At 39.6% G+C, this 121,896-nt stretch overlaps 2 protein-coding genes across 8 annotated transcripts; one reads left to right on the top strand and one right to left on the bottom strand.

Moving 5' to 3' along the window:
• Positions 1-2,755: 2,755 nt before the first annotated feature.
• Positions 2,756-15,612, bottom strand: purg (purine-rich element binding protein G). Its single transcript, XM_087979978.1, has one exon. It carries the CDS (start codon positions 15,610-15,612, stop codon positions 14,455-14,457), a length of 1,158 nt encoding a protein of 385 aa, XP_087836104.1. The 3' UTR covers positions 2,756-14,454.
• Positions 15,613-16,312: 700 nt separating this feature from the next.
• wrn (WRN RecQ like helicase) lies at positions 16,313-120,819 on the top strand. Of its 7 annotated transcripts, none has more exons than XR_015753311.1 (37): positions 16,313-16,427; positions 22,965-23,075; positions 24,381-24,496; positions 25,639-25,784; positions 26,474-26,622; positions 37,822-37,971; positions 40,145-40,217; positions 41,839-41,950; positions 44,718-45,162; positions 47,543-47,620; positions 52,789-52,933; positions 53,223-53,298; positions 55,884-55,951; positions 57,330-57,438; positions 61,283-61,351; positions 62,813-62,895; positions 64,596-64,702; positions 67,057-67,244; positions 67,582-67,756; positions 69,583-69,764; positions 71,211-71,312; positions 73,485-73,577; positions 75,154-75,295; positions 77,319-77,489; positions 79,839-79,933; positions 80,120-80,195; positions 82,913-82,992; positions 85,989-86,076; positions 89,834-89,946; positions 95,497-95,611; positions 101,243-101,317; positions 104,286-104,454; positions 106,401-106,534; positions 108,849-108,965; positions 112,182-112,346; positions 116,737-117,060; positions 119,198-119,325. XR_015753311.1 is itself a non-coding variant. In XM_087979980.1 (36 exons), the coding sequence occupies exons 2-36, from the start codon at positions 22,980-22,982 to the stop codon at positions 119,312-119,314; spliced, it is 4,419 nt and encodes a 1,472-aa protein (XP_087836106.1). In that variant the 5' UTR covers positions 16,313-16,427; positions 22,965-22,979; the 3' UTR covers positions 119,315-120,819. The 7 variants fall into 7 exon arrangements, 1 of the variants encoding a protein (XP_087836106.1); XR_015753312.1 differs by lacking the exon at positions 16,313-16,427 and adding an exon at positions 16,485-16,697 and having other exon boundaries at positions 22,962-23,075; XR_015753313.1 differs by lacking the exon at positions 16,313-16,427 and adding an exon at positions 16,485-16,697.
• Positions 120,820-121,896: the final 1,077 nt, after the last annotated feature.

The following is a 121,896-nucleotide window of genomic DNA, read 5'->3' on the forward strand; positions in this document are numbered from 1 at the left end:
CAAAAAGTGACAAAAAGATTAACTATTTCATCAGGAGAGCATTACAAAACCCTATTATTTCACTTAATAGAATTCAGCTGTTAGAGCAAAACCAGAATAACTAAAACTATTCACAGTGTGTTGTCGGTGGTTGGAGTTGGGCATGGGAGATAATTAGGAATTCAATTAAATTCCTGGTCACAAGCTGCAAGTGTGCTGGCTGGCTATAAGCAGTTGGTTGTGCAGTGACTTGGGGGGGGGCAACTGTTGCTACAAATGGTGTCAAATATCCACCAATACTTACTGTCACTGGGGAAATTAAACAGTATGCAAATAAACAATGAAATTCCTTTGTTCCCTTTTCTCCCAAACAAATTAAATTTACAACCACTTCATTAAATTATATTCCAAAACATATCTTCACCCATAAACAATTGAAGAAAGTAACAAAACAATAATTAGGAAATGATTTCTAAATTGTAAATTTTCAACACTGCTTTAGTTTGTTGTTTTGTCACGATCCCAGCTGATGGTAATACTGGCTAAGCCAGGTCCCAGTTTGATTGACCAGAAGTTTTATTTTTCTGTTTGATTATTGTCATTGATCATATTCACAAGAGCCTGCCAATATACAAAATTAACAAAAGAACAAGGGTTTTACACAAAAAAACTTTTACTTGATACAAGGACTATTGAATCAATTTGATTATAAATGTCAAAGGTTCACCCTTTTACCCTAATGACCTTAAACATATTCAAACCTTATTGAAAAGTCAGACCCAATCTTCTACACAGTACCCTATTCCCTTTCTCCTCATTCTTTAAATCTGTTTAAACCCAAGAACCTTTGACAACATTCAATGTTTTGACTCAACAACTTTGTAACAGTACAAATAAAGGATATCTACTTATCCACTTTTTAGTTACATAAGAAATGACAACATTGTGTCCACTGTGAGAAATACAAATTGATCGAAAATTCATTATGCATTGGCAATGCATCATGATGGGCTAATACCTGATCAGACAATAAGTTGAAAGCAAGCCAGTCAAGATAATTTCCAGTTAGATTTGAAAAGCTTTTCATTCTCCAAGACTCTTACTGAAAGTCTTGCAACAAGTAACAGTACAAATTCTAAGTCTGGATTGGACATAATGGACTCAAGAATAGTCTTTTAGCATTTAAACTTAGATGACTTTAACCTGGTCAAAACATTTGTGACTGAGAGAAAAGCTTATTATGCAATTCTAACTATTCAAATTATGATAGTTACAATTCAAACTATTCAATCTTCTGATGGTTTTTAGACAACTCTTAATTCTATTCTTACTGTATATTTTGTTATTTATGGATGAATCCAAAATAATCTTATTAATTTGATTTCAGTTTGAGAGATTGGCAGAAACCTCTGCAATTGGCTACAGCTATTTTTAAAGGAAGGAGGTTACAGAAATGGGGAGAAAGGAAACAATAGTTTGAACCAAATTTAAATTTTAAATAAAATTTCATCTTTTAGAAAACTTCTGGTTAACTGAATATTCTATGGTCAAACTGGAATTTTCTCCTTCAGAATAAAACTCATCACAAAATAAATGTAGCTCTAGTTATCCTCAACTATTATTTTGGTTAAAGAGTAACCCAAGTAATTATTCTAAGGAGTATGAAATATTTTTCTGGAATTGCAATATTAATTCTTAATCATTAACATTCTTTATTGCACTGAAACTAAATTTAGACTATTTGCCAGATTGTCTTCATGGATAATTGAATATAGGAGTTGGGGTTAGGCCCCTTTTGGAATACCGTGTGCAATTCTGGTCTCCCTGCTAGAGGAAGGATGTTGTGAAACTTGAAAGGGTTCAAAAAGGATTTACAAGGATGTTGCAAGGTTTGAGCTACACGAAGAGGCAAAGTACGCAGAGGTTACTTTCCCTGGAGAACCAGAGGCTGAAGAGTCATCTTATAGAGCTTATAAAATCATGAGGAGCATGGGTAGAGTAAATAGACAAAGTCTTTTCCCTGGGATGGGGTGTCCAAAACTAGAGGGCGTAGGTTTAAGGTGAAAGATTTTAAAGGGACCAAACGGGCAACATTTTCACGCAGAGTGTAGTGTGTGTATGGAATAGAGTTTCCGTGACTACCTGGTCAGGTCCACACCCCTCCCCCTGTCCTGGCACCTTCCCCTGCCACTGCAGGAATTGCAAATCCTGCACCCACACCTCCTCCCTCACCATCGTCCAAGGCCCTAAAGGAGCCTTCCACGTCCAAAGTCTTACTGCACATCCACCAATATCATTTATTATATCCGTTGCTCCCGATGCGGTCTCCTCTACACTGGGGAGACTGGACACCTCCTTGCAGAGCGCTTTAGGGAACATCTCTGGGACGCCCGCACCAATCAACCACACTGCCCTGTGGCCCAACATTTCAACTCCCCCTCCCACTCTGCCGAGGACATGGAGGTCCTGGGCCTCCTTCACCGCCGCTCCCTCACCACCCGACGCCTGGAAGAACGCCTCGTCTTCCGCCTCGGAACACTTCAACCCCAGGGCATCAACGTGGACTTCAACAGTTTCCTCATTTCCCCTTCCCCCACCTCACCCCAGTTCCAAACTTCCAGCTCAGTACTGTCCCCATGACTTGTCCTACCTGCCTATCTTCTTTTCCACCTATCCACTCCACCACCCTCCCTGACCTATCACTTTCATCCCCTCCCCCACTCACCTATTGTACTCCATGCTACTTTCTCCCCACCCCCACCCTCCTCTCATTTATCTCTCCAGGCTTCAGGCACTCTGCCTGTATTCCTGATGAAGAGTTTTTGCCCGAAACATCAATTTTACTGCACCCCGGATGCTGCCTGAACTACTGTGCTTTTCCAGCACCACTAATCCAGAATCTGGTTTCCAGCATCTGCAGTCATTGTTTTTACCCATGAGTTGCCAGAGAAACTGGTGGAGAATGGTACAATTACAACATTTAAAAGGCATCGAGATGGGAATGTGAAGAGGTAGGGTTGAGAGGGACATGAGCCAAATGCTGGCAAATGGGACTAGATTAATTTAGGATATCTGATTGGCATGGATGAGTTGGACAGAAGGGTCTGTTTCTGTGCTGGACATCTCTATGACTCTAAGTCAAATTTATTACGGGGAGATAGTATCTTGGAAATTTCACTGGTTCAGTAATCCAGAGGTCTAGGCTATCCTCTTGGGACAAAAGTTAAAATCCCATCATGGCAACTGGTAGAATTTAAATTCAATGAATTATCCTGAACTTGAGAGCTAGTCTTGGCAATGTTGATGATGAAGCTATCATTTATTAATGTAAAAACTTTTCTGGTACACTAATGCCCTTCAGGGAAAGAAATCTGCTATCTTTACCTGGTTCTGAACTGTATCTGATTCCAGATTGTCATCAATGTGGCTGACTCTTAATTAGGGATGGTAAAGAATGCTGATCTTACCAGTGACACCTATATGCTTTGAAACAAACAACAAAGATGCCATACTAATTGCTTACATGACCAAACATAGCCTTCAAGCTGAGATGGGTTTAGAGGTAGTGAAAAGATGGAAGGCATTCACAATTTTCAAACCATACATTCTGTACTGATTTTTAAGTTTAATTTCTTTGCTCATTTGTATAGTGGAATCTGCACAATTGTCACTAGAATTCTGCTTTCCTACCAATGGTGGTGATACAGGATCTTTACTGAGACTAGGGTACAATTAGAAGTTTACATCCAAATGGATATATGCATGTGAATCAGATATAGAAAAATGTCACAAGACAATAATGCTTAATACTAAAGAATTTTCAGTTACAGAAAAGAAATGTCAATAAATAATGTTTACCATGAAAAACTGCTACTGATGCTTGCCTGTCCAGCCAAGCAACAGTCAGGATTGTAGGGAATACCTGAAACACTCAACCTGTCTATCTGCTCTACGTTTCTATAAAATCATGGCCAACCTTCGACCCCAATATAATTTTCCCACACCATTCCAATATGTTTTTATATCTATAACATCTAGAAAACAAAACACCTAGCTAATGAGACCATAGGAGCAGATAATTACAAAGGTAAGCTGGTAAACACTGGATCCTTAACATAAGCTGAAATAATATACCAACACTTCAAATGCAAATTGAAACAAAATTCTGCTTAAATTTTCTATAAAAACCAGAAATTTATCAATCTCCGCAGCTTTTTTAAACTGTCACCATACACAGATTGAACCCAGAACTGACTACAGTTGATAGTAACAGATTAATCATAAAACTTCCTCTAAAATGTAACTACAACAGTTTTGAGAAGACATTCAGGATGAGAAAAGGAAAGTGGCCTCAGCATGCATGGTAATGTGATAATTCTCTTCCACTTATGAAAATTACAGAATACTTAGCTTTCTCGGTGCCATGTGCTTGATTAAAAATAAACCACTATACAAGTACATATGAATGTTAATATCAAAATTGTTGTGATTTAGAACATGCCTTTTAAATTTAGATATAGCTTGTAATTTTAGAAATGAAAGTTTAGCTGCAGAAAATGGGATAAATGTTACTAAAGCAAGTTTGAACCGTATTGTATTTGAAAGGCTAGCGTCATGTCTTTAGCTAGAAAGACAAGGTAATGAGAATGCAAACTGTCCCCAGGTTGCAAACAAGAGTAATGTCTTTGTTTTGGGAATTCGTTTAAGAGGTGAGAGGAGAATGATTTAAAAAACAATGAAGAGGCAAATTTTTTACAGAGTGGTTCGCGTATTGAATGAATTTCCTGAAAAAGTGGTGATTGAGGTACAATTACAACATTTAAAAGACATTTGGATAGATGCATGAATATGATTGGTTTGGAGGGACATGGGCCAGGAACAGGCAGGTTAGGCTAGTTTAATTTAGGATTACGTTCAGCACGAACTGCTTGAACCAAAGGGGCTGCTTTTAGCATTCAGTAAATATGTAAAGGTTGAAAAACACATTTATTTCATAAAATCAAAGAATGATTTGTAAGTGAGCAATTGGATTGAATTATCTTAGAAAATGGATAAGAACAGGTTGTGTCATCATGGAGAGGGATGAAGCTTTGAAAGGTTTCCTGTTTTCAATTTGAGTGTTTGCTGAAAAAGGTTCTAGTTGTAATTCAAACCAGATTAGGTTTATAATTCAGGGTAAACAGACAAAGTAAATAACAATTACATTAGACCTGCACTACAAGCAGAGTAAAAACCAAATTTATTTACTGACCATGTGGAATGTGGATGAGTTTTTAATGTTTGAATTTTGTGTGGGAATCTTAACACTTGAGTGGATTGTAGATCCTTCCATGAGCTTCAACAGACAAAAAAAAATTAGGTAGCTAAATTAGCATGGAAGTATTGAAAAGTAACCAAAACAAGGGATCCACATCAAGAGACGCTAAATTAAACTTTTATGTCTGAAAAATGCTGATTCTGAGAATTTTCCAGAGGACTTTGGCATAGTTGGTTCCCACACAAGTATGGAAATTCTTGAGATATGACTCTATGTATCAGATCTAAGCAAACTAGACTGCCCAACTGTTGTAAGCTGCGGTATTAATAAGATCATATTTAGTTTGTTCTGTTCTTTTATAAATAATAAAATCTATTTTGCTTTTAAAAAGTGGAGTCTTGTGGTGTGGATCTAAATGTTAAAGGGAAGTACATACTGATTTCCAGAAATAAACATTAATGGCTCATAACTGATCATATTAATTGATCTGCACAGTTTATAGTATTTAATTACATTTTAAGTTAGTAGTGATTTAATGGGAGCATACAAATACATAAGTTTTAAATTTTGATGCTCTCACAACTTTAAGTAGGTCAATAGCATGAGTACCTGCAACTATGTTGTGTAGTTTAATATACTAACATACAAAGTGACAATTTAAAGCAATAGCCCATTTCTACTCACTGTCTATACAAATAAACTGAGTTAAATACGCAGAGATTCAACATTTGAACTAATGGCATGGTAGATTTGGATAGAATTTAAAGTGGTAAAACAAAACTTTCAAATAATGAAGGGAAGGGAAATATTAGAACTATTAGGATCTATGAACAGTGGTCAGTTACGACAACTTTCTACAAATTTCCAAACTCATTAGCCCCTCTCCATGCCTTTCATTTCATGCTTCTCCATGGAATCAAATTACAATAAACTCAAACCTCAGTATCATTTTCATGTTATTTCACACAAGGATATGCAGAAAGCCACAAATTATTTTCTTTCTGCACTTTCCTCTCCCACCCTAAATTATTCAGGCAACACCTGAAAAATGAAACAGAGAAGTTTTAAAGGTTTAATGGATTTTAGTAAAGACAAACCTATTGATAACATCGGAAAAGAAATGAATTTACATGTATGTAACAGCATATTTTTACATTCTAAACAATGGTTTCCTTTCAAACGCCAAAAATGGTGATCAGATACATTTCCAAATTCACTTTTAGATATGCAAGATTGTATACTGATTCAGCTTGTTTAGAAAACACAGAAGTTTTTTTTTAAAAAGATAAGGTCACTTTGTTACAATGTTCTGCTGAACAACTCTTTGGGGCTCATGATGCAGTGGTAATGTCTCTACCTTTGTAGAGTCCTACATACCCCAAAGTTGTGTCATAGCATGTCGGAATAGGTTGATTAAAAATAATTAGAAGGCAGAGAAGAAAATTAAGCTGCTAAAAGGTTAAATAAGACAATTAAGTGCACACATTCACCTGCATTCTCACTCGAAGTGAATGACAAATTGTCCACACAATTAACAGGAATGAAAATAACCTTGTGAAATGGTGTGGCTTCTGATCTTGGGGCAACACAGTGGCTCCGTAGTTAGCACAGCTGCCTCACAGTGCTAGAGACATGAACTCGATTCCAGCCTTGGACAACTGTCTGTGTGGAGTTTGCACATTCTCCCTGTGTCTGCATGGGTTTTTTCCGGGTGCTCCAGTTTCTTCCCACAATCCAAAGATGTGCAGGTTAGGTGAATTGGCTATGCTAAATTGCTTGTAGTGTTCAGGGATGTGTAGATTAGGTGCATTGGTCAGGGGTAAATATAGACTAATGGGGAACGGGTTTGGGTGGGATACTCTTTGAAGGGTCAGAGTGAATTTATTGGGCTGAAGAGCCTGTTTCCACACTGTAGGGATTCTATGATAAATGTCCAAAATAGCTAATCACATATACCATGGTGGCCATCTTAGAAAATTGTAAAAACTGTAAGAGAGAATTTATAATGAAAAAAATAGCATTTTTTAGCCTCAAATTCAAGTTAACAAGCCTGTTATATTAAGCCAAAACCTACATTTTTTAAAAGTTAAAACAGTTATTTACTGGATATTGAGACAAATGTTTGGGACAGCTGCACTTAAGGTAAATGGGTTAAATACTGATGAATTCCCTTAACGGTTCAGATAACAAATCACAATCTGAAACCAGTTTCTCTTTTAACAGATGCTGTCTGATCTGCTGAATATTTTCAGTATTTTGTTTCTATTTCACGTTTCCACCATTTGTAGTAGCATGAATTGTCAAAATAGACATGTATCTGCAATAATTTGTTTGCATTCCACACATTAGTGAGAGTTAAAATGATCCACGATTAATTATTCTTCTTTAAATGCTTGCAATTAGGCTGCAAAATGCTGTGCTGTACACCTTTTTAAAATAAATTTTAGTTTTATGCTGTTGGCAAAGGGGAAGAGAAGTAAGTAGAGCAGATGGTGAGACAGCAAAAGGCAGAGTGTGTTAATAGTAGGAAGGAGAGACATAGGTGCAGAATAAGTGTTAATGGTAGGTGTGATAGCAGAAAGTAGTTCAGCTCTACTAAGAGAAAACCTATGCAAAATGAGGTGTAGTGTGTATGTCATACAGCATACATGTGTATATAAGGAAATTGAATTCAAATAGACTCAGTATTTGAATTCAACAACCTCATTAGAATTCAACAACTCACAACCTATTTAGATTAGGACCCATGCCATGAAGTCTTGTTTGGATGGTTTGCTCTGGGTATGGATGACCTATTTTCTGGTCTTGATATAGGCTGTTTACCTGCATCTCTTGTTTACTATCAGCACTTCCTTTACCTTTTGTTCTGGAAATCCTTTACCTTCATCATAGAATCCCTACAATGTGGAAACAGGCCCTGGGCAATTTAGCATGGCCAATTCACCTCACCTGCACATCTCTGGATTCTGGGAGGAAACTGCAGCACCCGAGGAAACCCATGCAGACATAGGAAGAACGTGCAAATTCCACACTGACAATTGCCTGAAGTTGGAATCAAACCTGGGTCCCTGGTGCTGTGAGGCAGCAGTACTAACCACTTAGCTATCACTTTCTTTTGCACTTACTCCTCTTCCTCCCCTCTACATTAATAGCATTAAACCCACCACTTTGAGACACTTAGTTCTGAAGAGCCCATATTGAACTCCAAACATTAACTGATTCTCTCCATAGATGCTGCCAGAACTGTTGAGTTTCTTCAACATTTCCCATTTTTATTTTGGATCCCCCAGTATCTGCAGTGTTTTGCTTTCACTTTCTCAATTACTCTATGCAACATGTCTGGCCCAAGTGAAAGATGCAAAAAACAAAATCCAGCAAGGTGAAGCATTTAATCCAAAACACTTGCTTTCACCATTATACCTCAGCACAGGAATCATCATGCTCCATAAAATTTGACTATGCTGAAATACATATTCATACAACTTGCAATACTATCAACATCGACCTGAAGTTTCGATCTTTTGACAGCCAGCTTTCAGGTCACCACTGTTTACATCATCTTTAACTGCATTCTATTGATATTGTCAAATATTTTCAATAGTCTAAACAAAGATGGAGCACTTACAGAATTAGTGGAGTCCTTAATGGCCTTGTTAATATACTATGGTTATACAAAAACAACTTTTGAACTCTTTAGATCTTTGCACTATGTTCCATATCTTCTTTTTGAAGATAGTACGCACACCCTTACAACTGAACAACCTTCTCATTCTTAAATGGTGTTTGAGTTTTGATCTAATATGTCTACATATTACAAAGAAGCATGCATGTAGATTAGCTTATTTTGCCCTCAAAATTCCTTGAAACACATCCCAAATTTGGAATAATTAGCTACAATCTAGTAAATTGAGCAAAAAGAGTAACATTTGCAAGACAAAGATAAACTAGTGCAAAAAGCAAAGCAAAACTAGTCTGTTTCTAAGTTATAGAATGCCTTCAAATCCTATTGCGCTTTATACATTAGTAGGTAGACCACACACCACAGACAACGTATGCAAAAGTTGCAAACAGAATTCTTGACAAATGATTCATCATCTGTCTATTGTACTGAGCTTAATACTTCAGATTCAAAACATGCAAACATCTCAACTGTGGATCTGTGCTAAAAATAAAATTGACAGGATAAGGATACAAGCAGACAGTACAGTAGACAATTATATTCAAAATTCACAGCTATAGTAACTTGGCAATAAACAAGACATTATACCTAAATGACCATTTAATGCACACTGCAAAACATCAACATGCCACCATCTGCGATGTAAGCAGTGTCTATCAATAAGAACATGGTTATATTTTAAAACATATCAAATCTAAAAAATAATATTGCAAAAAATTTAGAGCGCTAACAGCAATAAATGCTATATAAGTAGAATTAATATTCAGAGCGTTGTATGCTGTGCAATCAAAACTAGTTGGAAGGAGTGAAGAATTACAAAGCTCCTGTGATACCGTGCTGGACCATTACCAGATCCTACCCGTAATACGTTTTGGGAGAGAAGTCAGTCAGCAAGTCAAGTGTGTTTATATGAAGACCAGAAATATAAATCCTTGCAATTCTGTCACCTAGTATCAGCATAAATTCCTCCCATCTCGGCTATTGCACAGGTTTGATGCAGAACAAATGTTTTATTCTGCTTCAACATTTCTTTTACATCCGTAAGCCTTAATTGACTGTAGAAATGTTACAAAATAACACCTTTCTATATCTTCCACAAAAAGGGAAATTATCAATTTGTGTGGTCAATGCACAGTCAAAATTATGTAAATTTAATGTGAATCTTTAAAGATGTGAGAATTTACATTTTCACTCATTTGAGATACCTTCAGACCCAGGTCAGAGAACTAAAAGTGCTCCAGTCTCCTATGTGACTTAGTTACTACTGAGATTCTTGAACACAATTGAACGAATTAGGCTGATCGATAGCATGCAATGTTTTAGTCCAACGCATTACAAGGAGAATACTTGGAAACAAAATCTATCACCACCCCCGCCCCCAATCACAAGGTAGCTAATTTACCAACTGAGAATGTCATTAAAGTCATATACAATCCTAAAGCTGAAACAGAACAGCAAGTAAAACAAAAATTGCAAAAAAACGAAGTAACTAAATGTATCCACTGTAGCTTTTAATGGTTACTAGATTTTAGCTTCAAAAGATTGGTAATGCTTGGAATCCTACTTGTACAATATCTTAGTAAATAGGAAGATGAACAGTCATGGAAGAAAAATAAGATGGAGCTTTAAAATGAGAATTTTAAGTACTACTGGACAGTCATAAATAGAATATCTTTATACAGTTGATAGTACAGGTGGATAGACTGATTATTGGGTTGTACCATCACAATCACAAAATTGTGACCATTATTCTGCAGCTAATTTACTTAACTAAATTAGGAGTCAGATCAGTGATAACTAATTTGTAAAAAGACTTACCTTCATAAGATCTATTGCTAACGACCTTTAGCAAATTCTATACCATACAATGTAAAAATGGTAATTTATACACATTTGTAGTCCTCATTTATGATTGTACTGCAATCATTCACAATCACCTTCGCTGTATGGAAATTTCATGGGGGCTGTAATTCTACAAACCTAGCACACTGAAAAACTTTATCATTTTAATCTAGATAGCTTATCTACTCTGATTTTGATTGTATCACAAATTTGCACATGACTAAAGGCACAAAGAAGCATCACTTGCACAGTGCCCATGTGCAATACATTCTCCATGATGCAAACAGGTTAAGAGTAGCACCTTTTAATTTCAAGGACGGCTTTACTGCAGCATTACTGTGGATTATAAATCATTATATCACTAAATCAGAAGAGACTGATCTCAAGCTTGAAATAAATAGATGAGAAGTGAAACATGCTAAGGTGTCCTTTTAGGAGACAAGCAAGACTTTGTTTTCAAGAGGTAAATTGACTACACAGCTTTATGAATCTGCGTTTTGGACCACTTCCCTCCTTTATCCTCCTTGCAATTTGCATCAATAAATAAATGTTAACTTTCTAAATTCAGTTTATTTGCAACTTTCTAACAGGAGCTAAAGGGTAATATTATCTGCAAAATACAGACTTTGTAGGAGGGAGAAAATGTAACAGGCAGAGTTCAACTAAGTTATAACAAAATGACATTGATTGTCAGTGAATAAATTTACACATTTACAACAGTCATGGTGAAGTGCTTGGATAGCTTCATGATTGTCTCATGCAAGGTTTAAAACGCAAAGGATGGAGGACTTCAGCAAAATGAAGGCTACGTTACAGGTGATCTGTCAGCTCTGCTAGTTAGAGGTAATTATTTTCCAAATATCTCCAGGTCTTTTCTGCATGTTATAAAAACGATTGCTAATGCCTTGCTAATTTAGTTTTATAGTACACAGTAATGCAGCTTGGCAAATACACAAAACAGAATTAATTTCAACTGATGTTATAAAATTACATCATGTGCTGTTGATATTAGGTCAGTGCAAAAAGCTGTCATAATACTACAGAATAACCTGCGTGGGAGTACTGTAGTCATAATACAGGTACATCCACAAATCTGAAAAATCCCCAGTAATGCCAGTAATATTATCAAAAGTTCTATACTTTTCTGACGAAGCAGAGGATTAACTGCCTTGAACCCAGTACTGCAGGCATACCCATGGTCTACATCTTTATAAAAATAACTGCAGCACAGCTATTCATGTTATAATAATTGCTGATATTTACTGTTAAGTATTATGTTTAGCAGCCAAGTGAAATGATTGCAAGTTTGCCATTTTGTTTAGATGAGAAACAGGCACTACACTGGTCTGCTTTTGTGCATAAAAAAATTTATAGAATGGTTGTCCCCAGTTAATACATGGAGAGTAGAGCAGCATCCAATTTTGATTCTTCAAAAGTGCAAAAAAATTATAGGCTATTAAATATTTGTCACAGTTATTTTCTCTATCAGATCCTGTAACTACTTTTTTCTGTCCCCTCAAACCATGTTCAATAAAGAGGAATAATTTTACACATTTTTATAATTCAGATTGGACAGTTTTTTCTTGTTTGGAGATAATCCTATGGCACACTGGTCTGTGATTTATTTCTCATGGTTATTCAATAGAAGTATGGAACAACATATCTATAATGCACTTCGTCATGTTGGTTATAACTGGAATAAAGTGCATCAGACAAGCTAAACTGAACTATCTAACAAGTTATTGCCTACCTTTGAACCCCATTTTTTTCCAATGGGGATGAGAATAGATGTTTTCTGAATATGGTACACATTGTAGATTCAGTATGTAATAGATTCAGTATGTAATAGTCTAGAAAGTACTGATCAATTTTTGGTGAACTAAATATTTCATATATAGTACATGCAAATGTATACCACACTTTGTGCTGATTCGAATTTTTAGAAGACTTGAATTTTAAATTGCCACAAATGGCAATTACAAAGGCTTCAATAGTTTAAAAGCTTTTTAAAAAGGTGGATTTTTTTCAAAGATAGAATGGGTGTGCAGCTCATTAGTGTTATTCAAATGAATTAAGTTGCTACAACTTTACTCACAGCAGCTGTGGCTGTTCATTGAGAATAGGTGTACACATCTTTTTTCCATAGACAGTTTTGAGATTCTAGTCTACTTCTGTTTGCACTCAAAAAGATAAAGCAACTACATTTATATTAAAAGTGCTTCTTGTTTGTATAATTTTTAAAAATTCTGAAATCTTGTTTGGAGAGTTTTGTTTTAAAATGTAATATTAAGTACAGCAAGCTCCAGCTCATTTTAAGCCGAAACAAGCACAAATCCAACCACCAATTTGTTTTTCCAAGGAATGATCCGATGGAATGAAATGGAGGCCAGATAATTTTTCTGCATTGCACATGCAAGCATTTGGCATGGCTTGTGGGTGAAGGTGGTATGCAGAAGGCAGTGTGGCAAGACAATAATAATTTGGGGAGACAGGAAGATAATGGCGACGTTGGGAGATGGGATAATGGTGCTGCTCCATTATGAAGACAACAAGATGACAAAACAACAATTTGGGGAGAATGAGAGAAAATTATCCATGAGGTGGGGAAAATGAGATAACGACCTGGGTAGTGAGGTAGATGATTAGCAAAAGGAGGCAAGACGGAGAGGGGAGACAGCAATGATCTAGGGGATAAAATGATAAATTGTGGTGAAGGGGAAGATGATCTGGAAAAATATTTGAATTGGATGTCAGACAAAGAAGGTATATCATCTCTGTCCATAGAATGGGTTGGGTTGACTAAATGAATCTATAGTCTCTGACTTTAAATGACTGAAACATGCAAGATAGTGACTTGCAGGGTAGACATTGACATGATATCCTGCTGCAAAATCTAGATCATGGGGGGGGGGAGGTAGAGAACAGTTTCATGACAAGGAGCCAGTAATTCAGAACTATTCTCACGCAGAAAGTTGTGAATCTTTGGAATTTTCTACCCAAGCTACATTGAACATATTTAAGGCTGAGACAGATGTTATATTTCTAAGGGCACGAAGGAATAGGGCAAGTGAGAGAGAAATTCGAGTGGAGACAGTTGTTGCACGGCATAGCAAACGCCACATCTACTTCTGCTTTGAGAAATGATTGGGGAGCAGTGGAAAATGAACCTGCTAGGGAATATGCAAGCTGAGAATTGGAGTTGGAGTCTTTAAGACATTGACCAAAAGACTGGAAGGCTGCGAGACGTTGATTGAGAATTTGGGAGATGAGGTGGGGCTACATGTGCCAACTGAGAGTTTCACAGCAAAGGCGGCATTTCGGCTAATCATGTCACTACTGGTCATAAAACACCTGACTCTTCGTCTCAGAGTGGAATGCTGCAAGATGCCGACTGAGAATTGCGGGGGAACACAGGGGATTAAGTGGGGGGCTGGGGGGAGGGAATGGGAGATGACTGAATCGGGGGGGGGGGGGGTGATATTGCATTGTGTTAAAACCCTAAATATTGGTACTGGTAACATGGAGAGATAAAGGATTAGGATGTGTGGCGATAGGACGAGGGTGATGTTATCACAGGAACAGAGTTCCAAGAGACAAACTGGATCGAAGCGGTAACGCCGCTTCTCGATGCACAGATGCTGCCAGACCTGCTGAGCTCTTTCCAGCACCTTCTGTCTCGGAAGGTGAGAAAGCGATGTCAATCTTCCTCCTCTTCTTCTTGGACACCGTCTGCGGCGGCAGCAGCGGCGACCTCCCGGCTCAGCTCGGCCCGCCTGTCCCTACGCCTCTCTTGGATCGCCCTCATCTCCTCGGCGTACCGGAGAAAGTTGTCGCCGAAGCGGGCCCAGGCTTTGTACGGCACGGTGATGGAGTGGCGGTACGAGGGCTTCACCTCGCTCAGCCGCAGGAACACGCCGTACCGGTTAGAGCCCGGGTCGAAGAAGAAGCGTTTGTTGTCGACCGGCACCGAGATGCCCTCGGGCAGCTCCAGCGGCCCCGGAGCGCCGGCCTCGTCTGTCAGGCCTCCCCCTCCAACCCCTGCCGCCGCCGATGTCGGGGCAGTTCCATAATCCTCGATCAGCCGGGCCAAGGCGTCCCGGAACTCGATGAGGCCCTGGGCCGGGAGGGCGATGGTCTGGCCTTGGGCCTGGCTCTGGCCTTGGGCGGAGTAGCCCCAGCCGGGGGAGCCTCGGCTCACGGTCTGGCGGATGCGCAGGAAGCGGCCCCGCTGATTCTCCTTCAGGTCCAGGTAGTACTTGCGGTTCTCCCGCACCAGGGACTCGCTCTTCAGCACCCGCTGAGGCTGAGGCTGGGCCTGGGCCTCGGGCTGGGCCGGCGCCACATGCTGCTGCTGCTGCACCACCGCCGCCGCCTCCTCGTCCTCCTCCTGTTGCCTCCGCCGTCGCCTCAGGCCTCCTCCTCCCCCGCCGCCGCCGGCCAGCCCGAGCTGGGCGTAGTGCTCGATGAAGTCCCCCAGGTAGTCGCGCATCTCGGCCGCCACAGGCATGGAGACGGTGAGGCGGCTCTTGCGGCCTGCCGAGCCCACCACCTCGGCGATCTTCAGGAAGCGGCCCTTGGCGTTCTGCTTCACGTCCAGGTAGAAGCGCTTGTTCTGGATGTCCACCCGCTTGGAGGCCAGCTCCTGGGTCTCGAGTAGAGGCGGCGGCGGGCCGGCGGCCGGGCTCGGATCCCTCGCCTTGGGCGGTCGGGACGCCTCAACATCCCCTTCCTCCTCCTCTTCCTCCTCCACTACCGCTTCCTCGGGAGGTACGGCGACGGCGGATACCGCCGTTAAAAGGTGAAGATCGGCGTCCGTTTCCCCGCTGGCCCGTTCCCGATCGCTGGTCGTCGCCATGAGAGACGGCCCCCCCGGCCCGCCTGAAACCAACCGCTGTCCAACGGCCAACGCTCGCGAGACCCGAGTGTGCAGACTCCTGCGGCTGCGCGCGGGGCGTGGGCGGGGAGATAGCGAGGGCACGCCCACATCACCATGACGACCCGCTGCCCCCCACCCGGAGAGGGGAAAGGGGCGGGGTCTGAACCCGCGGTTCGGGGGCGGGGCTTTGGCTGGATGTACGGGCTCTCGAGGAACGGAGGGGGCGGGGAATGTAGGGCTGGACGTATAGCGTGACGGACGGTACCTGAGAGGAGACTGATAGTGCAGGGGCGGGGACTGAAGTTAAGAGGCGGGGACTGAAGTTAAGGGGCGGGGACTGATGGCACAGTGGACAGTGACTGAGCGTGAATGGGCGGGACTAGATGGCACTGGAGCGGGGCCTGGCCGTGAAGGGCGGGGCGTGGTGTAGGCGGGGACTTCAGTCAGCGTGTAAAATGTAGACACAATTAATCGTACGCCGAGTGCTCGATCGAAGTACCGGGGTACCTTTTTTCCAGAAAAACAAACACACTGCTTTTTCTACCCGTTACTGCAGATGGTCGCAAGGCAGATGGTGCCGGCGATGCCGCTCACAATATTTGTTGTCATCCTTCGTATTTCTAGAGGGGGCGAATCCTCACCAATCGAGTGATGGGTGGTCGATCCAGGCTCTGGTCACGTGGAGCGCGCGAAGATGGCGGCTGAGCGAGTGATGGCGGACTCTGTGTCCTGGGGCCCTGAGGGAGAGAGTAAACACCCTTCAGGGTCTGGGCTAGCTGCTCCTCTTTGAGCCGGTAAACTGTTGTCGTGCTGTTTTAGTGTGTAGAGTGGATTGTGTGCTAACTTCTTTCCTGCTGGCCTCAGGCGCAGAGTTAGCTTCACTTTCTGTTTGATGGTCTTCATGATGTGGAGGAGCCGGTGTTGGACTGGGGTGGACGAAGTTAAAAATCACAAAACTCCAGGTTATAGTGCAACAGTTTTAATTGGAAGCACTGAGTTTTGTGATTTACATATGAAACCAACATGGTCATTCTAACAGACGAGAGACTTAACAAACAATCAAGGTATTTTTTAAAGTATAAGTTTAGTTATATCACACTGTAAACTTTTGCTATAAATTCTGTGTCTTACAGTTGTGTACTCCGCAACCACCTGATGAAGGAGCAGTGCTCTGAACCCTCGTGCTTCCAATTAAACCTGTTGGACTATAACCTGGTGCTGTGTGATTTTTAACTTTCTGTTTGACTCTTTCTGCAGGGCAACACCTGCATTGTTTTATATAGAACATTACAGCGCAGTACAGGCCCTTTGGTCTTTGATGTTGCGCTGACTTGTGGAACCATCTGAAGCCCATCTATCCTATACTATTTCATTTTCATCCATATGTCTATCCAATGAACATTTAAATGCCCTTAAAGTTGGCGAATCTACTACTGTTGCAGGTTTATCTGCGCGTTTGAAGTTTATTGCAATGGAGGGTAAAAATAGGAATATCTTGTGACAACTGTACAGTGCATTGGTGAGACCACGCTTCAGTTTGAGAGATGTACTTGCAGGTTGTTATGCAATGATGTGTTTCATTAATGCAAATTTGCTATAACATGATTGATGAATTGGGGACGCTGTTTCTAACGCATGAACTTTTAAAGTGTGTATTGGTTATAATGTGGTTCTGGCCTCATTAATTTAAATGGTACTGCTATTAATAACTTTCTTACAACATGGGGTTGCATGAGAACAGAACTACTGTGCTATAACAGAACTGGCTATGTTATAAGTGCCTCGGAGGAGTTTCACTCAGCTGATTTCTGGAATGAAATGAGAGAGTTGTAGTTTTTACACCCTGGATGAAGGCACTTTGGCCCATCGTGTTCACTCTGATCATTAAGTAGCTATCTATTCTAACTTTATTTTATGCCTGCAACCTTGTATGCTGTGGCAAATCGAGTGCTCATTTCGTCTTATATTGAAAAGTTAGGGGGTCTCCCATTTAAGAGATGAAAATTTTTTTTTCTCTTGGTAGGTCAGCATTCTCCGCAACAAAGAGTAGCTGAAGTAGAACAATTACTTCTATTGAAGGTTACCATTTTGGTTTAACTGACCCTTCCTCAGAACTGATGGTACAGAGAAAGGTCACTCAACCTGAAACGTTAACTCTGATTTCTCTCCACAGATGCTGCCAAACCTGTTGAGCTTTTCCAGCAATTTATTTGTGTCTCTGATTTACAGCATCCACAGTTCTTTTGGTTTTACTTGTATTCAAGCCTGAATCATGGTACAGGCAAGAAGGTGCCATGAAGACCTGTGATCAATCCTGAGCCTATTGGATGATAGAACAAGGTGGATGGGCTGAATGTGCTACTCCTGTTTCTAAAATCTCCAGGTCATCATACACAGACAACCAGTTGGGTTGTACTGTTGTCACACAATCATGGAATCAAATCCTACACATAATCCAGTACTGATGGAATGCTCGCTATTAGGGATGCTGCCTTCTGAAAAGATGTTTATTTCAGGTCTCACATATCCTTTCAGATGAATGTGGCATAATTAAATTTTATTACCCTGCTAAAGTCACTAATTCAACTTAATTTATAATTATATGCTTGTTACGTGTAGGACTTTGCTGTGTTCAAATTGACTGCTGATTCCTATACTGTCACCTTACTTTGAACAACATGGTTTGGCTGTAAAGCATTTTAGGGTTTCCAGAAGGAGTAAAATGCAGTATAATAAATGCAAGCCTTTTTTTTTTCTTCAGGCTCCTGCAGGCAGTAGTAAAATTGGTCACTGTAAACTGTTGGTCAAGTCTCCTGGACTAGTGTTCCAGGAGTAGAGTAGTATGATCAGCAAATCTGTTGTCTTTCAGATCAATGGCAATGCTCTTGTCTCATCAGAAGGTTGTAGCTTCAAATCTCACTTCTGAGGCTTCATTCAGCACATTAGTCTGGCTGTCATTTCCTTGCAATACTGTTGGGAGTGCCATTTCTCAGGGAGAAAGTGAGGTCTGCAGATGCTGGAGATCAGAGCTGAAAATGTGTTGCTGGAAAAGCGCAGCAAATCAGGCAGCATCGAGGGAACAGGAGAATCGACGTTTCGGGCATAAGCCCTTCTTCAGGACCTGAAGAAGGGCTTATGCCCGAAACGTCGATTCTCCTGTTCCCTGGATGCTGCCTGACCTGCTGCGCTTTTCCAGCAACACATTTTCAGTGCCATTTCTCAGAATGTTATACTGGTTTCTTGTCTTTTATCCTTAGGTGAATGCTAATTTCTCTTTAGCACAACTGTTGACCAGGACATGAAAATTTCCCTGCTCTTTAAATCTTTAAAGTTGACTTGTTGAGGTTTGGTTACTGTCCGATCTGAAAATGGCACCTTTAAAAGCGCTCAACCAAAATATCAGCCTTGATTCTGCACTTTACTATCTGGCATGGGCTTGCTATCTAGCAAAGACTTTAATTGCCACTTTCTTAATTATATAAATACGCAGTGCAGCATTTTTTGAAAGTCTGAGCCAGTTCTTTATATACAATTTTTAGGAACTTGCATAATGACAATCATGGGGATTGTAGCATTTGCAGCATTTCCTGACAAGTGATAGAACCTAAATTCCCTGAAGGTTTTGTGGAAAAAACATGTAATTTTATTGAAATTTAGTTCAGAGTTAATGCTTTTCCATCAACTGTTCTTGAAAACCCATACCACAGCCTACGTTTTGATCACTGTGTGATTTGGACAGCATGACTATAATCACTGCGTAGAGTGTAGTTCAGCTGATCAATTAAATGTAGGGAAATGAAAAGTTATTGACAAAAAGGAGCCATTCTAATTTATGAAATGCTTTGAAGCCAAAGGCACAGTCAGCTGCAGCTTCTGGAGCTGATTTTCTGCAACAGAAGTTCTTAGTTGCCACAAACCCTTCACTTGTTCTGATGAGTACAAGGTATACACTGTGTGCAATTATTTATGGATCTCTAGGGAGATGGTGGAAATATTAGACATCATCCTGTGGGCCAAGAGCTTTTAGTGAAATTGTTCCCCCTCTTAAAACCGGCCCTAGCCCTGAAGCCGCGACCAATTTTTTTTATTTCAAAACTTTTGTTAATTAAAAAAATCTTTATATTGATGCACACAGTCACTAACATAGGAAGGAGCAAGCATTGGAGTTTGACTCTTATCCAACAAACAAACCAAAGACCTGTCTTACACATACAAGACTATCATTTACATATAATCGGGATACTAGAAGGGTCTGATAACTGGATGGACCCACATTTACCTTCAGCAGGAATACCTCAGACAGTGGTCTTTCCCCGCTGCATCTAGGCAGCAGTTGCCCCAAGCTTTCCACGTGCATTAGCATGAATTCATTAAATGAAAACTTGGTTTCTCACACAAATTAGGACGTTGAGATGTATTTCAGGGTATTTGTGTGATTGGAGATATGGCATGGAGTGGACGTAGTACATTTGGGAGGAAAAGGAGACCTTAGATCTGTGGCTGTCAAAGCTGACCATGACATGGTTTTCCTTGTCTCATGTCTGGGACTGTTAGGATTGTGTGACAGCTTCCCTATTGTCTTATAATGTGATTACGAGGGTAGTGGAAGGCAAGTTGGATGGCCTGCATTTTGTTTTTTGTCAAGCAATTGCTGTATTCCTATTGTTTAGTAAATGTATGTACGGTACTGGGTTTTTACCTACCCATGTTCGTATTCCCAGCTAGCATGCTATGGAGATTCATATTCTGTTTTTTTTTTTATTGGAGCTTTCTAAATGCTGACACCATATCAGTGGTTCCTCAACCTTTTATGATATTGCTCTAATGGTCTGGCAGCAGATCCTGGTTGAGCTGTTCTGCGAGGTGGGTCAGAAGAATTATGGTGAATATTTTGTCAGAGAAGAATAAGATTCCTCTGACTGTTGAAAGATGAGGGAGTTCCTTTCTGCTTGCATAGGTGAACACTGATCTCTGCACCATATTTGTGGACCTGAGCAAGGTCCCGTCATGTTAGTCATTAGGCCCTGTGACAGGTAATGGAGAAATTTGGCTGTCCACTGAAATTCACAGTGGTGAATCACAGTGGTGCAAATAACGTTTTTTTTTCAAGGTTTTTGTATTTATGGTTATGGACTGAAATGGGAAAATACCTGTTTTAAAAATGAAGGATTATTGAGGGATTACAGCACTTTTTGAAAGCAAGTAATTTGATGTTAATTGTTAATGCTGTTTATACACTTGCTTGTTCAAGAAGCAATTGACATGCAACAAAAACAGAAATGGTTGGACACACTCAGCATGGTTGGCAGCATCTGTGGAGAGAAAAAAATGACTTTATACATCTAGTGATCCTTTTTCAGAATTGTCCTGAAGAAGGGTCACTGGACTTTGAAATGTTAACTCTGCTTTCATAGACCTGCTGAGTTTCTTGAGCAATTTCTCTATTTGTTTCGGATTTCCAGCATCCACAGTTCTTTGCTTTAGTTTAGTAGTTGACGTGTAGTTTGCAGATGAGCTGGAGCCAAGAGTGTACAAATGGAGAATTACTGAGTAACAAGTAGCTGATTGGTCTAGACTAGCGACCAGTTATCGATGACTGAGGCCTTCGGCCTGCCAGCAACTGTGTGATTGGCTTCCCGGCAGCTGAACATTTTGGGACTGTGAACGTAATGAGAACCATCAGATCACTACCAACTCAGAAGCTGTCTCTGTTCTCTACAGTAAAAAGAAGCATTTGAAGCATGAAGAAAGACGGTTCATTTTCCTTCAGTTGTTGTCAGCTGCGACTTATAATTAATAAGTCTGAGGCATCTTGAACATTAAATCAGTCACCCTCTTCCTCCTGCAAACCATTGAAAACACCTATACAATCAAGACCAAGAAGCAGCGTTTTGATCAGCACAAGAATCATCACAAGAACAACCACTGAACTGTTTCCAGTCTTTTCCTCACCCATAGCACCCATTTTTTTTCCCTGCCTGTGTTTGTGTATGGCAGTATTTATAAAGGGTTAGAGTTTTAATTAGTGGAGTTACATGGTGATGGTTCATGATTGTTTCTAGAGTCTATTTGCTTGTAATATACTTTAGGCAAAGATCTGTCTCCATGGACTTCATAAATTCCTGTTTGCTGAGAACATGCAATGCAACACAAACGTGTTTTCTAATGCAGGCAACACTTTAGCTTGACATTACTTCAGTTTTCATTCTGTTGATTGTAATAACCTTTTTCAGGAAAGCTCTTTCCTGAACCCAAAATTTCAGTCCATGACCAGAACTCGTCAACCATTCAGTTATCTCGGCTGCAAAGTTTCTTGACCTTTCTATGTTGGTGGGATATATGCAAGAATTGTCAGAGCAGGTGTAGCCTTCAGAGATTTAGCATTAGTCTGGGGATGAGGAGGTGTGAATCTGCCTAACAAACAAAGTGATAATGCCTGCTGTGCTGTATGCATGCGATACTTGGACTGTGTATCTGCGTCATGAAGTTCAACCTCATTCATGTGAGTTTTTGGAAGCTTTTGAAGATCAGTGGCAGGAGAAAATACAAAACACTGAGGTACTCGACTGAGTTAGCATGCCAAGCAGACACTTCATATTGCAGTGTTCACATCTGGGTTAGGCTAGTCATTTAAGCTGGAATGCTTGACACTCAAAGCAGACCTTCTGTGGAGGGCTTGGGCCTGGAGTGCTATAAAGACACACTAAAGACATCACTTAGGTGTTTTGATATGAACTTTGGTCCCTGGAAAAAGCTTGCGCTGGATTGGATAATGTAAGAGAAAATCCTGAGGTGTCAACTTGCTTAAAATTGAATCATTTGTGGTCCTATTTGCAACGGAGACTGTTGGGGGAAGATTGACCTTGTCAGTCACTGGCACACCCCCATAATCCTACCAAAGCCCTCAATGGTCAAATTGTCACGTGAGCTTTTAACGATGAACAGCACCAGTAACCTACTTTAAATATCTTGGTGTTGAAAACTGGTCACTGTTGTAAATAACCAGCTGTTGAAGTTTGGAATAAGTACAAATGATTATTCACTTGCTTCTGGGACATTGTTAAGCAATCAGTTTGAGATACTGGAAAATATACGGTCAAATTTGAAATGGCAGCTCCATTATGATATGACAAAACAAGCACTTGAAGTTTTATATTCTTGAAATCTGACATCCATTCTCTTGTGCTCAATGGAGAGTAGAAACTGATCACAATATGAGATTGTTAACTTGCATGTGTTTGCCAGATTCTTTCCCTAGGATTTACTTTTAAGATCTGCTGTTTTATCAGAGTATTATGCATAGAAAACATTTTTTTTTTGTGCCTCAGCAGAAAGTTTTCCAAAGGATGCATGTAAATGGTGAGAAGATGACTGATCAGCAGCGTAAACTACCAGAATGGATGGAGTCAGAAGAAATAAAAGAAGCTGAAAGTCAGCAAAAGGTATACGGGAGTAATTGATTTTTCTTCCCTGTCTTGCATGACTGTGTTCTTTTTGAAAGAAAAGACTTAGTTATTTTGAATTTGTTTTAGGCAAACATTAATGACTTGTTGGATTATGGTACAAAAGGAGACCACTCAACCCATTGAATCCATGTTGGCTCCCTGCAGAATTACCAGACAGTTTTGTTTTCCCAGCACTATTCCCATAGCCACGCAGGTTTATACAATAATGTCAACACAATTTCCTTTTGAAATCATTGATCATTTTTACATGGGCTGGCAATCTGTTCCTATTCCATCATCTTATTGCTGTAAACCTTGAGCACATTTTCCCTGCTCATGTCTGCTTTAGTCATCGACCGCTCCATCCCGTGCTATGTTCATTTAAACCCTTTCCCACATCTAATTAATATTCCTCTGAACTGTACAGATTTATCTCACCATTGAGTGATTTGCAAGGAATAGTGACATAGAAATGTACAGCATGGAAACAGACCCTTCGGTCCAACTTGTCTATGCTAACCAGATATCCTATTTGCCAGCAGTTGGCCCATATCCTTCTAATTCATAACCCCATCCAGATGCCTTTTAAATGTTGTAATTGTACCAGCTCTCTTCCTCCCCTGCCCCCCCCCCCCCACTTCCTCTGGCAGTTCATTCCATACACTCATCACCCCCTGCATGGAAAAAGCTGCCCCTTAGGTCCCTTTTAAATTTTTCCCCTCTCATCCTAAACTTATGCCCTCTAGTTCTGGACTCTCTCACCCCAGAGAAAAGATCTTGTCTGTTTACCCTATCCATACCCCTCATGATTTTATAAACTTCTAAAAGGTTCTCCCTCCGCTTCTGACTCTCCAGGGAAAGCAGCCCCAGCCTGTTCAGCCTCTCGAGGGCAAAAATTTAGTGCAACTGAAACTCAACTTTATCTGCAACTGCCCACAATTTCAGCTACTTCTCTAGCTACTTCGCTGTGATATTTGGAGTCTATACTGGGCAAAATTGCTTCACAACCATGAAGAAGCAGCCACCTTTTGCCCCAGGCGTTTTTTAAACTGCTCTTTATATGTTGTTTTGAAAGAAGAAAATTTGCATGAATTAACTGAACTTGTGGTGTGAAAACAACTGAGTCTCTCCTCTTGGCAATTTAAGACCCAGTTACAGCAGCTCTGTAGGGAACCATAGTACAGGCTTACTCTGAGAGAGAAGATATCTCTACACTACTAGGAATGGTTTTGTTGGAGGGCATGACGAGTAGGCTTCTATTTAAAAACAGGGGGAAAAAAAGAATCTTTTCTTGTATTCCAGGTTTCTTCTACCAAGAAAAATGCTCTAGAGGACAAACTTCCCTTCTTGGAGTTTCCTGGTTCCATTGTATGCAGTTATGAAGCAAATGACTGTTCTTTCCTATCAGAAGATTTAAGGTAAGATTTCTGAAAGAAAGCTATACTTTGTCATGTGTAAGCTAAATGGTTCTATGTTTCTTGTGTACTAGCTTGAATGAAACACAACAATTGGTATTTACATCATCTCCTAGTTGTTTCTTAAGTTTGGCGAACCAGGAGCTACTCACTCATTAGCTAGTGATATCAATCAAAATGTGACCTCTCCTCAGTGGAATTAAAAGAAGGCCATGGGTGCAGCCATCATGTGGCTGCTGTCATTGTTGGTTTAGGTCTTTGCTAATGTCACACTGGTGCAGGTCTGAGATCGTTGTTTTTTGGTCCCTTCAGTTGTGAGTTATGTGAGTGTGACCAGAAGAGGGGCAAATAATCAGTGTGTGAGAGAAATAATTGTGCACCATGCTCCTTCATTCTCTTTCCCTTCACCAAAAAGTGTATTTCTTTTACCAAAGAGAAAAAGCCTTGGATGTTAATAATCGTAACTTCATGCACTGTCAGAATTGGGAATACCTATATGTGAATGTCAAACCCTCCCACATCTAATTAACGTTATTCTGAACTGTACAGATTTACCTCACCTTTGAGTGACTTGCAAGGAATCATGTCATAGAAATGTACAGCATGGAAACAGACCCTTCAGTCCAACTCGTTCATGCTGACCAGATATCCTAAATTAATCTAGTCCCATTTGCCAGCACTTGGCCCGTATCTCTCTCAATCCTTCCAATTCATATACCCATCCATATACCTTTTAAATGTTGTAGAGGTTAATGTGTGTATGGAATGACCTACCAGCGGAAGTGGTGGAGGCTGGTACAATTACAGCATTTAAAAGACATCAGAATGGGTATATGAGGAAGGTTAATTAGATGTGGGAGAGGGTTTAAGTAAACATAGGGGATGGAGAGGTAGATGACTAAAGCAGACATTAAGCAGGGCAAATGTGCTCAAGGTTTACGATAATAAGATGGAATAAGAACAGATAATAAAAATGGAATTACCTATATATGAATGTTGGTTATACCTTCTAATACTTTATATTTTCAAAGGCTAGGTCCTATGAATGAGTTTCTCATTTTCTAGATTTTAATTTTAGATGTTTAATATTTACGGATTATAAATGTTAGCTTTTTTAAAGTTAATTGCACATTTCTTTATTTTAGGTCTTTTATTACGAAGCAATCAGCAATCGGATTTGACATAGAGTGGCCTCCGACATATATAAAAGGAAAAGTTGGAAAAGTTGCACTTATTCAGCTGTGTGCTTCTGAGAAAAAGTGCTACCTGTTCCATATCTCTTCCATGTCAGGTCAGCATATGATAGTATTTTTATTCCTTCATTTCTCCCCCTCCCTGTCATGAAGGCAGTGGGCGGGTGCTGGAAGCTCTTTCGTACATCACAAAAGTAACACTATACCATATTTTTTTTTCTTTCCTAGTTCTGATGAAAAGTCATTTATTTGATACGCTAACTGTTTCTCTGTCCATAGCTACTGTTCAACTCAAGGTGTTCTCACCTTTTTGTTTTTTCTAATTTAACTAATGTGTCACTCTCTTCCTTCCACGTTTAAACATGGTAACAAAATAATGTGCATCTTATGGCTAGGTGGGGAAAATAATTTGTTAGATCTCATTGGGAGGGTGCAGGGTTTCACTCCTCTTTAACATTAGTAGTGCTGCCACCTGCAGATGACCTTGCCTTAGTGCAATACATTGTATCTTTCTTTTTGGAGATGGGTAAAAGCAATACATTGATTTTGCGTTCTCATTCTTGGTAATAGGGATACTGCTGGCATCAGTAGTAATAATTCTCGCTCATTTCTTTTGTTGACTTTGTTTGCAAAATGGATCTTCTAAAAAGATTTTATTCTTGAAAGGTACTGATTTGGCAGAAGCCTTGAAAAACCTTGTGGACCAAGAGTGTTGTGGATTCTAGGCAGTAGCTCATCATTTACCAAATGAGTTGAATCTGTATTGATGACGTAAATTTGGTTTTAGGATTTCCAAGTGGACTCAAAAGGTTGCTAGAAGATGAAGCAATTAAGAAGGTTGGTGTTGGAATTGATGGAGATCATTGGAAGCTAATGAGAGACTATGATGTTAAACTCAAAGGTTTTGTGGAATTAACTGACATGGCTAATCAAAAGGTAAAATATTATTAATTAATGCATCTTACTGTGGGCTAAAATGATACTGATCCAAGATTTGGGACCTGAGATCTTTTGAGTGCAAAGATGATTAATTAAATTAATTGTGAGCCAGGCAGATTTTTTTGTTAAGGAATGTATTTTAAGATTTCAGATTTTGCAGGCGAAACTAATGATATTTGTAGCAATAACAGCTCCAGATCAAAAAAGGGCACTTCATGTACATTCTAATGTGACAGCATTTAAGTACAGCAAACCTTTTTATTAACTGGCACCACCTATGGGACAGGATTGTGCTTGTTGATCAAATATTTCAGATAATGAAGGGGACAACATCATCAATGTAAAAGGACACATTAAGTAATGCAAATGCACGGCAGGGGGGTCTACCTATCACTGTTTTACTTTATTTATAGCATCAATGATTTAAATAACAGTGCAACTTTACCTTAAATAAAACTTTATGGCAGAGAACCTTCTCACTCGTACCCTAAACTGTCTACTCGGTGGTAGATCATAGTATTTGAAGGGAAATTGATTTAAAATTGAATCAATTGTTGACATTTCATGAGGCCATTTGATTAAACAACAAGTATATTTACATTGAGGTAAATACATTTTTAAAAACATCTGTTACAAATGGATAGAATGACTTTCTATCTGTAGCTTTAGGGTGCAGGACCTGGAGTGTAGGGAGGTTAGGAACATGGCATCAATCTCAAAGGAGGGTGCCTGTAATGGGGTTCAGGCCTCTGGCACAGAGCCTGTCCCCATTGCTCAGAAGGGAAGGGTGGAGAAGAGCAGAGCAATAGTTATTGGGGACTCGATAGTTCGGGGCACAGATAGGTGGTTCTGTGGGGGCGAGAGAGACTCGCGTTTGGTATGTTGCCTCCCAGGTGCAAGGGTACGTGACGTCTCTGATCGTGTTTTCCGGGTCCTTAAGGGGCAGGGGGAGCAGCCCGAAGTCGTGGTCCATATTGGCACCAACGACATAGGTAGGAGGAGGGCTGAGGATGTTAGGCAGTCTTTCAGGGAGCTAGGTTGGAAGCTCAGAGAACAAACAGAGTTATTGTCTCTGGTTTGTTACCGGTGCCACGTGATAGAGAGTCGAGGAATAGGGAGAGAGAACAGTTAAATGCGTGGCTACAGGGATGGTGCAGGAGGGAGGGATTCCGGTATCTGGATAACTGGGGTTCTTTCTGGGGAAGGTGGGACCTCTATAAACAGGATGGTCTATACCTGAACCTGAGGGGCACCAGTATCCTTGGGGGGAGGTTTGCTAGTGCTCTTGGGGGGGTTTAAACTAACTCTGCAGGGGCATGGGAACCTAGACTGTAGCTTTAGGGTGCAGGACCTGGAGTGTAGGGAGGTTAGGAACATGGCATCAATCTCAAAGGAGGGTGCCTGTAAACAGGAAAGTGGCTTGAAGTGTGTATACTTTAATGCAAGAAGTATATGAAATAAGGTAGGTGAACTTGCAGCGTGGGTTGGTATCTGGGATTTCGATGTTGTGGCTATTACGGAGACATGGGTAGAACAGGGACAGGATTGGCTGTTGCAGGTTCCAGGGTTTAAATGTTTTAGTAGGGTCAGAGGTGGGGGTAAAAGAGGGGGAGATGTGGCATTGCTTGTCAAAGATAGTATTACAGCGGTGGAAAGGACGATGGATGAAGACTCGCCATCTGAGGTAGTTTGGGCTGAGGTTAGGAATAGGAAAGGTGAGGTCACCCTGTTAGGAGTTTTCTACAGACCTCCTAATAGTCCTAGAGATGTAGAAGAAAGGATTGCGAGGATGATTCAGGAGAAGAGTGAAAGTAATAGGGTGGTTGTTATGGGGGACTTTTTAACTTTCCAGATATTGACTGGGAAAGCTATAGCTCAAGTTCGTTAGATGGGTCGGTGTTTGTCCAATGTGTGCAGGAGGGTTTCCTGACACAATATGTAGACAGGCCAACAAGATGTGAGGCCATACTGGATTTGGTTCTGGGTAACGAACCAGGCCAGGTGTTAGAATTGGAGGTAGGTGAGCACTTTGGGGACAGTGACCACAATTTGGTGACTTTTACTCTTGTGATGGAGAGGGATAAGTGTGCACTGCAGGGCAAGAGTTATAGCTGGGGGCAGGGAAATTATGATGCAGTGAGGCACGACCTAGGATGCGTGGCTTGGAAAAGTAGGCTTCAAGGCATGGGCACAATTGATATGTGGAGCTTGTTCAAGGAGTCTCACTTCTGTTGTGGGCAAAGTCTTAGAGAGAATTGCAAGGGATAGGATTTATGAACATCTGGATAGGAATAATGCGATCAAGGATAGTCAGCATGGTTTTGTGAAGGGCAGGTCGTGCCTCACAAACCTTATTGAATTCTTTGAGAAGGTGACTAAGGGGGTAGACGAGGGTAAAGCGGTAGATGTGGTGTATATGGATTTTAGTAAGGCGTTTGATAAGGTTCCCCATGGTAGGCTACTACAAAAAATACGGAGGTATGGCATTGAGGGTGAGTTGGAGGTTTGGATTAGGAATTGTCTGGCTGGAAGAAGACAGAGGGTAGTAGTTGATGGCAAAGGTTAATCTTGGAGTGCAGTTACTAGCGGTGTTCCGCAAAGATCTGTTTTGGGACCATTGCTGTTTGTCATTTTTATAAATGACCTGGAGGAGGGGCTAGAAGGTTGGGTGAGCAAGTTTGCGGATGATATGAAAGTCGGAGGAGTTGTTGACAGTGAGGAAGGATGTGTCAGGTTATAGCAGGATATAGATAAGTTGCAGAGCTGGGCAGAAAGGTGGCAAATGGAGTTCAATGTAGGTAAGTGTGAGGTGATTCACTTTGATAAGAGTAACAAAAAGACGGGGTACTGGGCTAATGGTCGGATACTTGGTAGTGTGGATGAGCAGAGGGATCTTGGTGTCCATGTACACAGATCTCTGAAAGTTGCCACCCAGGTAAATAGTGTGGTGAAGAAGGCATATGGCGTACTGGCTTTTATTGGTAGAGGAATTGAGTTCCGGAGCCCTGAGGTCATGTTGCAGTTGTATAAGATTCTGGTGCGGCTGCATCTGGAGTATTGTGTGCAGTTTTGGTCGCCATACTATAGGAAGGATGTGGAGGCACTGGAACGGGTGCAGAGGAGGTTTACCAGGATGTTGCCTGGTATGGTAGGAAGATCGTATGAGGAAAGGCTGAGGCATTTGGGCCTGTTTTCATTGGAGAAAAGAAGGTTTGGGGTGACTTGATAGAGGTGTACAAGATGATTAGGGGTTTAGATAGGGTTGACAGTGAGAACCTTTTTCCACGTATGGAGTCAGCTATTACGAGGGGGCATAGCTTTAAATTAAGGGGTGGTAGGTATAGGACAGATGTTAGGGATAGATTCTTTACTCAGCGAGTCGTGAGTTCATGGAATGCCCTGCCAGTAGCAGTGGTGGACTCTCCCTCTTTATGGGCATTTAAACGGGCATTGGATAGGCATATGGAGGATAGTGGGCTAGTGTAGGTTAGGTGGGCTTGGATCGGCACAACATCGAGGGCCAAAGGGCCTGTACTGCGCTGTATTTTTCTATGTTCCATGATACACTAAACTTTGCGGTAACAGAGGTATATAATTTTTGCCAGTTTATTGAGAGTACCAGTTCATAATGTGCTGGTCAAAACAAAGTTTGCGGTATTTCAATGCTCATCTCCCTTTATAAAATCCTGATTTTTCTAAATTACCCTTGTTTTTACGCTTCACTTCCTTTGACTTCACTTATTCAACTTCCTGCGAGATTGTAATACTATGGTAAAGTCAGTGAAAATGTTTCCTTCTGGTGGGACAATAAAATAATTCCTCTTAGTTACAGAGATGACACAACAACAAATCTTTATTTACAAAAAAAACTCACATATATCCTGCCTTTCATGTATTCATGACATTCAGATATGTATAAAGCCACTGAAATATTTTTGAAGTGTAGCCTCTGTTATGTAGGCAGGCAGACAAGGAAACCAATTTAGCACACAGCAGAGATCATTTGTGTGGTGTGCTTTGGGAGAATTGTTTTGCTCCTTCTTTGACTGTGACATGGGATATTGACTAGGCAGAAGTATAATATTTCATTTGAATGATGCCACCTTTACCAGACAGTTAAAAATCACACAACACCAGGTTATATCCAACAGGTTTAACTGGAAGCACACTAGCTTTCGGAGTGACGCTCCTTCATCAGGTGATCAGAACAATCACCTGATGAAGGAGCGTCACTCCGAAAGCTAGTGTGCTTCCAATTAAACCTGTTGCACTATAACCTGGTGTTGTGTGATTTTTAACTTTGTACACCCCATCTCCGAATCATGTTTACCAGATAGCACTTCCTCGGTACTGTGTACAGGGATTCCATGTTGCTGTGACAACATGCACTTACATGCTGTTATCTTTTCATTTTATTCATTCTTGGGATGTGGGTGTCACTGGCAAGGCTAGCATTTATTGCACATCACTAATTGGCCTGGAGAAGGTGGTGATGAATTGGCTTCTTGAACTGCTGCAATTCCAGTGGGATAAGACCACCTGCAGTGCATTTAGGGAAAGGAATTGTAGAATTTTGATCCATAAGAGTAAAGGAACATTCTCGGGTCTTGAACTGGACTCTGAGGCAGGGATGCTGCCCCCTGTGTCACAAACCCTCCATCCTTAGTAGAACCTGATCATAACGAGTTTTGAGAGGATTTGTAGCTCAGGTTGAGGTTCTGGATGTAGGTTTGCTTGCTGAGCTGGAAGATTCGTTTTCAGACATTTCAGGTGACATATTAGGTAACATCAGTGAGCAAGGCTTGCTTTCTATTTGTTTTAGGTTTCCTTGGGTTGGTGATGTCATTTCCTGTTCTTTTTCTTAGAAGATGGTAAATGGGATGTTTGTTGATCGAATTGCAGTTGAAATGCCATATTTCTAGGAATTGTCATGCTTGTCCGAGGATGGATGTGTTGTCCCAGTCAAAGTGGTGTCCTTCCTCATCTGTATGTAAGGATACGAGTGAGAGTGGGTCATGTCTTTTTGTGGCCAGTTGATGTTCATGTATGTTGTGGTTCTGTTCACCGAGCTGGGAATTTGTGTTGCAGACGTTTCGTCCCCTGTCTAGGTGACATCCTCAGTGCTTGGGAGCCTCCTGTGAAGCGCTTCTGTGATGTTTCCTCCAGCATTTATAGTGGTTTGTCTCTGTCGCTTCCGGTTGTCAGTTCCAGCTGTCCACTGCAGTGGCCGGTATATTGGGTCCAGGTCGATGTGTTTGTTGATGGAGTTTGTGGATGAGTGCCATGCCTCTAGGAATTCCCTGGCTGTTCTCTGTTTGGCTTGTCCTATAATAGTAGTGTTGTCCCAGTCGAATTCATGTTGCTTGTCATCTGTGTGTGTGGCTACTAAGGATAGCTGGTCGTGTCATTTCGTGGCTAGTTGATATGGATACGGATCGTTAGCTGTCTTCCTGTTTGTCCTATGTAGTGTTTTGTGCAGTCCTTGAATGGGATTTTGTACACTGTTGGTTTTGCTCATGTTGGGTATTGGGTCCTTTTGTCCTGGTGAGTTGTTTTCTGAGAGTGGCTGTTGGTTTGTGTGCTATGAGTCCTAGTGGTCATAGTGGTCTGGCTGTCAGTTCAGAAATGTTCTTGATGTATGGTAACGTGGCTAGTCCTTTGGGTTGTGGCATGTCCTCATTCAGTTGTCTTTCCCTTAGGCATCTTTTGATGAAATTGCGGGGGTATCCGTTTTTGGCGAATACAATGTAGAGGTGTTGTTGTTCTTCTTTTTGCAGTTCTGGTGTGCTGCAGTGTGTTGTGGCCCTTTTGAACAGTGTCTTGATGCAACTTCTTTTGTGTGTGTTGGGGTGGTTGCTTTCGTAGTTCAGGACTTGGTCTGTGTGTGTGGCTTTCCTGTATACCTTTTGTGGTGAATTCTCTGTTAGGTGTTCTCTGTGCCATCACATCTAGGAATGGGAGTTGGTTGTCCTTTTTCTTCCTCTCTAGTGAATCGGATTCCTGAGTGTGGCGTTGATGATCCGGTGTGTGTTCTCTCTTTCTGTGTTTTTAATGATTACAAAGGTGTCATCTTCATATCTGACCCAGGGTTTGGGTTGAATTTGCAGTAAGACTGTTTGTTTGTTCTAATCTTTGCATTACAGCTTCTGCTATGAGTCCAGAGATGGGTGAGGCCATGGATGTGCCGTTGATTTGTTCATATATTTGGTTGTTGAATGTGAAGTGTGTTGTGAGGCACAGGTCCAGTAGTTTGAGTATGCAGTCTTTGTTGATAGGTTCCCTGTCTTGTCGTCTGTTCTGTTTGTCCAGCAGGTTGGCTATTGTTTCTCTGGCTAGGGTTTTGTCGATAGAGGTGAACAGTGCTGTTACGTCGAATGAGACCATAGTTTCTTCCTTATCTATATGTATATTTCTGATGATGTCCAAGAATTCCTGTGTTGACTGTATAGAGTGTCTGGATCCGCTGATCAGGTGTTTCAGTTTCTGTTGCAGTTCTTTTAGCCAGTTTGTGTGATGGTATCCCTAGTAGCGATACGATGGGTCTGAGAGGGACGTCTGGTTTGTACACTTTAAGTAGTGTTGCTTTCAGGTTTCATTCTCTGTAGGTCAAACCTGGTTATCTGTCCGTTTTTTTTTTGCCGGTTCCTCTGTGTTGTTTATCCTATTGGTGAGCTGTGGCTGTGAGATGTTCATGTATCCTGGTGGGTAGTTTTCTGCCTGTTTGTCCAACATTGTTCATTGTTCCTCATGAACTGTCCCACCTGTCAATCTTCCTTCGCACCTATCCGTTCCACCCTCCTCTCCAACCTATCACTTTTACCCCTTCCTCCATCCACCTATTGCACTCTCAACTACCTTCTCCCCAGCCTCACTCCCTCCCATTTATCTCTCCACTCCCGAGGCTTCCAGCCTCATTCCTGATGAAGGAGTTTTGCCCAAAACTCCAATTTTCTTGCTCCTCGAATGCTGCCTGACCTGCTGTACTTTTCCAGCACCTCTCTAATCTTGACTCTACTCTCCAGTATCTGCTGTCCTCACTTTCGCCCTGCTGTTTTAGTGTGTTGGTGGGTTTGTGGGCTCCCATGGTGCCAAGAGGTCTGAGTAGTCTGGCAGTCATTTCCAAGATGTCTTTGATGTACGGGAGAGTGGCTGGGGTTTCTGGATATGTTTTGTCTGCTTGTTGGCAAACAGCTCTGCCAACCATCCAACCCAAACTTTGGGTCCGCTACGTGGATGACACCTTCGTCATCGCTAAATGAAACAAATTAGACGAAACCTTGAAGATCATCAATAATACCCTTACTGGCATAAAATTCACTGAAGAAGAGGAAAACAACAAGAAATTGCCATTCCTAGAGGTTGCAGGAGAGTGAACAGCCAATGGGGAACTTCAAACCAGTGTCTGCAGAAAACCAACACATACTGAACTACAGAAGCAACTATCCCAACACCCACAAACGAAGCTGCATTAGAACATTATTTCAATGAGCCATCACACACCGCAGCACAGAGAAACTATGCAGAGCTGAGGAAAATCAGCTATACAGTGCATCCAAAAAGAATGGGTACCAAATGAGCATAGCCCGTCGATTTCTCAGCAATAAAAACCCCACAAGCAGACAAAACATGTCCAGACACCTCAGCCACTCTCCCCTACATCAAAGACATGTTGGAAATGACTGTCAGACTATTCAGACCTCTTGTCATCATGGTAGCCCACAAACCCATCAACACACTAAAACAGCAGCTAATAAACTTGAAAGACCCTGCACAGACAACAAGCAAAATCAATGTCATTTATAAAATACCTTACAAGAACTGTAACAAACACTACATTGGACAAACAGACAGAAAACGATCCACCAGGATACATGAACATCAATTAGCCACAAAAAGACATGACCCACTCTCACTAGTATCCTTACAGACAGATGAGGAAGGACATCACTTTGACTGGGACAACACATCCATGCTAGGACAGGCCAAACAGAGACATGCACGAGAATTCCTAGAAGCATGGCATTTCTACTGGAACTCTATCAGCAAACCTATTGATCCCATTTACCCTGAGAAAAAGAACAGGAAATGACATCACCAACCCAAGGAAACCAAAACACATAAATAGAACGCTGGTCATGTCATCAGTGTTTCATCTGGAGGCTCACTGATGATACCTAATGTGGTGATGAAACATCTGAAAATGAACCTTCCAACTCAGCGAGCAAATCTACATCCAGAACTTGATCATAAAAAGAGAGCAGTCATTTTGGGGGTGTACTGTAGACCTCTAAATATAGGGAGAACTAGAAAGACAGATATGACAGCAAATCTCAGAAAAGTAATAGGGTACTGATAGCAGTGGATTTCAACTTCTTTATTAACTGAGACAATGGCTTAGAGGGGGAGGAATTCTTAAACTATGTCAATGAGAGCTTCTTAAATTAGCAAGTATAAAGATCTAAAAAGGAGGGTTGATGCTGGATCTAATTTATGGAACAAAGGCATCAACTGATAGATGTAGCAGCCAGGGAGCATTTCAATGCTAGTGAACAGAATTCAGTAAGATTTAAGGTGAATACAATGTTATGAAGGTGTACATGTGTACTGTACCTTTGAGAAAGAGGAAGCTAGCAAGGATTTACTGAAAGCACAGTGTCCTGAGCAAGGTGAACATGTAACATTTGGTTGAAACATATAGCTGGTGATGTGTTGCCATGGAACAAAAATAAATTCAAATTCGGCTAATCAGTTTAAACTGTGGCCCAGATACCAAGATCCAATCAAATTTTACTGTTCGGAATGACATCAAACCAATTAAATGATCCGATGTTTCGGAGTAGAAAACTGGACATTTTGAACAGTTAGGGGGAGAACTGCCAAGAAAACCAACAAGTATAGATGCTAGCTGAATAGCTGTCTGAAAGGTACCTGTTCGTATGAAAGACCTGTGAAGCAGAATATTGAAGAAAAGATGACAGAGGAAATTCTGCAGAGGAAGGTACAAAGAGAAGATTCGACAGCTGGCTGTTTTTGAAATTTTGAATTTTTTTTTGTAAATCTTAATCTGTTTTTTTATCGGACCAGTATTGTAGAGTGGGAGGTAAAAGATAGGTATAAGAGAAAGGAGTTGTAAATAGTTGTTTAATGTTCTCTTTTGGACTTAAAGACTAGAATTGTTAATATTTACTTTAAATAGTGACCTTTGGTATAGTTCTTTGCCTCTTGAAATTTAAGAGGTGAGCTTCTCTGTGTGTCAGGTCTAAATTAGCCGAGGGGTTTACCCCGTGTTGTAACAAGATGAGTCAAAGATTCTGAATTGGGGATGGCTGATTGTATAAGATAAAATAGGATCTGGCCAAAGTGAATTGGAAGTAGCTATTGCTGAAAAATCCACATCAGAGCAGTAGGAGACTTTTTCTAAAGAGGAATAACAAGAGTGCAGGGCTGACCTATTTCTGTGCAGGGTGGAACCAACAACCCCAGAAATTTCTGGATATCAAGGAATGGAAATGTTATAATCAGCTTTAAAAACAGAGGAAGTTATGGTAAATACTAAATGCTCAAAAGAGTAGATTCCCTCGAGGAGAATAGAAAGTTATGGGGGATTGCTTAAAGAAAGAAAGAATTAGGAGCACAAAGTGGGGCCTAAGAATAACACAGGCACGTAACATTTAAGGGATGTCTAAAGGGGTTTAATAAGTATATTGGGACAGGAGAATGACCACAGAGAGTAGGCCCCATTAAGGACGAAGCAATATGTGTGTGGAGTCAGAAGATGTGACTGAGGTTTTCAAAATACTTCTTTACATCTATATTCATTACAGAGAAGGACAGTGTAGATGTAGCCATTGGGAGAGATGATTATTTTACCATTTTTAGTGGGCTTGAAAGTGGATAAATCTGCAGGCCCAGATGAGATGTATCACAAAATGCAGTGAAAGACATGGGCAGAGATTGCAGAGGCCCTTTTCAAATCCTCTCTTGCCACAGAATGGGTCTCACAGGACTGGAAGGCAGATAATGTGGTATTTAAGAAGGCAGGTGGGGAAAAGCCAGAGAACTCCAGGCCAATGAGTAACATCTGTGGTAGGGAGACTATTGAAAAAAAGTCCGAGGTACACAATTAATCTCCATTTGGAGAGGCAAGGATTAGTCAGGGATAGTCAGCAAGGCTTTATCAGGGGGTGAGCAAGTCAAACAAATTTGCTTGAATGTTTTGACGCGGTGAGAATAAAAATGTTACTAAATTATTCCCATTAAACCTGCTCTTTATAAAACACAAGACTTACACACTTAAGTCTCTAAAGCTAGTTAATGAACAACATTGAATTGTTGTGGATCTTTGTGATCATCTAGGCCTATAACATTTCTCTCTAATAGTTTGTTATAATACTTCATGTTTAGTATTGAGAATCTCCTCTTTTCCTTGAGTCTATCTGCAACAAGCATCAAGCGACTGCTGCTTTAAAGGCTTTTAAAATTCCTTCTTCCTGAAATTCGTAATTGAATTTTTAATACCAAAAAGTTGTTGTAATCTAATAGCTCCAGAATAAAATTCAGTATCTCCATTTCCTTTCGATGTCAGTTTTTAATTCAACTCGGGTTATGTCGATCGCCCCTATCGTATAAAAGTAATCGTTTGGTCATACAGAGCTGGAGTATTGCTGAAAAACCATACATTTTGCTGAAGCTTTTTGTCTTGTGTGCAGGATAAAAAACTTTGACAAAATGTTTTTTTTTTCTGGTAACGTTATGTAAAAATGCTACCTGACTTGCACTTCTTTTGTTCTTACAGGTAGTTCTTCTATAATGTGATGGTTGTGTTCTTGTGAAACCCCACATTATAGTAAAACTGAGCCTTAGAAACAGCTCTTAAAATGTTGCTGATGTAACTAAGTTACAGCCAATGCATGTTTTAAAGGTTCACTCTGTAGAAAAAGCTTTCCAATTCATCAGTTGCGTTAAAGTGAATTTACATTAATGAAGTGTGCTTTATAGCAAAATGACCTGTTATATAAAAATCTGGGTTTTGTTTTGAAGGCCAATTGCTAACTTTCCTTCTGGAAGCTTGTGCCATATTATTAAAGTGGGTTCATATCATCTTTCTTAAGGCCAACTTGAATTAATGTTATGTTATAAAATCTCTGGAAAGATTTGTTCTGGTTCTGAAACTTGTTCTGCTGTGGTACAACACAGCTGAAATGTGCAGAGAGGTGGAGTCTGAATGGATTGGTGCAGCACCTCTGTGGGAAACAGCTCTGGAAGGATGCATCTGTCCGTTGCAGTGACTGGGATATGTTTCCACTAAGTGATGAGCAACAGCGATATGCAGCTACTGATGCCTATGTATGTATGTTCAGTTATAAATACCCACACTCTGTAATACTGTTTATCCAGTTTTTAAGTTCAAATATTCTTCAGACGAAGTGCTTTGTAACTCTTTAACTTGTACCAATAATTGGTTGTTAATTTATGTCTTGTATGTGTTTATGAAAATTAAAAGCATTGAGGTATAGTAAAGCTTAATGCAGATGCTGTGCTACTGTAACAGAACTGAGGCATTCAATTCCTGTAGCTTATCAGTAAAATCGTGGATGACCTGTACCATAATTCCACCTAGGTTCGATAACACTGAATGCCATTACCTAAGAAAATTCTATCTGTCTTGTTTTCAGTTGATTACCAGCCTCAACAACTTTTTGGGGTCTTTTTAGAATTTTCATTTTGCCCTCAGTTGCCGTTCTCTTGATCTCTGCTTTGATGGGGAAGCATTGTAGAGAAGTTGAGCTCTTCCTTGTGTTGAGATTGGAGTCAGAATTAGCCAACTGGTGTTCCTGTGCATCTTGACAACATATGAATTGACCTGTTGATATTGATTGGTTTATCTGAGTAGTCTGTTTGTCAGGACCAGTGTTGTAGAACATTGGAAAATAATTGGAGGGAAGCAAAGGTTGTTTTTATTTTTAAAAGCAGTGTAGTTGCGGCCAGAATTGTTCATGTGTTGAGATTTCAATGGCAGCTGTGGGCCAGATCATAAGCCATGATCATCACCAGAACGAGGGAAAGAAAGTTGAGAACTGCGAGCAGAGAACCACTGCTTTTTGTCATTTATATAAATGATTTGGATGTGAACGTCAGTGGTATAGTTAGTAAGTTTGCAGATGACACCAAAATTGGAGATGTAGAGGATAGTAAAGAAGGTTACCTCAAATTATAACACGATCTTGATCAGATGGGCCAATGGATTGAGGAGTGGCAGATCGAGTTTAATTAAGATAAATGTAAGGTGCTGCATTTTGGAAAGACAAATCAGGCCAGGACATATACACTTAAGGGAGGGACCTGGGGAGTGTTGCTGAACAAAGCGACCTTGAACTGCAGGTTCATAGCTCCTTGAAAGTCGAATCACAGGTAGATAGAATAGTGAAGGCGGCATTTGGTGTGCTTTCCTTTTATTGGTCAGAGCATTGAGTATTGGAGTTGGAAGGTTATGTTGCAGCTGTACAGGGCATTGGTTAGGCCACTTTTGGAATATTGCGTGCAATTCTGGTCTCCTTCCTATCGGAAGTATGTTGTGAAACTTGAAAGGGTTCAGAAAAGATTTACAAGGATGTTGCCAGGGTTGGAGGGTTTGAGCTATAGGGAGAGGCTGAATAGGCTGGGGCTGTTTTCTCTGGAGAGTCAGAGGCTGAGAGGTGACCTTATAGCGATTTATAAAATCATGAGGGGCATGGATAGAATAAATAGACAAAGTCTTTTCCCTGTGGTGGGGGAGTCCAGAACTATAGGGCATAGGTTTAGGGTGAGAGGGGAAAGATTTAAAAAGGAACTAAGGGGCAACTTTTTTACGCAGAAGTTGGTACATGTATGGAATGAGCTGCCAGAGGAAATGGTGGAGGCTGGTACAATTACAACATTTAAAAGACATCTGGATTGGTACATGAATAGGAAGGGTTTAGAGGAACATGGACCAAGTGCTGGCAAATGGGGCTCGCTAAATTTAGGATATCTGGTCAGCATGGAAGAATTGGACCGAAGGTCTTGTTTCCGTACTGTACGCCTCTGACTCTAATTGACTGCTCTCTCATCCCTTCAAACAGCTGGCTTCAGAGTTACACACTGGAAGGTTGGTCCCCAATTAAATAAGTGCCAACTTGGCTGTGATATTGTGGACTCATTTTGCAGTTCAATTGTTCAGATATAATTTGGAAATTCAGAAGTTTCAATCAAATTGATACTTCAGAGAACATTTCGCAGCCCTGTAATGAGTATGTGCCAGGGATTAATTGCATTGTATGTTTCTCTAAAGTAAAATTCTTGTTGCATAATATATCGGCATTAGGGCTTGTGTTCATCGTTCCCAGTGATGTGTTGTGATTTTTTTTTTGCTATGTTGCTCAAACAGCACATCATTTTGTCAGGAAAGTAATTTAGTACTGCATTTATTATCAGAAAGGCTGCTGTGACAGTATTTTGTAATTGACTTAAGATAGTACTTGTTTATGTTTTCTTTCTCCAGGCTGGTTTTCTAATTTATGAAAAATTGAACACTTTGGATGTGAACAGAGGAAAACTGATTATTAGTAATGATGGTACGTTGTGCTTAGGTTGGATAAGTTCCCCAAATGATGTGTAACTTGGTAACGGGAATCACTTTAAGCTTGCTGAATTTCATTATAACATTGGGAAGGAATTTCTCTGAGCTGGCACTGTTTTTATTCCCACTGTGTATTTTGGCTCTCTTGCGAACTATCATTGCTAGCAGCTGCAGTTGCACACTCAAGTGGGATTTGAAGAGCATGGTTCTCTATTCTTATCTTGCCTTTTGAATATGTTAGATTGTTATTATCTTTGTCAAAAAATAACATTTTGAATTTAAATTAAACAAAAGCTCTAATGTTTTTAATTTACATCAAGCTTTGTAAAAAAAAAACTCTGTTCATTTGGTTGTGGTTAAAATCTGCAACATTAGTAATTGTCTTTGGTCATTGTAATAAATACCTCTCCGGTATTTATTATGTCACTGTACTAGATTGGTAGGTTATGTGATCACCTGCTCCATTCCAAATCAACCTTGTGGATTGACACTTTGTGCCACCAAACCGCTACATGCCAACTCATTTTAAATTATTTATGAAACAAATAAAGAAAGTGTTGGAGAAACTCTGGTTTGATTACATCTGTGGAGAGAAAACAGAGTGAATGTTTCTAGTTCAGAATCGTTCTTCAGAACAAAAAATTATTTAAGAACAAGTGTTGCTGTAATCAAATATGAAGAATATTCACTGAATGGATCTGTAATTATGTTTTGTGCTACAGTTCATTTAAAAATCCTGGCAACCTGTTCCCGTTCTCTGGATGTTGCTGCTTCTCTGGTTGACAATGTGAGAGAGCAGCATAGTTATATCTTTCAGTGGAAAGCTACCTGGACTTCCTTTCCTTTGCTGCCCATGTGACAATTCTCCCACCACTCACCCAATGGTGCTGTTTATGTTGATCATTTCCTTGGTGTGCACGTATAACCTATTAATCTTGAAGTGTAGCTGGGACTTGGGTTTACAGCAGTGCTATCCACTGCAGAATTCTCATGGGGAATCTCTGAATGGGGGTCTTGAATTTCGCTTAGAGAAATAGAAAATGGTGAATGTCGACAACATCTTTTAATAGTTAGTTTTGGACAGCTATTTGGATAGGCCAGGATAGTGTTTACTGCAAGGGACAATTGGAAATGGGTTAGAAGAAAATTGAAAATATCACGTGTAACTTGAACCCTTAATGCATGTGCATTAAGTTGATTTGGCAGTTTGTTTACGCATGCTACCTGCTAATTGACTTTAAGTTCTGTAGTAGTAACTATGTTCCTCCATCCAAAATGAAAGTTTTTTTTTTATGGACTAACAGAGCATCATAGTGGTTGTTTGCCCAGTAGCAAGACCACCCTCTGTTTAGTGTAGGCATTCCTAAATCAACAGCAATTAAGTTCAGATCATATACTAAACTCTGCAGACATTGCAGCACCTGGAATTGGCACTCTGTCTCACAGTATTATTTGAATTATCAGGAGTTAAGTTCTGCTGCTTTGAAGTTCCCACTTCTTTCCCCAAGAATAAAGATTTAGATAATTATGCCTAATGTTGATAGGCAAAAATTGAACTTCACATATGGGTGTGATATCTTCCAACTAATGATTTTTTAAAATTTTCTGTGTTTCAGATCAGAAATTGCACCCTTCCATTTATTTAAGATCTAACCTGATCTCTCTTGCCTGTGAAATGCAGAAACTAGCTGAAATTGTTCCTGTTTCGTATGCTAGTGGTGTACAGAGGTTAGTAATGAGCAGTTAATGAGATGCATATGATAATCTCTGAATCATAGTGACTTTTCTTTTTGCATCTAAACAAAGTCAAATCCCTGCTTGATCAGTACATTAGATTTATCAGCTTCTCATAGAGTAATACAGGTGTACAGCATGGAAATAGACCCTTCAGTCCAACTTGTCCATGCTGACTAGATATCCTAATCTAATCTAGTCCCATTTACCAGCATTTGGCCCATATCCCTCTAAATCCTTCCTATTCATCTACCCATCCAGATGCCTTTTAAATATGGACAAAGTTAAAAATCACACAACACCAGGTTATAGTCCAACAGGTTTATTTGGAAGCACTAGCTTTCAGAGCGTTGCTCCTTCATTGTGGACTCCACAACCACCTGCTGAAGGAGCAGCACTCCAAAAGGTAGTGCTTCCAAATAAACCTGTTGGACTACAACCTGGGTATTGTGTGCTTTTTAACTTTGTCCACCCCAGTCCAACACCGGCTCCTCCACGTCAGGCTACCATAGACACTTTTAAATGCCATAATTGTACTAGTCTCCTCCACTTCCTCTGGCAGCTCATTCCATACACGCATCATTGTCTGCAAGAAAAAATTGCCCCTTTTGTCACTTTTTTAGCTTTCCCCTCTCACCCTGAACCTTTTGCCGTCTAGTTCTAGACTCCCCCACCCCAGGGGAAAAAACCTTGTCTGTTTATCCTATCCCTGCCCCTCATGATTTTAGCATCTGTTGTCTTTCAATGATCTGATGGTTGTTCTTAAAAGTTAATTAAAGCCAAGGTTGAGAATTACATGGCCTATTGACTAGTGGCTCAGGTGATTTTCCTCTGGCCTTTATTACACCTCTCATGCACCAGAATTTTGCATCGTATTATGATTGGGGTCTCTCATTCTTCCTTATCTGAAGCAGCAATAATATTTGTGGAGTGGAGACTGGTCAAACAGCCTTGGGATCAACTTCAAGGCTCAATGACGTGGATGCATGGTCCATGATTGTCTCCAAAACAGTGTGCACCAAATCCCCATCAGCACCTCCACCAAAGACTAACACAATAGGAAAACCCAATTTTCCACAACCTCCCTAATGGCATTGTTGGTTTGCCTACAGCACATGGGCTGCAGTGGCTCAAGAAGGCAGCTCTCCACCACCTTCTCAAGGGGAACAAAGTTTGGGTGAAGATTTGTAGCTCGGGTGCTCGTTGTTGTGGTTCTGTTCGCCGAGCTGGAAATTTTTGTTGCAAACGTTTCGTCCCCTGTCTAAGTGACATCCTCAGTGCTTGGGAGCCTCCTGTGAAGCGCTTCTAGGAATTCCCTGGCTGTTCTTTGATGCTAACGATCCGCATCCATGAACATCAACTAGCCACGAAACGCCACGACCAGCTATCCTTAGTAGCCACACACGCACGCGACAAGCAACATTATAGGGCAAGCCAAACAAAGAACAGCCAGGGAATTCCTAGAACCATGGCACTCATCCACAAACTCCATCAAACAAACACATCGACCTGGACCCAATATACCGGCCACTACAGCGGACAGCTGAAACTGACAACTGGAAGCGGCAGGGACAGGCCACTATAAATGCCGGAGGAAACACCACAGAAGCGCTTCACAGGAGGCTCCCAAGCACTGAGGATGTCACCTAGACAGGGGACGAAACGTTTGCAACAAAAATTTCCTTCTCAAGGGGAACTTCGGATGGGTAATTAATGGCTCAGCCAGTGATGCCCATGTCCCACGTGTGAAAATCAAACCTTCCCCCAAAAGGCTCTTGCATTACCCCTCCACCGATGCTACATCTCTCCACTACTGTACACATGACTCAATCGAAATTTTCAATATCCCAGTTGAACCTCACTATTCTTCCACTTAAAACCACAGATTTCTAGAAGCTGTACCATTCATCTCTGCAGTTACTCCATTTACTGAGTTATCTATTTGTAAATTCTGTGGAAACAAAAGAACAACTTGAATTCACATGGTGAGTTTTAGGACCTGAGTATTCTGAAGCATTACACAGGACAAAAGTGAGGACTGCAGATGCTGGAAACCAGAGTCTAGATTCGAGTGGTGTTGGAAAAACACAGCAGGCAGGCAGCATCCGAGGAGCAGGAAAATCGACGTTTCGAGCAAAAGCCCTTCATCAGGAATAGAGCTGCCCGAAACGTCGATTTTCCTGCTCCTCGGATGGGATGACCTGCTGTGCTTTTTCAGCACCACTCTAATCTAGAGACTGAAGCACTACACAGCCAATGGAGAGCTTTTGAAGGATAGTCACAACTGTAATGTAAGAGCAGGCATCCAATTAGGCACACAGAGGTCCCATAAACAGCAATGGGATCATTGCCAGATGATCTATTTCTGTAATGTTGATTAAGGGGCAAATATTGACCCCTATCCCTCTTCAAATTACTGTGTAGGATCTTTTATGTCCACCTGTGAAGTCAGAAGAGGCTTCCATTTAATGTCTCATCTGAAACATGGCACTTCAGTACTGAATTTGAATTTCAGCTTTGATTTTTGTCCTCCAGTCCTAGAATGTGACTTGTGACAAATGTTATAACAGATACATCAATGGACTGAGGACTATCCATTTCAGTGAAAATTATCCACAGTCCTTTGGAAGGAACAGGGCATTTTTCCTATGTCATTCAGTCAATGATGCAGGTGTAGAAATGATGTAGGTAACAAATATTCTTTGCATCTACTTTTTACTTTAGTCTGCCATACATTTGACACTTATATTTCTTTAACCAGAGCTGCAGATATCTTCAACATGATCTCTGAAAATGTTTCTGCTTTACGGACCATTTTACTTGAATCAACACCAGGGAGTGGTGCAGAAGAGGAGAAAGAAATAAAATCTGAAATATGTACAAACAATCGAGCTGAAAAAGTCCATTTTGAAAATGATTTAGAAAGTAATCAGAATACAAGTGGGAGCTACCAAGAAGTGAAGCATGAAGATCGTTTGACTGAATCACCATTAGATCTCCAGATTGGCAAGCAAGTTTGTGAACCATGCTCAGAATCCCATGGGAATGATCCGAATGAGAGTCGTGTTTCTAAAGAATGCAACCAGAATAAACGTGAGGATTACCTGATGTCTTTAGCCATAACTGAATATGAGCTTCAAATGTTGGAGCAGCAGGCAGAAGCAGAAGATGCAGTGGAAAATACTATTTCCTCTTTGCCAATCAAGGTAAAATATCATGCTTCAATATATTTTCAAGAATATAAATAAATGATTGCTGCAACAGAATTTGCATGTTGCTGAGAAAAAAAATTGTCAAAGCTCTTCACCGTGCACTCATCAGGACATTTTGTAAGACTACCAATTCAAGGGGAAAACCAACATTTATACTCTCATGCAGTATAGTTGTTGGTATTCTTGCGAAATGTTCTGATCAATGTAAGACAAAAATATTTTGACAAAATGTGTAATTTTCAGCAATATAATCTTTGGAGATACCTGATTTATAATTGAACATGTTAGCCCAGTCAAATAAGTATACTTGTAGAATGTAACTTGTGCATTTTATGGGGAAGAAATGCAAGCTCAGGCTTCTTGACTTGCGTCACTCTACATCACTAGGCAGTCAGCTATAAGTAGGCTGAGAATGTGGTGCTGGAAAAACAGAGCTGGCCAGGCAGCATCCAAGGAGCAGGAGAATCGATGTTTCGGGCAAAAGCCCTTCATTCTGATGGACCCAATTCCTGATGAAGGACTTTTGCCCGAAACGTCACTTCTCCTCCTCAGATGCTGCCTGACCCACTATGCTTTTCTAGCACCACACTCTCGACTCTAACCTCCAGCATCTGCAGTCTCATTTTTGCCTAACTGTGTAAGTAGGTGACCAGTTAACTGTAATTGTGGAGATTTTGAGACCTGTTGGATGGCTGGTTTTTGATGCAGCGTGATGCCAACAGCCTGGGTTCAGCCCTTAAACCTGCTGAGGTTACTTACCACCTTAACCTTGTTCCTTGTGTAAGGCAAGGTAACCCTCAGGTTAAACCACCACCAGTCTCTCTCTAATGAGACAGCAGCTGTATGTTCCTGTGGGACTATATCAGTTTTACTTTAATGCATTTATGGAAAACCCAAATCAAAACATTAACTTGTCTTTCATCTCCATAGGGATATAGTGAATTACTGTTGATTCCAACAGTGTTTTTGCTTTATTTACAATATCCTGTTTTTCATTTGGATTTATGGTGAGACTTGTTCTGAGTCAGTATTAAAGATTACGCTTGCTTTTCAAGGAAAATGCATTTAAGAAAGAATCGCCAATTATGGCTTCCTAACAATTGCTACTGCATGTATAGCAACTGAGCCATGTATTTAAATAGTTTATACCAACTCAGGATATGAGAAAAACCCCTCATCAATTTCCCAGATTTCACCTGGGATTCATGCTGCATTATCTAGAAATTTGCTGAAGGAAATTTGTTTTTCACTTTCCACGTCTGGAATTATTTTTACACAGCAGATACTTTAGGAGTGGTTTTATTTGTGCTTTAGATATGGAGATGTTGTCAAGACTGTATTTATTCCCACTTACTGTCAGTGTGCCCATAATGGTGTTTATAAAGAAATTATGAAGATTTTGACCAAATGATAATATGGCAATACCGATTATATGGCCAAGTTGGATTTTTTTCATGACTTGGAGGTTATTATGCTTCCGCAATAGTGTTTCTCTTGTCATTCTCAGTGGCAGAGACAGGTGACCTGAGAGACCTGCTGCTTTCCAAGACTGTACATGCTGCAGCCACCATACTGGAAGTGGTAGGGGTACCCAAATGTTTGGTCTCTGTAGAAAATCTTGGTTGTTGTTCTGGTCTCTCTATTTTATAGAAGGGATGTAAGGGCACTGGAGAAGCTGCAAAAAAGATTTACAAAAATTGTACCTCAACTTCGAAGTTATAGCTATCAGAAAAGTTTGGGGCGGTTTCATCTGGAAAGGAGAAGATTGAGGGAGAAGTAATAAGGTCTTTTGAAATTATGGAAATGATAGGATAAACATAGAAAAGATATTTTCACTTCTGGGAAAGACAGAATTAAGGGGCATAAAGGTAACCCCAAATAATTGAATAAGGAATCAAGAAGAAATCTCTTTATCCTGAGCATGGTTAGAATGTGGAACTGGATACCCTAGGGAGTGTGTGAGGCTAATAGCATAAATGCATGTAAAGGAAAGCTAGATAAAAGAGCGTCATATAGGTTTATGGAGTTAGATGATGTAGGTTCACAGAATTGTTTGGATATGGGCATGACTTATTTCTGTGTTGTATTCTGTCTAAGTCAAGAAAGCTGTCTTGTCCTGAGTGCTGTCAAATATCTTTGGTGCAGTGTGACTGTTTTGTGAGCATTTCACCCCATATCTGATTTGGGCCTTGACTGATAAAAATGCTTTGCATACAGGCCGCTTGTTGCAGAATAGTGTGAACTTCAGCCCTGTTCTCACAGTCGTGGCCTTTATGTAGCTGGTCAATGCCAATGTGGCTATGCAGGTGTAGATGTTGAAGGTGTAAGATAACTTTTTTCATTCTATTTTAATTTCACATTTTTAATTCTGCAGTCACCTAATGCTGCTGAAGAAGCTGATCTCTCTTATGTGATTGAAAGTGATGAGGAGTTGGAGAATGAAATGCTTGAGGTAAGATCAAAATTAGCAGATTGTGTCAGGCTGTGTTGAAATGTAGAACGAAGGCAGGAACAGCAACACATGTCTTGACCATCAGAGCAAATGCAGTCTCTGTTTTGATATGATTTTGGTGAAGTTGGTGAAATGGTGCTGGACCATGATCCTGGAACTCCCTTCTTAACTGCACTGTGGGTGCACCAACTACCAAGCCTGTCAAATACTAGGCCATCAGTGAAGGTATAGACATATATTTTCAGCTTTTTAACTCAGTAAAAGTAGATCATTTACTGTGTATCTTATGCTTTATTCCGTTGTTTTATTTTTACAAAATCATCCATGGGCTGTGCAGTTGCTGATGAAGCTACCATTTTTTTTTGCCTGCCCTGAATTGCCCTTCAGAAGCTGTTGTTGTAAACTGGTGCTGTATATGTCGTGTAGGTGCACCCACAGTGCTGTTAGGAATGGAGTTTGGGATTTTGGTATCATTTGCGGAGGGAGTGAATGTTTGTGAATGAAGCCAACCATTTTAACTTTCTTAAAGCATCCTTCACGTACAGCCTCTTGTTATTTCCCTATTCAAAAGAACTGTCTAGAGAATGTGAAAAGCACAAAACTAATTGTGCTCCTTCTTAAGCTTGTTCAATTTTTGAACTGTATAATTTGTATACTGTTCTGTGATAAAGGTTTATAATACTTTATTATCAATTGTATTTTAAAGTAGAAGTAAAAATAGATGCGTGGTTTCAGTTTTGGGAGATTTACTTGTTTTTTTGAGGTCAGCAAGTTATTAGGTCAGTGAACTGAAGGCATTATTTTCAATATAACTTCAGTGCTGAGCAGGATACCTGTGTTTAATGTTTATGAAATACTGAGAAAACAGACTGGGGCATCTGGTAACATTGGGTTTCAGTTCAAAAGAATAGTTTCAATGTAGCAGGATGGTAGTCAGTTGGCAATGTAGAAATCTCCAGACTGTGAGCGTTTTGTTTGTGCAGTCTCCAAGCTGTGAGAATGTGCGCAGAAACTTTCGAGTTGCCTGAACTGAAAAGTGGTTTTGGCCATCTGATTTGGAAAAGATCAATTAAATAAGAAAGTATATAGTTTAGGTAGGAATAATGCTCAATGGAATTGGTGTCTGTAATGGATATTGCTGGGAAAAATATTGAAACTTTGTTTTCCGTTACATTAAGATCTTTCTAAACTGTCGTTTGTTTGTGTGTGTGTGTGTGTGTGTGTGTGTGTATACCATTCTATTTTGTGTATTGTGTTTTTTTTTAAAGAACACTGTCAGCCCAGTGTGAGTGTATTCAGTGACGAGGCACCGAAGTAATCAGCTGCAAATATTAAACTCATGATCTATCAAACCAGCTTTCACTTGTGCATCGGAGTTGTCCGGTCTTACCATCAACTGGGATCATAACAGTTCACAGCAATACATGCTGCTTGGCTGGTATGGCCTCAGAGAAAACAAATAAACTTAAGATGCTGTTCTGACTGTCATATTTAATCAACTCCACAAACCTGGGACAGCTTTAATGTTTCTTCTAGGTTTTCAGCATCAAAAGTGTTGTAAAATATTTGGCTACCTAACTGCTGAACAGCTATAATAGATCAATGGTTGTGTAACATACTAATTAAAAGCTATAATTGAAGAGCACTCAGTATTTTCTGTGCACGGGAAGAATTGGTGTTTTGAGTAAAAGCATCACGATTCAGAACTGAATTCCTTGCAGCTCATTTACAGATCTCCACTAGATGGCACCCCAATAAAAGTTATACATAGAAACTGAACTGCAGTGCGGAAGTGATTTTTCCTTAGGGTGTTCTTGCAGTGGTATTCCAGCTGGACTGGTAGTCAAATTTTCCCATGTGCCGTGCTGTTGGATATAATGAGGGAATCCCACCAGAATGTGAAAACTTTGAATAAGCGTGCTGCCCCCTGACCACAGGAAGACAACATTGCCAATTACTCTAGAAGGAAGGATACTAACTGATGTCCTCTTGCACATTAGACAGTTCTGTTCCAAATTTCCCAGCTGAGCGCCAGCAAAGTATACAAGGTGCCATTGAGTCATAAAGATGTACAGCACGGAAATAGCCCCTTCGGTCCAACTTGTCTATACTGACCAGATATCCTAACCCAATCTAGTCCCACCTGCCAGCCCCCGGCCCATATCCCTCCAAACCCTTCCTTTCATATACCCATCCAGACGCCTTTTAAATGTTGCAGTTGTACCAGCCTCTACCACTTCCTCTAGCAGCTCATTCCGTACATGCACCACCCTGTGTGAAAAAGTTGTCCTTTAGGTCCCTTTTATATCTTTTCCCTCTCACCCTAAACCAATGCCCTCCAGTTCTGAACTCCCCCACCCCAGGGAAAAGACTTTCAGGATTTTAGTTTCACTACCCATCAACCTGGGCAAGATGGAGAAAGCTCAGTTTGTAAAAGAACTATATAAACCTATAGTACAGAAGGATAGCCTTTTTGCAAGGTTTGTGAAGGTTTGTAGCTCAGGTTGAGGTTTAGGGTGTAGGTTTGCTCGCTGAGCTGTAGGTTTGATATCCAGACATTTCATTACCTGGCTAGGTAACATCATCAGTGGCAACCTCCAAGTGAAGCGAAGCTGTTGTCTCCTGCTTTCTATTTATATCTTTCTCCTGGATGGGGTTCCTGGGGTTTGTGGTGATTCAGCCTATTGTATACATGCTACAGCATATCTTTGTTGGAGGCAGAACCTGTACTAATCAGATGTATCTCAACCAGGCAAGAACCATTGTTTTCCTGGAGCAGTTGCCAATACTGTCAAAGAAAGTTTATACTAATTTGGATGGAATGGGACTCCGGATGTTGCATTTGCAAGGATAGACAAAATGTCTAAAGGATTTGGAGAGACAGATAGCATAAGAGACTGAGATATTTAAGTATTGGATGGGCTTAGATGAAGGGGAAATACAATGAAATCCAATTCAAATTTATTGTGCATGTGAAGCACAGATCAGGGTAGATGAGGTTCATGAGGTGCAGACACAAAATTTTCATGGGAGTCTGACACCATGGTGTTAATGGAGAGCTCGCTTACCAAAGGGCTGGGCTGAGTACTAAATATCCTTGCACAGGTGTTCAGGAAAGATAAGGAATAAAATAAACTGGAAGAGTGATAATATTGAGTAAGGGGTATATTGCAATACTAGAGGGAGAGGATATCCAGGAATGCTTAAAGGTGTATAATCTGTTAGGCCAGAACTAAGAAACAATAGAGGTGCCATTACACTATTGCGTGTTTTCTGAGGCCATCAACGAGTGGGGAAAAAATATTGCAGAGCAAATCTGCAAGAAAATTATAGAGTGATGCACAAACTATAGGGTAACAATTTTGAGGGTCATTTATTAAGATAGATTAAAGTTGTGATAGCAATAGTGTAAAAACGGACAGAGATGGAGAAGAGTGCAGATGAAGAAAATTAGGAATTCTTTTGTCCTGTGTAAATGATTCCTTAATATCAGGCTAGCAGTTGTCTTGTTCATCTGAAAAGCAATGGTAACTCTCCTTGAAAGCAATAATTCTGTGAAACATTTGTGCTCTTTCTAAAGTCTTGGATCTTGCATAATCTGTGGTTCTTTTGTAAATCCAAGTATTATTCTTACCTTGGTGTCTTTCAAAAGTAAATTTGCACATATGAACCTTAAAAACTCATAATGCAAATAAACGTAAAATGGTTTTAGATGAGCCTTAATTTGAATGTGTCAACCCACATTGAGAAAGTGTGCTGGAAATCAGGCTATCTTATTTCCGAAGGCATCTCAAATGTTAAAGCTTTTATTAAAGTAAAGACAAGTCCTAATTTTCTTATTTTTAGACCCAGGTTAATAATACGGATGGATCAGTTTTAACAAAGATTGCTATTTATTAAAACTAAATAGATTCTGACTATAGGTGAATGAGTAAGGATTATTGATATTTAACTCTACTAATTAAAACTCTAATCCCTTATAAACTCCTTCTACACATACACAGACAAATGTAAATAAAACACATTGATGTTGTGGGTGGAGAGAAAACTGAGAAAGTAGTTCAATAGCCTCTGTCTTCAGGGCTTGTTGAGATGATCCTTTTACTTGTCAGGATTTGGTATTCATTAACCTTGCTCTTTCCAGCATGTTTTCACTTCCTTGCAGGAGGCATAGGAGTAATTTTTTATTGGTTAAAAGCCACAGCTTACAGCAACTACTGAGAAAAAGTAAATTGGCTTCATGCTTTCATGTATTTTTCTACAGCAGAAAAAAGGACGTCATCTCCCCCTCTGGAGGTCTGAAGGCTTCTCGCTATGGTATTCACACCCACAAGCTGTTTAGCGACCTGGCTGCAAGAAAGAGCCCTTAGTCATCAACAGCTGGTCACCACTGTACAGACCAGTCAGCTATGAGTTACTGGCCAAATCCTATTTAGTAGACTATTGATAATTGTCTGCAACTAATCTTCCCCAGCTGGTTGAACAAAAATCCCTTACAATTAGGGCTGGTAGCTTTTTTGTAAAAGTTGCAACAGTCTCTTTCACGATTCAGGGCTTTTAAAATGGACTTTTTACCGTTTCTGTCCATAATCCAAAATGCATAAAAATAGATCAGGGCTTCATGAATGCCTTGATTCTTATTACTTGCCTCCTACTCCATGACCTTCAATATAATCTAACGGATCAGACACCCCATTTTAAAAAAAAAACTGTAAATATTTGAAATGATCAAAGTAGAAATGGGCTATATTAATTTATTGCTGAAAAGAGATTTTACAAAAGCTTTTCATCTTGCATTCATTTGGAAAATTATGAAGATGCCAAATTTCAATCTTTTGGAGAATAGGGTGCTGATTGATTGTAGCTGAAGCATTGTGCAAGTTCCTTGGCTAATTCAGAAAGGACAAGTCTTGAACATTGTTGTCGGAGAACGAGTCGTTATGTATGAATGTATGCTGCCTCTAGCAATGAACCTTATTTTGAGCTCGGCTGATTATCGAACACTCCGATTGTTCAGCAACTGCTGTCCAATAGCAGTTAGCCTATTTTGATAGTAATGTTTGAAATGAGAATATCAACCTATACATGTCATTATGTAAAAAGCGGCCTTTAAATTAATGAACTTTGCTTTTCTTTTTGTTTATTATCCCTCTGGCCTGCTCTTTCAGGCATTGCAGAATTTGGATAGCAGTTCTGAATTGGAGACTGAAGCATCTCTCAAGAATTTACCTGATGAAGTTGATGGAACTGAAGAATTTTGTGGGGTGGAGGATGAAGAAGATGAAAGCATTAAGGAAGAGGAGGACAAATGGGGTAAATTGGCTTTGAAAGATGTTTGGAAGCAAGCGTTGGTTGAATTTGCATAATTTCTAATGCTATGTTTTTGTTTTAAAAATGTCAAACATGTAATATGCTCCTGTCAGTTTTGCATGGTGAATTTACTTTACATTTCTGTACCCATTTTTCTGCTCATCATTGAATTAATCTGGTTAAATTATTTCCATTATATGCATTTTTATAATAAATTTACACTCTACTGGTAATCAAAATGTTTCAGGGTCCGTTGCTCTTAAATCTATCTCTTTCTTTGTTTTCGATCTAGATGCTTCAATACCTGAGCCAAATGCAAAACAGATCAAGTGCCTGAAGACTTATTTTGGACATTCTAATTTTAAACCGTATGTTTTATTTTCATAAAGTATTTGTGGCACTTAGTATGAATTAATAGTAGAAACCAAAAAAAATACATATTTTCGTCTTTCATTTTTTCTTCTCTATCAACGTCACCTAGTAGCTTTTGATCATGATGCTTTGACAGCTCTTTCTCTTTCAATTCTCCATTGTCGCTACAAATAAAAGATTATGGACTTGGTTGTCATTAAGATTAGGAGTGATAACATCCATTCAGCTGTCTTTTCTATTTCCCTTCCCATTGCCTTCATTCCAAACTGATGCATTTTCCATTTTCTCTTCTGCCTCTTTTGCTATCCTAAGCTCATTTTAAGCACGAATCCTGCCTTCTCTCCCATGATCCCATGCCCACTGACTGCACTACTTTCTTCCTTGGTGCTTCTGTCAGCTGGTGTTTTAAATAGTACTCTTGCCCCAGACACTCCTCTTGTCCATTTTAAATCTGTCACCATCATACTTATCAAAGATATCACCCGAGACCATTCTGTCCTTGCATCCAATCTCCAAACTGACCTTCAAACCTTTGAGTGTGTGGTCCCCACTCACGTTTTTGCTTGTTGTTGTGGTACAATTGATACAGTGTTCAAAGAGATGATTCAAGTCAAAACTTTTCTTATCCAGCTGCGAGGATCTGCACAATATGCTAACTCGTTCCAGATTCGTTCTGACTCACTCATTCCTTTCAGAACCTCTTTAGAAGCCTATCAGTGATGCTTTCATAATTGTTGCATTTAGCTTTTCATCCTGTCATAGGACTTGAAACAGTCTTTGCTGCAGTCAATCAGTCTTATTTGGTGACTTATCCTTCCTCTGCTTTCTCCGCTTCTCTGCATTTGACCATATCAATCTCATTCAGTGGCATTACTCCATTTTTCAGCTTACAGGGATTGTTCCAACTCTTGCTTCTGACTATGGTCAGATAAGTCAGAAAATCTTGAGTAATAACTTAATTTTCTGTCCGAAATGTTATTTCTAGAGTCCATCAAGGATCTGTCAAACCTTGCCTTCCTCATCTTCATGTTATTCCTTCACTGCATTATTTGGAGGAACAGTTTGTACATTTATTTTTCTGTTTGTGGGATGTGGATTTTGCTGGCTCGGCCAATATTTATTAACCATTCCTAATTATCTTTGAGAAAATGATGGTGAACATCTGCAGTTCAGGGTGGGTAGGTACGGGGGGAAAATACTACAGGATATTGATCTAGTGACAGTGAAGGGCTGATATAGTTCCAAGTCAGCGTCATATGTGGCTTAGAAGGAAATCTGCAGGTGGCGGTTTCCGTGCACCTACTGCTCTTGTCCTTCTAGATTGTGGAGCTTGTGAATTTGGAATGTGCTATCAAAGGAGTCGTAGTGAGTTGCTGCAATGCATCTCATGGATGATACTGCTGCCACTCTTCACCTGTGGTACATGGGGTGCCAGTCAAGCTTCTTGAGTGTTGGAGCTACTCCCATTCAGGCAATTGGAAAGTATTCCCATACACTCCTATCTTGTGCCTTATAAATAGTTGACAGAATGGTTTTGGGAGTTGGAAAATGAGTTACTCTGTATGGAATTCCTAAACTCTTATTTGTTCTTGTACCGCAGCATTTATATCGTCAGTCCGGTTAAGTTTCTGGTCCATGGTAACTAACGGTGTTGATGTATGCTTACTGTGCTTAGTTGTACCTCTTCACCTCCACCCTTTGATTTTCCCAGTGCTATTCTGTTGTCTGAAATCTAGTCCTGAGCGAACCACTTACCTTCAGTTAAACTTTGGGAAGACTGAAGCCATTGCTTTCAACTCCTACCAAAAGCTGCATACTGCTGTCAATTATTCTGTTTCTACTACCTTCGCCATAACAAAAGTTTGTCTTCATTTACTTCAGTAGCATCACCTCTGTTTTCACAAAGATCACCTGCTGAAATCTCCTGCTATTTCAATCCTCTCCAGGCCGGCTTCTCCACTGTAACTACATTTCAGGTCACAAAATATCTCTGCTGCTTTGTCACTTTATTGTTCACCCATAAAACTTGTCCTTGCTGACCTATATTGGTTCCTGTTTCTAAACTCCTAAAAGTTAACATTTTCATCCTTGGGTTTAAAACATGGCTGTGTCCCTCCTCTATGTTTTAATCACTTTTAGCTTTAAACTTTCACAAGCTGTCTGTTTCTCTGATGTTGGCTTGCTGTCAATCTATCCTTCCCTCTTATACATCCCCTGCCCCTCTCCCCAAAATTGTTTGCTTTCCAATGCTAGTGTACTTCAATCTGCTTAGGATTTAGTCACTGATATTGCTTCCCTAGATCCCTCTGCCTCTTCACTTTTTTCCTCTCCTTTAAGACTTCTCTTAAAATTCATTACTTTGCATGAGCGTTTGGTCTTTCTAATATTTCCTCCTTTGGCTTAACATTCATTCATTCTGTTTTGACCGTACCTTTGTAAAGTGTATTGTATATTAAAGAAATCTGATGTATGTAACTTGTTGTAGTATTTGAAAAGGTGACATTTATTAGTGGATCAACCCAAAGCTTCTGAATGACATTTTGTAATGGCAATTGATTTGTCTTCTATGTTTAAATGACAGGGTACAATGGAAGGTTATCTATTCAGTACTTCAGGAGAGAAGAGATAATCTTGTCGTTATGGCAACTGGTGAGTTTTGGAACGATGTTGATGTGTAGCACATAGAACACTTTTTTCCGTATATGAGAACCACTGGTAATGCCAGTATTTATTATCTATCCATTTTCTCCCCCTGGGGAGATGATAGACCTACTGAAATTCCGATTGTCTATGTAGTGAAGTGGCTTCCAAATTGTTCATGGGCAGAGCGTTTCAAAATTTTGACTTGGCCATCATTAAGGCTCATTGATTTAAGATGTTATGTTACAAACAGATGAACCAGGTGGTCGTGGTGCTTCCGTGTATCTGCTTCCATTGTTTTTCCAGACTGTGAAGGTCATGAATCTTAGCACAGGTGCCACAGGTGGAGCCTGTGCAGTGAATCCCACAGATTTTTGCTGAATGCAAAAATGACATGCCATCGATGGAAGGAGTGGATCCTTAAGCCTGCGAATGGGTGTCAGTTAAGCTGACTGCTTGCTCCTGGAAGTACCAAACTCTTCTGTTACCATAGCTGCATCCATCCAGAGAAGTGGATTGTATTTAATCACTCAGCTTACTTATAAGTGATGGAGAGGCTTACTGGTGTCAAATGGTGAATCACATGTTGCACAACACTCAGCTTCTGAGCTGCTGTGTACTTAGGGACTGTTTAAATACAATATGCAAGTTTTGAATATCTTAGTAGAAAAATTGAAGTTATATATCACAGTCAGTAGCTTTGCCTGACATCAGGAAAGGTTTGCCAGATGACATCTTGTAGTGAGAGGGGAGCAAAATCATTCAAAGATGCTATCTGATGACTGGGAGCTATGACAGTTAAGAGCAGAATTAGAACTTTTTCAAATTATTTCCTCCTTACTTGACATCTAATACTAAAATCTTGAATGTTGATTTACATATTTAAATTTTGGCATAAAATAGCACAACTCACAACAATATTTTAGCTCAAAGTTGTGTTTTCAGCAGAGCTTGTCGTGATAATTCTGCACGTAGCCTCAATGATTCTACTGTAAACAGTGGAACTTTCCTTTCAGATTGCCACTGTTTGTTAGTTATTGGTGCTAGAAAGTGAATATGTGTGGATATTGGGCAAGTGTAGAACTTAGTTCATTTGTAATTTTACCCCATCTCTCCTCTCGCTCGCGCATGCACACTCACTCTCCTCCTCCTCCTCCCCATCAGCTGAATGACCCCAGGTAGTTCCTCACATTCGCTGTTCATGAATATAGGAATTGGGAAATATGCCGGACAGATCCTCCTTATTGTGGAGTACTATCCCACCATAATTAACAATTAAAGGGAAAGGAAAACTCATCACAATGTCTGTCTCTGTACAGTACAGATCGCTTTCACTTTATCTTTCATGCTGAAGTTTGATATATTGCTTTTTTCTTTAACTGGACAGGTTATGGTAAGAGTTTATGCTACCAGTTCCCAGCCATTTACACAGGAGGGATTACAGTAGTAATTTCGCCTCTTATCTCTTTGATGGAGGACCAAGTACTGCAACTGAAGTAAGTTTTTATTTAAGTATTTCCCTCATTTCTGTCTATCTTACTCCTTTCACCTCTGCCTAAGGATGCCTTGTTTGAGAAATGCTATAAATACCAGTGTCCTATTCAGTGAAAATTAATTTGGTTACTTGGCTACATATGACTGCAGCCAAGTTTGATGCTGCCTTCAGTTACGTATTCCCAACAAGACTGCAGTTGTTAGGAACTTTGGCCAGCTTCTCCTTCCTCCTAAATCCATGTTGCTGCAACCTCTGTGGTGCTGCTACATCTGATCCAGTAACAGATTGGACCTCAAACAAAGCACATTGCAAAGTATAAAAAGCTTGAACAGGCCAACATTGGTCAACCTATCAAGCATGCTCCACACTCCTGATGGTTAGTGCATCTTGGCAAGATGCTTCCAAAGCTTTTCAATGTCACCTCCCAGAAGAAGAATTCCAGTGTAAAGGAAGTCCAGCGTCAGTGAAGAGAGTAAAAAAATCTCTGGAAAATTCCTCTCATCCTCTTAGCTTTCTTGAAGCCCTTCCAAAATCACTACATCATTTGAGGGGACAAAAACAGAATTTAGTACTCCTGATGTGGCCTAACCAGTGATTTGTGTAATGATACTCTGGCTCAGCTCTTGATATTGCAGAGCATGATTGGTAATTCAGGAAGTTGAGTGCTTCTTTACGTTTATTTCTAGAATTTGTTCCAAATCATTCATACATGATATAAACACATACATATATCATACAAGCACATACATCAATAGTTATTTGGTTCAGTGGTATACTCTGACTTCTGAGAGAAGTGATTCTTGTTTAAGCTGTGTTCCAGAAGCTTATGCACAAAGACATAATGATCATCTGCAGCATGAAAATTGGCTTCATTCACTGTCTGTGTTTATAGACTGCAATGTATTTAGGACTGAACACATTTATCTATCCTGTTCCCATAGTCCCTTTACCTCTTTATCTTTTAACCAGGGATTCGGTTTCATCTCACCAGTTGGCAGAGTTGCTGTCTCAATCAGTAACTCTGGAAATAATTTCATATCCTTAAGTCTTTGTCAAAAAGTTTTTTACCCTCTTTTCTAAATCTTATTACTCTTAGTCTCTCAACAACCAGGCAAAGACAACTTTCATGTGTCACATTTTTAAATGCACCACCTCATAACCTGTGATTTTTCAGTAAAAGAGGTCCAAACGTTTTAAGTTTGTATTAGTATTTCCTCTCTCCAGATGCACCCAACTAAGTCTGTGAAAGTCCTCAATATCCTTCCTATAGTTTGCTGTTTAGTATGGCACACAGTTATGACTCAGATTTTCTTAAGGTTTCATAAAGCTGATTATCAATTTGCTTTGGTAGTTATTACTTTTTTAGGATAAAGCCCAATTTTCATTTAGCTGTCTCAGTAGTCGTCTCAAATTGAGATGCTACTTTTATGGTCCTATGGATCTGCATCCCCAAATCTTGCTGCTCTTCTGTGCTGTTAAACTAACTCCTTTGCAGAGTTTAATTGTTCAGGATTATAATTATAATTCTAAACAAAAGGGAGGGAAATGCAGGAAATGTGAGAATCAGGGGAGTGAAATTTTAAGTGAGATAAGTTTGTGAAGGACAAAATGAGTGAGATCAGAGAAAGGCATGGAATGTGGACAAAGAGCTAATAAAAGTTAACCTGGATGTGGGGCCTGGTAGGTCAAGATATGGACTGCGCAGTTTTGAAAATGTTTGTGGAGAATGGTAGGCAGTGAGAATAATTTAACTCTTGAGGAGACTGAAATTAGGTGAAAGGTTTCAGTGGCAATGCCAAAGGAAGTGCTGTGAAGGCACAATACGTGTAGAACATGAGTTACCCTGAAAATCCACATGAAGTTTCAGCTGGGAGAACATGTGGTCCCAGAAGGAGAGAACAACTTTAGGAGTTGGGTGGGAAAGTGAACAAGAATTCCGTCAGTTCATATGGTGTCAGTGTTCGGGAGGAAGTTTATTTGATGTCAGACATACAAGCTGGCAGCATGGATGTAATCATGGGTTCAAGACAGATGACACAGAGATAGGGCTCTGTATGTCCGCACACATAGCCTTGTTGCTGCAGGTTGTGTCACCAAACTGTTACTGCAATTCCTTCCTCTTATTCATTAAGATCAATCTTTTGGAGCGCACCCTGAAAGGGAAATGATTCAGTACTGAACAGAGAAACTGCATCTAGAACAATGAGGGCATTTACTCTTTTGTTTTAAAGTGCATCACAATGGTTTAAGCAATATTCAACATAACAACCTACATTTACAACATTTTAATGAGGATTTCCTTCTGCTTGGCCCTCCAAAAATCTGATATTGGCAGCACACTATCAGATCACAATCCACAAGGAAATATAGCAGTTTAGATGTTACGCTGTTCCAAGTGATTACCATAAAATTCTCACTTCGTTTGCTTTATTGAAACAATACAGCTTATTTCTAATTCAAATTAAAGTAGCAGCAAATATTTGGAAATGTTTAAAATGTATTTTTAATGCCCAGTTTGTATCAGTGATGCTTGTTTTCATTTTGTACTGATTCATTTTTTATTAGTGGGACAGATTTAGCAATATTGTGAATTGAAATGCTCCAGTCATATAAGGATTCTGAAGAAGAGTCACACTGGACTCAAAGCGTTAACGCTATTTGTCTCTCTTTGGTGCTGCTAGATCTGCTGAGTTTCTCGATCATTTTCCTTTTGTCTCAAATTTCCAGCATCTGCATTATTTTCCATTTATTCGAGATGAGTTTCTTCTCCCAGAGGGTTGTGAATCTATGGAATTCTTTACCAATTCAAGCTGTTGAAGCTGGGCTTCAGAATATTCAAAGTTGAGATGGGCAGGTTTTTAATCAGTGAGAGAATCAAGGGTTGTGGGAAAAGGGAGGAAGTGGATCTGAGGATTATCAGATCATCTCAATGAATGGTGATGCAGATTCAGTGGATTGAATGGCTTACTTTAACTCCTATGTCGTATGGTCATATTTGATCCTCTGAATCTGCCCCACTATTCAGTAAGTTCTGCTATAATGTGTATAATGTGTATTTCATCAGCACAAATAGGCTATAACACAATTGATGAATTGTGGACATCGTTTGGATAATGCGAACTTTCTACTAAATGTGTCCACAGCAGCTTTCTATTACCAATCTTCTACAGCGTGATTCATGATAGCCGTTTCCCATAGCGATTCTCTATAGCGCAAGGTTGCAGACAAACACAACTGTCGCGTTCTAGCAGAATGATCTGTGTGGTTGGATGAGTTGTGGTCTCGGTTCCAGTTTCATGTATGCAGTCCACATCTCATGATTCCCTTGTCTATCAAAACTCAGCCTTGGTGGAAACAAAAATTAAGGACCCAGCCTCCACGACTTTCTGAAGAAGAGAATTCCATACTCTTTCAGACCCTCTGACAGAGAGAAAACAAAAACACTCATGTTTCATTAAATTATGTACCTTAGCTTTAGTCTCCCCATAAGGGGGCATATTGTCTGCTTAAGATCTTAGTTTATTATGATCACCTTGATTCTTCTAAACTCCAATGGATATAGGTCAATTCTATTCAATCTTTCTTCCTACAATAGGCATTTCATCCAAGAATGAGTCGAGTCCACCTTCTTTGAACAGTTCCTAAAGCTTCTCACTTGACAAGTGTGTCATATTGTTTATGTGCAGGCTTGCCTTGGAGGCCTCAGTGTACTATAATAGAGAGATTGCGCCAGTTGTCAGCACTTGTCATATCCAGTCATTGCTTCAACTTGATGTAGATAATTAATAATTTGTATGAATGCAACAAAATGGCTCACTATCCCCGTATCTGATGTTCTTTTGTAGCATGTCCAATGTAGCAGCTTGTTTCCTTGGCTCTTCGCAGTCGAAAAATCTTTCCCATGAACTGACAAAGTAAGTATGCTGCCAGTGAATTCTACTTTGTTCCTTATGAAGTTAAACTGAAGAGAAAACATCACCAGCTAGTTTCTCTTTAATCCTTAGATTTTCCGTGGAGATTGCAACGAAGTTTTTTTTTCCAAAACGAAAACAAATTCTTTACACATTTACATTTAGTGGAAAAAATGAGTTCTAGAAGAGAATTCTACATTGCTGAGAAACTAAAATTATTGTCAAGACTGGTCTTCTGTTCTTAAGTTGATGTCTAACGTCTGAAGATATTAAAATGCTTGAAAACTGTTCTTAAGTTTATGTCAGTTTTTGATGTTAAGATACTATTTATGTAAATAATATCCATGTGAAAGGTATAGTGAGTTGAGGCAGAATGTAAATCTTGTGGCCATTTTCTGTTCGAAATGTTATGTTGCAGCAACTTTTTTCCTCTTTAAACAAGACCTTCCATTTGGCGTATGTTGGTCATTGTTTTAAAATTAGTTCTGTATCAATTTCTCGTGATTCGATTTGAGTGGTATTGAATAACCACATTCCTTCAAAGAAAGGCATCAGTACTTGTTACAGTAGTTCTAGTGAGCAACATGCTTGGATTTTCTAATTTGAGGAGCACTCAGTTCCTACTATTTTGTTTGAACATGTGTGATATACATAAGAGGTGTCTGTTTCTCTAAAATAGAGAAAATAATTTCCAGTTGTGATTTGTGTTGGGCAGCAAAGCTTCTCTGGCACAGATGGGTGCATCTCTTGCCTGTTCCTTCCACTATTTCACAAACTGATATAGTTCCAGTACTCCCAAAATCAGTATGATTGGAACTTCTGTGCAGTGTTCTCAAAAAAGATTAGCTGATTCCATCGTGTAGAATTGTGAGAACTTGCAGCGTGGAAGGGAAGCCGTTTGCCCCACTATGCAGTTGCTGGCTGTTTGGAAGTGCTTTCCAATTTTTCCCCACTCCCCTGCTTTTTCTCCATTGCCTGAAACTTCTCCTTTCCAGAGTTTGAATGCTACTATTAAATCTTCTACTGCCACTCTTTGTGGTAATTTATCATAAATCATAGCACACTTCATAATACAGAATTCTTCTTGTCTCTGTATTGCTTCTTTTGAAAGAAAATGAATATAGAAAAGAAAATGCTAGGATATTTTGTTGTAGCATTATTTAAATGCTACATTGAAATAATGACAAAAGAAACTATAATGAATAAACAAAAAAAACCAAGGAAACACTATGCACTTGCAACACATCAAAAATTTGCAATCAAATGTACCAAAAATGGTTTAGGGTGGGAGAGTTTAAAAAATCCTTTTGCATGACTAAATTGTGAGATACCATTAGAAATTGCAGAAAGGGATTTGTAGGTTGATCGAAATGGACTTAGTGTGAATAGGAATTCTATTTGAGCTTTGTATGTTTTGGAGCAAGATTGCTTTAAAATGACTTCATATTCTGTTTTAATCTTTAGGGGTCATTTCAAAGTTGTTTATATGACTCCTGAATTCTGTTCAGGATCTGTTTCATTACTCAAGAAACTTGATGACAGTGTTGGTAGGTACAACTTAATTCCTTTCATGCGTTTTTAATGGATACAACTTCGAAAGCAAAATTTAAATTTTAGGAGAGCTGATGATTGTTGTATTGCAAGTGCACTGCAGTTCAGCCACTTCAATTAAATCTGTTAAAGATACTTCGTGACTCCATTTAGGATGTTATTACTGTCATCATAAGTGACTGATGCCTATCTCTACTTGAAACATGGATCAATGTCAAAATTCCGATTCTAGATATCAGTATTGGCAAATATTTATTGTAACAGAGTAAAGATCACAAGGTCAACAGCATTGAATTGTGGAGAGCACCCAGGATGCACTAAGCTGCTGTATGTTATTATGGGCCTGTCATGAACAGCGCTTTCAAGTGTAGCTCAGAACAAAATGAAGTAGAGCAGGAAAATGAAGAATTGCTGGACCAGATTGTATATCTATAATATAGTTCATATTTTGGATTTTTATTTGTGTGTTTTAAGAATAGGTTGTTATTATTATTGTTCATAATTGATTGATTAGAAAAGCAGACGGCAGTTCAGAAAGTTTAGAATGTACAATATGTTTCTCAGACACATCTGTGAGCAAACATACATCGCCAACATGCTGCTGTTAACAGGAGTGTGTAATTATATGATGGTCAGTGTTCCCTCTAATTTTTTTTCTGGCTGCATGAGCCTTTGTGATCTATGCATAGCAGCAACGTCTGTAACTGGAGGTCAGTGCTTCAGTCGATGTGCTGATGCTGGTTGCTGTGCTCAAAACCTTGGAGCAGCTGCACGTGCACAGCTCTGCATCCTAGAGGGAATGTTGGTTGTGGCAAACGTATATATTGGAAATTTCCATATAGATGAACAAGAAATGGAATGGAAAATTAATGGAAAGGAACACCGCAGTAGTGCATGCAGATGTAAGGTTTTTAATGTATTTTAGATTGTGATTGTTGCGTGGAAAATTCGCATGCTGCATTCAAATAAAGGTGTTGTGATGAAATCATAGGGTCAGACCGCCCTGAAAGAGGCCATTTACCCCATGCCAGAGGAAGTGGTGGAGGTTGGTACAATAGCAACATTTTAGAGCATTTGGATGGGTATATGAATAGGAAGGGTTTGGAGGGATATGAGCCGGATGCTGGCAGGTGTGAATAGATTGGGTTGGGATATCTGGTCGGCATAGACGGGTTGGACCGAAGGGTCTGTTTGCTGTACATCTCTATAACCCTTTGAAATAGGCATCCAATTACTTCTGCTGATTTCTTTCTCCAAACTCCCCAAACATTTTCCTTTCAACCCAATTAAATTTTGTTAACTTCAAAGTGTGGAATAGCCAGAGAGCAATCCTCCATCCTGTCAACCAGGGAAAGGCATGTACTTTAAAGCAGAAAGGACTGGAAGGACTCAGCAGGTTTGGCAGAATCTCTGGAGCGAAATCATTTATTCATTTAACACAGCTCTTCTTCAGGTTAAGCTCGAAACGTTAACTCTCTTTATCATGCCATGGATGCTGCCAGTCCTACTGAGTTTCTTCAGCATTTCATTTTTATTTCAGATCTCTGGCATTTGCAGTATTTAACCTTTCTCTAAACTAAAAGCATAGATATGGGAACAGTAACTGATTTGTAGAGTTATCCACTGCTGAAAGTTAATAATTATATTTTTCCAGTCTGCAATTGCTCAATGTATTTGTCTTTTGATTTACTGCCAGGTATAACTCTTGTTGCTGTGGATGAGGCTCACTGTATCTCTGAATGGGGACATGATTTTAGAAATTCATACAGAAAACTTGGAACCTTGAAAGATTTTCTGCCACAGGTAAACTGATGAAATGTCTTTACCAAGAAAGTATTCAAATTATTTTTCCTTTAAGTACTAGCAAATAGTAATGCAAAGTATTGGTTAGATATGAGGTCATTTGATGCAGTTGTTCATATATGGGCTGCATGATAGATTGGTGTGGTAGGTTTGGAAATGTCTATGACACAATTATACGAATTCAGTTTGTGTTGCTTCTATTTAGCTTCCAGTTATCCATTGGGGTTAGAAGGACCCAAGAATGTAACTACCGTACATACTTGAGTAAAAATAGATTTCCTGTAACATTCAATGCTCTATTTTTTGGCACCCCTAGTTATTCACAGATGACAGGTCGACATTTGTGAGTCAAGGTATTATCCTGTATTTAAATGTTACCATCAAGAAGTGAATTTTTTTTCATGCTATTATGTGTTTGATGTACAATTCACACCAATTTGGCGCAAAGGTTTAAGACACATCAGGTCAGAATCAGGTGACAACCTCCCTTTGTGTGCAGCTCAGCTGAGTTCAGTTTCTCTGTAGTAATCGTGGAAGACAGTCATATAACCTTTTTATTTGTTTAGAGATGAAGTGGACTTTTGTTAATGATATGGTATTTTGGACTGTAACATGAATTTCAGCCACTCAAAAGTAGTATCCATGAATTAGTCGACCCCATAAATTTAATCTTTAAAAGTAGTCCAAAAAAATTGACTTCTACATGAGTAAATATGATATTTATTGAGATTTCACAAAGGCCATATTGATGAAGTCATTGCAATCTTCAACTGATTGGTGGGCGGCACGGTGGCACAGTGGTTAGCACTGTTGCCTCTCAGCGCCAGAGATCCGGGTTCAATTCCCGCCTCAGGCAACTGACTGTGTGGAGTTTGCACGTTCTCCCCGTGTCTGCGTGGGTTTCCTCCGGGTGCTCCGGTTTCCTCCCACAGTCCAAAGATGTGCAGGGTCAGATGAATTGGCCATACTAAATTACCCGTAGTGTTAGGTAAGGGGTAAATGTAGGGGTATGGGTGGGTTCACTTCGGCGGGTCGGTGTGGACTTGTTGGGCCGAAGGGCCTGTTTCCACACTGTAATGTAATCTGTAATCTAATCTGTAATCTGATTAGTTCTCAATGGGGTGAGATGGGTCTTTGCCTACAGGATAAAATGAAATTTTAGCAAATTGACAGCCTACTCCAGTTTTTCATTATTTTTATTGACTTGAAAAATGTTGGCAGGACTTTCTCATTCCAAGAGAAAGTGACAGACTCAAAAAGCAAGTCTCCAAATGATTTTGAACGATTGTTCTATGACCTTCATTGGAAAGGAGATCAGGAAGACTGCAAAATTCAGCTAATGTTCACCGCAAATCCATTTTATGTTGCTACACAGACAAATTTTACACCCATTGTACTTTGCATGTTAAAATCTTTGCACCCAGGTAAATCCCATCTCATCATACTTTATAATCTTAAAATATGTTTAATTATTACAGTTTTGCATTTCAAGTTCATTGTTTGCATAATGAGTTGTCAGTCTCTGGAAGACTGGATTTGATGTTTGGGATGCATTGACGAAAAGTTTTAGTTTGAATCGTTTTTACTATTTTTAACTTCAAAACCTTTTACGTCAAAGCCTCTGTATCTGTGAAATTAGGAATTGTGAATTCGCCTATCCACGCCAAAAAATAGGTAACAAAAATCAACATCTGCAGGCAAAAGTCTGCATATCTGTGTTTCTCATCTGTTTTTAATCTGTTTAAATTACCTCAATACTCGCAAATTTCATCATTTGTGGGGGTTCTCAGGAACAGAACCCTCAAATACAGAGAAATGACTGTACTCCATTTCATTCTTTTAAAACAAAGTCACTCTATAATTGGGTTTGCTGGTGGAACTGCGTAAACTTGGTCCTTGGCTTTAGACTTTATAAGCTGTTAAATGATTAAGTTTGAATAAGTTATAAAACTGAAGGCTGGCAGCAGAAAAGAAAATGACCAAAATATACTTGATTTTTGCATTTTAAAATATTGGTGTCCGGGTAAGTCCCCATCTCATCACATGATCGTATATAATGTTAAACATGTTTAATTAGTACAGTTTTGCATTTTAAGTTCATTTTTGCATAATGAGTTGTCAGTCTTAGGAACACTTGATTGGATGTTTGGGATGCACTGAAGGCCTTCAGAGAAGGAACCTTCTCCTGGCCTGTATGTGACTTGAGGCCCACATCGTGTGGTTTCTTAAATGAAATTAAGGCCGTTAGAATTAAAAATCTGCACTGTGTAACCCTCATCCAAAAAATGGAAATACCTGTTGGTGTCTAAATGGGTCTGTTTTATTTTGTTAATAAGATTTATTATTTTTACTAGACTCCAGTTGTTGCTTTGACTGCCACTGCCAGCCCTTCAATCAGATGTGACATCATAGAGAGTCTGAGACTGAAGAACCCTCGGATTGTCTGTACTACATTTGACCGACCCAACCTGTATTTAGAAGTTGGCTCTAAATCTTCAGACATTCAGCAAGATTTAAAGCCATTTTTAATTAAAAGGGACACGTATGTATTTACTTAAAGTGATAAGATATGCTAAAATTTACACGATTCGGAGATGCCGGTGTTGGACTGGGGTGTACAAAGTTAAAAATCACACAACACCAGGTTATAGTCCAACAGGTTTAATTGGAAGCACACTAGCTTTCGGAGCGACGCTCCTTCATTCAGGTGATTGACAATCACCTGATGAAGGAGCGTCGCTCCAAAAGCTAGTGTGCTTCCAATTAAACCTGTTGGACCATAACGTGGTGTCGTGTGATTTTTAATTAAAATTTACACATTATTCAACAAATTCAGTATGGCTTTTGACTTTATGACGATGTTTTCTCTTGAATGCTAGGTTCACTTTTGAGTTTGAAGGTCCCACTATAGTTTACTGCCCGTCCAGGAAAACCACAGAACAAGTGGCTGAAGAGTTGTCACGGATGAATATTGTTTGCGGTATGTACCATGCAGGCATGGGCATCAAAGCGAGGAGAGACGTCCATCACAAGTTTATGAGGGATGAAATTCAGGTCTGAAACAGTTTTTATTTAACCTATCATGGCCAGCGCCACAATGCCTTATTCTTAAAGTGTAAAGCTGTATATCATTTACTATTTTCAGGCCATCAATATTGGTTATTTTGTGTGTACTGGCTTGTGAGTACCAATGTTAAAAATGACAATTGTTGGCCAAAAGTAATAGTGTAGTGCAGAAAATTTTCTGATTCACCGTTGCTGAATAAAATGGAATTGAATCAAAGTGGTTCAGCAGACACCTAACTTATTTTTTTTTCCCATTTTCTTTCCCTTTATTCTCCTGATTGCTGTGACAACTTAAACTATGTTTCTCATATCACTAGTGGCAACTTTCTACTTTTACCAAGTGGTTATTCTTCATACTAACTGCGGGGGCTGTCACAACAGTTTCCAAACACTAACCCAACCAGCAACTACAGGAATATTTCCAGCAGTAGATAGCAATCGCGAACAGGAGCTTGAGCTAATTGTATTCTTTCCCTTCAGCAGCAATAGAAACAACAAATAATTGTGAATTCTTCCTCTGCATCTTATCGAAGATCAGCCAATGGAATACAGGGCACCACTGAGATTGGATCTTACTTTGATTTGTGGAAGGCTAAAATGATTGGCTATTCTTTTGCTCCAAAAACACTTTCTTCACTGTTATGGTTTGAAGGAAAGACTGCATCTACAGAGCTGCTGCATATCTTTTTCAGGGCTCATTATTTTCTCTCCCAATGTCTGAAGAGGCACCACTGCTATGGATCAGTGTTTAAATGCTGACCATTGAATGGTTTACACTGATATATATTACAGTTAATTTCTTTAGTCTATTACAAACGCAAAACAGTGTGAATGTTGAACCTCTGAAATAAAACAAAATGCTGTAAACACCAACAGGTCAGAGCACAAAAAAGTTACCACGATTAATTTTCACCCCTCAAACCTGACTCTGGTTGGCCAAGATTGTGGCATGAAATACCACTAAAATGATGAATGCTGACACTCCCTGTTGCTCCTCATTTTTGATGGTCAAGAATCGTGGCAAATTGTAATCTGATGCTCACTTAGATTGCAAATTCATGTCATTATAACTCAACACAGGAAGTTAAAATTTCCTTGCCGTTGATATTCTGTTAACAGGTGGATTCTGAAGGCTATAGCCAACGCACATATCTCTCTGGCAGCTTCATATACTCTCTCTCTTTCTTTCTCTCTTTCTCACTTTCATTCTCTCTTGTACATTTTTAGGTTTCTAAAACTGATAGCTTTCAACTTCAACAATTTGAGATGTGTTAACATCAAACTCTGGCATGGGGCATGAGGCATCTGGGTGAACAGCGCCACTTAATCTTTTTGAATTGAAAGATTAGAACATGAACAGAATGTAGACTCTATAAAGAGATGGGAAGAAAAATTGGGAACAAAAAAAATAGTTGGTACCTTTTAAACTTTTTCCTAACTTAACTGAAAACTGAGTTAAAAGAACTGAGACTGAAATTAATAAGACCTCACTTTCGGTAATGAGTTCAGTTAGTATTCATAATCCAAAAACCTTATTCTATCCAATGCATTTTAGTTGTGAGCTAGACACTCATCTCAGATGGTAACTTTTCAATTTCAATGTATAACTGTTCACCTACTCTTGTCTGAAGTTTGTGTAGCATTTGAAAATAAATTGCTCTGAGTGCCATTATCTTCATTATTACCTTACAGCAACCGTTATTGTTAGATGTTATGGTTTTCTGTTCTGACTAATCTGTACAATTATTTATATAGGTCCTATGCAGTTCTAATTAAATGGTTCACATTTTCAAACAAACATCTTTTTCTGCCAGTGTGTGGTGGCTACCATTGCTTTTGGCATGGGGATTAACAAGCCTGATATTCGTAAAGTCATTCATTATGGAGCTCCTAAAGAAATGGAATCCTACTATCAAGAAATTGGGAGAGCTGGGCGAGATGGTTTGCCCAGTGCTTGTCATGTCTTATGGTCTCCTGCTGACATGATGTTAAACAGGTAACGTACTGTCAGTCCGTATTTAACTGGATAAATAGGTCGTGTTTGCTTATTAACAGATTGGAATCTTCACTGTACATTGTCGATGGAAGTACCTTTTAGTTCAGCTGCATTTTTGCTTAATGATGTAATTGTTAATGTCATAAAGTAATTTGTAGTTTTCTCACTTTTCAAATGGGATAGAAAGTTGTTGAAAACTTGAATTCCAAGAAAATTAAATAACTTCCAGTTTCAACACTTTGTTTTAACTTTCTCACTCAAAACTGGTGAGATTTAGTTGCAGTATGGGATTCCAATGAACTCCTATCCCCACCTTCCCGATGTGTTGATGTATCAATTTACTTCTAATTCTAGTTTCATAATGATGTTGCACTTTAAATTTGTTTAACTGGTTAATGTGATTTTATAACGCACTGTTTAATTCAAGGTATTATCTTAATACTTTAATAACTAATACCTAAATAAGGCATTATCTCTGAAGTTGCATGATTCTCCCCAGTCAATTCATTTTGGTACAATAAGAATTGTGAAGAAATTATTTTAAATGAAATCTTTAATACTGTGCATATTTTGATACCTTATTGGAGATTAGTCACTCAGGATTTCTGAATTTGGTGATTGTTCTGTGTATGGCCGTTCAGGCATCAGCAGCAGCACTCCAGCTCATCAGTGAACTTAGAAAGGGAGTGCTGTGAGTTTATTTGACATCGGAAGTCACCATAGCAGAGCCCAACCGTGGCTTGGTGCTTATCCACATGTGCTTTCCAGCAAAGGTCATTGTATAGCATGAGAACTAGGAGCCCTAAGTGACTGTGTCCCTAACGTAATTGTAATGCTCCACTTTTGCAGTGATTAAGATCAGGAAACTTAACAAAAATAGTAAGCTTGGGACCTTCAGTTTTATATAGTCTTGTACTATGGCCCATATGGATATTTAAATATTAAAGTAAATATATTTATTGATACAAAGCTAATGTGAATATAAGGGAACTATTATCCTTGGTAATTTGCTTACCTGTGTGTTTATGTGTGTGTACGCACGCACAAATGGCAGACTACCCTCCAGTTCAGCATATTGTGCCTTGAGGTGCTGAGTTGTGACAAAGTTTCCTTTCTTAACATCACTGTTGGGGTATATTGACAATGCTAATGTCAAGTGCTTAACTGTAAGGATGGAGAAAAATTCAGCAAGAAATTGATGTTCAGTGTATTATTGCAAAGCATATACAATAATACAATTAATGGTTAGTTCGTATATGATATTGCTAGTACAGGGACGTGGTAAGTTTACTCTTTCTGGGAATGATATATGCCCAAGAGAAGATCAAATTAATTTGAAGGACATGGACTAATCTATCAGAATTTGGATAAAATCTTGCATCGCTTGAGAAAGCAGCAAGTGTGTATGTTGTAATTGATGCAGTCTTTGTTTGTTTGTTTGTTCAGACGGCTGCTGAGTGAGATTAAAAGCCCAAAGTTTCGTGCCTACAAAATTAAGATGATGGAAAAAATAAAGAAATACCTCACATCATCAAAGTGCAGAAGAAAGTAAGTGTTTAGTTCCAGTTACTCACTGTTTATATCCATTCTTCATGCCACCAGTCTGTGCCAGTTTGGCTCAGTTAGTAGCACACTCATCTCTGAGTCACTGTGTCATTAGGTCAAGTTCCGCACGAGAACCTGAGCACATAATCAAAACTGACACATCAGTGTAGTAATGAGGGAGGGCTTTATTATTTGAAATGTCTTGCTTTTAATGAGGATTGAATTGATGCCCGGTCTTGCAACATTATATGCTTGAAAGACTGTGTGGAACCTTTAGAAGGAAAGAAGGGAATTCTCTCCGTTAACCGTCAATATTTATTCTTCATCCAACGGTCTCAACTGATTTTATCTGATTTTGTTTTGCTCATCTGTTCATGCCTACCTTCCCTTGAATTCTATGTTTGAACCTCTCTAAACTTCATTGCTGCTCTTGTTGCAACACTGAAACAGCCCAGAAAGGAATAGGCTGGAAACAATGTAGTCTATGATTGCCACCATGGTATACTTCCTTCTCCTCACTAACCTCCCTGCAGCCTTTGTCAAAGTCCCATGCCCAATTCTCCTTCAGCCCATCTCCATACTTTTTACCTTTACCTGGTTTCACTGTTCCATCCGGCTCAATGTACTTGAGTTTGTCTCCTCCTCTGCCAAAAAATTGGAAACCATCCAAAGATGCATGTAAGCTTTCACATGTATCCTGGCAATGCTCAGATTTCCTTCACTAGCAACACTACAGGTCCCTGCTGCCTTTTTGTTAGACCACTTTAAAAAATCCAGTGCTGGATGAGCTGAAATTTCCACCACTTAAATGTTTGAAGACCAAAGCTGTTGTTTTCAGCTCACCCTCATTTTAAAAATAAATTCCATTCCATTCTACGTCCAGGGTCCCAGGTGGACCGCGATAATCGCAATCTTAGTGTCTTGTTTGACCTGAAAATCTAATATCTCTTCCAGCACATAGACTGCTTACTTACAGCCTCCTAACATTGACTCTGCTCCTGCTTCAGCTTATACACTGCTTGCAATTCTTGATTTTGTTCCCTCCAGATTTAACTGTAATAGAAAGTGGGTTGCAAGCACCAGTGTTTTACTGATGATGTTACCAAATATGGTGACGAAACATCTGAAAATGAACCTTCCAGCTCAGCGAGCAAACATACATTCAGATTTAACTGTTCTAATGCTAGATTTAACTGCTAATTTATTTCAAATTACTTATTACAGTCAGTCTCAAAATAAGTAAAATATGCACTGCACACAAGGGATAGTCTCATTATTTTTGTAGTGCCATTACTGATGGAATACACAAAACCCAAGAGTGAACTTTAAGACCCAGCTTATCTTGCATTGTCTGTGATGCCGGAATGTTCTCATGCTGTCCCATCATTCAAATCTCTCTGCCTCCCCATTTATAATCTTAAAACTTAAGTTGATCAACTAACCTGTACAAAGCTCCTGTTTTCATCAAGCCTGTACCTGTTTAACTACCTTGGCTTGTCTTGCACTGATATCTCTATTCTAAAATTCTCATCTTGGATTCAAGCCCCTCAACAGCTTGCCATTTGCTGTCTCTGTAACTTCCCACAGCCCTTTTACCTTCAAGGAAATGTGAGTTTCTCCAACTCTGGCAGTTTGTGCAGCCCCACTTCTTTGCTCCACTGCTGGTAACTGAGTCATCAGCCATCCAGGCCTTAATCTCTGGATTTTCCTCCCTAAACCTCTCCGCATCACCTATTCCTTTTTTAAGATTGCTGCTTAAAACCCACCTCTTTGGCCAAGGTTTCAGCTGCTCTGCCTAATATATCCGTCTTTGATTCGGTACCTGTTACGTTATCAGTTGAAAGCAATTTTATAAGTACCTTGGAACATTTTTCAGAGCAAATTACTATGATTTCTGGTGCCTTACTATCCACAAATTGTCTGCTATATCATGGGGACAAGCTTGAGACTTGTCTTAGGTTAGTTTCTGAGTAATTGAAAGGTGCTGCATTAATGCAGAGTTTACTTCATTTCTCTCTCCCACAGTAAAAATACCAATTTCCTCTCATTCTTAACTCCATTTTTTAGCCCTGATTTGATAAAATGTTAGACATCTGAATGTTGAGGTACAAATCTTCAACCAAAGTATGTTCACCTGATGCTGTGTCAGTGACTGCAATTTTTCCTTTCCAACAGTATTATCTTGTCCCATTTTGAAGATGAACAGCTCAGAAAGGCTACCCTTGGGATCATTGGCACTGATAGATGTTGTGACAATTGTAGATTAAGGTAAGTAACTCAGCCTGTGAGCCCCGATTGAAGTTAGATTAATGATTGAGATGTCATTTTGAGAATCATTGTGATTTGTGAGCTTTCAGACTCCCTGCTGATCCAAATATATTTCTCATTATATTCATGTTCTATATAGCGTCCTATTGAGTCAGGTAAATGGCTTATGAAATTCTGTACACAGTAAAAGAAATGCTTGTTCTGGTTTTGTTAATAATTCTCTTCTTTATAACTGTACAATTAGCCAGAAGATATTCAGTCATATGTTGTGACTCTTGGGATCAGCTATGTTAAATGTACAATTTCCACAATGCTTTGAAACATTTAACTAGATTTCAAGAGAAGAACTAAGCTGGAATACTTAACTACAGTACAATGTTCAATTCATGATTCAAATAAATCTATTTATAATGCCTTATAGCTGATGTTTTTAATTCACTGTTGGGATTTGGGCCTTGCTTGCCTTCTTGAACATATGCTATAACTGGACCCACAATTCTCTAAGGAAAGGAATTCCAAGATTTTGATCCAGTGATAGTGGAAGAGCCGCAATATATTTCTATTCAGGATTTGAGTGGTGGTGAGAACTTGGTGGTGTTCTCATGTATTTCCGAGAATCCCTACTGTATGGAAGTAGACCATTTGGCCCTTTGAGTCCACACTGTCCCTTTGAATAGCATCCCACCCAGACCCACCCCACCCCTGTAACCCTGCATTTCCCATGGCTAACCTACATTGGCAGCACATTCCTGGATACTGTCAGCAATTTAGCATGGCCAATCCACCTAACCTGAACTAATTTGGGCTGTACGATAAAATTGGAGGACTTGAAGGAAACCCACGCAGACATGGGATGAATATGCAAACTCCACACACAGTTGCCCGAGGGTACAATTGAACCTGTGTCCCTGGTGCTGTGAGGCAGCAGTGCTAACTGCTGAGCCACCATGCTGTCATGCCCTTGTTCTTTGAGATGGAAATGGTTGTGGTTTTGGAAGGTGTGGCCTAAGGATCTCTTGTATTAGAGACTTACGCCATCAAAGCTATCAGAACAGAAAACCCGACAATAGGTTATTTAATAGCAAATCTCTATTTTCATAATGAGTGATTGCCTGAATTTTAGGTAGCAAGCTCAATTCTGGATGTTACAACTGTTTATGTGTAACAGTAGTTCAGTTAATGTAAATGACTCTGTGGCACCATTCAAAGACAAAGGACTTCTCACGCTTTGTCCATCAATTTTCATCCCCCAACTCAAAACACACAAATCAAATTAATAAGTTAGTCTTCTTACTTTCTACTTGTGTGAACCTGTTTACCACAGATCAACCCTTGCATTTGTCACCATAACTGTGACTGTGCTTCAATCAGTAATTCAGTATTTTGGAGCATTCTCCTAATCTCAAAGACATGAGTATTGTATAGATACGAATTTCTTCTCTGTTAGCAAAGGTAATTAAAAATATAAGGGAAATTTATATCAAACAATCCCTCTAAAACACATGCAATGTTGCGTTGTTGATTTTTGTTTTGGTTTACTGTAAGAGTTTAATATTTTTCTTGTTTTCTGCTGTAGAGTTGATAGCTGCACTTTGGCAGATGACCTAGAAAATGAAATGCAAGAATTTGGGAAGGAAGTGTATCAACTGTTATCTGCAGTCCGTATTTTAGGAGAAAAGTTTGGCATTGGAGTTCCTGTTCTGTTCTTGCGAGGATCCGTAAGTCTATTGCTGTTAAAATACAAAAACGTAAAAAAAATCTTTTATATCAAATGTGGGGTGAGTTTAATATTTGTCTTCGGTTAACCTGTTTCCCACCATATGACTGTGATGCTCTGGATCTGGCACAATAGCTTTGATATTCCTTGATATTCTGATATTCTTTGAGAGTAAGGTGAGGTAAAGTCACCTTGTTCCAGAGAATATTACAGCTGCTCTCTCCTTAGGGAAACACATGAGTGTGATTTAACCTGAGGGTAACCGTGCCTCAGGCGAGGGGAGAGTTTGAGAAGGAAAGTTCTTCATCACAACCTCCGCCAATATGAGAATTGAACCCACACTGTTGGATTGGCTAGCTCAGTTGACTGAGTGGTTCATCTACGCTGCAGAGTAATACTGGTTAAACTGCCACTAGTCATCTCTTTCTACGAGAATATAGGATTATGGGGACTTAACTTTGACCTTGCCTTTTTACCTTTACTTTGAGAGTTTGTGTGAAATCAGATGAAGTGAGGTTATAGTTGATACAATTACTGGACCTGGTACTAAGAATGTACTCTTCATTATTTTTTATTTCCATTAAGTATTTTTATGCTACATTTATAGTGGGATTTATAATCGAAATTATTTATATAGACTTGTCACGCTGCACTGGTGCATGGTGTCCATTGTCGGAATAGTGTAATTTCAGTGTAGTAAGTTTACATGGAATCTATTATAAATGTCATCATAGAATTTTAATATGAGGAAATTTAACTGATAAATGCATGCCAGTCTGAGATTTTTAAGCTATGTGTGGTGTGTTACGTCACTGGGGTAAAAAAGAGATGACTGCAGTTAGAAGTCACTTCATTGCCACAGGCGCTCAAGCTTCTTTTTATGGATTCTGTATATTATTAATGCTAATCAGCATCTCCATTTAGCACAAAAATCACAGAATTTTTATGGTGTTGAAGGAGGCATTCAGCCCACTGTTTCTGCATCACTGTCCAATGAATATTGTGGCATACTACTATTTATAGGAACAGAAGTAGACCATTCAGCCTTCAAGACTGATCTGCTGTTCAATTTGATAGTGGCTGATTATCTAACTGAGGGTTCTGTTCTCATTTTTGCCCTATATCTTTTGATTTCTTTACTGGTAATAACTGAGTGTTTTCAAGAAGGAGATGAATTATGTTTTGGCCTCAACTGCTTTCTCTGGTAGAGATTTCCATAGCCTTACCACTCTCTGGATGAAGAAATTTCATAGTGAACATATACTCTCTCTAGTCCTGTTAGAATTTTATCGATTTCTATGAAATTCTCTGCCCCTGCCACCTCATTCTTCTAAATTCCAGTGAATATAGTTCTAACTGATCCAGTCTGATTTCATATATAAGGAGACCAAAACTACACACAATATTCGGTGTGGTTTCACCAAGGTCTCATACAATTCAGGCAAGACGTTACTGTTCCAGTATTCAAATCCTGTTGCTATGAAGACCAACATACTGTGTTGGTCTTCTTCTTTACCTGCTGCACCTGCATACTTACTTTCAGTGACTGGTATGCAAGGACACCTAGCTCTTTTTGCACCTGCATTCCCACCCAATCTGCCTGCCTTTCTCCCTACACCCTTTTTCCCCAAACCACACTGGCTGAGGTTATCATGAAGGACTCTATCTTAACCTCTCCCTTCGCCTTAGTGACCCACAAGTTAACCTACCATCACCCCTCCAATGACGAGACAGCCCTACGATCTTATAGCACTATGGTGACTTGACTTCCATTGCGATATCTTTATAGGCCTGCGAGTTTATTTCCTTCAAGCCTTCATGTGAGGCCCAGAATTGGGGACACTACTCCAGCTGAGGCCGAACTAGTGATTTGTTAAAGTCTTATTTTTCCTTTTATTCTCGTCGCCATGTAGAAAACCAAGGATCCTGATGATGGTATAACTAATACGCCATGTCTGAAGGAGTAATTGTGATATTGAATGTTTGCTTGATGAGTGATGAACATATTTTCCTTATGTTCGTAGCACTCCCAGCGTTTGCCAGACAGGCATCGTAATCACCATCTGTTTGGCAGTGGAAAGAACCATCCTGAAAACTGGTGGAAGGCATTGGGTCAGCAGCTCATTATTGAGGGCTTCCTGCAAGAAAAATCCAGCTTCAACAGATTTGCTACTATAAATACTCTGACTGCCAAGGTTAGCTTGATTCATTTTGTGCTTTTACTGGGATACTGCAGAAAGTTCAGGATTGTTACAAATTGCTCAAATGTGCTCATTGTCCAACTTTTTGTGTTCACTTGGTGCGGAAGGAAAATCCAAATACTTTCAGAATGAGTGTCATGTAAAATTCACAAACCTCGATTTTACGGAAGATGTTACGGTAAACACCATGTACTAAAGCCAAATCAATTAACTATGTCCGTCCTACAGAGATGAACCAATGTTTGTAATCAGTTTCCTGGTAACTGAAATTGATGTTTCAGTTTTCAATCCCTATCAAAACGTTCTTATTTTAAATTACAACAGTGTTCTTAAAATTATTTACCTTCAGATTTTTAAGAAATCTTCTTATCATTTGCTCCACATCAATTTGTTTGGGAACAACACTTTTTTTTCCCCAAAGAGAACTATCCTTTATATCTCCAAATTGAAACATTTATTTTGACTTATCTGTAACTATCAGTTATTTGCTATCTTTCACATGTCTGTTCCTTCCCTTCTACACTCCATAACTTCTCAATTGTACCAAAAGTATGTGCCTAAAGTAATTTCATTTTCATTTTCAAATTTCAGTAATTGACTTCGCTAAGTGCAGAAAGGAAGGCCTGCATTTATATATCAACTTACATGATTATGACTAACTCCAAAACGCAAACCAATAAAATATTTTTGAAATGTAGGCATTATAATCTCCAATGTGCAGTAAACAACTTGCACACTGCAACTCCACTTAAATACAATGTGTTTAGTGATGTTGATTGTGGAATAAATATTGGCTAGGATAAGGGAAGAATTCCTTGTCTCCTGCGATCCTTCTCTGCACCTGATAGAGCAAGTGGAATCTTGGATTTTAACTTGTTATTTGAAGGTTGATGCTGCCGACAGTGCAGGAGTTTCTCAGTATGACAGCAGAATGTCAGTCTGTGATTTGTGCTCAAATCTGTGGTAGGATAAAGATTTGTATTCATAAGAACATAAAAAGTTAATAAGTGATTTGATTGGAATTTTTAGGGATTCGAAAGAAATTAATTGAAAGGTTTGATAGTTATAGAGACTTTTCCCGCAGGTGAAGGAGGTCTTGGATAAGAGGATACAATTGTAACGTAAGAATCAGGCCATACAAGAGACAAGTTAGGAATGCTTCTACACAGAAAAGATGACGGCATTGTGCACCTCGCACAAAACTGAGTAGATACTAGCTCAATTAATTTTAAGTATACGTTGTGTAGGCCTTTGCTAGCCAAGAGATATTAAATAATATGAAGCCAGGGCAAGTGGATGGAGCTAAGACAGATCAACAGTGATCATGAAAAATCACACTATATGCTTAGCAACAGATGCAAGTCATTCAATCTTCTATGTCCAGAATGGTTCCCTTTCTCAACTTATGCTGTGCCCATGACCTAACTTCCTTTAATAATGAGGAGAGTTTTCAGGTTTTGAACAAATTCACCCTCCATCCCATTTAGTGGTGGTTAATGTTTTATAATTATCAAACTGGGGTTAATGTGATTGGAGCTGAAAATGTGTTGCTGGAAAAGCGCAGCAGGTCAGGGAGTATCCAAGGAACAGGAGAATCGACGTTTCAGGCATGAGCCCTTCTTCAGGAAGGATTCATGCCCGAAACGTCGATTCTCCTGCTGCTCGGATGCTGCCTGACCTGCTGCGCTTTTCCAGCAACACATTTTCAGCTCTGATCTCCAGCATCTGCAGTCCTCACTTTCTCCTTTACTGTGATTGGAACCAAGCAGAGGGAAGTGTATTCTGCATCTGGCCTGTGCTGCTTTACATTGGAATGCTTGGTGCCACCATTGAGTGATGCTTCAAATAGCATTCACTGGAGGCTATCATTGTGATGGGTGCCCAGAAAATAAAAAGGCTGATGTAATTATTGAGTGCTCTGTTGGCTGTGCATATTGTCTACTGATTGTCTGCTCTGCTTGAGATTTCTCAGCATGTTTTTGGCAGGTGAGGCTGCCTGCCAAAAAAATTCACACAAGTAAATTGACCCTGAAAACCCATTGTTTTCAATATATTTTTAATTGCAAAACCCATAAGCAGTTTTTTTTAAAGTAAATTTTCTATGGAAATGTATTCCAAATGAAATCACGAAAGCTCAAGTACTTCCCTAAAGAATGTATTCCAAGGTTTGTAGAAGAATTGTTTATTATGAAATACATAAAATCATTGTATGTAAACTTACCAAAAAGGATTTCAGGATAATCTGTTCAGCAGACTATGCACAAATACATTGGTTCCCACTTAAGCAATAATTGAAATCTATATTCTTTTAAAATTATGCCATTATGATTTATATTTTTGCAGGGAAGAAATTGGTTAAATAAGGCAGCTAATGAATCCTGTCGCACTCTACGACTTCAAGCCACTAAAGAGCTGTGTCCACCTATTCCACCCAAAGCGTATGTATAATGTATCCAGTTTCATTTGATAGTATCTTTTTGAATACCTACCTCATTTTAAAACTGATGGATGATTGCTATTCTAATTGCTCTTCTAAGTGAGAATGAAAATTTGTTATGAATATGTGCTGGTTATGCTGGTGCTATTCTGCAAAGGAATTTAACTTGTGCTTTATTTCCTTGCAGTCAGGTTCAACCTACAACCGTGCGTTCAATATCCTCTCAACAATCTTCTCCATTGGCCAGTCATTTGGAGCTTCAGGTTTCTATTTCTCATTTAATTTTCTTCTTGGAAAGTAAGAAACGAGAATTGTCTTTGATCTCCCATTATCGAAATTGGCAAAGTGGAATTTAATCCCAGCATTTCGTAATCGAATGTTGTCAATGGGCTTTTTGCTTTTTACATTATCACACCTATAGTACAATGTCTTGTTCTGTAATCTTTTTTATTTTTATTCCTTCAGTCCTGTGAAGTTGATATTTCAGTTGACATTGGATATTTGTGAAATTATTAGCTGCTGTCACTTGAATATTTAAACTTCCTCAGTGATATTTAGGATGATTGACAGACAGTAACTTGAGGCATTGTGTTATTTATTGAACACAGCATTGCAAATATATTCCAACCAAAAAAATGTCCATGCTCAAACTTTAAAAGAAAAGTCTGTTTGATTTGATTTAAGTTGTCTTCTCCAGCAGTGATCTCGTAAAGCTTTTGAGAATTGATCTCATCCCATCAAAGTTATTTTCTTTTTGTAATCTCATTCTCACAAACTTGCACGTCTGAAATGTTTTCAAATGCCAGATGGACCAGATGGTTACAAACATAAGAAACTATTAAATTTATTTATAAGTAAAGATATATTAAGCCAAATGTGTATGCAATTTAATGAAAAAAGTTATATATCAAAGATGGTGATGCACCTTCAAGGACGAATGTTCTTTGTCCCTCATGACTGTGCAGACATTACAGTGTGTTCATAGCCATGAAAAAAATTAACAAAGGTACCACCAGGTATTTAAAATATTTAAATAAGTTATCTGTGCATTCCACAAATATTATCTGGGAGACACAGCCCTCTCCCTCCTTGAGGCCACTGAAGAGTTATGTCTCTCTCTCTATGCCACACAATGTGTATGTATAATGTATCCAATTTCATTTGATAATACCTTCTTGAATATCTACCTGGGAAACAGGACACTCTCCCATTGTAATAATCATGTAAAATTATAAAATAAAATAGGCATAGTTAATTGGGTGAAGTACAAAGCTTTTACTTAATTGCAAAAATGTATTTAAGATTATTGGAAGATCAAACTTTGTGGCACTTCTAAGTTAGGTATGGCTAAACCAGATGCAGACCGAAAACTTGATCCCTTTTTTGCAATATTTGAAAAACCATTTCCAATAAGTTAAACTCAGCAATGTAATCAAACAGTACAGTAGGAATTGAATTGTCATTAGAATGAAGAGACTAGATTAAGAGGTGTACACACTCGAGCATTGCTTTAATTGTTCACTCTTGCTATTCTAGTTGCTCTTAAATGAGAATGAAAATTTGTTATGAATATGTGCTTGTTATGCTGGTGCTATCCTGCAAAGGAATTTAACTTGGGGCTGTGATACTTTTATCCAGTCTTGATTGAATTTACATCCAGATGGTGCTTCGATCAAATATGTTTTTGAGTTACTTACCCTTTCAATGATCTTTGGTTGGGTAGCAAAGGCATTAGCAATTTCCTATTGTGACTCGCTAACACTTGTGATAATTATGAACTAACTCGCCATGTGCGATGAATTTTTTGTGCAAGCATAACCCAAGTAAGAAATATAATTTGGCTTTTGAAAAATCCGCAAAGTAAGTGGTGCAATGTAACAAAATACTATAAAGATGAGCTTTACAGCTATTAACTTTAAAGAAAGCTCTTAGAGCAAAATTCCAGTATATCTTTTTATAAACTGTATTGAAATAGTCGCGTTTTGAAAACATAGTACACATTGAGATACTTGATTAGTTTTATGGGAAGTCTAATGACCCAGAAATAATAATATTATGGAGTCAAAATTGCATTGTAAATGTACGTCAGTTATAATGGTGCATTGCAATATCAGCAGTAATATGTTAACTGTTGAATAGTGCAGTTTCAAAACCAAGCAATGCTAAGTTTCACAGGGCACAGAACCTCTAAATAATCAATTTTTTTGCAATTTAATTAACAATTTACTGCAACCTACAACGTGCCTGAAGGTAAGCTCTGTACAATCGGCGAAATATTATTTCTCCGGTACCTCCCTACTCTTGCTGTGCATCCCACATTGCTGGCATTATTTTCATCTAATTTATTGCAAAGTATTCTACTCCCTTTCACCCACCCAGTCACATTTCTTCCATTCCTTGTTACTGTTCATGGAGAGATTATTTTCCCCCATGCACCTCTTAGCAAATTATTAACTCTTTCCTGCACTTCTGCTTTATTTGCTGTTGCCAATAAAGTCTTTGTATGAATTCTTTATTTCATAAAAACAGATGGTGTGCAGCAGTGTTGGATAGCTGAATGCTGTTTTTGTGATGTGAAGAAACTGGGAAATCACTGAATATTGAATGACTAGGGATGGACAATAAATGCTGGCCAGCCAGCAATGCCCACATCCCACAAATGAATAAAAAAAGTGTTTTTCAGGAATGGCAGGATGAAACATTTTGTGTGGGCAAGTCAGAGGCTTTCCCGATGTGGAATGAGACACTGATGGTAAATATTCAGTCACTTTTTGCAAGAATCACCTCTTTCAACCCAATTTAGATAAAGGAAGTAATTTCATCCCTCAGGTTAGCTCTTCCTATCCTTTCCTTCATGTTTCCTTGCATTTTAATTATGTATGTAATAAATTTTAAAACTGTTCAGTATTGTTTCTCTCCTTAAATCATAGTTTTTTCCATTGGACCGATTTTGTACTTTTTTTTTCCAACTTTCTTTTAGGAACAGTCACTGCGCAACAAGTTTGGACGAGAGAAGGGAAAAGAGAATGAAAAGCTGTTTTCAGCAGCTGCAGTTAAAAGGTATAGCTGCTTGTGATGTCTCTGATGGGTATATAATGCTGGCGTAGAAGGCAAGATATTCTGTCCAATTATGTTTGGAAGGTCTGGCCTGTGCTGTCTGAGCTGGCAGGATGAGATGAACAGCTCATTTTATTGCTAGTGGAAAGGCTGAACCATAACCAGTAGTAAAAGCAAAGTACTGCAGATGCTAGAAATTGAAACAAACATGCAAAATGCTGGAGAAACTCTGATCTGGCAGCACCTGGGGAGAGTTAATGTTTTGAAACTGATATGACTCTTCAGTTTTGCCAACTTTTTCCAGTAATCTGTGTGTTTGTTTGGATCATAACCTGGGGCGTGTGATGGGACTCCTTTTGTCACCATGGTTTACAACTTGATACATTACAGAATTGGTAACTTCTTAAAAAATTGAATAACACAGTAAGAGTTGAACTCCTAGTTAAACCTAGGGAAATATTATTGATTCAAAAAAATTGATTCAAAAAAACTGCTTTTGACTCTGTAGCTGGAGAGTATTGCTGAAAATGTGTTGCTGGAAAAGCACAGCAGGTCAGGCAGCATCCAGGGAACAGGAGAATCGACGTTTCGGGCATAAGCCCTTCTTCAGGAATGGGATTCCTGAAGAAGGGCTTATGCCCGAAACGTCGATTCTCCTGTTCCCTGGATGCTGCCTGACCTGCTGCGCTTTTCCAGCAACACATTTTCAGCTCTGATCTCCAGCATCTGCAGACCTCACTTTCTCCAGCTGGAGAGTATTGCAGAATATAAGGCCATGTGCTATGCTTTGCAATGTGAGAATAAATCTTTTGCACAGTTCCTTCCAGAGTGTTTACTTCCCACATGCCAGCTTCATAGCTGTATTGTCAAAGGCTGGTACCTAGTTTGCTTCTAAACATCCAGAATGGTAAGCAAATGCAGTAAACAATAAACAGAATATAGAGAACAAACATTTTTTAACTCCATTTACTGTAAATATATCACTGTGATCAGATTTTGATCCATTTACAGCGTACGCTCACACTCAACTCATCCCTGATTTCTTTTGATTGGTCTTCTACTTTAGCTCAATTTCTCTAATACATTGATTCTAACTGTCCTTTGTTCAGACTGTCTGTCGTATATTTCAGTATACCAATTCTGTTTTATTAACGAGCTCCATTGTGCTGACAGTGCTGGTTAAGTCTACCATATATTTGATGTATCATTGAACGGTTTCATTGGCCAACATATCAAGTTTCAGATTAGCTGCTTTACTTTTGGTTTACATGAAATTTTTATCCATGTGAATTAAGTGAATGGATTATTCTACATTTTAATTGCTTGTCTATCGTGATCCAGATGATTCAGAGATGCTGGTGTTGGACTGGGGTGTACAAAGTTAAAAATCACACAACACCAGGTTATAGTTCAACAGGTTTAATTGGAAGCACACTAGCTTTCGGAGCGATGCTCCTTCATCAGGTGATCAGGTGACAATCACCTGAAGAAGGAGCGTCGCTCCGAAAGCTAGTGCTTCCAATTAAACCTGTTGGACGATAACCTGGTGTTGTGTGATTTTTAACCATGATCCAGATGGTTTTTGTTCATTCATTTGGGATGTCGGCGTCACAGACTGGGACAGCAGTTATTGCCCATCCCTAGTTGCCCTTGAGAAGGTGGTGGTGAGTTGCCTTCTTGTACCATGGAGTTCCATGATTTGGTGCAAAGATACTGGAAGTGTGGTGGTATATTTCTAAGTCAGGAGAGTGAGTTGCTTGGAGGGAACTTGTAGATGATTGCGTTCCCATACGTCTGCTGCCCTTATCCTTCCAGATGGAAGTGGTTTTGAGTTTGGAATGTGCTCTGGACAGAGGCTTTATGAATTGCTGCAATGCATCTTGCAAATAATTCACACTGCTGCAACTAGCATTGATCATGGAGGAACTGAATGTTTGTAGATGTGGTGCCAGTCAAGAGGAGTGGTGGCCTAGTGGTATTATCGATAGACTATTCATCCAGAGCCCCAGGTCATTTCTGCAGACTCAAGTTCGTTTTCTGTCATGGCAAATGGTGGACTTTGATTACAATAACAATCCAGAATTACAAATCTAATGATGACCCTGAAACCGTTGCTGATTGTCAGGAAATAAAAAAAACATCTGGTTCACTAATGCCCTCTAAGCAGGGAAACTGCTGTCCTTACCTGGTCTGGATTATGTGACTCCAGACAGACAGCAACTTGGTTGACTCTTAACTGTCCTCTGAGCAATTATGGATGGGCAATAAAGGTTGGTCTAGCCAGTGATGCCCACGTTCTGAGTGTTTTAGAAAAAAATGTTAAGTGGGCAGCTTTAGTGTCAAGTTTCTCGAATGTTATTGGAGCTGCACTCACCCAGGGGAGTATTCCATCACATTCCTGACCTATGCCTTGTAGATGATGGATACGTTTTGGGGAGTCAGGAGGTGAGTTACTCATTGCAAGATCCGAGCTTCTGAGCTGTGCTTGTAGCTCCAGTACTATATGACAAGGCTAGTTTAGTTTCTGGTCAATGGTATATCCTCCCAGCCCCACTGATAGTCAATAGCCTTCTCATATATGGGTCACAAAGGTGTGTGTACAAGTCCTGTTCCAGACTTGAAAAAAAAATCTCAACGCAATCTTGTGCAGGGACCACTGCACTGCTGCAAGTGCTGCCTTTGGGATTAGGCAGCAGCTACTGAGGCCAAATAGTGTATTCTCATGTGGATGTAAAAGAGAGTTATCCTTCTTCTCCTCGTGAATATTTATCCCTCAGCCAGCAATACAAAACAAAATAATTATCAAGTGATTGTAAAATTTGTTGTGCTGAAATTGGCTGCCACATTTCCAATGTTAGAACTGTGTCTCTACTTCACAGATCCTTTATTAGCTGTAAAGTTCTATGGAACATCCTGTGGTAATGAAATGTGCTGTATAAGTGTACAGGTCTTTTCTTAAAAAATCTGAAATAGTGGCATCTTTGTGTTCTTTTCCTCAGCCGTTTCTTTGTTCCACCTTCGTCTGGTTCACCGATAAAATCCATTCCCCCTCAACAAGTCACATCACCTAAGCAACTGGAACTGGAAGTAAGTAATTTAGTTTTGGAGAATATTTTCTATTCATCTCCAAATTACTGTGTTTTTTTTTTAGTAAAGATATTTCCATATGCAAATGGCGAAAACACCCAAGACAAATTTTGTATGTTTACTTTCACACTAGAATATACCTAATAACAGCTTTCATAATCCTCAGACACTGTACAATATATCCTTGATGAGGGTGCTGTCTTTTCCAGAATTTCTCTTTAACAACAGCAACTTATTTCTAAAATATATTTTACATAGCACACTGTTCTAAGGCTTTTCATAAAAGCATTATAAGGCCAGGAATGACGCCAAGATATGTGAAAAGATATGATCAGATAACCAAAACCTTGGTGAAACACTTCAATTTTAAGAAGTGTATTAATGTGAGGCAGTGAGAGGAAGAGGTTTGAGAAGGGATTTTGAGTTTGCAGCTTTTCAGTTTGCATACTGAAGGCATAATCTCCAATGGTGGAACATTTGAAATTGAGAATGTGCAGGACCATAAAAGTTGAGGAGTACAGATATCTCAAGAAGATTGTTAGGCTGAAGAAGATTGCAGAGATCGGAATTTGTAAACAAAGATGGGAATTATAAAATGATATCATGTGACCAGGAGCCAAGGATAATCGGTGAGCACTGGGATAAGAAGAAAACTGAGCTTGGTATGAAATAGGACGTGTGCAACTGTTTTGGATAGTCTTCAGTTAGAATGTTGGTATGTTGACCATGAGTGCATTGGAATAGCTATTTCTAAAGGTTGAACGAGGGTTTTAGCAGCAGATAAACAAATTCAGATGTTATGGTGGTTGGAATGAGATGTCTTTGTGATGGGTGGGAATGGTTGTTCAGGCTACCACAAGATTGGAATAATTTACCTTTGCATTTGATTATATTTTTAGCTTGGAAAACATTATGTGCAACAGTGGTGGAAGTGGGGATGATGAATGCTTTCAGAAGGAATTTGGATAGGCACTTGGAAACAATTTGCAGAGCTTCAGTATAGAGTAGGGAAGAGTGGAATTGGTTGGTTTGCTCTACAGAAGTGTTATAGACTTGATTTTGCTTTTAGGTAGTAATGATTCAATGACTTGTGGTGAATCAAACAATTATCAATTGGACAGTTATCAAAATAATTCAGTTGCTTGTGAAAGGGCATACTGGTGATATGTACTCAGTGGCTCCCATGTTTTTAATGTTTTCTTTTTCTCCATTTATGGAGAGCACACATTACAGGTAGAGTTCATTCCACCAGATGATTCTGAGAGAGAATTTGTTATTGGTGCACCAATCCAGTCCCAACAGTGTCTCTTTCCTAACGTCATAGTTGACCACCAACAGAGTTTGATATATTAATTCATTGGTATTGAGGTTGTGTGGGTAATAACGAATATTCTTCCCCATTTGGGAAAATGTAACACACATCATTGACCTGGCCCCCAGTTTACTTCCTTTGTTTAAAAGAGGCATTTCTGAAATTCAGTGCATAGACCTCAAGTAACATTTTATCATTGCTTCAACTCTTGTGATGTATTTTTAAAATGCAGATGTCTCTTACATTCTTCTACTTTTGATAATGAATAGAGATTGCAAGAAATCTGCATTTATCTTTTGTTGCTATCTATGGAGAATGTCCTATAAATTGCAACCGAGCACGAGCCATAATCCCCTATGCCTGCTCTGTTCCCGTATCTATCTATGCTCACTTTATTAAACCATCTATCTAAATTATTCTCAAGGGTTGAAATTATCTCTGGTTCAATCACTAATTCGGGATCAATAGAAACTTTGAATATTATCCTGTATTAAACAGCTAAATGATTTCCAGGACACTCTTTTTTTCACTCCTGAGGCACAGATATAGCCAGATGTGCTCTTAAGCCATTTGGGTACTAGGCTCAATGTTCGCTATCAGCAGAATTAGCTAATATCTTGCATCAGCTTGGCTCATCCATTTGACTGAGGAATTAGTTGTAAATCAAGGATTTAAGTGCATGCTCCGGGTTCCTTTTCGGTATATTCTTAAGGCCTACTCAATCTGTCCTCCTCTCTGTGAAACATTAATCTGAGGCTTCCTTTGACTTTTACATGGGTATAAAAGATCCATGATGTATATCAAAGGGAACTTTTCTAATGCCTTTGCTAATGATTCATGTTTAGCCAATGCAGAGGAAAACCATTAAATGAGCAGTGATGTTACTGAATATTTTTTATTCACTTAACCATTTAGATTCTTTTCAGTTGCTGTCCCAAGTTTGGCAATCATTGATAATTCGCAAAAACAATTATTTGACTTGATAATATAGGAATATTTTTCAGGAATATTCAGTTGCACAGATTTCACAAAAAAGACTTGGGATCATACTAATTTGCAATCTGGAGCAGCATCAGAGAGCACATACTGGGTGAAATTGTGTCACAAAGATTATTGAACATCTATAAAGTAACTTATCTATACACCATTAAAATGTGCTGCTTAGCTTTCCAGCTGTAATGTTGGTTTTGAGTACAAAGGAGTTTGAAATCAGCACAGAATATGATTAACAGATCGGTAATGATTTTACATGCATATATAATCATACTACGCACAAGTTAATTTCTGGCTTTGAACCCATGTAGTGCACAGCTTGCATATTATATTTGTTGGATATTCCTAAGTTAATAACAAGAGTACTAAATTTTGAATAAAGGAGGCGCCAATGCCTGAGGTTTTTGTGGATAATGTGGTATGAAACTGTAATGTTCCATTGTTCTGGGGAATTTTATCTAATAGTTTAAATTTTTGCACTTAAAGTGTATCATTTTAGCTTGTGAAAGTTGCTATGATTGAATAGTGACAACAAGATCACAGCATCAATTCAGTAACTGTAGCATCAGTTTTATTTTAGACAAACCATACGACTTCATGTAATTAAGTTCATCATTTGTATCCAGTCTATTTTGGGACTTTCCCCTGTCCTCATCAATTTCATGAACTCCATGTGCAAGCAAATGGATTTAAAAATAGTACAACAACATTTGCTTCATTAATAGTTAATGGCAAGTGTTGTAGAAATAAACTATATCATGGCTGAAATGAATGATCATATGAGGCAATGCAGCATACTTGATCTTACACTCTGATTTGTTATATGTCTAATTCTCAATTACTCTAACTCTGATCTGGCTGGCCTTGTCCTTCACCCTTTACAATCTGGAACTAATGCAAATTACTGCTGCCTTTATCCTTTTTCACATGATGCCTCGCACTCACAGACAAATATTGGATCATAGTTTCCTACTGGCTCAGTTTGAAAATTTCTGTCCTTGTGTTTAATCCTTCCACTGACTCATCTCTCCTTTTTCCTGTAAATCTTCCTATTCTCTGAACGCTGCTTTCCTCTGCCTCCACTCCTCCTCCATTCCTGGACCTTTTGTATGCCCCCTGTGTTTCCACCATCTTTGAAATCCTCTTTATAATTGCTACTTTCATCAGTTTTTAAGTCATCTATCCTGATATGTTTTATTTTGTCTGAACAGTCTCGTTATTTATTTATTGCACCTCTGCAAATTAATAATTGATCCCACTACCCACCGCCCCCCGACCGCTACACCCTTTTATTTATGTTTTTACTTTGACTTATCATTGAGCATTTTTAACAAACTCTTTTGCTAATAAAGGAACCTTTGTTGTATGAAAAGGTTTTAAAAATGTTTTGCAATCCAATTATAATTCATGTTCCTTCCATCATACTTGTTCTTTGTGCCATTTTGTCAACAGGGCAAGTTATACGGCAAATTGTTATCAGCAAGGCAGAAAATTGCCATTGAGAAGGATGTTCCCCCAGCTATTTTGGCTACAAATAAAATACTGCTGGACTTTGCCAAGATAAGGTAAGTGAAATATATTTAAGTCTAGCCTGTAAAACGGAGTACAGCTCACTTATTATAATTGATCAGTCAGCTAATAATGTTTTTTTGTGTATTTTAAAGTGATGTACAGCAGCATTTACACTGTCTGGCACCCACCAACTGGAATTTCTGATGCTGCCTGAAGGCATCATTGTTAATACATAAAATATTGATGTTGGTTGTGAAGTGAGCAGAATAGAATCAATCGAAATATGTTTTCCTGAGTTTACAGTTATGTGTCAAATACGCAGTCTGTAAGCCATTGCAAGTTCAGATAGGACTGGAGTCCCTTCTCTTGACATCAAGGCTGCATTGACCAAGGAGTCGTAGCAAAACTAGATTCAATGGGATTTGGTGGGGGGAACCTTTCCAACAGTTGGAGTCATACCTGGCCCAAAGGAAGATGGTTGAGGTTGTTGAAGGTTAGGCATCTCAGGTCTAGCACATCCTTTGCCAGGAATTCCTGAGTGTAGTTCGTGTCCTAAGTCCAAATGTATTAAGTTGCTCCATCGGCAACCTAATCTCCATTGTAAGGTTAGGAGTGAGGATGTTTGCCAATGATTTGTAGTGCAGCAAGACCTGGATAAACCCAGGTTTGGGCCGACAGGTGGCATGAAATATTTGTGTTACGCTCTAGCCCAGCAATGACCATTTCTAATTGGAGAGAATCTAGCCATTACTTTTTGGCATTCAATACAATTACCATTGTCAAATACCTAGTTGTCAATATCACACTTGAATGGATGACTGCAGCTCCAACAACAGTCAAAGCTTGACATTATCCCAATCAAACAGTCCACACGATTGGTACTACGTCCACGAGCATTCACTCCCTTCACCATTGATTTGATTTACTTATTGTTGTCACGTACTGAGATGCAGTTAAAATGATTGTTTTCTATGCTATCCAGGCAAATCTCACCTTCTGTAAGTACACCAGGGTTATAGAACAAAACGCAGAATATAGTGTTACATGTACAAAGTGCACTGAAATTTCAACTCTAATAGATGAGCGGTCTGTTCAAAACTCTTGAAAAAAGTGGGCAAGAAGCAGTTCTTGACTCTTAGTACATGTTTTCAAACTATTATTTCTTCTGCCTGATAGAGTGTATAATTGGGGTGGGAGGGGTCTTTGGATATGTTGTCTGCTTTCCTGACACATTGACATTCAGTAGCAGACGTGTGTACCATCTACAAGATGCATTGCAGAAATTCACCAAGTCCCCTTCAACTGTGCCTTTCAAACTCATGACCACTATTAACTGGAGGGACAAGGATAGCAAATAGCTGGGAGTTTGATCACCTGCAAGTTCATCTCCAAGCCACTCACTGTCCTCACCTGGAAATATATTGCCCTTCCTTCCGATTTGCCGGGTCAAAATCCTGGAATTTCTCTAACAGTACTGCAGTGTATCTACACCGAATGGTCTGTACCAGTTCAGGAAGGTAATTCACTAACCCCTTCTCAAGGAAACCTGGAGATATGGACAAAATGCTGGCCCAGACAGCAAAGCCACATCACAAGAATGACTAAAGTGAAAATTGTGTTATATCTCTCCATAGCCTCTAAAAGGAGTAATAGGTGAATATTCCTGAGTTTGCTAACTTACAATGCCATTGGTATAAAACCAGTATGAGTGAATTACCTGGAAACGTCTTTGTAGTCTTTTATTAAGAGTTCAGCCTATGGTCCTTACCTGACTGGGGGGAGGGAGGGGAGAACATTTGGTAAGAGTGCTCTTTCACTTAACGTTCTTAATAACTTCCTGCATGTCTTGGCAAAATTATGATTACTTTTACCCAGAAAGGCATCTATTCCAGAGGGACAGAAGCATACCAGCAAAGGACTCACTGCTCTATTCACTCATAACTCTAAGGTCTTAGACACAGCAAAGTGCCTTTTGTACGGGTGCTTTCAAATTGTCGAGAATTATTACCCAGGCTACCTAAAAGGAGACCACGCTGATTCAATAAAATACCCCACTCGTAGTGCAGAACAGTTGCAAAAGTTTCAGATCTACAGTAGAACATCCAAGATTAAAATAACAGCGCATGTCCCCTTTCTCTTTCTTGTCCAATCTAGGTGCAGCACTTTCATTACTTTAAGCAACACTCATTTTACTAACCCATCACAATGGTCTCTGACCATTTTTAAAAACAAATAATTATTTTTGAAAATAATTGGCTTTTTCATTTCCTTTGAACATTTTAGTTTGCTGGTTATGAGAATATGGCAAAAAAGATGGTTATTTCAACCTGTGCAGTGATCAGAGGTAAAGAATCATGTAACAAAGCCTCCAAAGCAGGTTGAACCAGAGTTACCTGTCCAACAAATAAATGTTAATCCTTACTTGTTGCCCAAGCCACCTCTGTATGTATGTGGCTGGATTCCCTTCAGGATCCCATTTTTCTTTTTAGTACCTTATTTAGTGCCTTCCAAACACCAATGAAATCAAACATTTGCCTATACCTAAACACTTGACTTTCCTAAAAAAAAAAATCAGTGTTTGCAAATCACGACCTGCCCTGCCCATTAGAAATGTGTCCTGCCAATCTGATGAATTACTGGCTTTCAATTTCATTCTGGATTGTGGATGCAAGAGGAGCATTCCTGCTAGTAATATGAACCAGGAGGTGGGACAGCCAAGTCAACAGTTGACACTCTGTGTCTGATACAATGCATGCTACATTTTGTGTTGTTCAATCATTCAGGGATGGGAAGAGTCTGTGTTGCTAACATTAAAATGATCCCTTTTTGAATTTCAGGTCTGTGGTACTTTGTTCTTTAAAAGACATGGTTCCAAACAAGCTTACTTTTGACCGCTTTTGTATTTGCATTTTACTTAATGCAGTTAAGTATTTGCTGTACAGTTCTCGATTCATATTTTCCTTTCTGTAATCTCTTTTCTGTATCAGCACTTTGTTTTAGTTCCTACCCTTATTTAACTTGCACCACTGAGATTTGTGAATATATTTGAGGATTTATAAACAGACTGCATAATTGAGTTGACATGAAGGAGATTGTGGGGGCCAACAAATACATATATAATAATGGGATGTGTTATGGCAATGCCTTTTAACATTGCTGTCCCTGTGTTTATAGCTGCCTGACATGTTGAAGGGGCATTGTCTTCACCATCACTATTTTGCATAGTTGCATCATACACTGCACAGTTACAGGGAGAAAGTGAGGATTGCAGATGCTGGAGACCGGAGTTGAGAAGTGTGGTGCTGAAAAAACACAGCAGGCCAGGCAGCATCTGAGGAGCAGGAGAATCGATGTTTCGGGCATAAGCCCTTCTTCAGGAAGCACAGTTATATACAGACAAGGGTATCCCTGCATGAAACTTTGATGCGACTGGCATGTTTCAAATCATTTACTCCAGTCAGATAGTCTCAAATGAAGTGACATATGCACTGCTGGCAAGGTATAACGTCATCATTATTACAGTGCCATTACTTGGATTTTGCACAAAACCCTAGGGCAAGCTTTAAGACCCTGCTGATCTTTCTTTGTTTCTGATGCCAGAATGTCCCCTCACTTGAATTTATTTATTGGTCTTTTTGGATTTCCAGAAGGCCTTTGACAAGGTGCCACACAGGAATCTGCACATGATGGGCATGGTTAGAAGATTGGCTGAAGATAGAGTGTGGGGTTAAAAGAGTCTTTTTCAGGATGACAGCTGGTGGCAAATGGAATGCTGTAGCATTCTGTGTTGGGACTGCACTATTCATGTTAGACATTAATGAGCTGGATGAAGGAACTGGAGGCATTGTTGCTAAGTTTGCAGATGACACAAAGAAAGGCGAAGGAACAGATAGTGTTGAAGAACCAGGGAGGCTGCAGAAGGACTTGGACGGGCCACGGGAATGCGCACAGAAATGGCAGATGGAACACCGTGTAGGAAAGTGTGAGGTTGTGCACTTTGAAAGGAAGAATAGCGGCAAAGACTATTTTCTAAATGGGGGGAGGCTTCAGAAATATGAAGCACAGGGGACGTAGGAGTCCAAGTTCAGGATTCTCTTAAGGTTAACGTGTAGGGTCAGTCAGTAGTTAGTACAAATGCATTGTTAGCGTTCATTTTGAGAAGGCTGCAACAGCTGAGGCTGTAGAAGGCTGTGGAGTTTGGAATATTGTAAACAATGTTGAGCCCCCTATCTAAGGAAGGAGATGCTGTGCTTGTTGGGGGTCCAGAGGAGGTTTATGTATAGAATACCGAGAGGCCTGGATAAAGTGTATATGGGGAAGTTTCCAATTGTGAGAGAGACTAGGACCTGAGACCACAGCCCCAGGGTGAAGGGCTGACTCTTTAGGACTGAGATGAGATGGAATTTCTTCAGCGAGAGTGTGTTGAATCTGTGGAACCCTGCCACAGAAGACTGAAATCAAGTATCTATCCATCACTGTCTTTAATAAGAGTGATGGATGGATACTTGATTAGTAAGGGGATCAAAGTTTATGAGAGAGAGGCAGGATTGAGAAGCATATCAGCCATGATTGAGTGGCAAAGCAAACGTGATGGACTAATTCTGATCCTACATCTTATGGTCTTATTGTCACTTGCAACCAATAAATGAGGGGTTTAGGTGGTTGCATTGGCTTAGCCAACAGGCAGACCAACTCTTTATTTAAAAGAACAGTGTGTTTTGTATCCATAGTGATGTTATGGACAACTTATCCACTTGCCTGCCAGCACTACAACATGTGGTCTAATAGCAACCATCGTCCTTTATGGACTGCTGCCTGAAGTTGATATTGCACATCTCAACTGACTAAACAACACGCTGAGCTCTAAGGGCAGGTTTTTCATGTACCAGCAGCTTGACAAATTACGACAGGAAGGAGCTCCTCGTGCAAAATGAAGAGTTATTCTCCTTCTATATAGCACAGGCTCAGACCCACTGTTGCAAATTTCAGAGTACGCCAATCAGCAGCTTCTCACTCCCATGTCTTGGTTTTTTGCACAAGTTTTACATTATTACATTTAGAAACCAGTCTTTTTGCACATGGACAATGTATTCAGTAGAACAATAGTTTGAGAGCTTGGGTTGGATTTGAAACTAACAGGTTAAGGCATAGAACCTGCTCACAAATAAAAGGTATTTGCTATGCCATTGTTAAGATATTGTTGGCATTTTGGTTTCTGGAAGTTTGTTACTTTAACCTTTTATATTTGAAATGTCAATTCATTTTTCTCCTAATTGGAAAGATTGATGTGTAACTGTCCTGTCCTTGTCAGTTCACTGTAATTGGCATCATGTCTGCTACTAGCATCATATGGATTCTCTGCTCATTTCAGATGCTTATTTCGCAAAAGCAAACTGGCTTTGTGACTTATGTACAAGTGAGTTAAGCTGGGTCCTGGTTCTGTGGGGATCCAGCAGAATTGAGTGGTCAAAATAGTTTGAATAACTGCATTAAGCTTTAGTGTTTTGACTTGAGCTGAATGTCCTTGGACTGTTCTTATGCTTTCCACTTTCACTCATGAGACCCCATAAAAGTCTTATTATTATTTTACCTTCTAACCGCAGGCCGTCGACTGCTGACAATCTGAAACGAATTGATGGGGTATCTGAAGCCAAATCTGGTGTGTTGGCTCCCCTCCTGAATACTATCAGGGAATTCTGTCAAGCTAATGAATTGGAGGTATGTTGCAAAAAGATGTTTATTTTATTTCCTCCCTCATACTGGGCAGCACGGTGGCTCAGTGGTTAGCACTGCTGCCTCACAGTACCAGGGTCCCAGGTTTGATTCCAACCTTGGGTGACTGCCTGTGTGGAGTTTGCACAATCTCCCTGTGTCTGTGTGGGTTTCCTCTGGATGCACCGGTATCCTCCCACAGTCCAAAGATGTGCAGTTCAGGTGAATTGGTCATGTTAAATTACCCATAGTGTTAGGTGCATTAGTCAGAGGGAAATGGGTCTGGGTGGGTTACTCTTCGGAGGGTTGGTGTGGAGTTGTTGGGCCGAAGGGCCTGTTTCCACACTGTAGGGAATCTAATCATTACTTGAAAGTTTGTGAGCTATTGTTACAGACGTCTACAAAATATTGGGGTCGAACATTGGGGATCCCACTTCAATCCAATGCCATTGATTGACGGTAGGAGAACATAGTTATGACTTTTCTCCCTCAGATTTTTAACTTCTCTCTGCACTTTTTTTTCCTGTATTTGCTTTAAATCGGTCCCAATACCTTTGATGCATATACTCTGTGCTGTCAGCTTGTAAGCTCCCAATAAATAAAAATAGGATTGAGAAATATCAGAAAGCGCCATTCACTAGGACTGCTCCTAAGTGCGTTTGGACTCTCTTTCTTGGCTTTTTGTACAGTCTAGAAGAAAAAGATTCATTGTCAGTTCACAGTGCTGAATTGGCATCAGCAATTCAAAACTTCAAGTCTGCAAAATAAAGACATCTCACTTAACCATTATGTACAAGCTTACAGATTAGAAGCCAGCCTAAGCGATTCTGGACTGTGCTTTACCATTTGATAAGTTTGTGACTGATTGGACTTTAGCCTCATTTCCACTTTCTTGCAAACCTCTGCACCTTGCAACTCCCTAGTCAGTGAAGAATCTGTCTCCTTCTGCCTTAAAAATATTTAGTAACTCTACAATACTGTATGCTCTGAGGAGGAGAATTCCTCAGATTTGTGACCTTCTGAGAGAAAATATTTTCCCTCGATCCTAAAGTCATAGAGTCATGCAGCAGAGAAATAAGCCCACCATGTCTATGCTGACCAACAAACGCCAAACTACACTAATCCCATTTATCAGCACTTGGTTCGTAGCCTACTGTGCCCTGGTATTTTAAGTGCTCATCGTGAGGCTTCTTAAATGATGCAAGAGTACCTGCCTCCACCACTTGTCTCGGGCAACACGTTCTATATTTCTACCACCCTCTTGGTGAAGAAATCGTTCCTCAGATCTTCTCTAACCCACTTGCTCCACATCTAAAACTTGTGCTCTCTCATCTTGGACACATCTGTGATAGGGATAAGATTCTCACAGTCTGCTTTGTCTGTACCTCTCATTGTTTTGTATACCTCAATCACATTTCCCCACAGCCTCTTCTGCTATAGGGAAAGCAAACCCAGCTGATCCAGTCTCTCCTCATAACTGGAATTTTCCATTCCAGGCAACATCCTGATGAATCTCCTTTGCACCCTCTCCACTGTAATCACATCCTTCTGATAGTGTGGCGACCAGAGTTGCACACATTATTCCATCTCTGGCCTGACCGATGCTGCATGAAGTTGCAACAAGACTTTGCTGCTCTTGTATTCTCTTTCCCAGCAAATGAAGGCAAGCATTATATATGTCTTTCCCTTTGTTAGACTTCCCCAAATGCATCACCTTCCACTAATCAGTATTAAATTCTACCTGCCATTGCTCCACCCAGTTTTCCAGCTGATCAATATTAAAAAGTAACTTGGAACCATCCTCCTCACTACCAACAACTCTTTCAATTTTCATGTTATCTGTACTAATTATGTAATTGCTGGCAAGTAATTACTAATTATACCTTCTGCAATCAATTCAAAGTCATTTACATACATAACCAACAGCAAGGGTCCCAGCACCGATCTCTGTGGTACATTGCTGGTCACAGGCTTATAATCTCCCAAACAATGCTCCACCGTTACCCTTTGTCTCCTATTTACAAACCAATTTTGGATCCAGTTTGCCAACTTGCCTTTGATCCTATGGTCCCTTGCCTTTTGGGCAAATCTTCCATGTGGGACCTTGTCAAAGGCCTTACTGAAATCCATGTAAACCACATCAACTGCACTACCTTCTTCAATATGTTTGGTCACATTTTCAAAACAAAAACTCAGTTATATTAGTCAGACAGGGTCTCTCTCGAGCAAATCAGTGCTGGCTATCCCTGATCAATCCTTGCCTTTCCAAGTGTAGATTAATCCTGTCCCTCAAATATTTTTCCAATAAGTTTCCTACCACTGACATATCAGACTGTCTGTGTGGTCTGTAATTACCTGGCCTATCCCTGTTGCCCATCTTGAGCAAAGGGATCACATTAGCTATCCTCCAGTTACCTTTGATGAGAAACCACTCATTTTAAATTGTGTCTCTATTCTAGTTTCCCACTAGAGAAAACACCATTCTAGAAGCCACCCTGTCAAATCCCCTCATTGTCTAATTTCAGATCTTGGATGTTTAAGTAGAATCCTCTCATATTTCTAAACTTTACAACCTATATTCACAATCTTTACAACCCTTTCTCATAAAATAACCCACTATTGCCAGGAATCATTCAATTTATATCGAATCGGAGTGTGGTGCTGGAAAAGCATAGCCGGTCAGGCAGCATCTGAGGAGCAGGGGAATCAACGTTCCAAGCATAAGCTCTTCATCTGAAATGAATAGCCTTTCTTAAATGAGGACACCCAAACTCTGCACAGTGCACAAGATAATTTCTCTCCAATGCTTTGTCAACTCTCTCAAAACATCTTTGCTTTGGTATTCCATTTCCCCTTGCAATAAACAGCAACAATCCATTTATCTTCCTAATTACTTGCTGTACCTATTTGGAGGTGGAGGAGCTGGTGTTAGACTGAGGTGGATAAAGTATAAAATCACACAACACCAGGTTATAGTACAATAGGTTTATTTGGAAGCACTAGCTTTCAGAGCGCTGTTCCTTCAGGTGGTTGTGGAGTATAAGATCATAACACACAGAATTTGTAGCAAAAGATTACAGTGCCATGAAACTAAAATGATATGTTGAACAAACCTGGATTGTCAAGTCATGTTTTAAAATGGTTTGCAAGTTTTGGTTAATTAAAATGTAAATCCCAGAACTTCTTTTGAGTAACAAAAGATGACATCTCAGCTCAGGTGTTGCATTAAAGGTGTGAGGTCAGAGTCTGTCTGTATCCCAATCTTGAGTCAGACTGGTTGACATGACAGTTATCTGTGAGGAAGAGCATCTCGCCAAGACCTTCCCTATGCCTCCTCTTTTCTCCTTTTAAACAACCACCAAACCTTAAACAGACCATTGTTCGCAGCAAACTTCCCAGCCTTCAGGACAACATCACCCACAACACCATACAACCCTCTCATGTCAACCACTGCAAGACGTGTCAGAGTGTCGACACAGATACCACCATTACCCGTGGGGGCACCACCCACCATGTACGTGGCAGGTACTCCTATGACTTGGCCAACGTTCTCGATCTCAAATGGCAAGGATGTCCTGAGGCATGGTACATTGGTGAGACCAAGCAGATGCTACGACAACAGATGAATGGACTCCACGCATGTTTTGGGCTAATTTATTTGAGGGGGTAATAAGCTATGTGGATAAAGGAAGCTGGCAGATTGCACATGGGTGTACCCTCCCAGTTGGGGAGCACTTCCATAGTGTCAGGGACATTCGGCGTCGGATCTTCAGGTGACCTCCAAGGCGGACTTCGGGATTGGCAACAATACAAAGTGGCTGAGGAGAGCCTGATAGCCAAGTTCGGGACCCATGGAGATGGCCTCAACCGGGATCTTGGCTTCATATCACACTACAAGTGACCCCACAACACTGTACACTCTTGCACGCATATAAATTGCAGACCCACTCTCGTGTACACGCACTCTCTCGTACACACGCGCACACAAAAGATTCATCTTTTGTGTCTGAAGTGTTGATTCTTTCCCTTTTAAATTACATACTGCTGTTCTGTTCTTCTTGCCAAGATGTCAAGTTCACATTTTCCCACATTATCGTCCATCTGCCAAAGTTTTGCGTATTCACTCCTCATATCCTTTTCGCAGCTTGCTTTCCCATCTATCTTTGTCATCAGCAAATTTAACAACAATAAAATGAGTTCCTTTTTCCATTGATTATAGATTGCCAAGCCAAAGTGACCCATCTATCCATGCTCTTTGTTTTCTGTTGCTTAAACAATCTCTTACCCATGCTAATATGTTACCTTCCATACCATGAGCTCTTACTTGATATGGCATGTAACACATGCCTTCTGGAAATCCAGTTTCCTTTATCCACATTGCTTATTACCTCCTCAAATAAACTAGCCTAAAACATGATATTCCTTCCACAAAACCACATTAATTCTGCCTGATACTAGTGAGGTTTTCTAAGTGTGCTGCTATAAACTTAATATATTCCAGCATTTTACCTTGCCAAAAGTTAAGGAAACTGACCTGTAGTTTCTTGCTTTGCATTTCTCTCTTTCCTGGAATAAATGTGTTACAGTCACCTAAGTTACATTAGATTGAATAGCCAAAGAGTGACATAAAACCTTTATTCATTTTTAAGGAGTGTTATGGGGTGTTCCAGTATCACTGGTAATTCTGGTTTAGTGATGAGATGATCTGACAGTATGGGATCATTTGGAAAGAAGTGACCCTAGCATAATTACTTTAACTGAGTTAACAGAAAAAAAAAGTAAGAGTCGAGGCCAAAGTCTTGTTTTAATAAGTGAAATTACTCAATAGAGCAATCAATTAGCAATGGGAAATACTTGGAGATGGAATGATGTATGACTGAGTAAGCGCAATGTGGAGTACAGCAAAAACTGAACTTCAAAGGATTGAACTGAGAGAACACCATTGAGTGCATGCTCTTGAATACATTACTGAGAGAGTGCTGCACTGTTTGGGGTGCAGTCATATTAACAAAGTTGTTAAATGGAGGCCCCAACTGCTCCCTTGTATTGGCAGAAATGATGGCAGTATTGCTTAAGGAGCAGGTAAGTGTCGCTGCATTTCACCTACATTTAACATTTTCATCCTTTTGTTGCTGGACAGCATTGTCTTGTAGGGATTAACTAAAAATCTCAGTAAATTGCAGTGGTTAGGCGATAGACCAATGTAGGTTCATGGCTATTTTCACCCTTTTTTAGTTTCTTTTCACTATAAAATAGTTTTCTGATACTGTCAGCAAAATTGAAACATTTAACACTTGATGGGCTAAGGCAGAAAAAAAACACTCCCATTATCCAAAATCATAACATTACTAACTATTCTCAGTCCTTGTTATTTGTTCATTTGATACCCAATCATCCGTGTGCACGTGAGGTCAGCTCTAGACACCATTCCAAATTTATTCCTTTGCCTTGTCCAGTTCCATGCACAGACATGGAAATGGTATCTGCAGGATTTTCATGTCCCTACTCCCTCAAGCATAATGAGGGCTGAGCGTATCCATGATTAAGTTTACAAACTAAATTGGAAATAAGTTCTGAGAAGTTGATAGACTGTATTCATCTAAAGCCAGATTAACAGCTTTTATTAATTCTCAACAGATGGACAAGTTTTCTGTTTCAACTCACGTGGCAAATCAACCATTCGTCCATCTGAACTCTACGTCAGGCCATGTGGTAAGGAAATACTCCAAAGCTTCGCTCATTTTGCCCATCTCATTGATAAATACTGAGACTACAGATGGGTTACATGCTGTGTATCATTTGACCATTTCATGAATGTAGAGCAATCTTGTCCAACAGGTGGCCTGTGTCCCACCAAAGGGTCCTATCTGGTCTGTAATCCCTGTCTCAAATCCAGCTAAGTATATGTGGAAGATTTGCAAGAAAATGCTCCCCCCAAACAGAGGTAATTTCTTCTCTGCATTTGCTGTCATTGTCAGTGAGGTTGAGTTAGGTTCAGTTCCCATTTTCAGTCACAAATGCAGAAGAGAAATGGTTTCTGTTTGAAGGAGCGGTGAACTCTGTGAATTTCTCTACATTCATTCAGTCTGATGGCAGGATGAGGAAGTTACTAGGATGTACCAGGCCAAACAGCTGCAAGGGATGTGATGCCTGCTGGGTCAGTAAGCCAGCCAGAAGCTGTAGTTGGGCTTTTCCAAGGGATAGGTGGCATGTTTAGATCAACTTTGAGGTCGGAGTTGTATAGAGTCAGAACAGTGAGACCCTTTCACAAACAGGTCCCATCGCCTCAACTCACTGTAAGACTGTATTCAAGGTGGCAGAATGCATTTCCTTAGCTGTGTATGTGTGTGGCTGTGAAAGCAGGAGAGAGAATGAGTATGTGAGAGGCTGAGATAGCAGGAGAGTGTGTGTGTGTGTGTGTGTGTGTGTGTGTGTGTGTGTGTGTGTGTGAGAGAGAGAGAGGCAGTGACAGCAGGTGTGTGTGTGTGTATATATGTATGTGTGAGACAGAGAGGCTATGACAGTGGGAGCATGTGTATGAGAGGCTGTGATAGCGGGAGAGAGTGTGTGTGAGTGTGAAAGAGAGAGAGGCGGTGACAGCAGGAGAATGTGTGTGAGAGAGAGGGAGGCTGAGACAGCGGCAGAGAGTGTATGTGTATGAGAGAGAAAGAGATGGGCTGTGTCAGGGAGTGTGTGTGTGTCTGAGAGGCTGTGACAAGGAGTGTGTATGTTTGTTGGGGGTGGGTCAGTATGACAAAAGCGGTGAACCGTGAGCCAGATATGCACACTTTCTCTCTACCTCCTCTGCCCTCCACCAACCCAAATATCAATCCACAAAGCAGGTTTGGAAAAGAAGAAACTTAGGTTGAATTGCAACCTGCTTCTGATCCCCACTTTCTTATGAAAACCGCTGAGGCCATCTCATCCTACATGCCACAAGAGGCAAACACAAGGTTAGTGTTAGTTCAATTCAATTCTTTAGCTCACCATTTCCCTACCACCTCCTCCTCCCCTGGTGATCAAGAATTAAGGCTGCCTCTCTCCAGCTCTACTACTTTACCAAGCTGATTGAACTGATAGAAAAATATTTCTATTTGCTGCTTAGATTCATCTTAGTGACCATATTTGATGATTATTCATTCATTTAAATTATTGATTTATTGCTTTGGAACTGTTATGAAATTCATTGTTACAATTTTGGTAACTCTTATCTTTCTGAAATTGGCTAATGCCCTCCTGAGTAAGACAAAATGTCTTCCATTGCCAGCAAATCTGTTGAATAAAAATGATGATTTTGGTGTCCTTAAATGCTGAAGTGTTCTGTGTACAGTCTTCATGTACTTTGTGGTCTTTTTTGACTTATCCTTCACTACAGTAATTCTGCAGCTGTTGATCTGTTTAATTATTGTCTCTCTAGAACTCAGTCCAGAGATGAATGAGGTATATTTGAGGAAGGCAAATGAAACGAGAGAAGAGATAATTAATGTTAGAATACTGATAATGATGGAGGAGCAGAGGGATCTTGGAGTGCATGTCCACAGATTCCTAAAGATTGCAGGCTAAGAACCTTTGGGGATATTTTTCTTTATTGGCTAAGGCTAGCAAAGATTGGTTGAAATGCTACTTAAAACCACTTAAGCCAAAGTAATGAGTAGTGCATTACATGGAGCATTTGATTACACTAGGGATGGTGAATAAGAGATTATTACAAGTGTTGCCAGGAATAAATAACATTTGCTCTGAGGAAATGTTTGATGGGTTGGAATTGTATTCTTTGTAACCCATAAAGCTTGGGTAATTTAATTGGAAAGTATAAAATTTCAGGAGCCGCGATAGTATAATTTCAAAATACATGTTTCGGCTTAGCCAAGAGGTCAATAATTGGGATTTCAGTTTAAGGTATTTTGCAGAAGTACAGCTGAGCAGAAACCTTTTGCGAGTGTGCTGTAATTTCAAGGGACGTGAAAAAAGAGCTGAAAAGTTAGATTTATTGGATAACTCTTGCATCCAAAACAATAAGCTAATTGGCCACCACCTCCTGTGTGCGTTTTCTATGTTTGTATATAGATTTATGCGCCACATCACCAAATCTAGGCAAATTTAAAAGTTGAAAAATGTAGCACTGGAAAAGCACAGCAGGTCACGCAGCATCTGAGGTGCAAGAGAATCGACATTTCAGGTATAAGTGCTTCATCAGGATTGCTCCTCGGATGCTGCCTGACCTGCTATGCTTTTCCAGCGCCACACTTTTCGACTCTGATCTCCAGCACCTGCAGTCCTCACTTTCTCCAAATTTAAAAGTTGGCTAATATGTAATCTTACTGTTGAATACAGAAATATTAACTTGGTAACTTCAGCTGGAAGGTCTACAAGAAAGGTTTGCGAGTAAGAAATTTATAAATTAAAAAAAACTAACAGTTCCATTAATTTTATTCACAAGATAAAACATTGTATACCATCAGGTTATCTTTTTACATAGGCTGATGTAAAATATGAGTTACACACACACACACACACACACACACACACACACACACGAAGAGGTGTGTGTGTATATGTACGTATGTATATTTTTGTTTCTAAAAAGTCACTGATGAAATCTTATGGACCTAATTCTGGAAATAGTTCTAATCATTTTATACACTACGTAATCTTGTGATTTTTGATGTCATCCTTTTAGTTTCCAAGTAAAACTAGAGATTCAAGCAACTTGACTGTACCTGTAGTTGGTCACTGTTCGGCTGATGCACTGAAATCTCGTTACTCAAAGAATGTCAGTCAAGCTGGCACTCATCAACCAGTTCAGGAGCTGAACATCAATATCATTCCAGATCCTCCAGTGACATCAGGTGAAAAGAATTTTGTCTTGTTCAACTATTCAGATTTTTTAAAAGGAAATGTTATGTTTCTTTTCCCAGCCTGGAATTAAAATGTAAACTAAATAAGTCGATAGATACAGTAAGAATAGAACTATATAGGTTTTAGTAATTGGAAATGTTCTTCTGTTGATGAGCGCCTTATGTGGTTTGGCACAGGGAATGAAGAAGTCCCAGCTTCAATCCTTGGTTCCTGCCAAGTTAGGTTATCTCATTTGGTGTTGGATTGGAGGCACTGATGTTGGCCTTGAGCCTGAAGGTTAGGGATGAGAACATGTTTGCCAATTCCAAATCCCATTTATCCAGTCATGTATGTAGATGTGTGTAAATAACAGTCAGTCCCATTAGCAAACTGTCTGCATGCATATTGTCAAAGCACACATGGGAGGGATGATCATTTGACTTATTGGAGAGAACTGTTAAGTGTAGGATTAGAAGATGAAGATGACAGGTACAAAATAGAAAGAAAATATATCCACTCATTGCCACAGATTGGTAGATTACAGGTGACCACTTGTGAGCTCTTAATCACAACAAAACTGTTGCAAGATAGAAATGTGAGGGACTTTTTGTAGGAAGAAAGAAAATTTGGCACATCACATGGCATGTTGTACATTTTGGACTAATCTTAGAATTTGCATTTGTGAAGATTGGAGAATGATACATTGCAGTCGGAGACCCTCAAGTAAGGAGAACAAAATAATAGAAGATGTGCACATTCTCTGCATGACCTGCAAAAACCAGGATGAGTTTATTGGGTCTGGTGCTGTTGGGACACAAGGCATTATCCTGTCAAACCCCCTTGGCAATCAAAGAAGCAATTGTCAGATGTGCAGAAGCAAAATCCCCATGTCCTCTCAGAGCCAGCAGCAAGAGAGCAGGCTCACCACACAGATTTACAGTGAGTGTACACTTCATTGAAGTGAATCAGTGCCCAGAACAAAACCAAATGTTGTTTCTGAACCAGTGCCTATTCATAAAGTATAGTGCAGCATAACTAATACACAGTACAGGCATAAAAAGTATAACTTAAAAACTTAAGCCATTGCAGGATCCTTCTGTGTTCTGCCAGGGATGTCTTTTCAGCTGGCTTTTGAGCTAATGTCCATCTGTCTTTTATTTGTTTTGTTCTGCTTGGGTCATATATCCGTAATTTTGATTTTCCTGTGTTTGCTTTTTAAAGGTCACTCTTGGGTTGTGGGTGGAAAGACTGGCATTTGTCACGTATATCTCAATGCCCTGAGTTGATACAATTGAATGATTTTCTAGGATACTTAGGATGTAGCTGGAATCATACGTAGATCAGATACAGTTGGGAAGATCTGTCTCCCATCTCAATATTATATTAAGAAACCAGTTGATTCTGAATCAATTCTTCAGCTTTATTATGGCTTTTACTGTTACAACGTTTTAATTTTCAATTTTCTTTTTCATAAACTCAACTTAAATTTTCAATTTGCATTCGAATTCTGTTTTTCTTGGTTATTAGGACAAGTCTCTGCACTGCAAATACAAAGCAGCCCTATAGTTTAGTAGGACTATGGCAACTTTAATGCAAATATATTTTTAGATTTGAGAAGTCGTTAGTGCTCAAAACTCATGCGCTGTTGTGTAGTGTGCATGGATTTTATGATTCTTCAAATCCCTGTTCTTAGTTATGGTGCTCGCATTATAGGAGTGTGCAGGGTAAGTGCTTTCTGACAAGGAGGATGAACAACTAGGTAGGGTTAATCTTGGTGGTAATAAGTATTGTCAAAGCTTGAGAGCAAGGTAACTATCCATCCTGTAAACCAGAAAAAGGTTTCGAGAAAGGGAGAAATGGAACAGATTGAGCCAAGGTACAGCTTTTTGTTTTGGCATTTTTGTTTCTGAATCATTGTCTACTTGTAAATGAGCCCTAAATCATCTTGCATTAATAGATCTCAGCAATTTGCAATCTGTTGAGAAGCAGCACAATGGTGAACGTATGGTACAGCCAGAAAGTTCTTGTGCTGAAACAAAATCTCTACCACTTGGCACTCAAGCGGAAGAACTAACCTGGATTGAAACAGCTGTGAGTATTAAAGTTATGAACCTAATTTTTCTTTTTCATAAAATGGATGAAAACTATCATATTTCTGCAATTATTGATTTCTGGTTTTAAAACAATACATTTGAAATTAAATAAGATAACCTGAAGACTCTCAACCTAATGCTATGAGTGCAAATGCAGGTCTGATTTTTCAGTGTAACATTGTGCTATGAACACAGATAAATAAGTTAAACCAGACCTATAAAATTTGGGTAATTGTACATGCTGTGTTATTTCTGTAATTGCCAGAGGAAGGAGCATTGATTAACATCTTAATGGCCAGAGAAACTCATCCCTCATCAGCAATGATAAGACAAAATAACTGATATGAAATAATTGCTTCATTGAAGTGTGAAATGCAATGATTCTTTGTTCATGACATGATTCCATGTTAGGCTTTTCTGTTTGAGATCCTTGTCGCATATTCTTTGGTGTTTTGCCTATTCAGAGGATGTGTCTGTAGGTGGCAGTAGAATTCCAGAGTTCACTTTACCTTGCCATTCAATCTTCCATTCATTGGTTTATATTTGAAAGCTGCCATGAATTACTAAAGTTATTTGCATTTTCACATTTTAGTACATGAATGAAGAGGCAAAAACAGTTTTCTATATTTAAGGAGAGGAGAAACAAACACTTGCTACTACTCCGTTCTGAGGAAAGGTCAGGCCCGAAACGTTGATTTTGCTGCTTCTCTGATGCTGCCTGACCTGCTGTGCCTTTCCAGCACCACTCTAACCTTGACTCTGAGGAAGGGTCACTCAACCTGAAACGTTAACTCTGACTTCTCTCCACAGATGCTGGCAGACCTGCTGAGCTTTTCCAGTAATTTCTATTTTGTATTTTTGCCACAACTTTTCTGTGCTGTAAACCTCTGACTCTTATGATTTCCACACATTCTAAAGCATGCAGAAGATTCTGGGTTAGTTTCTAATTCCAAGCCAGTACTCTTCAGATTTGTTCTCAGGGTGAGAAATTTCAGCGTAGGGAAATGGTTTCTTTTCTCAGTTGAAGTTCCTTGTAGCAGACACTTGCAGACCACATGAAGTGTGTGAACCTGCACACGGACAGCTGCTCCAACTGTGTCCCAACATGTTTTCTATACAATCTCCACACAACACACCTGACTTGCACTAGTGTTTGTGTTTCTGTGTCATCTTTACAGTACAATTTCCTTTTGTACATTCTCCATGCCGACACCTCTATCAATGAGCCAACTTGCTAAGCAGTCAATGCACTATTCCCATTCAATATAAGTTTGTATTTAGAGTGTCTTTCATACCCTCAGAACACCCCTAAGTGCACAATGGCCAATGAATTACTTTAAAGTGTAGCTACTGTCTTTATGTAGGCCAGTGTGGCAACTAATTTATGCACAGTAACACCTCGCACGCATCAGTGGATACTCAGTTAATCCGTTTTTGGTGATGGTCAACAGAGAGCATCTTTTCTACATTACAAGTCAAACATTAATCAGAATATTCATTTACTGGATGTGAAGCTTCAGACAATTTGCTGATATACCTTCAATAATATATAAATGCATTTCTTTTGAAAGTATATATTTTATCACAGAATCTTACTCATTAGAAACCAGCTAAAGCTTCCAGTCAATAAGATGTAAATAATTTTCCCTAAAATACATTAATTAAGAATATAATTCTGGGGATTACTTCTCATTTGTATTAATGTTTACATTTTTGTAATTTTTGAGATAAGCTTTGGTTGTTAATTCTTAAAAACATTTTCATCATTAATACCCAGAAATGACTTTGTTTTGTAGATGCCTGAGAGAAAATCAATAGAACTTAGCTCAAAACAACAGAATGATAAATATTTTCCCTTCACCAATTTAACTTCAATGTGTCAGAATGAGTGCTCTGAATCCACCCAATATAGACACACGATGCAGATCTGTGCAAAATGGAAATCCAAGCATTGCTGAGAAAAGGGGGACACTGTCAAAAGCTTTTTAACTTGCATTGATCAGGACAGAACTCTATGCTCTCCATTGACCATCGCCAAAAATGGATTAACTGAGTATCCACTGATGCTTGCGAGGTGTTACTGTGCATAAATTAGTTGCCACATTGGCCTACATAACAACAGTAGCTACACTTTAAAGTAATTCATTGGCCATTTTGCACTTAGGGATGTCCTGAGGGTATGGAAGACACTCTGTACATATAAACTACCTTAAATGCTTTGTTAGTGAAAATTTTCTCTTTTTTTATATGAAGCATATCTCTATGATTCATTAATATATTCCAACTATAAATGATCATGTTTCTCCCTTCAGGGAAAACACACCAGCACTTGTCAAAAAGTTCAACCTGGCGTATCCTCTCTTTGTTTGGCATCATGGAACCAACCAGACAATGACACAATTGATTTATTTGATGATCTGCCCACAGAGGTGAGTCAGTTCCACTGATGACCACTTATGTTTTTTGCAAGAAGTTAATATCCTAAATTAATCTGGTCTCATTTGTGAGCATTTGGCCCATATTCCCCCTCCTTGTTATTTATATACCCATCCAGATACCACTTCCTCTGGCAGCTTATTCTATGGACACACCATCCACTGCGTGAAACGGTTGTCCCTCAAGTCCCTTTTAAATCTTTTCCCTCTTACCTTAAATCTATGACCTCTAGTTTTGGATTCCCCTACCCTGGGATAAAGGCCTTGGCGTTTCACCATATCCATGTCCCTCATGATTTTATAAACATCATAGGTTACCCCTCAACCTATGACTCTCCAGGGAAAATAACCCCAGCCTTTTCAGCCTCTCCCTATAGCTCAAACCCTCCAACCCTAGCAAACTCTTTGTAAATATCTTCTGCACCCTTTCAAGTTTAACAACATCTTTCCTATTAGCAGGGATACCAAAATTGAACATTGTTTAGGCTACTTTTGGAATACTGTGTCCTGTACACTGCAAGATGACATCCCAATCCCATACTCAGTGCATTGACCAATAAAGGCAATCATACTAAATGCCGCCTTCACTCCCTTGTCTATCTGTGACTCCAGATAGAACTATGAAGCTGCACTCCTAGGTCTCTGTTTGATAACTCTCCCCAGGACCCTACCATTAATTGTAGAAGTCTTGCCTTGATTTACCTTATCAAAATGCATCACCTCACATTAATTTGAATTAAACTCCATCTGCCATCCTTTGGTCCATTGGCCCATCTGATCAAGTTCCTGCTGTACTCTTGAGATAATCTTCTTTGCTGTCCATTGCACCACCTATTTTGGCATCATCTGCAAACATACTAACCATGCCTCCTATATTCACAGCCAAATCAATTATGTAAGTGACAAAAAAGCAGTGGACGCAGCACCAATCCTTGTGACATGCTGCTGGTCGCAGGCCTCCTGTTCTTGCCCTACTGTCATTCCATTCCCCCCCACCTCCGTCGAAGCAAAATGCTCAGATGCAGTATAGTTTTACCTCCTCCATCTTTATTCCAAGTCCTGGAGGGAGAGAGAACGATTGCCCATGTGTACATGGGCAGGAGTTCACGGTCTTATCTGGAACAGCAGTTTCTCAATGAACTATATAGTCATTTTACAGTGAGGAGCATCCAAATAAGGCAACATACATATTAATTGGGTGATCGTTATAATCATGAGTATCAATAGCAGAGACCAAGCCCTTTACTGATATACAATGAATGTTCTTAACCTTGTTCACCAGGTTCATACAATGGATATTTTTCCCCTTGTTAGCTGACCTTGCATACTGAATACTTCCAATATTGTTAAATGGCTCTCCGTAATGAATGTTTTTCCACCTTATTAACCCATTACCCTTGCCTCCAGCACCCCATTGTTATCTGTAAGTTCTTATCTGATCCGAGTCATGCTCAGCTGAACCTCTTGTTTCACAAAACTCAGAGCTTAACTCTTTCCCTGCCTGCTTATACCCTCTACACATTCTCACCACCATCCTTTGTCTCCTACCTTCAAACCAGTTTTATATCCAAAACAATGTGCCTACAACTGTGGCTTTGCTCTGCCTTTTGATAAATTGTCCTTGCCATTGTAACTCCCTAAACTGCTCCTATTTATTTCTGAGAGAATTTCAGAGAGGTTTTTCTACATTAAACATATTACATTAATGCAAGCTTTTGCTTGGGGGAGGTGATGGTGAGATGGAAATTGCCCTGGACTAATAATCCTGAGACCTGTGAAAATCAGTTCTCGCTCCCTCGCTCCCTCTGTCCGTAGTCTTTCTCTCTCATACACGCTCCCTGTCACTCTCGTCCTCTTTCCTTTTGTCTGTTTTGTCGGTTGTTCTTGTTTCAGTTTAGTATCTCTCTGCCTCTATTATAATTTAGTGAAATATACAATGTTTTATACATTTTCTACTCCCTGCATTCAAACTTACAATTTCGGTATTCTCTCTGGTTTGCACTAATCCTCAAGAGCTGCCACGTGATCTTTGATATTTCTGTGTGACCAACCATCCAGAGAAATCTAAGGGCAGCTCTTGAGTGGACCCACTCTTTGACTTTGAGTCTTCCTGAAATAGAGCACTTTGCTCTGACAATCTGGCCAAGATTGGTGTGCTGTGCTGTGCTGTGGAGGAATCATTGGCAGGTATCTACATCTTAACATTTTGTGATACAGTATATTGGCTCACCATTTGCCTTTTCTGGTAATCTGTAAACTGACTTGACTGCCCTTGACTCTTATCCAAGATACATCATAGATTCTGCTCATGTAATTGAAGCAAACACCGTGATGTTAAAGTAACTGATACTACTGTCTCCTTGCTAAAACCCTCTATTGCATGTTGTCACCATATTTGTACTAAGTAATCTGTTTCTTAACTTTTAAAAGAATCATTCGCAGGAAGTAGGTATCACTGGCTAGGTCAGCATTTATTGTCCATCCCTAAGTGCCCAGAGAACAGTAAATAGTCAACTCTATGCTGGTGTGCCTGGAGTAACATGCAGACCATTCTGGGTAAGGGTGACAGATTTCCTCCCTAAAGGACATTTGGTGAACCAGATTGTTTTTCTTTTCCTGACTATGATTTCATGGTTGTCATTACATTCTTAATTCCAGATTTTAATTGAATTCAAATTCCACCAACTGCAGAATTCAGGGATCTCAAGAATATTACCTGGGTCTCTGGATTCCCATTGAACAATAATACCATTAGGCTATCACCTCCTCTATTGTATGGCTCTGAACGATGGAAAGACATGGTTCACTCAATCAGCTTAAAATAATGCTGATTTTTTACAAGTACAATTTAGAATCTAAAGTAATTATTTTTTGTTTTGTTGTAGCCCTTAAAATTGAAAGGAAGTCTTAGATAGGCATTCTTCCACCATTGGCAGCTGTGTTTCAATCACTTAAGACTTGGGATCTGGAATTCTTGCTCTTAGACTAGGCATCTTTCTTTCTTTGTTTCTTTTTCAAATCCACCTTAAATCCCACCTCTTAAACACGTTATTGACCCCTCCTGATCACTCCTCTTTTGATTTGTCATTTTTTTGTTGTTGTTCATGCCTCTGAAACGCTTTGGGAGGTTTTTTTTTTCTAGCGGTAATGATCTAGCATACTTGATTTAAACATTTCTCCAACTAAAAATTTGGATTTTGCTCTCTCCAGAAGAAGCATGCAGATGCAGAAAAACCTGAAGTGACATCTTTCATCCAGACTACTGAGAGCAGTGAGAGCGTTCCAAGAAATGTATCCTCTACTAACTTAGCATCATGGAGCCAGCCATTGATTGATGTTTCTGTGGGCGATTTGTTCGATAATTCACAGAAAGAGGTGAGGCAAAGTGGGTAGTTTATTTGATGAGAGACACTATGGGTCAGGTTAACTAGGCTGAATGATTCAGGCCCATGAAGTTCCTTCATGCATCTATAATTTATTTTTCCTGAGTGTGACCACGTTTCATTATGGTACATACATGAAATAGTGTCTCTAAAATCCAGTACACCCAAGGGGAGCAACAACAAAATTAATTTAGTATTTTATTGCCTTCAGAAAATATAAGCATTTCAATTACAGTCAGGCAACATCTTGATTGTTAAGTGCTCATCTTTCTTTTCAAATCCCTCCAAGCCTTATGCAACCCTATCCATTTAATATCTTCTACCCTCAACCCTTTTGAGATATCTGCACTCCTGTATTGTGGCCTACTGTGCATTCCCAGTCATAATTCCTCCACTATTGATTTCAATGCCTTCAGTTGCCTGGGCCCCAAGTATGGAATTCCTTCCTTGTACTTTGCTTTTGTCCTTTAAGGCTTTTCTTAAGCCTGGTCAAAGAGACAGATTTATTGGTCATATGACCTCACATTTCCTTACATAGCTTGGCGTTTTGGATCCTTTGTTTTCTAACGCTGCTCCATTAGATAAAGGATCTAGATCGGCGCACGCTTGGAGGGTCGAAGGGCCTGTTCCAGTGCTCTCATTTTCTTTGTTCTTTTTGTTCTTGAACATTTAAATACATTAAAGGCACCATATAAATATAAGCTGATGTTTAATTGTTTGATGTCCTGAGAGTAATAGTTGTGAAATATTGGAGTCATGTGTGGGCCTGAATGGGTAGGTTCCTTTCCCTGACTGATGTGGGCTTCTAAACACAGTCCATTTGTCATCATTCTTTTTGGTGTTAGTGCATGAATGTTAGAATTTAACAAATTAAAATTCACGACTTGATACAGTTTTCAGTAAACTCATGATCTCTGAGTTTTTGATCAGTACTATGAATAGTCTGGAATATTGGGTTTGTTCATTGCATTAGCTGTTATTGCTCTTTAAAAACTCATTTGTGCCTATAGCAGCACTGAAGATAATGTTGCTTCACATGTTAACGAGCAGAAATGAATGAATAATTGAAGGAAATACAAAATGCATATTAGCACCCTCAATTTCCATCAGGAAATGATCCAAATCTTCAGAGCATTTAGTGTGAAATTTTGAAGATTAATGTGAGGGAATTATGTAGCCTGCTGTCAGTATTTGCATTGAATTCGTGCAAAAGGTGGAGAAAACCAGTTTAGTGATTTTACAGAATAATTTATCACTGTATCCTCCACGCAATGCTCATCACTTTACTATTTCAAGAATCTCAAAACATTGAGCAGGCCGAGTGACAGCTACAATGGAGCTGGTAACATTAATCAACATTCAGTCACCAGCCAAAGCCATCAGCTGTGACATTGAGTGATTGGAAGAGGCACAGAACAGTCAGTCACTTTGACAAAAGGGCCAGATCCTAAGAAGTCAGTCCAAGGTTAGTGCATACAGCAGAATGACTGAAGTCTTGTGAAATTCATCCAACCGTACAGATTCTTTGCGTTTTGTAGCAGGCAAGCATTTCTGGTTAACTATCACTGTATTTTGGAACACATATATATGTATAGATTAACAACTGAAATTGAGTTACAAAGTATAAATGGATTTGGCAGTTCGGGGAGTTCTTAAAACTATTTTTAGCTTTATCAGATCGTTTGTATAGTAATATTTTCAGTTTATGAAATTATGTTGGATACTCCTGTTAACAGTTATTACTCCGTAAAAGCAGTGTCCACTTTTAGAGTCATAGAGAAAAAGACCCTTCAATCCAACTCTTCCATGCCGACCAGATATCCTAAATTAATCCATTCCCACCTGCCAGCATTTGGCCCATATCCCTCTAAAGCTTTCCCATTCATATATCCATCCAGATGCTTTTTCAAATGTTGTAAGTATACCAGCCTCCACCAATTTCACTAGCAGCTCACTCCATATATGCACCATCTTCTGTGTGAAAATGTTGCCTTTAGGTCCCTTTCTCCTCTCCCCTTAAACCCATGCCCTCCAGTTTTGGACTCCTCTACCTCAGGGAAAAGACTATTGTCTATTTACCCTATCCATGCCCCTAATGATTTTATAAACTTCTATAAGGTAAAACAGCCCTAGCCAATTCAGCCCCTCCCTATAGCTCAAACCCTCCAACTTTGGCAACATCCTTGTCAATCTTTTCTGAATCCTTTCAAGTTTCACAACATCCTTCCTATAGCAGGGAGACCAGTATTGCAAAAGTGACCTAACCAATGTCCTGTACAGCTGCAACATGACCTTCCAATGCCTATACTCAATGCACTAACTAATAAAGACAAGTAAACCAAATGCTGCCTTCACTAACCTGTCTACCTGCGACTCCCCTTTCGAGGTCTTTTTGTTCAGCAGCACTTCCAGGACCTTTGTCAAGATAGATCAGCAATGCATGACAGCGTTTGTTCTGAGTTTAATTACATTGCAATATTTGTGATGGGGGCTCTTTTGGTAGTGTCAGTTGTGAAAAGTATGAAAAGCCAGTTTATATGATTGCTCATTATAGTGCAACCATAATTATTGTACAATTCTAATCTTGATTTAATGATTGAATGAACGTGTAGAAAATGATGGCATCCTCTGGGGAAAAGTTATTGGAGCATGAAGATTGTCTTTCTGTTTGACGTAGATGAGGAAAAGCTGCAAAAAAAAACACTTCTTCTGATGATTTTTTTTCTCCAAATATTGCATTACTCAACAAGCTTGGCATTTTTAAAGGTGCTTTTAAAATTCACAACCAAAATTGTCCATAAAAATAAATGTACTCCCCTGGGCCACCATCGTTCAATCATGTTCTCCAGCTTGTAGCTACTGTTTTTTTTTTGAGTAATTCTGTGTGGTTTTGAAGGAGGATACAGCTGAATAAAACCATGAGAGAGAAATCCACAGAGGGAACAGAGTGGGTTTTTTTTTTTGCTGCTGATGGGGCATTTTTAATGACTTCGTAATACTAGTTCATGGGTCACAGACTGCATAACCTACTCGTGTTCCACCTGAGTCATCAGGAACTCGACTGTTGCAGTTACCAAACATATTTTCTCTCTGCTGCTGCAGAAGACCCACATGGAGTAGGCGATGGTGATCATCCCATGCTGGCCCGATTTGACACACTCCTGGCTGTAAGCCAAGCCAGCATTCTTGCTGTTTTTAAAAAAAAAAACAAATCCGATTTTGTATCCAGAGTTGAAATGCTTTAAGCTGATGGAATGTCTATAGAATTCCTCTGATTTCTGCTTCTATGTACTGGTGTTGTCTGAAGTTGAGACCCTAATAAATTTAAGTAAAACTTTCACTTGACAGGCTTAGATTGTCAAGTGATAGGATTTATGGAATGGTGTGTGGTTTAGTTTATCTTCCTCACACATATCAGGATCATTTATATTCAACGATGTCTGCACTTTTCACATTAAGTAGATCTAAAGTCCATTCTAATTAAGGATCTGCAGGCTAGCAATGAAATCTGGTGGTTGTGTCTTGCATCCAATGATCTGTTAGGACATTGCACTCCGATTCATCTATCCCATTTCTTTTAACTGAGCCTTAAATATGGTCATGAATGGACTAGAAATATCCAAGCTTCTGATTTGGAAGATAGTACAGTCTCAGCTCTGTTAGTTCATGGGATACAGGCTGTAGTTCAGCATCTTTTGGTGTAAAGATACTTGAAATCATCATGTTTCTTCCCAAGGTGATCTCACAGTTTCATTTTGGTCAGGATCTAGTATGAGGCAGTAGATAACCACAGCCAGATAGGTGATGCTGTATATGTTATGTTTGCCAAGTTGGCAAATTTATTTCATTGCGAAGAACCACTTGGATGACATAATGATTAGCAACTATATTCTCCTGAAGGTCTGTTTTATTTTCCTACTGAGTGTGTAATGCCATTAATACTGTCTGTAACATAATTTTGTGGAGTAACCTGTTCCTTTTAATTTCAGATTTACTGTCTAAATTTGGCAAAATCTCCATAGCAATATTTTTGGCTTGTTCTAGAAGCAAAGATTGGGAAATTCTCTTGAATTAATACTATAGTGCTAATAAATGGCTTCCAAATTGAGAACGGAATATCCAAATACGGAGAAAGTTAAGACTAACTTGTGGGTCAGTTGTTGTTCTTAAAATCTCCAATACATCAAGGCCACACACAACTATTCTCTCTGTTCCTGATGGGTTACTATAGCTTAGTTTGTGGCCAAGAAAGTTTTATTGAGTAATTTTGAACTCCTGCATGCTAACAGCTTGGGAGGAATGTAGCAAGAAAATTATACTTCTGAATTTCTTTGTTTTGCCCAGCCTGTTGTTTAAGCTGTGACATCTTTTAAAATATGCAGTGCAGCTTCTTAAGTGCGTCAATAGCTTGCAAGTGGCCCACGTCAATTATTGCATGGCCGCACACACACAAATGCAGCCCAGAGGGATCATTGGTGCCAACAGCATTCAAACAGCTGGACAGTATCCAGGATGTGGAAATCTGCATTATCAACACCTGTCTATTATTTTCAATATCCACACCAACTCCCATTGGGTTACTATGGCTGTGTACTATCTTGAAGATGAGCCACACTTAAGTCACTTTAAAGATTGATTCTTTAAAGCACTTTTCAAGATGCACCCTCCACTGTTCAGAAGGACAGAGACAACAGGCATATTTGGAGGTGAGATTTATGGAGAATAGTCCAGCCTGTGAAATTAGTATGTGGTGATGAGAGTTACATCATCTTGCTGATAAGTTGGAGAAGGATTCTGCCTATTAATGTGTAATGACGAGTGAGACAACGCAGTGTTTACTGTGAAGATCACAGTGGTCAACTTGAGTTGGACATTGTCATATATATGCCAGCTGACCCCGGCTCTACAGATAGCTTTGCTGAAAGGCATCATGTAGAAAAAGACTAAGGATAGAACCTCCAGTCATTGCAGAGTGTGCATGCAGAGACTGAAGGAGAAATTATTATGGATCTCCTGAAAATTGGAGTGGAAAGGTAGAGGTAAGCCTGGCTTAATGCCTTCTCTGAAGATTGGCTCTTCTGACTGTCCAGGACCTAAGCAGGATAACTATGCTAATAGGTCAGGTCTGGAATCCACAATCTTTTGACTTTGGCTGCTGCTGAGCCACCACTGTCACAGAGAAGGTTGACTCGCCTGCGCCATGTCGTTTTGATGCCTGCCCATCACTATTTAATCTCTCCCTATCATGAGAATAATTGTTTGGGAGAGATGAGAAATTCTATTTTTAAAATACCCATGACTAATTGGGAGAGAAAAATCATGAAAAATTCCATTCCGGTCCCTCCCTTAACCTTCACAGGCAAAAGATAATTTGAATAGAATTTAATCAAATGATGGGGTCATTAGCTTGAATATAATACCCCTCTGACCAGCAGGGACAAATAAGTTACACAGTCACTAACTAAAACAAATCCTATGCCCCAAAGCTTGATGCATCTTTCTTAATCTTATCAGCTCCGAAAGAAAGTGTAAGAGTGAAAGTGTATTTAAAACTGAGAAGAAAATCCCAGACTGCTGTGAGTGAATCATTGAGGATGTTACTTTGAATGAGGTGTGATCTTTCTTGATTGATCGAGATGTGCTGGCTGATGATGTACTTGCTTTCCTTGCTATAGTGAGCTTCTTTGTTGATGAGTTTATGCTCACAGGTCATTTCACTTTCGAGACAATATTGTGTCTAACCATGTTTAAGGTATTGGCTCTTCATTGCTTTTTGAGATGTACAGATTCATGAGCAGTGAGCTATATCAGTCATTGCTGCTTTAACCTGAAAGCTCAATCTTTGAGTGGAAATGCAGGAAGATTGTTTGAATTAGTGAGGCATTGTGTGTAATTCTTAAACCTTCCTTTTTACAGTAAGACTTTCGTTTAATGTATATTGTTTATATGGTAGTCTCTGAATGGAGCAGTCAGTCTAGGGACTCTGTAGATGTACCTTCTGGGCAGGTTGAGTGACCAATATGATTAGATTACTTAGTGTGGAAACAGGCCCTTCGGCCCAACAAATCCACACCGACCCGCCGAAGCGCAACCCACCCAGACTCATTCCCCTACATTTACCCCTTCACCGAACACAACACTGCAGGCAATTTAGCATGGCCAATTCACCTAACCTGCACATTTTTGGATTGTGGGAGGAAACCCACACAGATACTGGGAGAATGTGCAAACTCCACACACAGTCGCCTGAGGCGTGAAATGAACCTGGGTCTCTGGCACTGGGAGGCAGCAGTGCTAACCACTGTGCCACTGTGCTGCCCACAATGCAAATATGAATCACAATGCAAATTTGAAATACATTATTCTTTGCTATGTTAATTTGTCAATATCAGTCCTGTGCACAGAAGTATACATATACATCCAGTCACCATCAGACAAGTCTGCTTACTGACCGATAACAAATACTATTGCAATTTTTCTCACCAATTTTGACAATTCCTGATCGTCACCTGTTGAAGTGAGGACATTATTAACCCTGATTTGAATTGGCATTCCTGAATCATGAATACCTTTGTTGATTGCTTGTAATGTGTAGATGGAATGATTAAGGAAAATATAATAGCTGGATTAAGTGCCTAATAAAGAGTATAAAATACAAAGGTATAAATCGACAATAATTTGATCGAATTGTGCTTGGGCCAAACTATGTTTGGTTGCTATGGACAAGTGACTGTGCAGGTGACTATGGTCAAGGTTTGACAGTAATTCACATTGGATCCTATCAAATATGTGCCACTGGGATTTAAGGCTGCCTGCCAATTGCATACATCTCTTGTCTTTCAGATATGCAGTCAGTCAACAAAAAGGAAACTGCCAGATTGGTTTGGCTCTTCAAATCCACAGAAAATCTCCTGTACTACCAAGAAGAAAGTGAAGAAAGGGAAAGGACTTTTCAGTTGAACCCTCTTCACTGCCATTGGTTTTCTGATAAACATCTCAACACTACAGAGTTTGTGATAGAGTAAGCACGCCTTTTGGTACCAGACTCAGTATTTTGCACGCAACCTTGTTCAGCTGGTGACAACCTGATTCAGAGCATTCAGCTTGACAAGAGGAAAGCAGCAAGAAGATGGCAAGATGATCTTTTTTGTTTGAAAAACCATTTTGAATGTCTTTGAACTCGCTGTTAAGTCAGTTTTAATGATTTTCTTTATGCATTGTGAAACTATTTTCACAATGGTTATTTCTTGTTATTTGTTAAGCCCACGAATATATGCGGTGAAATTATGTTCTCTATAGCTTTGGAAATGCAATGTAATTGGGATTCCTAAGCAACAAGTAAGACATTTTGATGTTGGGCTATTTCTCATTTGTTTTGAAAGTCTGTATCTGTATTTTACAGTAAGGTACCATGCTATAACAATAGTATTGATAACATGCCATTGTGCTATCAATAACCTTTGTCACTTTGTGATCCTAGTCGGATTCTCACTGGTAGAAAGTCCAAAGGAACTGCACTATTGCACAACATATACTGAGACTGGTTCTGATCATTCTAGGTGCACTGAGAAGGATTGCTACACATTAACTGGTGCTGCAAGTGCTCAATAATTTCAAGCAAAATAGTTCTTTGGTCCAAATATTTTTATTCAGTTTCACAGTTGACGTCAGGTTGTGCTTTCATGACAGGAGAACTATTTTATTCCCCATCCCGTGAAAACATTAATAATGTGTTCATCAGGCAATGTTTCTTTCATGCTCCCATGTTTGCTTTTGTCAGATTATAAAAGTGGCATTGCGTGGTGGAACATTAAAGCCGTGCACCACAGCAGGTTAGAATGTGTGCGAATTATATCTTTGCCTTCCAGTGTGGAGGGGAATTTCAGCTTCAGTCATGCATTCATGGACAATGTTGAGTTGTGTCCAAGCAGCTCCTCGTGAAGTGAAAGTCTGGTGACCTTCAGTTGTTGAGAGGTGGTACTCAGCTGTGTTTTCAGATTTCTCAAAACTATCGGTCACCTTTTTGGAGCTCAAGTATTTGGATGTTCCCAAGAGACATAGAGAAAAACACTATCATATTGCCGATCGGGAAGATATTACTTGGAAATGAAAGGAAAGTCTAATTTGGATTGTTATAACTTCATGTATGATTGAACTGTAGAGATGGACACAGCTTCTACTTAGCTTTTGTTTTGGACAGAATGTGGTTAGACTCTTCTGAAACAATAAATTCCAAAGGGATTTATGCTGCATTTTGCAGTCTTTACTAAAATGGGACTAAATGGTAAATCAGCATTTCAATTTTTTTTACCAGGAGGAATATAATACCCAACATGAGATAATTGTCTGTACTTATGAGTCAGAATGACAGCAGATTGTATGTTATTGCGATGCACTGTTTGTATATTTCAGCACAACTTGGCAAAGCAAAGTTAATTGATAATAAATAAGTTTCTACCTTTTCACTGGTGAATTACTGGGTCTGATTCTTGCTTATGAGGGTTGAATCAATTTTGGAAGTTCTGAATGACGACACAAAGGGTCTGGAATTCCAGTGATTCTGTTGGAACTGCATTCACCTTCAGGCACTGATCTGCATTGTTGGGTTTTTTTTTTGGAGTCAACATATTTAAATGTGTGGAGGTGTGCAGGATACAACTTCTCCAGATGTGCTTTGGGAGTGGGATTGTGGGAGATGGAGAAAACTCTTGCCTGCAGATGAAGTGGGAGGTAAACCCCTTATGGAACATGGAGAAAGGTGAAGATAATGAGAGAAGGAGAGGGTTCACCTGGAACAGAGAGAGAAACTGATGCAGTGACAGGAAGTAAAACCACATCTTCCTTAGAGGAACAAAGGGGTAAATCGGGAACCTGAGAGATGAATACAGCATCCCAGCTGTAGGAAACGAACAGGAAGCTTGAAGGGATCTCAGACCTGCATTTTCTCGCAACTATGTTCGGGATTGGGGCTGGTGACAAGATTGTAGATAGCACTTTGGGCAGGGTGTCTCTCCTGGAGCACCAGAACTGTGGTGTAGTATAGGAACAGGTTTAGCAACTGTACCACAAGAACAGTAAACTGTCTGATCCTGCAACCCTTTGAGTGCAGTGTTCCTCCATTCATTAGCTCACAGGAATGACAGTCTGGGATATAGAAATAAGCCATTAAGTCATTTGAGCTTCACTATTGAATTAGATTATTGCTCATTTGTACCCAACTCCATTTGTCTACTTCTGCTCCCATGATACCATCAATGAAAATTTATCAATTTTAGTCAGACTTTTCAGTTGCCCCAGAATTTACAGCCTTTGAATGAGAGATTACAAATTCCCAAAATCTATGAAAAATGAATTCAGGTGACACTCCTGAATGATGTAACTACACTGGGGAGGTGAACCACAGACTGGATAACCTCATTGTAGAACACCTACATCCTGTCTGTAAAAATGAACATATTTCACCTGAGTTTCCAGTTGCCTGCCACTGCAGCACACCGTTCCCTGACTAACATATCAGTCTCAGACCTGCCACAGTGCTGCAG

Source organism: Chiloscyllium plagiosum, unplaced genomic scaffold (assembly GCF_037043375.1).
Source record: "Chiloscyllium plagiosum isolate Xiang-an unplaced genomic scaffold, Cpla_swu_hap1 HiC_scaffold_36, whole genome shotgun sequence".
Lineage (NCBI taxonomy): Eukaryota > Metazoa > Chordata > Chondrichthyes > Orectolobiformes > Hemiscylliidae > Chiloscyllium > Chiloscyllium plagiosum.

Bases quoted from the DNA above. Each gene is read 5' to 3' on its own strand.
- purg (XM_087979978.1), bottom strand. From the start codon at position 15,612: ATGGCGACGACCAGCGATCGGGAACGGGCCAGCGGGGAAACGGACGCC.
- wrn (XM_087979980.1), top strand. From the start codon at position 22,980: ATGCATGTAAATGGTGAGAAGATGACTGATCAGCAGCGTAAACTACCA. The intron at 23,076-24,380 runs GTATACGGGAGT...CTTGTATTCCAG, and splicing joins AAGCTGAAAGTCAGCAAAAG to GTTTCTTCTACCAAGAAAAA. The intron at 75,296-77,318 runs GTAAGTCTATTG...TTATGTTCGTAG, and splicing joins TTCTGTTCTTGCGAGGATCC to CACTCCCAGCGTTTGCCAGA.